The 121,896-nt window shown below is 40.7% G+C and overlaps 1 protein-coding gene and 1 long non-coding RNA gene across 4 annotated transcripts; both read right to left on the bottom strand.

The window, feature by feature from the left end:
• Positions 1 to 1,065: 1,065 nt before the first annotated feature.
• On the bottom strand, positions 1,066 to 69,464 carry LOC125300728 (carboxypeptidase N subunit 2-like). 3 transcript variants are annotated; one of them, XM_048252849.1, is made up of 6 exons: positions 69,411 to 69,464; positions 35,406 to 36,712; positions 33,027 to 33,107; positions 20,260 to 20,379; positions 2,952 to 3,019; positions 1,066 to 2,359 (listed from the first exon to the last, which is right to left on the bottom strand). In XM_048252849.1, exons 2-6 carry the CDS (start codon positions 36,706 to 36,708, stop codon positions 2,294 to 2,296), a joined length of 1,638 nt encoding a protein of 545 aa, XP_048108806.1. In that variant the 5' UTR covers positions 36,709 to 36,712; positions 69,411 to 69,464; the 3' UTR covers positions 1,066 to 2,293. The 3 variants fall into 3 exon arrangements, with proteins under 3 accessions (XP_048108806.1, XP_048108807.1, XP_048108808.1); XM_048252850.1 differs by having other exon boundaries at positions 20,260 to 20,376; XM_048252851.1 differs by lacking the exon at positions 20,260 to 20,379.
• A 49,341-nt stretch (positions 69,465 to 118,805) lies between these two features.
• LOC125301208 lies at positions 118,806 to 120,284 on the bottom strand. Its single transcript, XR_007194689.1, has 3 exons — positions 119,971 to 120,284; positions 119,229 to 119,358; positions 118,806 to 118,985 (listed from the first exon to the last, which is right to left on the bottom strand). It is a non-coding gene; the product is annotated as an uncharacterized LOC125301208 (long non-coding RNA).
• Between the last annotated feature and the right edge of the window lie 1,612 nt (positions 120,285 to 121,896).

Genomic DNA, 121,896 nt, shown 5'->3' with positions numbered 1-121,896 from the left:
TATTGACACAATAAACAAGCAATATACAGATGATAAGAGATATAAGGTGACGTGGTATAGTGCCATTCATATAAAATGAGAGGTGTGCATTTCTGAATGAGTTTCTATGTAAATATAGGTATAATTATATGGCATACTGGTCAGCTTTAAGGGTGGTGACAATAGGACAGAAGCTGTTTCTGTGTTTTGGTTGCTCTGGTATGGGAGGTTTTGTAGCTCCTGATATGCAAACTCGTCGCCATCTTGGATGAGTCTAGTGACCATAGTGTCAGGAGTTTCACAGCTGAGTCTTTTGAGCTGCAGTCACCAGTGTAGAGAGAAGTTCAGTAGTGAGAGAACACATCCCATGGGGAGCACCCTTGCTTACTGTATGTATTCCAGAGGTGACTTCGCACAGCTCTACCAAAGATGTTTGATTTCTCGCTTCAACCCTCTCTGTCCTTACTATTTCCTGTTGTTTTGATACTATGCAGCCACATCTATTAGCAGAAAAGCTAATTCACCAGTTTAAACCAGAAGTCAACCGGGCTGGCTGGACACTGGACTTCTTGACTTACAAATATTAATGTGTGAGAGTTATAGACATAGTGCTTTGGGTCTTCTTGATTTGGAGATTTAGCAACATTTCACTTATTATGCAATAGTTTCCATGCAGATAAAAGCAGAATACCAACAAGGAGGAAGTGTTCTTCAGCAAACACCAAAACAAACAAAAGATCAAAAGAGGAAGGAAAAAAGTGACCAGGAAGAGGGTAGGCTTCTGCTAAAGTAGTAAAGGTGCTATTTAGAGGTTTTTAGTTTAATTTGTCTAGAAATACCAATGGGTTGTGAAGGAAGAATGGTTTTGTCAGAATGATGATGCCAGTTATTTAAATGCTGTTTTTAGTTTAAAGCAACCAAAAATGCCCCACATAACTATACCTACTGGCGAATGCATAGAACACAACAATCCTATGGTTTGTGTACCCTGTAGCCTCGTTTTGGTTTGCAATGGCTTCCGCCTGAATAAGGCAAATTGGTCTATGTAAGTCTTTATTTACACATCAATAAATAAAGATAGCTAAACTTGAGAAGACAGTGGTTGGAGTTGACCAATTTTTTTTATTGTCCACATACAAGTTGTAAAACAGGTTGAACAGAATTTAGTAAAATAAAAACAGTGAATCAAACACAAAATAATACAAAAGCATTTCCAACATCTGAGTTCCTTGAAAGCGAACTAAGTAAAATAGTTTAGTAGGCTACTAGGAGGTGTATGGTTCTTATCAATAGGTTTTATTATAGACTGTACTATACATATATGTCTGTACAAGTCACTATGGATATTAGCTTAATTTTTCCACATCTTCCTATGGTCAAGATGAACAATGTCATGAAGAAAGAACTAGATACATTGCTTTGACTAAATATATATACAGTTAACCAAGGCAATGTAGTTAACAATCATTAAATCTACAATGATTTTGTAATAAATCAAGCAATGAATTAAAAAAATCATTCTGTATGCTCTTGCCTCTTATGGTCCTAATTTTAAATGATATCAAAGTAGAAAGTCTAAAGTCTAACTACACCTTTCTTGCTAAAGGGATATTTCACCATTTGGAGAATTACACTGATTTTTACCTTTCTCAAGTTCATCCAGGCGTTCTCTGGCAATACCACTTTTAGCTCCAGCCTAGCATCATTGAATCGGATTAGACCATTAGTACTCAATGATGACTCAATGATAGTGCAGATAACACACTACTCACACTAAACGGGTGCCACTTCCAGTAAGTGTTTTGATATAAGTGTTCCTTTTGGGACAATACTAACTATTAAAAAGAGTGGGCATTATGGAAGTAAGGTGTGAGACACAGCCAATGTGTTGAGCATACTGTATGCAGACCATGCAGAGTAATTTGTCTCTTTAAGGTGTCAATCAATTTTGATGATTCATTCTGTGTGCAGCCTTTAGCAGTCATCTTTGCCCCACTTGGCCATTTGTATAATTATGTGAGGGAAAAGGAAGTGGACAAATACAGTAATATGCTGCCCCAAACATGTTAGCAGACAGCTACCCTGAACTGCATAGACCTCCTTTAATAAAATAAAAAATATATTTTTAAAAACATATCCGATCACCTGCCTCTTTGCAGGCTTTGCAGGTATATGGTTACAACATACATCTGTATCATTCAAGTTCATTTTGTTTGAAGAGCAAATAGGCTAACATAAAAAGTAATATTATATCAGTGAATATGAATGCTTTCTATAACCACTATGTGTACAGGATTTCATCCATTTTTCTCTGTTATGATAGCACTGCTGGATGCTCTGGAGGAGAAATCGTCTCTGGAAGTTCGTGGACATACAATAACTGAAACACAAACATTTTAATGTAACAGATAAGTTATTGTCAGTACCTCTGCTTGAACTCTTGGTTTTGCCTCCCCCTATCTGCCATTGTTCTGACCCATTTATGCAGGATTTAAAGGAGAATTCTGGTGTGATGGACCTAAAGTGTGTTGAAATATGATACCGAGTGTGAACGTATAGCTCATCTCGGCTTGTCCCCTGCACTCAGAAATCTGGTGGTAGTTAGCCGATGCTACCAACAGTTTTTCGATGGGGGTGCCTCAGGCATCGGCCTAGCAAGCGGTAAAGTGTAACACAACGCTCAGACAAGATGTTCCCTCTCCTCTTAGGTTGGAGGATGCAGTGAATAGAATAGAATAGAATAGACTTGCTTGTCTTGTAAAGCATGAATAAAACAAACTTGACTTGGCCCTGCGCCTCTCGTATCTCGTGGTGATGTTGAGTGATCGGAAATGGACTTCAATGGCCTCTCGGCCAGACGGACTTGCAGAGCAAATCCCAAATTTGCCAAAGGTTTGTATGGGTATTCCCTGGCTAATTTTACACAGCAAATGGGTTTGCACATAGGAAACAAAGATGTTGAAAAATGTTACCTTGCAGTTGTCTTCATCTACTAGTTTTATGGGTTGGAGTCTGGGATCCACGGGACGTACACTGTACCCTAAAATGGTGAAAAAGTGTTAGTGACATCCTCAAAGCACATTCCGCACACTGTGTGTGTATGTGTTCTATTTTTTTTGACATACTGTAACCTAGACTAATTTATTTAATTTCAATAGCAATGTAAATCTGACACTGAAGAACAAATATAGAGACCAGGACATATATTTTATTCACTAATATGCCATTTGTAAAACTAAAAAAAGTTTCTAAAACAACTCTTGAGCTCAAACTCAGAATATTAACATAATGGTAGCTTTCCTCCTGCACAGATATGAGAACCAGTGTTGCGCGGTTTGCCTGAAATGAAGCGGTCGCCCGCGGTTACGAGTCATAAAAAAATATTGTAAAAATATTAAATATTATAAGATATTCGGGTCATTTGCGGGCAGGTCCGTTCAAATTGATTAAATATATATATTTTTAAAAATACTTAAAGTATCACGAGAAGGCTAACATCAATATTAAACTCATAATTGCTTTTCAAATATAGGCTATCATTGGTTGCAGCATTGCCAGTCAAAGCTAAAAGTGGCGGTAAGGGAGAAGCTGAAGACTGGGGAGTGGAAACTCCAAAAACACACCAATAGAAAGAGCAAAGTGTGGGAATCGTTTGCAGAGGTGGTTAAAGAGGACGACGTGAGTGCTGGCTTTGTCATGTGCTCTTCATGCGATACAATTTACACATTTGATAGCCACAAAACTGGCACGACAAACATGGCTCGACATAAATGCGGTAGGGTAAGCCTTCCCAGCCTAATAGAGTAACATCACCCAGACCTCAAACCATAGATGCCTTAATGCGCGCTGACAATAAGAAAATTCCACTCCAAGTTAAGAGCAAATTTGTGGATGATTGCGTGGACTTCTGTTGTACAGACCTGCGACCCTTTGATATTGTTTCGGGGGAAGGTTTTACTACAGTGGCCCAGGGTCTCATCAACACTGGAGCATGTTATGGATCAGTCGACGCAAATGCAGTCATTCCACATAGGCAGACTGTGTGTGATCGAGCTAAAAGAAGATTGGAAGCTGGCAAGTCGTGTTATGTGCACAGTGGAATTTGATTCCACAATGCCCAAAACAGCAATCAACATCCACAAACAGATTAATGACGAGCTATCTTCATATGGAATCTCATTTGATCAAGTGGTGCTCTTGAGTGACCAGGGTTCTAACATAAAAGCCGCCCTCAAAAATTATCACTGGATTCCATGCTCAGTCCACGTTCTGAACACAGTCCTGAAACATACATTCAGTGGATCTGACATTAAAGAGGTCACGGAGATGATGGACGCGTGTAAGGGCATTGTCAAATACCTGAAAAAGGCCAGTGCGACTAGCCTGGCTAGCGCCACCACTTCTCAATGAGACGTGGTCTGGGAACCAAACGTTCATTTTCTCGTATTTGAAAAAAAATGCCCAGATCCGTTTATTAGGTGCCACAGATGTCTATCAAATGCGTCTGTGCATAGCTCATCATCGTCTTGCTTTCCCCCCTGTTCTGTGATTGGTTCCCTATCTCAGGCGAAAATTTGCTCCATGGTCTCCAGGCTGCCTTAGCAGCGTGAATCAAATTGCGCGCAAGGCAGCATGGGAACACCCAGGCTACAGTGCGACCACAACTCTACCATATGCCTTAGTTCAAGAATGTGAGACTCGCTGGAATAGTAAAATAGACATGCTGAAATAGGGACATTTACGAGTTACTTGAAAGCAGGGGACAGTCTGAGCGCATGGAAGGTGTTTATCAAAACACGCTCACGTCCGTGATAGATTTTTTGGAACCTTTCAAGAAAGCATCCGAGCAGTTCCAGGGAGAGGACTACCCCACATCAGGGCTCTCAAGTGTCACGCATTGAGCGTGATAGTCACTCATTTCAGTCTTTTGTCACGCTCTCCCGCCACACATTGTATTTCTCACGCAGAAAAACTATTTATATATTTAATATGCTGCCGCAGCGACCAAATTGTCTCTGGCCGCGCCGCTCTCACTATGGAACCGGCAGGAATCAAGCGCGTCTGTCCTGGAGTTGAGCCTGCCACTTATCAGACAATAAGAAATAACGAGAGGGCTACACAATAGCCAATCAAAAATAGCTCTGCTGTATCTGGTAAGAGTTAACGCAACAACCAATGAAAAACGTGTATTATTGAACGTGAACCTGTTACTTCATCCAAGTTTCGTTCACCTTGGAGCTTGGAGCATCAGTTCATGGTTTCAGCACAGAGTAAGTCATCTTTTAATGTTACAACAAATCCACAACTTGTTTGACACAAACAATGACAACGTGACTGCTGCTATAGAGAATGTTTCCCAGATAATTAGCATCAGTTGTTCATGACTGTCTGTAACTTAGACAACAGTTTCACAGCCTGTTCATTGACAACACTTGCTCAGAACAAGTAGCCTATGCCTAGTCATACTTTCGTTCACACGATGACTGACATATTGTCACATTCTAAACATCTCTCTCTCCAAATAGGCTTAATCAAATTAAAGTGTATTGCATAGCCTATTGTTATAGGTCACTTTTAAAAGCATGTCATATTATATAATTATATCCTGGCCATGGATACATTAATCATTGCATCTGTATTCAAAAATGTCAGGTATAAAAAGCAATTAAGCATCCTTTCATTCACCCTGAGAGGAAAGCCCCCTAAAAGGTCCAGGTTAGTGGATGCTCAGAGGTGGTGAAAAGGCCCATTATTGATTTGTTAGTGCCATGTGTCAAATCTTTTCTTTTGCAAATCTGAGCAATTATAAATTATACTTTTGCCCCATTTTGACTGAGGAGGGCATTGCTCCTACATACTTTAGCCAATAATCAAATGCCTGCTCTCTTTTGGAAAGCTGAGGCACTGTCGGAAAACAATTAGAATAACTGTGTGATGTACTGACACAAAGTTACAAAGGCTAGATTATTCTTTTTCTACCGGATAAAAAGCATCTTTGAACTGACCACATTTCAGCCCTCTAGGTCTTGACTTGATATGACTTGAGTCCTAGCATTAGGTCTTGTCGTGCTGTGTGCAAAAGTAGATCAATATAGAATGACAACATGAGTACTTTAGACCATTATTTGCCAAGGTATGCTCATGCATTTTGTAAAATGCCCTATGAAAACTCCCATAGGACGTTATCCAAAATGCATACTGGCAATCAAATGCTTGCTGCATATGAACCCCTTATAAGCATAATCTTGGCCTCAAATGAAAGGCAATACTCTGAAGTTTCATGTTTGCATTTGGATTGTAGGCTACTTCAGGTTCTGATATGACGACACTAAATATGGAATAATTAAAAAAAATACAAATCTATTATTCTATTATATATTATCTATTATATCTACACATTTCTATTTCAATTCAATTGGTGTGTATAAGATGGGCTATATTTCTGCACAACTAATATTGGATCAACTGGTAACCGACCTGGGTCTGGTGTATGCTAGCTGGTGATGCTAGTTGCGCGTGTAAATCCTCACACCCCTAACCTTAAGAACGGCTCTAACCGCTGAGTTGGAAGCTTGGGCTTTTAGCTCAGTAGTTAGAGCGCTCGACTCCCATGCCGGTGTGTGTTGAGGTGGCGGGTTTGAGGGCGGTGAGCAGCGGACGAAACGACCTCTGTTACACTGGAACATCTGAAGGCATATTTATTAACAGCAACAAAAAGTTGTAGTATTACTAATTACACCCCCATTCTCGCAACCCGTCTGACCAGCCACCACTTTAACCCTCGGACGGGGGTGTCACTCTTGCCTGTCCTCAAAACTTGAGAGCCCTGCCACATTGCATTTGGTGATGCTGTGGTTTTACAAACTGGGCGCACACTGCCAACCAGTCTTTGGAGACCCAGAGTATATGGTTCTGCTCCATAGGCGGGCATTTGCTCTACTCCATGAAAAGTTAATCATCACAGACACGCAAAAAATCGCACTCTTCCTCTGTCCCCGGTTCAAAAGTCTCAGAATGATGACCGAGAATAAAAGGACAAATGTCCACAGCATCATTGGCGACCTCATACACCCTGTCTCTTATGAAGCAGCGGACTCTCCTGAGATTCCGACTACGAGCACTTCAGCACCACGAAGATCTACAGACGAGGGTAAGTGGCTGCGTTATTATTGATGAATGGGGTATTTGAATTTGAGGCTTGTAAATTACATTATTGACAAAGGTTGGCTATTATGTCTTCCATAGATGTCACTGGAAGTCAGAGAGAGAAAAGACCCAGAGTGGACTTTGCAGAATGGGCCGATGATTCCTGTGCTGATGTAGGCCTACAGGATGAATTGGAGAGGTACCATGCAGCGCACTTTACACCGGATGACTGTGATGAGGACGGTTGCTTGAATTTTGGGAGAGACAGGGCACACCTTCCGAGGGCTCGTGCATTGGCAAGGAGGATCCTCTGCATTCCAGCTTCAAGTGCAGCCAGTGAGCGCACATTCAGCTCTGCAGGCCGTGTCATCGAGGCTAGAAGAAACCGCCTCAACCCAGAGACAGTTGACGCAATATTATTTCTCCACAGCGCGAGGAAAGCTAATAAAAGAGTAGGCCTAGGCTACTGTAGCCTATTTTCTTTTCTTACAAATTGAATGCAATTGGGCCTATGCAGTGTGCACTGCTATCTTTTGTGTTATGTGTTAGGCTACCAGCTTATTTTGACCAACAGTCGGCACCTTTTAGCCTTCTTTTTTAAGCCCAGCTAGGCTTGTTAGGTTCCTGTTTTAGTTTTATGAATATATTTTGTGAATATTTTCTGCACATTGTAGCCTATAGGACTAGGTCTTAGGCTAATTGTTTTGGTCCGTTGATGAAGATGTTAAAGAGTTTCTTAGAAAAATTCTAAGCCTGCATTTTTTGCTTGGTAGAGCTTCAATTAGGCATTTATGTGACGAACGGCTGTAACAGAATTTGTAGTGGAAAATCCTTAATTATTTTCAATGTTGAGTCATATAGCCTAATTTTTGGGTGAATGCTGACGTGGGACAAAAAAAACTAAACGCAGGTTTCCCAACTGCTGCGCAATCATAACTTGAATTAAGGTTTTGCACCTCCATTCTAATGTTACGTCACCCCTTGTTTACAACTAGAGTGGTAGGCAAGAATGGTAGGCAAGGCACTGCAGAGTGGTAGGCAAGCCTACAACAGTCGGGTTGCATAGGCTACACATAGTTACAAATAGCTTCAAAATCGAATAAAAAGCAAAAAGGCGACAAACGACCGTTTAGCCTACCTATCCTCATGGTTGTGAAGGATGATCGTTAGCAGCTGTGAAGTCTTTTATTCTCAAGATGGCCTAATGGCAGGGCTTAATTTGAGCCGGAACATGTTCCGGCACCTCCGACGTTGGATCTGGAACCTTTTTTTATTGGATCCGTCAATTAAGTCAATATAAAAAATAAATCGCCTAAACGAAAAATAAATAAATTACTGTTTGTGTAGTGTTCAATGTTGATATCTTTCTTATTAGTCTTTAGAAATAGGGGAAAGACCAAACAGGATACAACAAGCTAATCAAGGATTTGAAAGTGCTTTATCCACAATATTTGTCACAGGAGGGTGATGCGCTGTTCGGGGAGAGAGAAGTTGAGAGGCTCTACCAGCAGTTTTGCATCGATAGCCCGCGGAATGTCATCAGGGCTTACCATCTCCTCCCCATTTGCCCAGTTAAACCCCTTTCCTTCACGCGGAGGTCATGGATTTCTAAAGGACATAGGTGTAGAAAAGAAGCCGGGGGTCTGGATGCTGTATGGGCCATTTTGGACAAGTAGGCCTAGGCTACGGTAGGAAGAAATTGCGCGTCCACGCTGTATCTAGTTGATCATTGATTACTGGGTGTGGGTGGTCATCATTGCAACATATAGCATACATAAGCGCCGAGGCTATTAGCCCCTTGTTGGACTGTTTTGTTGGTTCCCCTGTATCTCCTGTTTTCCCGGTGCGCGTGTGTGCGTGTGAGTGTTTGTGTCTCCCGCTCCCTCTCTGTGTCATATTATGTGTCAGTTCTGATGTGTTTTGATTGGGGGGAGGTGTCGGGGGGGATAGGGGTTCAGATAGGCATTCAGATGTGTCAATCAGAAATTAATAATCATTCCACGCTGTATCTAGTTTATTGATTACTGGGTGGTCATCATTGCAATAAATAACATCCTATATGTTTTTATTTTGGCCTATACGTGCTATTTTTTTTCGATAATTTGATAATGGATAACTGTTTTTTTTTTACATTTTACACCCATGCAGTGCAGTGTGTTGCACGTTCTGAAGTTAATAAACATTGCCCTGGTGTACACACCGCATTGTTTAGTTTTTTTTAGTCAGAGCTATGTACGCAGGTTTTTTTTGTTGTTGGTCCGTGACCTTGCGCTCTCTGGCGGGTTTTTGGATCAAAACCAAAGCAGAATATCCCGAGATATCCGTAAAAGCGCTGAAAACGTTGCTACCATTTCACACCACATAGGCCTATCTATGCGAGGCCGGGTTTTCGGCAATGACTGCAACTAAGACCAAATTGCGCAATCGACTGGACATTTCAAACACACTAAGGGTGTCACTATCTTCCATCACCCCCAGATGGAACCTTCTTGTTGCAGGGAAACAAGCACAGGGCTCCCACTGATTATATTCGTAATGCACGTTTAGTTCCCATGTTTTGCTCCCATATTTTGTTAAACATGTTCACACTTGATAGATGTAGCTTCAAGTTGTTCAATATTCATAGTTCATATTGCTTAATTTTCACTTCTTTAAGTTCACGTTTTTCACATGTTTAAGAGTTGGTTACCTTCACTGTTCATACATACAGACTAGGCAGGATTTTGGAAAATGTGCTTATTTAAAGTCCCGAAGGCAAATCATGTTAATTTTTGGCATACAACATTTTTAGGGGTTTTGAAGGGTGCTGAATTCAAATCTTCTGTATGCCAGGCTCAAAAATGTCCCATAATGCCTCAAAATGGAGAAATCCAATATGGCTGCTGCCACCAGGTCAAAATCTAATTAATCACTTATCTTTTGGACTGTGTAAAACCAATGCAATGGCTTTTATAGGTTTTCACATATAGGGAATTCAATGCCATGCTCAGAATTAAGATCAAGACTAGGTTTTGTACATGGTTAAAATATAATGAATAATTCATGAAAAAAGAGGACCATTAAACAAGTTGATGGCTTTCTGAAGAATTTACTTGAAACATGTTTAGAAGCAAGGTTGATTACCATATTTTATCTATTTATATTATTTATAGATTTATAGATATAGATAGATTTATTTATCTGTATTTTAACTATGTATTTAATAATGCATATTTACCTATTTATTTAGTAATTAATCCATTTTATTCTATTCAATTCTTTAAACTTCTTGGTCTATCCTATCCTAATCATCCTCATCCTCCTCCTACCCAGCAGTGTTCTGACAGGTGCTGCTGCAGATGCATGACTCCATGCATAACTCTTAGCACAAGGCCTGCAGTTCCCCAACCTACTCCTTCGACCAGTCCGCATGAGCTGGAGGAGGAAGATGAGGAGGCCATTGTGGACGTTTAGACTGTTAGACTGCTACCTTGTGCACTGCCCTGTGCAGCCAGCCTCGTGGGAGGCGAGCTGGTCCGTCTGTTTGAAGAGGTCATTGGCAGGGCATCCAGGGCTTTTGATATTCCCCTTCCAGAGAAGCCCCTTGCCTCTGCGTCTAGGTTCCACACAGACATGATTGAGCACCCAGTGGCGGCGCTCATTCCCCTCCTACCAGACTTTAGCGACTTGGTCTGTCACCAGTTTTCCTCCCCAACTACTTTTAGGTGGTCGTAGGTGGTCTGGCCAGGCTAAGGTGCTTTCCAACATGCATGGCGAAGGGCTGATAGGTTGTGGCTCGCTCCCCCCAGTGGATCAAGCTTTGAAGCCCCTCTTCTCCTCCCCCAACTCCCTCTTTGGTGGTCCCTCCTGCCAATGGCAGGACTATGGAGGCTCTGCTAGCAGTGCCGGTGATCCCACTCTTTTGAGAGAGCTCCAGTCAGCCTCTGTGTGCCTCGCTGTAGTGTCGAGCAGGCAGTGGCATCGGGCTGCTCCTTGGCTCAGTTCTGAGTAGCTAGACGCCATCTCTGGCTGTCTCAATCCAGCTGGCAGACAGTGCCGGTGGAGCCTGGGTCCATGTTCGACCCACAGGCAACCACCCTGTTGCAGCAGGCGTGTAACAGCTGGCGCTGTGCAGAAGAGGTGTCAGGGTCTCTTGGCAGGCGTACCAGGGGTGCTAGGCGCCCTAGAGCATTCACGCCTCAGCCAACACCTACCTTGGGGCATCCGTCTTGGGGGCCGACTGATCTCAGGCAGCAGCTTCAAGCATCCCAGGGGCGGGGTAGCCGCCCACAACCTGGCTGGGGGGGCCAGCGTGCTAGTGCCCGTGGCCTCTCCAGGCGCCATCGTCGTTCCTTACAATCTCCGAGCCAGCCAGCCTCGCCTCTCAGCTCGATGCATGAAGGATTGGCTGGCCTTAGGAGCAGATCCATGGGTGCTCTCCACCATGACCCACGCTCAGACCTTACGTGCAGAGCTGTCCACCTCCTGCTAGAGCCCTACAGAATCACCTCCAGCAGGTCACTGGTGTGAATGTCTCTGGCCACACTGTCAGAAACAGACTTCATGAAGGTGGCCTGAGGGCCCGATGGCCTCTAGAGGGACCTGTGCTCACTGCCCAGCACCGTGGAGCTCATTTGACATTTGCCATAGAATACAAAATTGGCAGGTCTGCCACTAGCGCCCTGTGCTTTTCACAGATGAGAGCAGGTTCGTTCACCCTGAGCACATGTGACAGACATGAAAGGGTCTGGAGATGTCGTGGAGAACATGATGCTGCCTGCAACATCATTCAGCATGACCGGATTGGTAGTGGCTCAGTGATAGTCTGGGGAGGCATACCCTTGGAGGGATGCACAGACCTCTGTGGGCAAGACAACGGCACCCTCACTGCTCTTAGGTATCGGGATGAAATATTCTGACCCTGTACTGGTGCAGTGGGCCTTGGGTTTCTCCTGGTGCACACAACGATGGCCACATGTGGCAAGATTGTGCAGGCAATTCCTGGAGGATAAATGAATTCATACCATTGACTGTCCCCCACACTTCCCTGACTTAAATGCAATAGAACACCTCTCGGACATTATGTTTTGGTCCATCCAACACCCTCCTTTCATTTCATAACACATTAACCAGTCCATATCAGCATAGATATCCAGCATGATGTATCTGATGTGTTTTCAAAGTGTTCCTTTAATTTTTTTGAGCAGTGTACTTATACTTATACTAAGGGAAGTCAGGAGTTCAGACCCCCAAGCGGGGTTCTTCTCCCGTTATTTTCCTGTACCCAAGCACACAGAGGACCTTCGTCCTATTTTAGACCTCAGGGGTCTCAACGTACACATCCGGTCTCTGAGGTGCAGGTTCATCACAGTTCCGAGGGTGCGGCAGGCCATCAATGCAGGAGACTGGTTTGCTACCATCGGCCTACAGGATGCTTATTTTCAGATACCCATGGCCAGGGCATTGGCGGTTCCTGAGGTTTGCGTTTGAGGGTCAGGTCTTCGAGTTCCAAGTCCCCCCATTTGGAATCTCTCTGGCCCCCCGAACCTTCACCAGGTGCATGGATGCAGTTCTTGCACCCATGAGGCAGAGGGGCAGTTCTTGCACCCATGAGGCAGAGGGGGCTCAGGATATTAAACTATCGAGACGACTGGCTCATCTGTGCAACCTCAGAAGTGCAATGCCGCCTACACGTGGCCTTGCTGTTGAAGCACATTGAGGCGTAAGCCCAAGTCCTGAATCACAAGTAAAGCAGGCTCCAGCCTTCCCAGGTCACCACCTTCCTGGGCATGGTCCTGGACTCCAGGAGGGCATCCGTGACACTCTCACTGGCGAGACAGCAGTCGTTCGCCGCATGTCTCAAGCGCTTCACGTTGCACGCCCAGGTGGAGTGGAAACTCTGCCTTCGCCTCTTGGGCCTTAAGGCCCTTCACATGCGCTCAGTCCAGAGGTGCCTGTTGAGCCTAGGTCTGTGCCCCCAAGGGCCCTCTGAGGCCAAGGTGACTGTGTCCCGCAGGTTTCACAGGGCCCTACACTGGTGGAGAGATCCCGCCAACACCGAGAAGCGGAGTGCCATGGAACCCGGAGATACGTCACTGGGTCGTATTTACAGACACATCCCCAGTAGGCTGGGGAGCCGTTCTCGATGGTCAGGGCATCAATGGTCTCTGGACGGACCCTTGGCTATCCCAGCACATCAATGTCCTGGAGCTGAGGGCCACTCTCCTCGCCCTCCGGCCCTTTCTACCGTGGCTAAGAGGTCAACATGTGATGGTGAGGACCGACACCACGGTGACTGTGGCCTACATCAACAGACAGGGGGGCTTGGGGTCTCCAGGTCTTTGCAGGACCTGTACATGGTCCTAGGCTACATGCAGGTTTTCCCATAACGTTATCGATACAGATCAATGCACCAAATCAGGGCGATTTTAGTGAAATAACGTTCCTGTGACAGGCTATCAAATATTGAACAATGGGATAACGTTTCATCATCACCTTTATTGATGCCTGAAATGTTGACATTGCTGAAATACAGAGATGTAGCCTACTGAGAGGCAGCTGCAGACAACGATGTTCAATGGGTTCAACCAGAGCCATATCAAAGTCAAAGTCAAAGTCAGCTTTATTGTCAATTTCTTCACATGTTCCAGACATACAAAGAGATCAAAATTACGTTTCTCACTATCCCACGGTGAAGACAAGACATATTTTGCCAATTTAGGTCCACAGACAAACATAACATTCAAGTAAACAAAAAAGTAAGTAAATAAGTAAATAAGAGGGCACATATAATAATGAAAAAATAAGGGCAGCAAAATTTGGTTGAAATTGTGCATAGACAGTCAATAAAATACTAGTGCAAAGTCAGGACAATAAAAGGCTTGGGTAGTTCTGTTTGACCTAAGTAAGAAAGAAAGTGGCATAGTGGTGCAAGTTATGTAAGAGCAGCAGAAGTGTTGTGTTTTCAGGACAACAACACCAAGTTGTAAAGTGTACAAGTGTGCAAGTGTGCAAGTGGTGCAGGCAGCCATTTTGGGTCCAATGTCCAGGATGTTATGTAGCTGAGGGTGGAGGGGGAGAGGAGGGGGAGAGTTCAGCATCCTTACAGCTTGGTGTATGAAGCTGTTGGTGAGTCTGGTAGTGCAGGAGCGCAGGCTTCTGTACCTCTTCCCAGAGGGCAGTAGATCAAACAGATTGTGGCGGGGGTGACTTGCATCACTCACAATTTTGGTCGCCTAGCCTGGGTGAGGTGGGTGGTGTAAATGTCCTTCAGGGAGGGGAGTGAAGCACCAATAATCCTTCCAGCTGTGTTCACTATGCGCTGCAGGGCTTTCCTGTTGTATTCAGTGCAGCTTCCCCCCCCACACAGCGATACAGCTGGAGAGGATGCTCTCAATGGTGCCTCGGTAGAATGTGGTCATGATGGCTGGTGGAGCACTTGCTCGCCTGAGTTTCATAGGAAGTACAGGCGGGCTGAGCTCTCTTCGCCAGTGATGCAGTGTTGGTGGTCCAGGAGAGGTCTTCACTGATGTGCACCCCCAGGAATTTGGTGCTGCTCGCTCTCTCCACCACAGCACCGTCGATGGTCAGTGGCAGGTGTTGGGTGTGACCTCTCCGAAGTCAACAACAATCTCTTTGGTCTTGCTGGCGTTCAGCAGGAGGTTGTTGTCCCTGCAGAGGTCAGATGGTCGACCTCCAACCTGAGTGAGACCCCCAGTTTGTCAGCAAATTTCACTATGTGATTGTTGCTGTAGGATGAGTGCAGTTGTTGTGAAGAGGTATTATGTGCTCAGTGTGATGCTGCTTGAGATATTGTTGACTACTTGGGGCCTCTGATAAGTCCAGTAGCCAGTTGCAGAGGTAGGTACTGAGTCCCAGTTTGTCAAGTTTGCAGATGAGTTGTTTTATTATGGTGTTGAATGCAGAACTGAAGTCTATAAACAGCAATCTCACATATGAGTCTCTTTTTCCAGGTGGGTGAGGGCTGGGTGGAGGGCAGAGCAGATTGCATCCTCTGTAGACCGCTTGGCTCGGTATGCAAACTGGAAGGGGTCCAGGGTGGGGGAGAATGGCTTTGATATGTGACATGACAAGCCATTTCGAAGCACTTCATGATGATGGGTGTCAGTGCCACAGGGCGGTAGTCATTGAAGCAGGATGGAGCAGTTTTCTTGGCACAGGTATGATGGTGGCAGCTTTGAAACATGATGGGACGATGGCTTGCTTCAGGGGAAGTGTTAAAGATGTCTGTGAAGACATCCTTAAGCTCCCCTGCGCAGTCCTTCAGCGCCGCGACCTGGGATGTTGTCTGGACCTGTTGCCTTTGTTGATAGCAGCAAGTGTCCTCTTCACGCTGTCGGCAGAGAGGCACAGGGGCTGCTCATGTAGAGGGGATGTGTCTTCTGTGGGCAGGTGCTGTTTTGTGCTTCAAAGCGAGCAAAGAAACGGTTCAGGTTGTTGAGCAGAGGGATGTTGCTCTCACAGCTCTGTGGCTTGGGCTTGTAGTCCGTGAGGGCCTGAATGCCCTGCCATAGGCTTTGTCGTTCCTGCTGTCTTTGAAGTGGGTGGTTATCTTGTGAGTGTATTCCTTTTTTGCTTCCTTGATGCCACGGGACAGGTTGGCTCTCGCTGTTTTTTTTCATGCCAGCTTCATCCCCAGCTCTGTAGGCTTTGTCTCTGGCCCTCAGCAGCCTGAGGACATCCCTGTCAGCCATGGCTTCCAGTTAGCCCAGTGATGATGTGTTTTTTGTGTGGGTCACATCATCGATGCATTTGGTGATGTAAGAGGTTACAGTGTCTGTATACTCCTCTATGTCTGTCCGGTTGTTGTAAGTGGCTGCCTGCTTAAACATTTCCCAGTCTGTTGTGTCAAAGCAGTCTTGAAGAGCATCGGAGGCTCCCTCAGGCCACACTTTTACCTGCTTACGAACCGGTTTGTTCGCTTTTACCCTTTGTCTGTATGCGGGCATTAGCATAACAGTGATATGGTCTGAAAGTCCAATGTGGGGGGGGGGGTGGCTTTGTATGCTCCCTTTGTGTGTAGTGTAGACCAGGTCCAGGATGTTATCTCCTCTTGTTGGAAAATCAACATGCTGGTGTAGCTTTGGAAGTACAGTTTTGAGATCAGCATGGTTAAAATCTCCAGTGAAGATGGTGAAACCGTCTGGGTGTGCCGTCTGTTGTTCACTTAACAGATATAAATGTAGAGTTGCGACAATGGGTGTTCAAAATTCGTTAAGGTCACGTGGTTCATGTAAACTTCAAAAAGTTCCCGGAAGTGATTGACAATGGATTAGAATGCATTAAATAAGCTACTGTTCAATGAGAGACAGAGCCACAATTTTGGGTAATTGACAGACAATAAATGCATTGATATACAATATTTATAACACAGTGTAATTATTGTGTAAACTGTGTAGTTATCCTACCATTACAACAATATTAAATTAAATCCCAGACCTTAGCCTACTAAATATCGGAAGGTGACCTTTTTTTCTCGCTTTTACGTATGTGTCACTTAATATAATTTTCTGTACAAAACCAAGACGGGAGATTCTTTAGAAAACACAGTAGCACCCACCCCATAAGTGTAGCCTAGGCCTATCTAAATTATCATTATAAAAAAAATGACCTAGTACGTGACTCAAGTATGTGTGACTCTAGTACGTGTAGCCTACAAAAGCGCATGGAGATTTTAATTTTGCAACGAGAAACTGTAACAGCTTGTCTAAGTCTAACATTAACTTGTTTGAGTTTTCTCCCCAACGTTTTCTCTGGTAGTTCTTCACTGATCTGAGATAATGAGCGAACTACCTTAACTAGCTAGCGTCTCGGGAGAATATAACATTTTTTTAAAAAGTTTTCTAACATCCCTCCAGTGTAATGGTGGGCATGTTAAGTTAACCGTAGCATTACCTACACAGTAACCCCATGGTAATACGATGCGAGTGATCATAATAACATATAAAACGTGATATAGGCTAGTCCTTGATAAATAACCAGCTATGAATAAACAACAGCATTTTGTCACCGTTTGTCATTCACCGTGCTGTGAATACAGCATTATGCTAGGCTAAAGAATTGAGATTCAGAGAACTTGCATGGTTGTGCTCATCCTGTCAGAAAATAGCAATTTGATCAGTGATAATGCATCATATCAGCGCAAGCTTGGTTTGAAACAGGTTTCTGGGGATGGGGTTTACACAATCCTTCACTAGTGCCTGCTGTGTTAATATGACTGTGCTGATGCTAAGCTGCAGCTCCCTCAAATCTATATAGGTTCTCATGCATATTAGGCTAGCTTTTGCCAATGAAAATGAATGCAACATAAAAAAAAAAACAGTAGGCTACTGCTCCTAACTGAAGAAACGTTTACGTTACTGGAAGGAAATTATTATTATCATTGTATAACCATTTGTGTAAGCAGAAATATTGTTGTGCTGAGTTCTAAGAACAGAGAGTTCAAGTTAAATGTTGTTGTGCTGAGTTCTAAGAAGTACAAGTTAAGTGTGCACCCAGACAGACAGGAACTGCACCCTGTCTCATACCTGTCAACATTTAGCTTTCCAAAAACGGGAGATTTTTTTTCGGGGGGTTGGGGGGTCAGACTGCTGCAAACTAATTTGGCTATAGAGCATCACAGTCCCGCCCCTCCTCAGAGAGAGCTTAGTTTCCGGAAGTAAATTTCCCATTCATTTCTCCCATTGATGTTTTGGAAAAATCCGTATCTAAAGAGTTTTACAGCATGTCTTAGGCTATCCAGCTACGGCATAACTCATAAGCATACAACATATCATTTCGAGTGAAAAAACGAGGAGAAAATCCAAAAAAAGTCAAAGGTACAAGACTGTGTACATATTTTCATTTCCAAGCGAAGGAACTACTCATCCCATAAACCACCGCGCCTCACTGAATAATATAGGCAAAATCGGCGCGATTTATTTTGCCATTTCCAACCGTCGACAGCACACGAACCCTTTCCTCCAAACAATGATTTTTATATAGTTAATAGCAGTTATTTCAGGAGTAATCGTGTAAATAATAGTGTTTTTTTGAATGTTATATTTACCATTTGAATGTTATATAGCAACCATTGTGTATTTTATATGGTCTGTGACCACCATATTCAGCCGGTTAACTTGCTGTGAATTATTACACAAAATGTTCATTAAATGTACAAAGAAGTATTTCTAGGTTAATGATTGATGATATGGCTCGTACAGTATGAAGGCTACAGTAGCCTAGCTAATGTTAACTAGCATTACCAACCTCCCTGCAAAACTCACCACACAACTTTGTAGGTTTGATAGGTCTTGTCCCTCATGCTGGCCCATACAAAACCCATAAGCTGACCCTCGACACACAACAGTCAATAATGTGACCCGATTTAAAGTGGTTTTCACCCCTTTGGACACTCTTGATTTCGTCCTTGAACTGAAATATTCACGGGGGCATGGACGGTTTGCTAACCATTTTACTGCAGTGTCTACCTGATGGTAGCATCCAGCTTTGCTATCAGCTAGCTAGCTAGTTGAAAGGTTTAAGTTCTTAATGGGGATATACAGGGCTTTTTATGCCTCGACTAAGTTGATGTTTCATATAAACAACAATTCATGTTCATAGAAACAACAAGGTCACTAAAACATAATATATTTCATACATGTGTTGCAGCATGTAGGCTAATGTTAGCAGCATTATAATGACATTCTAATGTCTGAAATGGCTACCTGAAAAGTTAAGTGTTCAAACTAGCATTTCCAGTGTTCTATTTGATGGTGTATTGGCCCTGACTAAGTTTGTGTGATATATAAACCACAATGCTTGTTGATACAAGTACCAATGTTCGTCTAGAAAGTTTTTATTCACATTAAGATTTTCGCCATAGGCAGTAAAAGACTCTTTGTCAATAATTTTCGCTGATAAAGTTTCAAACTATGACCTTAACAGCCTTTCCACCAATCAGAGGCATCACTGTGGGATTGTTCAGGATTGTGGGTAATGAAGTACTTATCCAAGACATCGCAAATAAAAGACATTTATCTCAAAACGAGGTTAGTGCCCCGTGAACTTTTGGCGTCTATATGAGCATACACAATCGCTTAGTACAGCCGTAGCTGGTTTTGAGTCTACCATGTGCAGTTAAGTTTTTATGGCTTATCCCCGAATTGTCAATGGAGAAATTGCATTGAATTCTTACTTCCGGAAACTCCTGTGGGCGGGACTGTGATGCTCTATAGAGCTGGTAAGTCCCGCCCTTTCCGCTATCCCCGCTGGACCTCTAGATTGAAAAATCGTTAATGCAAGTGAATGTGAAAAAATAATTATTTTCTGGTCCCGTTTAAATTTTGCCATGAATGTGAACATATGTTGTCTGTGAATTTTTAATATAAATTTTCGTGTAAAGATTGCTAACTTTCCGCTAGACGACAGCTAACTAGTTTCCCATAACAACCATCAGTTGGTCGAGATGTAGAGGGTTATTAAGATCGACTTTGAACACAGTGAACCATACAACTTTACAATCACACTGTATCATAGTGTTAATGTGTTGAGTGAAGCTAGACATGTTTCAAATATTTTTGTTACCATGTGTGTTTATTCCTGCCGTTACAAAAACTAGCATCTCAGTTAATGTTAGTGATTAGAGCTAGCTCACGTCACAGGCGACATGTAGTCTTTCTCGTTATGTCTTTTCCACAACTGATAGCCGAATAATCATATAATATACTGTCAAACTCGTAACATCATCGCCTACCCATTATATTGGACAAGGAAGGGCAGGCTATTAATCACAAATGTGGTCTATGACAGCAGACCAGGCAATCATGTATAAGATGACATAAATTGTCTGCCTCCTGATAGCTATAGCTGAGAACTCAGAGGAGGGAATCAATATCTGCTTTTATTATTTTTTTAATCAAATTGGAAAAGTCAAACCATATTGTCTAGTTGTGCTACTGTTTGAGATTAAATGAAAATGAATTATTGACATGTGAAGTTGCATTTTGTGAATGCAGTTTTGGCTTGAAAATTTAATCAAAGATGGTTCCGAAAGACTGAGGGGAACTATCCCAACAACATAGATGTACCACATAGCGATAAAAAATATGACCGCGGCTCAGTGTGTGTGTGTTCATGTGTGTGTTTGTGACTTACCCCTGGTGCGTGTGTACAGTCGTGCAAGAATGAACAGAAACAACAGCGTGAGAAGTGGAGCGATGGTAGCCAAAATTATTCTACTAACATTGGACCAGTTGTGTTTCATAGTTCCATCTACTGAGAAAACACAAGGGGAGAGAAAGGGTAAGGGGAGGGGGGGGTGGCAGGGACAAGGACAAAATATCACTTTGGGTTAGGTCTACAACGGGGAACAACAGGTGTGTTTCACCTCTTGACATAACCGTATGAGGGTGGGTCACTAGAGGGAGATCGGGCGCAATTCTTACTGCTCTGGGGTCTGTTTCCCAAAAGCATAGTTTTCACTTCCTTGGTAGTGTCACAGCCAAATGTGAGTCTGTAGATTTGAATTGAGCATGCACAAACACTTACACACAATATAAGCTTCATATTGTCACATCGTGTTTTTAATTTTTGAAAAGTAAAGAGATTTGTTAGCTCTTACTAAAATGTGACCGACATACAACCGAATATCAACACCGTATTTCTGTATCGTTAACCTGTGACTCAAATAGTCCAAGTACACAATACAAATAGTGATTCATGAGCATTCAGAATACAGTCGCAGTACAATTGTGTAATTGTATTGGAAATGTACTTAAAAGGCATCACATAACTAATAATAGTATAGCAGTGTATTTTGAATACACTCATAGCATTCTCATTTCAACCCCAAATCAGAAAAAGTTGGGACGTTGTGTAAAATGCAAATAAAAACAGAATGTGATAATATGCAAGTCTTGAAACCCCATATTTAGCAGCAAAAAGGACATAGACAACATATAAAATGTTGAAAATGAACATTTGGACTATTTCATGGAAAATATAGCCTATGATCATTTTTAATTTGATGCCAGCAACATGTTTCAAAACAAGTTCGGACAGGGAATATTTACCACTGTGCTGCTTCACCAAGTCATTTAACACAATTCTGTAAATGTTTAGGATCTGTGGAGACCAGTTGCTAGAGTTTTAAGAATGATATGTTGTCCCTTTACTCCCCGATATAGGATTTCAGTTGTCCAACAGTATGGGGTATTCTTAATTCTCAATTCCTAATTTGACAAATCTGGAATGCCAACAGGCCATTTAGCACCTGGATTCTTCCTTTATGGAGAACTACTGTTTACATATGTACAGAATTTATTTTGGTATCGTTTTCCAAAAATATACAAGATCTTCCCTGGAAAAGACATGGCCTGGTCTGGAAACAGGTCTGGTTTTAATGCAGTGCCATCTGATTTCCAAAAGACCACGGCCATTCAATTTGTTTTTCAGCTCTTTCCCTTGTTTGCAAAGATTCTCTGGATATTATTGTCCTGCAGACTGTAGATGAACTCCCCAAATACTTCACAATTTCTTGTTAAGAAGCATTAAAATGGCATTGTTTCATCATTTGTGTACACAGGTTTACAGTACACAGAGTGATGAATACCCCTACATCTTTACTCCCTCTCTGGGATGCTATTTTTCATACCCAATCATGTTGCCAGTTACCCTAATTAGTCGTGAAACATTCCTCCTTTTGTTTTCTTTATCATAATACAACTTTTCCAGCATTTTGTTACCCCCGTCCCAACATTTTTTGAAACATGTTGCTGGTATACAATTCAAAATGAGCATATATTTTCCATGAAATAGTCAGATGTGTCATTTTCAACATTTAATGTTTTGCAAATTACATTCTGTTTTTATTCTTAAATTCTAGTAAATAAATTCTTTATTCTTATTTTACACAACGTCCCAACTTTTTCTCTTTTGGGGTTGTATTTTAACATGCTTATGTAATATTTGAAATTAACTTAAAATGTGCTTCCTGACTACAGAGACGTAAAGAGCTAAGAAGAAATACTTAAAGTGTAATTCAGGTGTAATCTGAACCCATTGTCTTTTCACCATGAGTTGATCACCAAACAGCTAACAGTGCAAGTACTAAGGGCCATTCACTAAACAACCTGTCATTTTTTTTAACCATTCACTAGTTCGCCCATTGGCATGATTGCTATACTGAGTGTATAATGAGTGTATAAGCTAAGCGCGTGTTTGGCATGGTAGCTGGCCGTGGTCATGGAATGCCTGAAGCGGAGATCGCGATAGAGCGCTGGCCGCTTGCACCCCCCAGTGTAAGGAGGATGCATAACTGGGCTATCAGTAAAATGGAGGAGGAGGGATAATTTTGCGAGCGCCGCGGCATGTGACATATGGATAAGGAGGCCGGCTTAAATACCCTGGCGGCGGAAGACAGGTGAGTTAATTGCTGTCAATCATCCCGAACAAGGGCTCCTCCCGAACTTTGTTTAGAAAACATCATTTCACTAGTTTGTCCGTCGGCATGATTGCTATATGTAACAGGTTAGACCTTATACTTACTGTAGGAATCACATAATTGCACAATAGATCTAGGTTATCTAGTTACAGTTTAAATCTGTTCAATTTATTACACACTGGTATTGAGGGTCTCTAGTAGCCCCTCCTCTCCCCCTTGGTCTTGACCCCCCTGTCTCCCCCCTTCCTCTTTCCTGTCTAATATCTTGATGGAGAGAGGTAGGTTGACTGATTGCAGCCTCATAAGCAATCTTATAAATATTTCTATTAAATATTGTCATCCATAAGATTGCTTCACTTTATATTGTTTGTATTCAGTTCATGTATATTATTTGTGAGTTATTTTTGTGAATTTACTTTTTAAATGCATTGTTTACATGTATACGTCAGTCTAGCCACATGCCAAAAATGGGATAGCACATTAGCACCTGTAATATAGTTGGTATGTGTGAACTTTTTCAGGAGCTATTGGCCAACTCACCCTGTACTGTATGCTTTGCTGTGCGTGTGTGCAGGTATGTTTTGTTATTATTCTTCACTTTACATGCATTTTTGTTTTGGCTGTCTAATATCTTTATGGAGAGAGGAGCTATTGGCAAACTCACCCTGTACTGTATGCTTTGCTGTGCGTGTGTGCAGAATAAAACTTCAGCAGTATCCCGTGCTCGTTTTGGGTCATCTTTATTAAAAAAATCAACACAACGCAGATGTCTACCCAGTTACATATACTGAGTGTATAGGCTAAGCACGTGTTTTGCATGGTAGCTGGCCGTGGTCATGGAATGCCACGATAGAGCGATGGCCGCTTGCACCCCAAAAGAGCAGAAAGGAAGGCCAAAACCGAAATTACATTAGCGCTTGCTTAGCAAGTCATAGATCCACTAGATCGAGTGGATGTACAGTAGGACTGATAGGCATCTGTGGACCAACGGGTCAGTATTTGATTGCTACTCTGATAGGCCAATGCATGCAGCTGTAGTAGCAGTCGTTGCATGGGTCTTGGGCAAGGGCGTAGGTTTGGTCTGAGCTTTGGTGGGGACACTACCCACTAACCCCCAAAAAAAAAAAAAAACACTCAACTCTTTCACCAGTCACTATAGATATATAAAATTATTAAAATGTGATACTGTCTAACTACTATCCATGATTAAAATGTGCTACTGTCCAACTTGATCTAACTACACTGTGTAGCCTACATAATCTGATTTTAATATGTAGGCTACAGATATGTAGGCTATATTTAACATTTATTTTCTATTTGGTCTGTTATGAAATCATGCCCATTTAAGCACAGCTCAGTTTTAAGAAAGTTAAATACATGCATGCTTAGCATTTTGTGAAAAGAAATCATTAAGGCTACATTGACAAACTCTTAACTGTGAGCTGCCTGTATATTCTCTGATTCTAATATTTACAGATATCTAGGCGATGTAAGCACAGCTCAGTTTTAAGAAATGCAGCCGAAAGACCATGTTGAATTTTGCTATAATTTATTTCAAAACCGGATTACTCTGGAACAGCTAACTATACACGGGAATGCATTACACCTTTACACACCTTAAGGTCTGCTGTTTATTCTGATATATGGTTTGTCATGTGTTGCGCGGAAGAGTGTGTAGGCCAATGATATTCCACCGAGACTAATGGATGTGGAGATGGGTGCAGAGAATAATTATTAAATCTCTTGAAGTTATTTTTTCTCACGAACTGTTTATCACAGCAAACAGTGGCTAGCTAGCACTGTTTAAAAGCTGAGAAAAGGCTCTTTCATGTGACACATGTGTGATGAGTAGCCTACTTCTCGAGGAGTTCAACAGAGAAGAATGGGTGAATTTGGAAGCACTTCATGCTTGTAGTGAAGTAAAGCTGAAGCGCTACATGCTGCAGGTCACTGGTAGTTATTAGGTAACTTCAAATCAGCGCGATTTACCCTTATAGGCTACTGCACATTACAAGATCTGTACGAGATGATCCACAGGACTGAAGTGAAAAATGATTTAACTCTTTGTGTAGCGCCTGTGAGTGCTTTTTCCCCCCATTTCAACCTGAATATTGGTGGGGACATTTCAGTCCTGGAGCTCGACGTAGTTGTTGCTGCGTGGTTCTTGGGGCTTCAGCGAAGCAGTCGTTGCATGGGTCTTGGGGCTCGGCTTAGTTGTTGCTGCATGGTTTTTGGGGCTGAGCGAAGCTGTCGTTGCATGGGTCTTGGGGCTCAGTGAAGCCATCATTGCATGGGTCTTGGGGCTCAGAATAGTTGTTGCTGCATGGTTCTTGAGGCTCAGCGAAGCAGTCGTTGCGTGAGTCCTGGAGCTCGGTGTAGCTTTTGCTGCATGGGTCTTGGGGCTCAGCGGAGTCGTTGTAGCAGGGTTGCAGGAGCTCAGCGGAGCAGTTGCTGCGTGGTTCTTGGAGCTCAGCGAAGCCTCGTTGCATGGGTCTTGCGATAGTAAGCTAATAATTCAGTGGAAATGCATGGATTCCAGTTTCTTCCAGTAGCAGCAACTGGAATCCATGCATTTCCACTGAATTATTTTTGGAATCTGATCCCTTATCATACCTGTTCATTCTTACTGCCGTCGAATTTATCGCGGACTAAATTCAAGATGGCTGCAAACTCTAAACTTCGTGGAAGATACTGTCTGTATAAATAGTCTTGTAAGTAAACTACCACTGCTTTTTTCAAAGTTCTCAATGTCTCGTTTTAAATGTCAGGGCCCTCGAAGTCTACCAATGAAGTGTGGAGATACATTGAGCCTCATAAATGGTGTAAAACAGTGATTTATTTGCATGGTTAGCCCGATGTCAAGCACCACCATTGAAAAAAGCTGTTGGTAGCATCGGCTAACTAGCGCCAGATTTTGGAGTGCAGGGGACAAGCTGAGGTGGGCTATGAGACATACGTTCACACTCGGTATCATGTTTCAACACACTTTAGGTCAATATCACACCGGAATTCTCCTTTAAAAGACGGAGGAGGATAACATTTCCTATCCGACCTACGGAACAAGATGCCGCGGAAATGGAGAGTGCTGCGGATGTGTGCCGCTGTCCAATGATGGGAGCAATGCAATAGCGATATATATTAAAAAAAAAAAAATTTTTTTTTTTTTTAATGTTGATGTCAAGATCCAAAGTTGTGCCGCTTCTGATTGGTGAGCACGTCAGTGCAGTGTCGTGTTTCACTAACCGTCACACAAGAAGACGACATAAATAATTGCAGCTTGCAATTAGATAATGCATTGCGATGCGATAATAGCAAACATTTTAATAAGCTGTCAATAGGGATGGGGGGTGGTGGTGGTGATCACTCCCTCCTGTCAGTGTTGGCATGGAATGAAACAATAAACCGGTGTTCAAGGAGTGTCATTAATATATTTTGGCTGTAGACTGGGGTTTGAGGGCCTGCTGAGAGTTTAACTGAAGCGCAACTGCCTACAAAGCACTGCTTGCTGGCGAAGTGCTAATTTTAAAACATACGGATAACCAGTCATTGTAACCAAATATGACTTGAGTTTATTTGCAAAGCTTATATCAGTGAACTAGCTTGTTGCTATACCCTGCAGTAGCTACTTGAATCTACTTGACCAATCACCCTTGCTCCTTGCTGTCTGTGTCGCCTGACGCGAATTACAAATGTGTACTATCGCTTTAATAATTCATGACGTCTGCGACGCAGCGCCATCGTTTAAACAGCCTGCGGAACGAGCCAGCGGAAATACTGGGCACTTAAGGTTGAGGCTTATCAGTTTGTTATAAGTAGCTTAAATATCCAACAACGCTAGGATCAGTTTATGAGAAGTCACTGGGCAACTATAGGAAGTGAATGAACAAAACCTGTTTTTTTCCGATGCCTACACGGATTACGGATTGAGTGATCTTCGGAAGATTGGCCTCCGCTGGATAGTGGATACAAACTTCAGACGCTTGGCGTGGTGAGCCATGTTAGAATTTAGAGCATTTCGAGTCACCTGGATCATCTTGTTGAAAACGCGGGCTTGGAGCAGCTATAGCATAATGATGTTGTAGCAGTGACCTGAAACTGATGAACCAGGTTGAGCCCATGGACTGGATGTAGCTTTTGGATGGTTAGTGTGAAAAGACTCAGCTCCATTACGCCTGCCTACCATACGACTCAATAATGTTGTAGCTTACCGCATGTGCTGTATTATGGATAAGGAGGCCAGCTTAAAACCCTGGCGGCGGAAGACAGGTGAGTTAATTGCTGTCAATCATCCCTAAGGGCTCCTCCCGAACTTTGTTTAGAAAACATAATTTAATAATGCTCAACATTAGCACCACACTTCTGCAGTACTATGAATAGGGTCCCTACACATAAGTCACTGCCACTGCCACATACCACTGACAATGCTCAAAATATAACTGGATGTACCACAGAACGATACAAAATAGTCCTGCACATTCTCTCTGCAAAAATAAATCATGCTTGTCAATTTGTCTCTATCTCCTAATCCATCCCTTACTCTTGCAACTTTTGTGTATGTAAATGAGTGTGTGCATGTGTGTGTTTCCGTCTGTGTGTGTGTGTAGCCTGGCGGGCCATCCTATATCATTGAAATGTATAGTCTGGAATCGAACCATTCACCTCGCTTAATCCAAGGGGCGGGCAGAGAATTGTCTTTCAAACTGCCTAGGCATGCAATAGGCCAGCGCTACGACCATATCCGTATCCGGTCGGCAAAACGGCAAATACATCCTTCTTTGAAAGGAATGACTTAAGTACATTGTGTTGCTCAACTTTCAAAGAAAAGTCCAACTCCTCCAAAGTTGACACCAACGCCGATTCAAACAACCGCTCTTCGTTCACCATAGCCACCTTCCTTGTTGTTCACCATCGCAGGACTGTCGTTATCCTGTTAAGCCCGCCTTAAGCCAATAGAAATCCCTATGGTTTGATACTAGACGTACAGGCTGAGCAAATTAATTTGCCGCCGCTAGGGTGCGTCTAGATTTCTAGGCTAGTGTGTGTGTGTTCCAGGGCTTTGAGCCAGAATTTTTTCCTAATTGGTTCGTTCCGAGCAGAAACATTATTTTAATTTTTCTGGTTTCCGGTTCAACCCTAAAATTGACGTTCCTGAACCGGTTAGAACAAAAAAATAAAGTTCCCAAACCGGTTAATAACGTTCCATGTCAGCTGTGGGACATACAAATAATAGGCTGATCATTAGGACTTTAAAATTATATTGTATATTGTTAGTCTACATAATTTTCCTTAAGTCTCTATCCTGTCATCAACAGTGTTTGGAATAACGCCGTTGTTAGGTAACAACATTATTTTTTCAGTAACGGGGTAATCTAACTAATTACTTTTCCCGTCGTTACAACGCCGTTAACGTTACTGGACGTTAAATGCGGTGCGTTACTATGCATTGATTGAATAAACTGTGTAATCCGAACGCACCCCTGGCTCACAGCTAGTAAGGAGGTGGGTTAATAACGACGTAAGCGATTATGATTGGCTAAGGCAGAGTCTTGTTTCATGGTGGCCAATCAGAGCCAGTGTTTTTTACTTGCCAGCACACGCGCCACACACATGCAACAGGTAAAATAGAGATTCGACGAAACAGAGGTCAGGAGCAATCCGATGAAAAGTTGGCATTTTCAAGGTGGAAATATAAGCACTACTTCAAATTCATTGTGGTCAAAGGCAAGAACGTGCATGTAATGTGTACATTATGCCCAGGAGCGAAGACTTTGTCGACATCCGTTGTAAGCAACTCTAATTTAATGAAGCATCTCACACACGCATCTAAAGCTAGTGGCCAAAAACACCGATACCTCCACCAGAGATGATAGCTCGCCATCCACTAGCAAAGAAGGACTCGGAGCAGCAAAATATCTTTCTGCCTCACAACAAAAACCTATGACACAGGCTGAAGTCAACCAGTCTGTCGATGTGCAATATCTTGAATTTTTCCGGATCAATAAAGTATCTATATCTATATATCTCTCTTTTAGTATTGCTGGGTCAACCCGTTACCCGCGGGACCTAAATCAAACAGGATCGTCTACAGATGCATTTTTGTTAAGTTCGTGGATGCATGTTATAGGCTTAATGATAATTTCAACTTTCTTTCATTAGACAGATGCAGTTTTGTTAAGTTCGTGGATGCATGCTATAATAATAATTTTTAACTTTCTTCCACAGATTTCTGGTTCAGTTCATAAAAATGTAAAGTTTAGGCAACAGACATATATCAACCGAGTTTAAACTGTGTCAATGTGTGTTTGCGCATGCGCGCACGCGGAGAGAGAGAGAGAGTTCATGTTAGGCTACATGATGTAGCCTATTACTTGTGTTTTACCTTTAAATACATCGGGATCTTTCCGTTTGTTTATTTATTTAGTAGGCCTAGCCTATGTCCATGAAGCTAGATTCAGATTCAATTAATCCAACATTAGCGAGACAAGCCTAGAGCAACAACTCTTTGTTGAAGCATATAGTCTACAGTGCAAATTCATCTTGTTTCAGCGTTTAGTTAAAGAAAGCATTGTCTCTACCTCAATATGAACTACAAAGGATAGCCTAGGCTATAGGCACGTTGTTTTTTTTTGTCGGGTCGGGTTCGGGTCGTTAATCAGCACATATTTTTGAGGGTCGGGTGGGTGCAGATGTTAAAAAACCTTAACCTGCGCAACACTAGTATCTATCTAATAAATATCGAAAGTTATGTAGCCTACAAACACCTGTCTGTTCTACTCATTTCAACTGGCTGCTCAAAAAAATCCAAATTCTTTGACATATAGCAACTTTTTTTTTTAACAGTAGCAAATATTTACTTTCCCTGGTAACGAGTTACTCTTATCATAGAGTAACTCAGTTACTTTTTGGAACAAGTAGTGAGTAACTATAACTAATTACTTTTTTTAAAGTAACGTTCCCAACACTGGTCATCAAACATTAAAAAAAGCATATAGGCTACATTATGTAAGTGACATAACTGTAAATCTGACATGCCTACATTTTTAGTCTACATTATGTAAGCGGCATAACTGTAGTTCTGACATGCCTACATTTTTTTCAGTATTATACATGAATTAAGACAAGGAAAAATGTCTGCCTAAAGTAGCTGCTTAACAGAAAGAAGAGGGCCTTCAGGGATGGGGACAGAGAGCTACTGAGGAGTGTGCAGAAGGAATTAAAAATAAAGCTGAGGGAGAGCAAAGAGGCAAATAGGAGAAAACTGCAGAGTAAGCTTCAGCAAAACAACATGAAGGATGTGTGGTTAGGAATGAAGACCATCACTGGGTTCAAAGCAAAAGGGGCCGAGGCTGAGGGAAACCTGAACAGAGCCAATGAGCTGAATGTGTTTTTTATCAGCACAGAACCCCCTGCTTCCCCCTCCCACTCAAATCCACCACTCCTTCAGCGGCATCCTCACACCTCCTCGACCCTCCCGATCACCACCATGGACTGCAACACAGCGCCATTAGGAAATACAGTAACCTGACTCTCGCCAGATGAATCCGCCTAGCTCCACTCACATCCATCTGGGATCGGTTCCGTTGAGAGTGATTTCGGCACCAGATTGTATGGTAGAGCCAATCAGGACGTAGGGCGGGAGTTTCATAGATGTGACGTAGCATAGAAGCGACTGTAAGACTGTTCTCAGCGTCACAGGTTGGCTTCAATGTGAGTGGTTGAAGTAGCATGTCAATAGATGGCGGACAAGTGGCTTATCCAATCATATGCAAGCATTTTTTTATTAGGCCCAGCCTTCTGAAGCACCACTCCAATGGATTGTTCCCAGATGGATGAGTGGAGCAAGGCGGAACGAAATTCATCTGGCGAGAGTCAGGTTAGAAATACAGGGCCCTCCTCTACCTCCTCCATCAGCCTGTCTGTTTCCAGCAGCCAGGTAAAGAAGCAGTTGGAGAGACTGTGTCAGAGCAAAGCTGCAGGCCCAGATGGCATAAGCACCAGGGTCCTGAAGGCCTGTGCAGAACAACTATGTGGGATTCTACAGTACCTATTCAACACCAGCCTGTGTCAGGGGAAGGTTCCAGTGCTGTGGAAAACATCATGCCTTGTTAGGAGAAGGTTCCAGTGCTGTGGAAAATATCATGCCTTGTTCCAGTACCCAAGTCTTCTCCATCTGTCCTCAATGATTACAGACCAGTGGCGTTAACATCACACTGCATGAAAGTGCTGGAGAGACTGGTGCTGGTACACCTCAGTCCTAAGGTGGCCACCTCAATGGACCCACTGCAATTTGCCTACCGACCTGAGGTTGGTGTTGAAGATGCCACTACTGGTGAGTGTTTTCAGCTGGAGGTTGTTTCAACTTTGCTGTAACAAGGACCGTAAATCATTCCTGCCCACTCCCATAACTATTTACAACAACTCCTTTGTGTTGTGAGAAGAAAATCTTATGCTGAGACAATGCACGGTTTACAACCTCTTCAATGGAGACCATATCCAATTGTATTTATTTTTTAACTTGTATGTATGTTTATGTGTGATATATGTTTATATTATTAATTGCTGCTGTAACACCATAATTTCCCTTTTGGGGATGAATAAAGTAATCTATCTATCTGTCTATCTATTTATATAGCTAGAATAATACATGTTTCCAATGATATAGGCTACTGTTTCTATAGTACAAAATGTTATTTCACTCTGTTTTTACGTGGGTAATTGCCACCGCACATCCAAATAAGTGCCCTTCATGACCCACAGGCCATTAGTCTCAATAGGTTAACATGAACTCACAACTCATCTTTCTAAAACTGCTTGTCCATGTCTCACCTGCATAAAATATAGTATAAACACAGATATGTGTGCATACTTAGAATACATGGCATTGCCTGGTTGGGACAGCTTCATTTGTCCCTCCATAGACATTCAGCAATATAGGCTTTTTTGCATCCATTACAAACGAACATGCAATGTGAAAGTCTGGAATTGGGGAGAGCACTTTGTAGTCTAGGCTAATAAGCATGAAGTCGAACCTTTAGATGAAAAACACTCTTTAATAATAAAATAAATCATAAACCGCTAATGAAGTTTACTTTTGACCATTGAATTTATCGCCTATAACTCTGTGATAAAAGGACTTAACAGGAAAGTATTTGGCTGAGCAACAGAGGTTCATATGTTCAATGTTTTGTCTAAATGATGTCTGTCTATCGTTGCACTCGAAGAAAACTGGAATGTTTTGTTTGTCCTCCTTTTCAATTGTCCCGGTTGTAGCCTACCCTTTGGAATGGTCACTCCCCAAACTAGTTTTGATGGGCATGTCAAGATGAAATGTCGAGATTTAAGGCAGTATGATATGTCAACACGTCGAGATTAAAGTCGACATGATACTTCAACTTTATTCTCGAAATCAAGGAACACCATGGACGCAGCAGCACAATGATATCATGCAGCACCTGAAAATAGTCCCTGTAGGCTAACTTCCGGCAACAAGGTTGAGCTGCAGCAGACAAATTGGTCAGTGACTGGATTATTACACCTCAATAAGAGTATAGTTCCATGTCAAATAAAATTGCCACGTTTCATTTTCCATTGGTCTTATTACACTTTCTAACTTCAGAGGAGACAAGTTTAAATAGGAAAATTACTGGACATCTTAGTCACTTTTAAACGTGATGCTAGCAGGCGAGATGCTAATGGTCTAATCCAATTCAATGATCTATGTTAGGCTGGAGCTAAAAGTGGTATTGCCAGAGTCAGAGAACGGATGGATGAACTGGAGAAAGGTAAAAAAATCAATTGTTTAACTCAAGGGGAGGTGGAAAATGAGTGTAATTCCCCAAATGGTGGAATATCCCTTTAAATGGTTCCTAGAGTGTTGATGAGTGTACATATTGTGAATGTGGATAATACAGTGTGATTTTTGAATGTTAAAAGTTGCAATTGATTAATTAACTCTTTTGAGAGGTGGATAAACTCTATATCTGAAAATTCAGAGGTGGATAAACTGTGTTTACTTGCGTTTAGCCTCCACTACATCCCTGCTTGTATAGCATGACCACTGCTAGAGACTACCCAAACACACTTTGCTCACTCACAACATATTCTCAGACTACCTACAAGTAACAACATTTACTTGGGCATGTGCTATCAACTCACCACTTTTCCTTACACCTCATGTCTTACTTGGTTAAGAATAGATTCCTGCTTGACTCCTGTCTGCACAGTCTACTCCTGGCTAATCCCTGCATAGCACTTCATAACCCTGGCTAGAGGCACACCAAACAGACTTTCTGCTCACTTCTGTTCAGGCTGATTTTGAATATGAATTCATAAGATATCAGTAAAGACAGAGAACCACAAATGGCATCAGATGTATTCCTAAATCATTAGTTTAATGAAAACAAAATATATTCCAATTCTGATGAACAGTCCTAATAGTCCTCAAAAATGCATGAAAAAAGATCAAATAGATAAGTATTACCCTGATAACTTGTAGGCTCCTTTGTAGGTCCATTTTGATAGTTGGGTGGGGGTTGTGAAACATCAGACGATTTTGAAGCATCTAGGGGTTGTAAGACATCAGATGATTTTGAAGCATCAGGGGATTTTAGAGATGTGTCCATTTTCTCAGATGGTGTTGTGTTGGGGCATATTAAATGTTTGGTCAAAGAACTAAGATTTTGTTTCTTTAGTGCCTCTGGATAAATACACAATATTGTGAAATTGTATGGTTTTTCCAAGTAATCACTCATTTTACAGTCACAAAGCCAAGGATTATCATCCAGATAAACATTTTCAATTTTTCCGAACACCTCAAGTGGAACACCAGTTAGTGACTTCAGTTTATTGTTGGATAGTTTCAGAGTCTGTAAAGATGGCAAGACCTCAGCTTTAAAGAGTGTATTACTGTAGATCACCCTCCAGATTGAGTTCACTTAACTTACCAAGACCCTCAAAAACTCCTTGAGGCAGATTTTCAATCTTATTATTGGAAATGTCCAGCAATGCAAGCTGTGTAAGTTTGCTAAATACTCATTGGGAAAAGGAGGCAATATTATTTTTCTGTAAACCCAGTATTTTCAGAACTGGGAGGTGAGCAAATGCCTCTTTGGGCAGTTCATTCAGGAGATTATTGCCTAAAAATAGTCGTTCAAGCTTTTCATGTCTTACTTGGTTAGGAATAGATTCCTGCTTGACTCCTGCCCGCGCAGTCTACTCCTGGCTAATCCCTGCATAGCACTTCATAACCCTGGCTAGAGGCACACCAAACAGGGGTCGGTTCTCCAAAACGTTCTTATCGCTAAGTAGTTCTTAACCTATTCCTTAACCTCTCTCTTAACGTTATGGCACGATTCGTACGCTAAGTATATCTTCTGTAAGTCTAAGTAAGGTTATCGACCATTGTAAGTCTTAGCGTTGTTTGAGCTCTCAAGGTTAGTCGACCAGTGTTTAGAAATCAGCGTAAGCGCAGTACAAGTCAAACTATGGTACAGTATGTTGACAATGTTGTGGCTCAACGATGATTTTATGTTATGAACATTTTAAGACTAATAATAAAATTTGTTCGCAATGGATGCAGGCCTATTTATGAAGTTTACTTTATTTGGTATCAGAACTAATATGGTGGTAATTAGCCTAGGCTATTTAGTAATGTAATTTAAGTGTTCAAATTGGCCATCACTTTTGATAATTAAAAGCTGGCAAAGAATTTGACTCTAAATGGCTAAGATCTATGAATGGGTAAGCATGATGGTGTCCAGTAAGCGACCAACTAGGCCTATGGCAGCAATCCAACATGTCCTTGTATTGAATCAAAGACGGCACCGGCCGCGGAGCCGTGTAGTCCATGTTGCTCCATAGCTCTTTTTTTGTTGCTGTTGCACAAGTTATTCCGAAAGCTGGAAAACAGTGTCACCTTGTGCAAGCTCACCTCGCCCAGCAAAACTTCAAGTTCCTCTGACGAGAAGCTTGGTGCCCTTTTTTTACGTTGCTTCCCCACCATACTGTATCTAACTCTCTCTGTTCATTGTAGATAGGTTGCTTTTTATTGAAAACATTAATCAATGGCAATCAATACCGCATTAAACAGAAGTAACTGCAGCTGCTTGCCAATCAATTCTAATTGTAAGGTACCTACCTTACCATTAATATAAAAGTGTATTACATCATTTTTAGAAGTCGTTAAACCCATGTCAAGAAGCGGCACAAGTGGCACAACGGGATAAGGAGGGTGGATGATTAGCGAGGGATAGGCCTACCCGGTTAGTCTATCCGTCACAACATATTGTGTGAACATATTACTGACAATTTGATCATTTAGTTAATAGTTTATATTTTACTGATAACTTAAAATAAATGTTACTGGAATAATTTGAGGAATGTTTCATTTGCATAGAACGTGTTGTCTTTTTTAACACCGTCATGCACCTTCGCGTGAAGTAGAAAATTGATTCCTGAGCAATCGATGCCAACTAATTCAGCACCTTCACTTGGGACAGTGCCTTTGTAACGTCGAACGTAAGAGGCAGCGTGTTAAGAAGCTTTCTAAGGGGACACTTCGGGGAACACACTTAGGAACATAAACAACTTTGGTAAGATATATCTTTTGAGTCTTCTTAGCGCGCTAAGAGTGAGCGTTATCGGGGAACCGGCCCCAGACTTTCTGCTCACTTCTGTTCAGGCAGATTTTGAATATGAATTCATAAGATATCAGTAAAGACAGAGAACCACAAATGGCATCAGATGTATTCCTAAATCATTAGTTTAATGAAAACAAAATATATTCAAATTCTGATGAACAGTCCTAATAGTCCTACAACATCAAAAATGCATATAAAAAGATCAAATAAACAAGTATTACCCTGATAACTTGTAGGCTCCTTTGTAGGTCCATTTTGATAGTTGGGTGGGGGTTGTGAAACATCAGGCGATTTTGAAGCATATAGGGGTTGTAAGACATCAGACGATTTGGAAGCATCAGGTGATTTTGTAGATGTGTCCATTTTCTCAGATGGTGTTGTGTTGGGGCATATTGAATGTTTGGTCAAAGAATTAAAATTTTGTTTCTTTAGTGCCTCTGGATACATACAAAATATTGTGAAATTGTATGGTTTTTCCAAGTAATCACTCATTTCACAATCACAAAGCCAAGGATTATCATCCAGATAAACATTTTCAATTTTTCCGAACACCTCAAGTGGAACACCAGTTAGTGACTTCAGTTTATTGTTGGATAGTTTCAGAGTCTTTAAAGATGGCAAGGCCTCGGCTTTTAAAGTGTGTATTAGATTACCCTCCAGATTGAGTTCACTTAACTTTCCAAGACCCTCAAAAACTCCTTGAGGCAGATTTTCAATCTTATTATTGGAAATGTCCAGCAACGCAAGCTGTGTAAGTTTGCTAAATACTCCTTGGGAAAAGGAGGTAATATTATTTTTCTGTAAACCCAGTATTTTCAGAACTGGGAGGTGAGCAAATGCCTCTTTGGGCAGTTCATTCAGGAGATTATTGCCTAAAAATAGTCGTTCAAGCTTTTCATGGGATTTTGAACTAGTTTGTAGATATGTGATTTTGTTATCCTGTATATTGATTTCCTCCAGATTAGTCAGTTTCCCAGACCAAATATCATCTGGAATTTTGGCAAGGTTGTTCTTAGACAGATCAAGTGTCTGAAGTTGCTCCATATTATCAAAAGCCTTCATGGAAATGGAGGAAATATTATTAGAATTCAGTCTAAGATCTCTAAGTTTTGTAAGACCACTGAACAAATTTTCCGTAATATCTTCAATTTTGTTTTGTGTCAAGTAAAGTGTGACAAGTTGTTTGAGATTCTTAAACATTTCATCAGGAAGTAAGCTGAGATTGGTGCCAGAAATCTCCAAAGTCTTGAGATCAGTTAAACCCTGAAAGGCACCTGCCTCTACAGAAGTAGTAGAGGTACCCATAAACTCCACTCTCTCAAGTTTTGGGTTCTTTATGAAGGCCTTTTCCTGAATTGTCTCAATCCTACCAAGAAACAAAACTTTTGTACTGCTGGTATATAACAAAGGCATTAAAGGAACTGGGTCTAAATAAATTTCTATGCAAGAAGAGCATGTTGTTGATGTTAGTTGAGTTGAGCAAATTTGTGGCGAGGTCAAGAGCCAGATGATCCCCAAAAACATGTTCCTTAAAAAGATAAGATAAAATACTGAGTTAGAAGACAGCAATATCCTTTAACCACAGAGAGCATTCACCATTTTATGAATTGGAATGGTAATGATATGAAACAAAATGTTTGTTCACAGGCCTTTTGCATTAGCAATTGCTGCACTTTTTGAAGTGGGAGCATTCTCTAAAATTGATTTATTTCGGAATACCATTTCGACTAATGTGAACACTTGTTTACACTAATAACAAATTATATTGTCACTTTCAATACATACATCTAGAGCCATATCTAGTGTTAAAACTAAGGCTGTAAAAGTTTAAAGCAGCACAAAGGAAGATTGCTCTCGGGGTCCTCTTGTAACGGAGTTCATATTTTATTTGCTATAGTTTCATGGACCTTTACCAAATCCTGATTTCCCTGTGAGAATGTGAGCCTGTACTGCCCCTTCAAGAGACTAAGTTTTGTTTTGTTAGCATCTCCGTTTTTTCCTCAGTCTGCTGTTGCTGATCTGAGGAAAGGTACACTTGTTTCTTAGCCGCATTATAAACGTTTATTTTTACTTTATAAAACCCATACTCATCTATTATAATGAGATGCATGCAGTGTTATTTTATATTTAAAATCTTAATTTAAATTAAGTAGGCCTATATTGTTTTCTTTGCTAACAGACTACTGATATCCTGTGTGTATGAAGACTGCATGTCACAAGTTTTCTTGGTTTATGTCAATGTGTACAGGTATGTTGAACTCAGTGTATGTGTTTGTTATATGGTGTTTACTCTGGTTGTTATATTAATGTATAAGTGGCATTGCTGTGTGTCTAAAGTGACAAATTTATGTACAGTACATTCCCAATGCTCATGTAGACCTAGCGTGTGCATAAGGATGTAGATCCAGGAATGCACTAATATTTTGTTCGTAGTACCAGTTTGCAACAATTATTAGTTAACACTAAGGGCCCTATCTTGCACCCAGGCGCATGGTGTAAAACTCGTTTTCCACCCGGCACAAAGTTTATTTTCTTATTTTGCATGAACAATGCGCCCAAGGGTGTGGCAATGAACAACCTAGGGAGTGGCCTGGCGCATTGTCTAAAAATCGCTATTGTACACCACCTACAACGCATCACGCCACTGACCAAGAGAAACCTGGTCAGAAGTCTATGGCGAGTTGTTTATATGTTATTTTAATAGTGCATTGTCAACAGTCATATTGGCGGGTGCACAACGCACCATCCTACTATCCTCCATGAATGCGCACCATCGCACATTCATGCAAAACATTAGAAATTACACGATTAGGCTACAATGGGAAACATAATTTGAATAAAGATATTACGAAATACATCTCACAATGCATTTGCAAATTGGTAATGACGGTTAAAAGTGATGAGACGAGAGCACAGCTGAAGACGCGAGATATTTAAGCAACTCCTCTGCAGGATAAATGTTGTTTTACATGTTGTTTTATTCAGTCATTTGAAAAATATTAGGGTAAGTGTTGCTTTTTCCAGCCTATGTTTTCGATGTTAACCCATTGTCAGTCAATAGTGAAAGTAACTTACTGCGTATAACTGTCTTCTCATTGACTGACACCATGGTGAAGTTAGTTTCACTTAGCCAATGAGTTCAAATAATAGACGAGTGCAAATGCGTGAAGGCTATAGGTTTTAGTAAAGCATGATTTAGTGGAATGACTATTCCATACGGTCTCGCAAGCAGCCTCCATCAAATGTGTCATTGACTGTCAAAATACCAATGCATTCTTTGGGCTGTATTTTGGGCACCTGCGCATGGCGTAAAGCTTGTTATTCACCCGCGCAAAGTTGAATTCGGTATTTTGCACGTTTATATTTCAAACATTGCGACCAGGGGTGTGGCAATTAACAACCTAGGGAGGGGCCTGGCGCGTTGTCTAAAAATCGCTATCATACACCACCTAAACCTGGTCAGAAGTCAATGGCGAGTTGTTCATATGCTATTTTAAGAGTGCATGTCAACAGTCATATTGGCAGGTGCACGCACCATCCTTCTATCATTCATGAATGCACACCAGCGCCCGTCCATGCAAAGCATTTCAAATTGCACGATTACAATGGGAAACATAATTAGAATAAAGATATTACGAAATACTGTACATCTCATGATGAGTAGTTATTCACCATCATTTGCAAATTGGTAATGACGGTTAAAAGTGATTAGGGGAGGGGAAGTGAGACACATGTATGGAGCACAGCTGAAGACGCAGCACTGTCACGAGATATAAGCAACTCCTCTGCAGGATAAATGTTGTTTTATTCAGTCATTTGAGCAATATTAGGGTAAGTGTTGCTTTTTCCAGCCTATGTTTTCGATGGTAACCCATTGTCAGTCAATAGTGAAAGTAACTGCATATAACTGTCTTCGTTGACTGACACCTTGGTGAAGTTAGTTTCACTTTGCCAATGAGTTCAAATAATAGACGAGTGCAAATGTGTGAAGGCTATGCTAGGTTTTAGTAATGCATGGTTGAAGAATGACTATTTCATACGGTCTCGCAAGCAGCCTCCTTCAAATGCGCCGTTGAATGCCAAAATACCGATGCATTTATTTGACATATCGCGCTTTGTGCCGTTAAAGGGAATGATAGATGTCATTCTCATTGGTTTAAATGAATGTTACGCCCCAAACACACCCATATGACTGATTAAAAAACCTAGGAACACCTTGTTGCGCCATGCGCTCCACGTTTGATAACGAAACCCCTCCCAATGTAAACTGGACATCCTACTAAATTTGAATAGACTTTTGACGAGTGACGATGCACTTTAGAATGTCATGATAGGGCCCTTTGACTGCTTTGTGCCGTTAAAGGGAATGACAGATGTCATTCTCATTGGTTTAAAATGATGTTACGCCCCAAACACACCCATGACTGATTAGGAAACCTAGGAACACCTTGTTGCGCCATGCACTCGACGTTTGATAACAAAAACACTCCTAGGGCTCTATTTTAACGATCTGAAACGGAAGTATGGAAACGCAACACGCAAGTGGCTTTGTGGGTGGATCTTGGGTGCTGTTGCTATCAGTGGGATAAATGACTGTTGCGCCGGACGTAAATCTAAAATGGGGTGGTCTGAAGTAGCTACATTACTCATGGGTGTGGTTTGGGCGTAACCTGCAATACACCAATCAGAACGTCATCTCACATTCCCTTTAACAACAGGCGCGCTTGTTCCATAGTAGATTGCTATTATAAATGGCGGATTTGCCAAGTGCAGCCAGGATCGTTCACAGCGCTATAAGCACTGTTCAGTTGGGAACAGTTTGCTATTGATTTTTCCTCTTGACAAAATGTAATACAGAAATGTCACAAAGACATACTTTCCGATGTTTTGGGATCACTCTCAATGAATCACAAGGTTATGAATGCATGGTGATATTTTTGCAATGTAATCTAACATTACCTCTCTATAGACAATGCATATCTTCTGTCAGATAAGCTCTTCTCTCCCGTGCTGCTGCTGGGGCATTTGGGTTAAATGGCATTGGCATGCAGTTCAGTTCTCTTATATTTCCTAATTTATGTCATCAACACATCCGTGATTTGTGGAAATGTGTACGCTAAATTTATGCCTATTTTTTCACATCCTAATGGACACCACACTGATTTCCCTCGTGTGGTAATATTTCCTTGTAATTATGTATGGTTTGCAGAAATGGAAACTGCGTTGTATAGATGAGAGGAGCAAAGTGTGCATTGCGCAGCACAGGTGGCCAAGCAAGCGCTACTGCAGGTGTAAGCTACGACCGTACATTACCATCAGCCAACTTAACAACGAGAAACAGTTTCCAAGTTGACCTAACTTTCCAACTCTGCTCAGTATCCCATTAACTGCATGATAGTAGGCTATTTACAATATTTTCTGTAAAGTAGAGTTTGTAAACACGTTATCATCAACTCAATGCACGCACAACATTTGTTTGAGCAGGAGAGAGAATAACAATGAATGGACGCAGCAACTACAGAATTTGTAGCCAAGGCTACTTGCTGCTTTCTTTTACTGTCTATGGTTGCTGGTTAACAGCACATAATAAGCTGATTTAAGCTAATTCACCAACTCAAGACTTCAAGGCCATCATGGATATAAAATGTTTTTTGAAAACAACGAAAGGATGGAGGGAACATAGCAAAGCTTGGAGTTATTTCAGATGGGCTACAACAAGGTAGGCAAAATTATGGTGCTTGTCAAAACTTTAGCACAGCTGGAATAATGCTTAGGCTGATGTTAAAGCGCATACAATGTTTAAAGCCATACACAACGATAAATTGGAACAAAACTAAAGGTAACTAAAGGCCTTTATAGGGCTAAAGGTAACTAAAGTTGTCCAAATGAATAGGTAAATGAATAGATATTGCATGTAAATGTTGTACTATATAGGCTACTAAATGTTTAGGTGACCAATGCACAAACAAAAATGAAACGGACAAATATTAAAGGCTTTGAAATAGATATGTGCATACAAAGGATAAGTTTATTGTCACATGCATATAGTTACTGGCTAAGAAATGCAGTAAATGCATTTATGGGGTAAAAAGACCAATGGCAAGGGCTGCATAAAAAAATTGGGATTGGGGGCGGGGGCACCAACAAGGGACAAGGCAACATCAAGGAAAACTTTGAATGTTTCGGCTCGTCAACTGCCAGGGGTTTTGGGTGTGTGTTGGGGGGATAGGGGAGATGGGATAGTGTGCTGTGTATGTGGGGGAGAGGGCAGTGTACAAATGTGTGTTGGGAAGTTTGAAATAATGTGCAGGTAGGGGACAGGGGGGCAGTGTACTGGTATGGTAAAGGACTTAATTGCAAGCAGAGTACTGTATGTATGATGTATGTTGATGACAGTGAAGATGTGTGTGTAGGGAGGGGAGTGGAGCAGTGACTGTGTGTGTGTGTAGCAGAGGTGAGACCAAGTCACTGTTTGGCAAGTCACAAGTAAGTCCCAAGTCTTAGCAGTCAAGTCCAAGTCAAGTCCCAAGTAAAATACAGAGAAGGGCAAGTTGAGTCCAAGTCCAAGTCACATCAAAGCCAAGTCGAGTCCAAGTCCAAGTCCCAATCTTTTTCAAGTCCTGAACAAGTCATTAGGTACTCTTCACTTAATAATGCCATTATTAGACTATCGATCATAATTTTAGCACTTCCATCTAATCCACAGTATTTTTTTTATAAATACAGATTAAAATATGTTCAATGTTTCTGTCTTGTAATCTTTTACGACATATGCATGTGCATACCTGTGTAATATACAGATGTGCATACCTGAGTAATCTGTACAAAACGGATAACTACATGACACTCAGCACAGCTGCAAATATATATAATGTTTTTCCAAATTGCGGAGCCCACTGTAAGGATGAGTAATAATTTGACTGATGGTATTTCACTGCGCTAGGCCACAGATTTGCCTGCAAACAATTTATTAGGCTGTCTGCCAGTGGTGACTCATAAGGGAAGCCAAGGTCAACACTTTTATATTATTTAAAAGATAATAATGACAGTAATTTTGTTTTAAAGTATTCATTTCTTAAGAAATACTAGACATTTGATGCTGTTTATCTAATTTGTAAATGGTGCACTGTCACTTTAAGCCCATTGTGTGCCACTGTCCACATGTTCTCATAATGATCTTTTTTTACCAGCTCCGTTCAAATATAGCCTATGGCTAGTCCACAAACTCAAACATTGTTTGTGCCAGATGTATAGCACAATATTAACAATGATAAGCATGATATTAAGTTGGCAAAAACAGCTTTCATTCCTTTGGAAAGAGAAGCATGTATGACATGATGCTTGCTTGACATTTTCTGTTTGCAATTAAAAGTGAATTATGAGCCTGGTAGCCAGTAGCCAGCTAGCTACAGTAGCTGAGTGGAATGCGTTTTAATTGGCATATCATGTGCTTCATGTAAATAAATTATTTAATACTTCAAGACTCACCAGTTCCATTACACAAGGCAAAGACAACTCTTCATAATATTCTTGTCCACTTTCCAAATCACAGTGAGTGCAGCTATGTCATAGTGACCTGGATCTCATAGTTTATAACAGTATAGTAGACTAGTGAGAACCGGATAAATTCACAATCTCTAATCTCAGATTTGTTGCCTCCACGATTTCTTTTTATATGTTTCTTATATTTAAAAGAAGATATCAATCATCATCAACAATGACAAGCCAGCTGGAACCTATTTGTTTTCTCTCCCTCTCGTGCGTGCTTAGATGCTTTCTCAATTAAATGCAGTAGGCTAGCAAGTTTAAGTTGGATCTTAATGGAGAGGACTCGAAAAGTATTATCTTTATGTAACATGCTGTTGGTGCTTTTTGACAAACGTTCTCTAACAAGAGTGCAAATCAGTTTGCAGTAAAGCTACTAGTGATTGGCTAAATGTTGGTCCTTCCGCTGTCTCTTGGTGCCCTACACACAGTGCGTAACGTGTGTGGGGGTAGTGGCAGTAGGCTACTGAACTGTGCTCTGGCCGCTTTCTCCGCTATTTTTTATTTTTTTTTTAGTCGCGGGAAAGCGTCTCTGGGTTGACTGGTACACGATCAGGAAATTTAGTTTTTGATTCGAGACATGTCAAGTCATCACAAGTCAAAGAGGCAAAGTCCGAGTCAAGTCTTGAGTGAATAGTATTCAAATCCAAGTCAAGTCGCAAGTCATGCCGAATTTTATCAAGTCAAGTCTGAAGTCATTAAAATCATGACTCGAGTCTGACTCGAGTCCAAGTCATGTGACTCGAGTCCACATGTCTGGTGTGTAGTGTGTGTGGGTAGGTGGGGGCAGTGTGCTGTAAGTATGTAGAGGATGTGTGTTGGAGAAGATCCTGAAGACAATGTGCTGTGTATGTAGGGAGGGGGGGCAGTGTGCAGCAAGTATGTAGAGGAGGCTTACTGTAGCTAGCAGTGTGCTGTATGTATGTGTATGAGGTGATGACAGTGATGATGTAAGTGTGTGTGTTGGGGGTGGGGTGGGGGGTGGACGGGGGCAGAAAGGCTAGGCAATCAAGGACATGGGTATATAGATGGAGGAGAAATCAAAAATAATAAATAAAAAGTTCTATGGAGATGTGCAAAAGTTGGAGAAAGTCAGATGTGTGTGTGTGTGCATAGCATTCATTCCTGCAGGCCTGTGGCCATGCATGCACTGTAACACCCACCAACATAATAACTTCCCACCAACGTAATAACCCACCAACTTAATAAAAATCTGCACAAAATCTGCACATTTTAAACGTAATGCCAACGTACCTGCCAACGTAATCATTTCCCATAGGGCTGGGATAAACGATTATTTTTTAAACGATTAATCTAGGGATTATTTTTTCGATGCATCGATTAATCTAACGATTCATTTTTTCAGTCCGATTCGATTTCGATTCGATTATCGATTATCTCCCCATTAATTCACTAATAGCAACTTATACATGTTTATTTACATATCTGAATGAAAAAAAAAAATGAATTCTTTAACATTGCAATAGATATTTATTGCTCTTAAGATTCCAAAATAAAAGACTATACAAGTGCAAAGTAATACATTCTTAGTCAGAGGAAGCATTCAATAAAGTTCAGTAGTGTATGTCTAATTGAGTGCCTGTCATTTTAAGATGTTTGTGTGGGAATCCTTGCAATTTACATTAACACAGTTAAAAGGCTGCTGATGTGTGGATGCAATTCATAACATAGTTAGTTAACGGTTCGTACTTCTCCTTTGGACAAGCACTTTTGAGTCTTGGAAAACACTTTTCCATTTACATCAGGATTTTGCAAACATTCAATAAAATGAGTAAAATTTCGTCATGAGCCCTGCATGAGTAACGAATACAAGCAGCTGCAAGTAAGCATGCTAAACTTGACATCCAAACAGTATTCTAACGTTAGCTTTGAGATACTGCTTGATTGCATACTGTAACTTAACTTAGTTTAGTCTCCTCAATGGACTATGTTGTGATAAGACCAGAGTTTACTTTAACTTTAATGCAGCAGTTTTGAACAAATTTGCGCAGCATGGTCACAATGCTAAGCGGATTTAATAGCAATTTAGCCCACTGTGTTTTATGCAGTGCTTCTATGTGGCAACAACAATCCTTCAACAATTGTGAATATTTTGTTAAATGCACATGCAGAGGAGGAGCAGTGGGCTCGTTACGAGAGAGAGCGGGCTGGGCGAGGAAAGGCTGTGTGAGTAAAAAGTGCAGCTCAATGAAATTATTTTATCTTATCTTTAATTAGTAGACCTACAACATAGAACATCAATGTGTGGTGGTCAGTTTTGATTTCCTGGTGCCCAGCCACAGATTAGTCAACATATGGAAAACACTGAAGGTGTAAAATTAAAAATATTTAGCAGCACACGTTATGCTTGACGAATCGACGCTCATATTTTGCGTCGACGTCATCGATTACGCCGATGTCCCAGCGACGCGTTGTCCCAGCCCTAATTTCCCACCAACGTGATAAGTTTTGCCTAATGCCAACGTAATAACCACATTTCCCACCAACATAATAATTATTACATTTGCAGGAAATTATTACTTATTATTACATAGTTATTATAATGTAATAATTTTTTTAACTTCCCACCAACATATTAACTTCCTGCAAATGTAATAATTATTACGTTGGTGGGAAATTTGGTTATTACTAGTGATGGGCAAATGAAGCTTTTGTGAACCACTGAACCACAGCAGTGTGAACCTAGCGACACTAAAAGCAAAAAGATGCCCGCCACACATACATTTTTCAACATAAAAGTCCTTAGCAAACCAATATTTTTGGTTACATATACTGGTTTGGGTAAGGACTTTTATGTTGAAAAATCTACATGTGGCAGCCACATTGGATTTTTTCATTAGTGTTGCTAGCTTCACACTGCTGTGGTTTAGTGGTTCACCAAAGCTTAATTTGCCCATCACTAGTTATTACGTTGGCAATAGGCAAAAGTTATTACGTTGGTGGGAAATTATTACGTTGGCAGGATTATGTTTAAAATGTGCAGATTTTGCACAAGTTTTTTATTACGTTGGTGGGAAGTTATTGCGTTGGTGGGTGTTACAATGCGCCCTTAAAATAGCATCTGAATTTGCGCCACTGACTTTAGACCAGGATGTACCTGGTCTGTGGCGGAATTGTTTTCTGAAACTGCAAAATATCAACAGGGAACGTTTGCACCGGAACACGGCCCCTCTTTTCGCTAAACCGCCCCAGTGGGCGCAATTGAATTCCCTAATTTACAGACATGTACCTGTGGAGGGAAAATTCCAATATGCGCTGACTGCAAAATAGGAAAGAAAGCGCGAGTATACAAAGTCAATTGCGCTGGAGTGCAAGATAGAGCCCCTAATGTGGACTGGGCATCCTACTAAATTTGAATAAGCTTTTGACTAGTGACGATGCGCTTTAGACTGTCATGATAGGGCCATATGTTGTAAACACTTCGGAAAAAAATATTAATAACTTTGGATATAGCAAAAACCTTTTATGTAATCGCTTCCTGCCAGGACTTTTACGGCTTTTCCCAAATCACGGAAGTAACATCGGCGTAGTGGTAGATAGCAGCAGAGAGTAGAAGTCATCAAACAAGTGTTTGTAGGGTGGGTGGGGGTGCAGTCGTAAGTGTAGAGAGAACACAGCAGGGGACTCAATACACAGCCCTGGGGGGAGCCAGTGCTGAGTGTGGGTTGGGATGAGCTGTGTTGGCCTATTCTCACTGTTTGAGGTCGGTTGGTCAGGAAGTCCATAATCCATTGGCAGATGGATGAGGAGAGTCCCAGGTTGGTGAGTTTGGTGACAAGTCTCTCCGGAATTATGGTTTTAAATGCAGAACTTTAGCAAGTCTACAAAGAGCATCCTTACATAGCTCCCCTGGTGTTCAAGGTGGGACAGTGCACTGTGGAGAGCAGTGCTGATGGCATCTTCTGTAGACCTTCTTGCACTGTATGCAAACTGGTGTGGATCAAAGGTGGGTGGGAGGCTGGCTAGGATGTGCTGCTGGATCAGCCGCTCAAAGCACTTAGTGATCACTGGTGTGTCATTTAAGCTGCTTATGGTATTTTTTTTGGGTAGGGGAATTTTTGTAGCAATGGCTTTGGACAGGGACAGGTTGAAGAGTCTTGTGAAGATAGCTGAGAGCTGTGACGCACAGACTTTCAGTACCCTCCCTGTGACCCCGTCTGGACTGGCAGCTTTCCTGGGATTTACTCAACTGAGCATCCGCCTCACCTCATGCTCCTGCACAGTGAGCGTATGACTGTTGTTGCAGACAGGTGGCCGGCATTGGTGTTGCTCACCTCAAAGCGGGCAAAGACACAGTTAAGTTGCGGTGCTCCTGTTGCCTCTGTAGTTGGTGATCTGCTGGATGCCCTGCTTTGGCATCTCTGATGCCTTTCTTCAGATTGGCTCTTGCAGTGCTGTAAAGTGCACTGTCGCCGGACCTGAAGGTGGCATTGCATTCTTTGAGGAGAGTGTGGACCACTCCTGTGCACTAGGGCTTTTGGTTGGGGAACATCCACACTTGTTTGCTGACTGTGACGTTACAGGGGCGGACTGACAATCTGTGCGTTCTGGAAAAGTCCAGGCCCAGTTCCCCGAAAGCATCGTGAGCCTAAGAACGTCGTAAAGTCCCTCTTACGAACGTCTTAAGACTTGCCGACTGTTTCCCGAAACCATCGTAGCAAGAGAGTCGTGAAAACACCCGTAAATTTACGACTGCTCCAGAGTTCTCGTTACTGGCTAAGACCGTCTTAGCAGGTACTTTTCACTGAGGTCACCAAGAGGACATACTGGGGAATTACAACTTAGAATACAATTATCCAACTACGTTTCCATTCTTTATTGTATTTACTTGTGATGAATCAGCTTTTAGCGTACAAAATAGCATACATTTAACGGTCATAATAATGTGATTAAAAGCAGACAAAAATGCAATCAAGGTATGAAATGAGACGTTGCCAAAATAGTTTGCCATTTCTTTGTGTAAGTGTAGGCTATTTTGTATTAGGCCTATAGGTAAAAGCAGAGAAAGGAACATGTGGTGTAGTCTGTGCTGCATCAAAATCTAAGCCTAGACTTATTATTATGCTACACATTTTCTCACTTTCTTACTCGACCTCTTTCTTATCTTCAAACGTCTTCTTAAGTGACACAAACATAAACGGTGCAACAATCTAATTTTAAGTAATTATAATTATTTATGTTGTTTGTGGTAAATAGCCTACTTGGGATGCTTGTCAAAGTTTTTCCATTTTCGTATTAGTGTGAATTAATGTGTAGATCCGAAGTTGAAACGGTAGGCCTAGCTGTGACGTGCAGTCACCTGACATCGCCATCAAATTAGAGGATATTTCAGAACACGTGATGTGGACAGCGCGTCTTAAGAGCAGTGCACGCACATCCACGCTACGAGCATGTTCGGGAAACAGTCGGAAAAACCAAACGATCGTAAGATGAATCGTAGAAAACCCTCGTAAGTGCTTGTCTCTATCGTCGTTATCAGGGAACCGGGCCCAGAACGGCTGTCCATCCGACGGCTCAGTGCCTTATCGGCCAAGTAGAGCGACTGTCTAGCTCGCAACATAAATATACGTCACTCAGGCTTAATCAAAGCTATCAGTATGTCTACACTACCAGTTGTCATTGTCATCCAAAAAAGTTAAAGTAAACATTTGCGCCATTGTGTTTTCAATGAATGATACTAGGCAAGATAATGCAGCCTTTATATTTCGCCCTTCTCTGTGGTTCAGTCTTGCTCATAGCCTTGCGCTTTAAAAAACGTGCTAGAATTGAATTACGTGCATGCAGAACAGGTGGTGAATGTCAGTTAGAGCCAGTCGCCATGGAAGAACTTGGGATAGGCCTATCAAAAACGAAAAACAAGGCAACATAAAACGGAATGGGAGAACAGCGACATTTAACCAGTTTTCGACCAAAGGTAGGCTATGGACCTATCCCAATATTTAGACTATTAAGAAACGTTACCCCTTGAAAAATTTATCGTAGGCCTAGCCTATCTTGTGTGACTTAACCTAAACCTTACCCCTTATCCAGTTTACACATGTGAAAATGTTTTTAAAAGGAGCTACGAATAGGCATGCTACACACCTTATCTAGGCATTACCATTTATTTTCTTCTATTCAACAAAGTGGTAGGCTACGTATTCATAAAACATTGGCAAAACAAAGTCACAAAATCAAGCATCAGTAGACATACACACTAGGCCTACATACGTCTCATACAGTAATAGCCCCTTTTCAAATGAAAAGTCCCCATAAAGAATATAGCCCAACATGTAACCAGATAATTTACATGTTATAAGGGGTTATTTGCAGTGAGCTACCCCTGCCTTTCCTACAGACTAGATGTAAAACATAGGCCTGACAGTGTTGCTTTGTTTAGGCTATACGATATTTCCCTACTCTCAGTAAATGTCAGGTTAAGGTGAGTTTAACAGGTGTGACCTTTACCTTGATGTAGTAGCCTATGCGATAAGATCAAACTCCCAATAGACTTGATTAAAATGAGTTGAATATAACAACCTGTGTAGGTTTTTATAGACCTTATTATACTTTCAATGCATGTAATATATTTTAACCACATTGATCTCAATCAAAATTCAAGTTTTTGCCTGAAATTGCACTGTGCCTTTGTGGCATTGTTCCCACCTCTTTTGGGGCCTACCATCAAATGTTGGACCTCTATAGAAAACTAAGAATCTGTAGTTTTCGTAGGAAACAGGCAAAATCACACAGAATTACAGAGGCTAGAATATATGTTTTTTCTTTCTGCCGGTTTACAAGCAACTCTGAACTGACCACATTTCAGCTCTGAGCTTCCTTTTGTGAACATTTTGGATAAGTACAGCCAACCCTGGAGCTCTTTAAACTTTTAATCACACACATTTTCCTGCCATTTCCGCCTAAGTCATCTTTTGTCTTTTAATCCTGTGGCACCAGGGAGCATCAGAGAAACACAATCCAAACACTGAAATACTGGCATGACCCTAAGGATTCAGAAAATGTATCATTTACCCATATTATCTGATTTGGAGGGGGTGATTTTCAGTCTTATATTAGACATGGCGTTTGAGAAAACAATCTGTATAAATTAAGCAGAACACTGACATAGCTGAAAATCTAAAAACGGTATAACAACCAATGAGACATGGATTCTTATGTTTTAAGGTGTGATAAACCCAATTATGACATTGCCATTACTGTAAAAGGTCAAGGTCATGACATTTTATGACATTTTCGCACAGATTGCATCATTCAAGGCCAGGGACAATATTGACATGCTGGAAGAGACACTGACAGGCCGTGGAACATCCCATAGGGTCAATGGTATAGCAGTGCAGCCTCGGATGTTCAGTCCTGAACTGCCTAGACCAGCTTGTGATGTGCCCAAGAGCAAACAGAGAACTGTCTCTGTATCTTTGCCATCTCTGCCAGTGTATGCTGTGGGAACTAGGTGTGGTCCTCCAACTAGATCCTATGTTGAGGTCAAGATAGATATCTGTGCTGATGCTTTGAAGAAGAACTTCTTGGCACGTGGACACCAAACATGTAAGACGTGTGCTTCAGTGCTCCGAGGCTAAGTGACTATATTATGTAATTTATTTCGGCAGAATACTCCATTTCATATCTTATTGTATCAGTTACAGTTTATGTAAGATGGAGATGCTAATGTTATGGATGCTAGCTCGCTACAGGAGATGATTAACACTCTCAGGGATGACATATGCGATAAAATTGATTCCCTCTCCACTGAAGTGAGGTCCGAAATTGCAACAGTTCGTGCTGAGCTGAAAAGTGCTATAGCACCACTGCAACAGAAAATTGAAAACCATGATAGCACCATCAAAGATTTGGAGCATGCTGCATCTAACCAAGGTGACCACTTGAGTGAGTTGGGAAACATCGTACAGACTCTGAGAACGCAGGTGGATCAGCTGAATGCTAAGTGCGAGGATCTAGAGGGGTGCTCAAGAAGAAACAACATTCGTCTGATTGGGATACTGGAAGACGTGGAGGGCTCTAATCCGACCGAATTTGCCTCTGGGCTTTTGCAGGACATTCTGAGTCTTGACCAAAAACCTATCCTGGACAGAGCCCACCGTAGTTTGCGCGAGAAGCCCGGTAAGGACAAACCACCCAGACCGTTCATCATTCGCCTACACTACTACCAGGATCGGGACCGGATTCTACGCAGGGCTGAAGAGGCTTTCCCCCTAAGTTATCAAGAGAAGAGAGTCTCGATCTTCCCTGACTACACAACTGCTGTGGCCAAGAAACGTGCACAGTTCGGGGAGGCGAAGCGTCTCCTTCGTCCTATCAAAGGAGTGAAGTTCAGGTTGTTGTTCCCTGCCCTGCTGAAAATTACGTTGCCCGATGGAACACTGCACAAATTCGAAGACCCCTCTGCAGCAGTGGATTTCATCAAGAACATAACACGTGCGGATAGTACACCAGCCTAACTTCAGGATGCAGATGAGGTGAGCTAACGGTGGCCAAGTAAATTGACTGTCTATTTGGGCTAGCCTACTGATGGACTGCTAAGCTTGAACGTCCTTGCTATTTTCCCTTCTCTTTCCATCTCCAGATAGCTTAGCGACATGTTGATCTGCCTCGTTTTCTGGCCATTCTTAGTCTGTCTACTCTGTTTTTTGAAATAACCTAATAGTCTGCACTTTGAGCTGATGTTATATTATTTGTATTTGCCGCTCTTATACTGTTAATTTAGGCTAAGTCACTAGTTTCTGGTAGCACGTCGGCGGCTCTCTTGAATGAGCAACATGTGCTATTTCAGACTGTTCGTCAATGTTAAAAGGGAATATGCGCGCGTCCTGTTCAACGGACGCTTTAGCAAGGGATAAATGTGTTTTGTCTTGTAATCTACTTTTTCAATTTTTATGTTGTATGTATTTGTCGATCATTATGCCTGCTAAAATAGCTTTTCGTCCGTGGTTGCATATCACAGTAGTTAACGTGACTCAGACTCTTTATCAAACAGTGCATGTCGCAGTCTCATAGGAATAAGTTGAACTTTGTCAGCTGGAATTGCAGGGGATTAAATGCACCAGCTAAACGTAACAAAGTCTTGAGCCATCTTCGTAAATTAGAGGCACATATAATTTATTTGCAAGAGACACATCTAAAGGTGGTGGATCACGCTAGGTTGAGAAAGAATTGGATAGGTAAAATATATCACTCAACATTTCAGGCCAAAGCCAGGGGTACAGCTATCCTCATACATAAATCAGTCCCCTTCATTTGTTCTAATGTCCTAGCTGATCCAAATGGGAGATATATTGTTGTAACTGGGAAAATTCATAGTATTCCAATCATTCTTGCAAATATTTATGCACCTAATTGGGATGACTATAATTTTTTCAGAACTTTTTTCTCCAAGCTCACAGACATTGCAACACATTCTCTCATACTTGGGGGGGACTTTAATTGCTGGATCAACCCAACCCTTGATCGATCATCAACCAAAGCTCACTCTCCATCCAAATCTGCAAAAACAATTCAATCCTTCATGGAGGAATTCAACATATCTGATCCATGGCGTTTTCTACACCCGAACAGTAAACAATACTCTTTTTTCTCTAATGTCCATCAAACATTCACACGCATTGATTATTTTTTAATAAATAACAATTTATTACCTTCAGTTCAGTCTGTGACATATAATCCCATAGTAATATCCGACCACGCGCCAATCTCCTTGACAATAGGTTTTGATGGGCTTCATTCAACACGGCCACCTTGGCGCTTTAACATTCGCCTGCTATCTAGTGATGACTTTATCCAATTCATCTCCAATCAGATCAACACCTTTATAGAGATTAATAAAACTCCTGATATATCTGCATCAACTCTATGGGAGGCATTGAAAGCATATCTCAGAGGGAGCATTATTTCATACAATGCGTTTGAAAGGAAGATGAGGGAGGAAGAATTGTCTAGCCTGATGCAGAAAATTGGTCAACTTGATGTAATATATGCAGCCAACCCCTCCCCTGATCTATATAAAGAACGCCTGGCCCTTCAAGCAAACTTTAACATTTGTTCTACGCAGAGAGAGGAAGAACTGCTACTCAGATCTAGGTATAAGTATTATGAACAGGGGGATATGGCAGGCCGTCTGCTTGCACACCAACTCAAACAGGAATCCTCCTCTCACCAGATTCTTCAAATTAGGACCCCTCTAGGTACGACAACAGATCCAAAACAAATTAATGATCACTTTAAGGACTACTACAGCTCGTTATATGCATCTGAACACCCTCCCGATCATACCGCCTTTGACCCTTTTTTTGATTCACTGGACATCCCAAAGGTGGATGAGGGGGCCGCTAGCCGATTGGATCAGCCTTTGTCTGTAGTAGAACTTGGGACTGCTATGGCCTCAATGCAGTCTGGAAAGTGTCCAGGACCTGATGGTTACCCCATAGAGTTTTACAGAATTTTTTTTCCACTATTGGCTCCCTTACTGGTCGATATGTATAATGAATCATATACAAAGCATACCCTTCCATCAACTCTCACTCAAGCCACCATATCTTTAATTCTTAAAAAGAGTAAAGACCCTTTGGACTGTGCTTCTTATAGACCTATTAGTTTGTTGAATGTGGATTTAAAGTTACTTTCTAAATTATTAGCGTTCCGCTTAGACCCTATACTGCCGACCATCATATCCTCAGATCAGACAGGATTTATTAGAAATAGGTATTCATTCTACAACCTGAGGCGGCTTTATAATATAATCTATAACCAACCCTCATCTAGTACCCCTGAAGCCTTGCTCTCCCTTGATGCGGAGAAAGCATTTGACCGGGTGGAATGCGCATACCTCTTTTACACAATGCAGAAATTTGGCCTTGGACATACATTTATTACATGGGCTCAACTATTATATTCTGACCCAAAGGCCTCAGTCAGAACTAATAACAACTTTTCTGAATATTTCTGCCTACACCGCTCCACTAGACAAGGATGCCCATTGAGCCCTCTTCTGTTTGCTATAGCAATTGAACCACTGGCTGTTCTCCTTAGATCCAATCAGGGAATTACAGGCGTATTTAGATCAGGTATAGAACATAGGGTGTCGCTTTATGCGGACGATCTTTTGCTGTATATATCAAACCTGTCCACATCTATACCTGCAGCACTTCAATCTCTTGCAACATTTGGCTCTATATCAGGCTACAAATTAAACTTGAGCAAAAGTGAGTTGTTCCCATTAAATGCTGCAGCTAGAGCATACCCTACCCACTCTTTCCCATTTAAGATAGCAACCCACAGATTTACCTACCTAGGAGTACAGATCACAGACAAGTTCCAGGACTTATTCAAATTCAATTTTGCCAGTCTGCTGTCCCGCGTACAGAAAGACTTTGAACGGTGGTCTTTACTGCCCCTATCACTGCCAGCAAGAATCAATTCTGTTAAAATGAACACCCTTCCTAAATTCTCCTACCTTTTTCAGAGTATCCCAATTTTTCTTCCGCAAACATTTTTTCACAAGATTGACCGTTTGGTCACAGAGTTCATCTGGAATAGGAAAACACCTAGAATTCGCAAATCATTTCTTCAAAGGCCTAAAAAACTCGGGGGCATGGCATTACCAAATTTTCAATATTATTATTGGGCAGCCAATATTAGAGCCTTACATTACTGGCTGCATTCAGACATACTCAGTCCACCCCCCACATGGTTGCAGATGGAAGCCTTGTCCTGTAAACCCGCATCTTTGAAGGCCTTAATGTACTCCCCCCCTGGATTCCCTCTGTGCCCATATACTAAAAATGTATGTGTTAAAGCATCACTGAGAATATGGAACCAGTTTAGAAAACATTTCAACCTAAAAACTCTGTCCATCCATTCTCCTCTTACTACAAATCCTGTTTTTCCACCCTCCCTGATTGACGGAGCATGGTCGGTATGGTCTAAGTTAGGTATCAAGACAATTAATGACTTGTATATAGATGGCTTATTTGCATCATTCCAACAACTGTCTGAAAAATATAAATTGACCAAGCCGCAGTTCTTTAGATACCTACAGATACGTAGCCTTGTTAGATCCTTATATCCTAATTTTCCTAACGCACCACCTGCCAGCCCTGCTGACTCCCTCTTTATGCCTCTCCCAAATATTAGAAGAATGATATCTTATATTTATAATAGTATGTACACCTTTCGACCAATAAGTCTCAACTTAATTAAAACTCAATGGGAGGGGGACCTGGGGGATGAGATTTCAGATGAACTATGGGACTCAATTTTACACCGCATACATTCTTCATCAATATGCGCTAAACATGGCCTGATCCAATGCAAGATTGTACACCGTATCCATTGGACTAAGGTCAAATTAAGCCAGTTTTTCCCAGATGTTGACCCCACATGTGAGCGGTGTCACTCATCACCTGCATCCTTGGCACATACACTCTGGTTTTGTCCAAATCTATATGAGTACTGGTCCAAGGTCTTTGAAATCCTATCAGATGTCTTGGAAGTGACAATTTCTCCCTCTCCTTTTACTGCTTTGTTTGGTGTTCTCCCTCCTACAGTACCCCTCTCTTCATATTAAGCTGACTTTGTTGCATTCATCACACTTGTGGCAAGACGTTTAATCTTGCTGAGGTGGAAGTCTCCAAATGCCCCCTCATTCAGCTCCTTGATTAAAGATATCCTTTCTTTTATGAAGTTAGAAAAAATAGGACATACCATCAAGGGCTCTACCCGCAGGTTCTATAAAACATGGGGTTGTCTTTCTCATTACATAGACAATTTGAACCTTTCCTCTGTGACGGACTAGAGCTGGGTACACACTGTTTAATTAAATAGATAACAGACAAACCACTGTAGTGACATTTCTCTGTAGAATGCAGGCTTTGTGTGTTTTTTATTTTTTTTTTTATTATTTTTTTTTTTTATTTTTTTTTATTATTATTATTTATTTTATTTATTTATTTATTTTTATTATTATTTTAATTGTTTTTTTTTTTTTTTTTTTTTTTTTTTTGTGGTAAATATATGTATGTATGTATGGGTGGGTGGGGGGTTCTGTGTATCATTGTTTTCATACAACAATGTGTGGTATAACTTCTTAATTCAATTTCTTGATTTTTTTTTCTCCCTGTTGTGCCATAGATATATACCACATTTCAGTATCACGTTTGTTTATATTTGTACTTGGAAAAACAATAAACAAATTAAAAAAAAAAAAAAAGAAGAACTTCTTATGGTTGCTATGCAGACTCCACTCTGCCACAAATCAAAAGAGCCCTAGCTGGACAGGTTACAATATCTTAGCATCAAACTTTGTGGATGTTATTCCCAGTGTTGTCAGCTATCTGCCAACCATCAATGCCCCGGCCACCCAGATGGCAACTGTTCATGAGATTCTCCTTCAAAGTAAAAAAAAAATCATGACTTCCTTACACATCAGCAACATGTCAGTTGCCTTTGATCAGGCTCTCTACTGTAAAGTTACAGAAATTCTGTGGGCACACAGAGGCAGGTTTCCCAACATTGTGCCAAGACTTGGAGTTTTCCACACCATCTGTATGTTCCTGGGTGTGATTGGGAAGCGCTTTCAGGCTGCAGGGCTAAGGGACATATGCATTGAATCTGGAGCTGTGGCTGGGGGATCTGTCAGTGGTGTTTTGGATGGCCATAAGTACAAAATCATGTATGAAGCCCTCCTGAGGCTAGTCTGGAATAAGTTTCCCCAGTGGCTCACAGAGAACCATCCTGATGCCCACGATCTCCTAGATATCCTGCCACTAGACTTGAGTGTCTTTTCTGAGGGTATATCATCAACCACTGTAGAAGAATCACTTGACCGTACAGTCTTCAGAAAGGTCCATCAGTACTTCTGTGAATTCCTGCAGCATCTCAGGTCTCAGCAAGGTCCACTGGCCAGCTTCTGGATGTCATATATTGACATGGTGGAGGTTGTACTTAACCTTGTGAGGGCATCACGTTAAGGAAACTGGGCATTGCACATGGCTAGCATTCGATCAATCATCCCCTGGACCTTTGCCAATGATAAGCCGTGGGGCAGCCGTGGCCTACTGGTTAGCGCTTCGGACTTGTAACTGGAGGGTTGCTGGTTCGAACCTCGACCAGTAGGCACGGCTGAAGTGCCCTTGAGCAAGGCACCAAACCCCTCACTGCTCCCCGAGTGCCGCTGTTGTTGCAGGCAGCTCACTGCGCCGGGATTAGTGTGTGCTTCACCTCACTGTGTGCTGAGTGTGTTTCACTAATTCACAGATTGGTTCATTGATAAATGTAGAGACCAAATTTCCCTCACGGGATCAAAAGAGTATATGTACTTATACTTATACTTAATCTGAATTGTGCAAGGTCACTCACTGCTTACTACTCAGAGATGAGCCATATTGAACATGAGAAACCAGATCTGTACATGTTTCTCTGTGAAGGTGGCTTTTCGGCCCAGGTGAGTGCAACAAACACATTTGGCAGGGTTCCGATTGACCAGACCCTAGAGGAAACTGTCAATCGGGACACTCAGATAGCTGGAGGCACAAAAGGGTTCAGCTTGAACCCAGCAGCTGTCTCAAGATATTACCTTACTGCTGAGTACAAAAGCACTTACCTGTCTATATTGAAAAGCTCCCTGGGGTTCCAACAAACTGACTGTTCTCACAAGGACCTTGGACAAAGCAGAATTGGCAAAGACGGCAAAGACGAAGAACACATTACAAGCACTGTGGATCTGTTGGATTCTAGTTGGATAAATCCATTTGCAGGTGGTGAGTCCCTTGTTCCTCTGTCTACTAGAAGTACACCAGCAGATGTTGCTGAAGACCTTCTGAATTCACACACCATTGGCAAGAATGCCTACAGAACCTTCTCTGCTGAGCATGTTGAGAGTAATCCTCCTGCAAAGCAGTTCCATGCACCACTGTCCAAGATGAAACTGAAAACGTTCTCCTCAATGCAGGGAAAGGCAAAGACATGCAAAACTGGGAATAAAGAAGTTATCCTCAAAGCTGATAATCGAATATTTGCCCAGATGGTACTGATTGCACAGAGTAGACAGCTCAACCTGAAGGAGGTGTTATCTCATCCCCTTGGACCACTTCCGTGGGCTCTTGCTTCACCAGATGGCAATGTGAGGAAGACCTGCAAATCCTCACTTGCCAAGCAACTGCTCAAGTTCCCATGTGTTGCTGAATCATTGCCATTACATTCCACCTGCGTAATAGATGGCATGGCACTTGTTCAGAAGCTGAACGGTGATGGCAAGACATTTGCTGATATTGCAGACTATGCCTTGTCCACTGTGCTAGCTGAAGCAAGTCACAGCACCTGTGTTGACATTGTTTTTGATGTATATAATGAGGCTTCTATCAAACACATGGAGAGAGTGGCCAGAGGTGCAGACTCAGCACAGAGCTCAGACAGATCACTTGCAGGGCACAGAGTTCAGCAATGGAAAAGATTCCTACAAAGCAACAACAACAAAACAAATCTTACTACCTTCTTGCTCAAAGATTGGAGCAAAGAACAGTCTAGAACAAGACTCGGTGAAAAGGTTCTGTACACTACAACCAAAGATCAGTGTTACAAGCTGACCCAACAGGGAGTACACAAGGTAGCAGACCTGTCGTCCACTCAGGAAGAGGCTGCCACCCGTATGTTAGTCCATGCTTGCCATGCTTCAAGGACTAGTCACAAATCTGTCATCCTTGTGTCTGATGACACTGATGTCTTGGTGATAAGCCTGGCTACCAGTGACGCACTCACATGTGACCTGTTCCTGAAGACAGTGACAAAGAATCGCACCAGTTACATAAACATCTCACAACTTGATCATGGTCTGGGTTCACAGTTGTGTCAGGCTTTGCCTAGTTTACACACATACACAGGCTGTGACACTGTAAGTGCATTTGCAGGTCGTGATAAAGTGTCAGTCCTAAAACTTCTTCAGAAGAATGAAAACTTCTGTGAGACCTTTCAGAGGGTTGGGGCCGACTGGACACCTGAGTTGTATGCAGCCTTACAGGAGTTAATGTACAGCTCCAAGTCCAGAATCACCAACATCAATGAAATGAGGTATGCACTTTTTTGTGCAAAGAAAGGCATAGAATCCTGGCAGTTACCTCCATGCTCAGATTCTCTCAGGAAGCACTGTCTCAGAGCCAACTATCAAGGTGCTATCTGGAGAAGATGCCTTGAGAACAACCCTGAAGTTCCTTCCCCAGTTGAGCATGGGTGGTCTAGAGCAGGGGTCCCCAACCTTTTATGTACCATGGACCGGTTTGATTCCTATTTTTTTTCACGGACCGGTAGGGGGGGGGTCGGGGGTTCCATGTTCCATATGTGTTGTGCATGCATTACTTGAAAAGAACTAGCTCCAGTTATGTATGAACAGTGAAGGTAACGATCTCTTGTGAAAAACGTGAACTTGAAGAAGTGAAAATTGAACAATATGAACTATGAATATTGAACAACTTGAAGCTAAAGTGTGAACATGCTTAACAAAATATGGGAACAAAACATGGGAACTAAACGTGCATTACGAATATAATCAGTGTGAGCCCTGCTTGTTTCCCTGCAACAAGAAGCTTCCATCTGGGGGTGATGGAAGACAGACACCTTCAGTGTGTTTGAAATGTCCAGTCGATTGTGCAATTTGGTCTTAGTTGCAGTCATTCCGAAAACCCGGCCTCGTGATAGATCGTGGTGGGAAACGTTTTCAGCTTTTACGGCTATCTCGGGATATTCTGCTTTGGTTTTGATCCAAAAACCCGCCAGAGAGGTTTCCTTATACACACTCTTAAGACCACAGTCATTTGCAATTTCGATCAACTGCTCTTCCTCCTGCGCTGACAAGTTAGGACTATTCGGGATATTGACAAATGGGTTGCGGACCCACTCATTGGTTTGCCGTGGATCTTTGGAGGATGGGAAGTAACGCTCAAACTCATTTGAAAGCGCAACAAGGTGATCGCGCACCAGCTGCGAGAGAAAGGGTCCTGCCTCAGTCTCTAACCCCCACTACTGTTTGGAACATATCAATACACCCCAGTCCACTCGTCGTCCCCACAAATCAAGCTTGCTTTAAATGCTGCGACTTTATCTGCCAGTTTAAAGACAGTCGTCATTCTCCCCTGGAGTGACAGGTTGAGGTCATTAAGCAACCCGATTGTGTCACACAGGTAAGCGAGTTTTGACACCCCATCCTCATCACTAAAATGTGCAGCTAACGGTGACTTTTTTTCTCTGCAGCGGCTCTCGCAACTCAAACACTGGCTAGTGACCTGCTAAAGATGCTTGTTTTTTGTTGCTCATTCTAGCAGTTTAGCTAACTTCGTGTGACACTACCGTTCGCCAAGAACTGATCAAGTGAAGTGAGCTGACCTGAGGCTGCACAGCGCAGAAGGCAATATGTAAAAGTGTTGAAGGCGGGACAGACAGACGTAAGAAAATAGACCTTGCAAAATGCAAACATGCGTGCAATCAAACAACTGCATATAGACCTATATGCCATGTAAAAACATGACATTATTGCGAATTAAATTTAGTTTAGTTTGCATGCATTTTTTTAAAACTCATGTCATAGGGCCGAGTTAGGAATGTCCTGCGGCCCGGCACCGGGCCGTGGCCCGGTGGTTGGGGACCGCTGGTCTAGAGTGGACCAAGATGGTGACTTGCAGCTCTCCATAGACTGGTTCAATGTCTCCATTGGTCCACAAGCAGTACTTGAGTTTCTGTCCTGCTCATCAAGAGGGACTGTGGGCTAGTCCACACGTACCAAACTGATCTTTTTTTCCTCCGTCTTCCCTGGAACCGTATCAAGAATATTTGCGTCTAAACGGATCCATCTCAACACAACTCAACACGTTACTTCATATCCCAGGCCTATAGGTGCCACTGTTTCTGTTACAGAAATTGACCAAAGCTTGCGCGCTGTATGCTATACAAACAGACAGAATAGGCTACAACGAAAATGGCTAGTACAAGGAAACCAGGGGCCGGTTCCCCAAAACGTTCTTATCGCTAAGTAGTTCTTAACCTATTCCTTAACCTATCTCTTAACGTTATGGCACAATTCCCGACACGTTCGTACGCCAAGTATATCTTCTGTAAGTCACACGTTCGTAAGGTTGGTCTGGGCCACTCGTAAGCCCTTTCTTAGCGTTGTTTGAGCTCTCAAGACGCTAGTCGCCGCCACTGTGCAGCAGTCTTGACAATGTTGTGGCTCAACGATGATTTTATGTTATGGACATTTTAAGACTAATAAAATATGTTCGTAATGGATGCAGGCCTATTAATGAAGTTTACTTTATTTGGTATCAGAACAAATATGGTGGTAATTAGCTATTTAGTAATGTCATTAAAGCGTCAAATTGGCAATCACTTTTGATCATTAAAAGCTGGCAATTTGAATTTGCTTCTAAATGGCTAAGATCTATAAATGGGTAAGCATGGTGGTGTCCAGTAAGCGACCAACTAGGCCTATGGCAGCGATCCAACGTGTCCTTGTATTGAATCAAAAACGTTGTGTAGTCCATGTTGTTCCATAGCTTTTTTTTGTTGCTGTTGCACAAGTTATTCCGAAAGCTGGAAAACGGTGTCACCTTGCGGAAGCTCACCTCGTCCAGCAAAACTTCAAGTTCCTCTGACGAGAAGCTTGGTGCCCATTTATTACGTTGCTTCCCCACCATACTGTATCTAAATCTCTCTCTGTTCATTGTTGATAGGTTGCTTTTTATTGAAAACATTAACCAATGGCATTTTTTTTATTTGAACCTTGATTTTCCCCTGGGGATCAATAAAGTATCTATCCATCTATCAATGCCGCATTAAACAGAAGTAACTGCAGCTACTTGCCAATCAATTATAGTTGTAAGCAGGCTTGGAATTTCACCATTCTGGGGGCAAGGCCACTTGGCCTTCAGTTGGGCATATTTGGTGGGGGGCACAAAGGCCACATGTCAGGGCACCAAGGCCAAAGTTAACTATACAGTTGTAGGCTATAAAAATGATCAAAGTTGTATTTAGCCCATTCACTGCAGTAGACCTGCATCACTGTATGAAACATGACATATTACATAGAACTGTAAATCATCTGATCATCTAATATTTACAGATATCTAGGCTATATATAACATTTATTTTATATTTGGCCTGTTATGAAATCATGTATTGAACAATGTAAGCACAGCTCAGCTTTAAGAAACTCAAATAGCCTAGATGCATGCTTAGCATTTTGTGATCATTAAGGCTACTTTCACAAACTCTTAGTCAGCTGTCCTCTGATTTACCAATATCTAGGCAATATTTGTAACATTTATTTTGTATTTGGCCCGTTATGAAATCATGTGGAACAATTTAAACACATTGTAAAACTTAAAGCCCAAATTTGGAGACATCCATGTATGTCAAACTTTACTGCAAATTCAAAACTGTATTACTCTGGAACGGCTAACTGTACAGGGGACTGCTTTACACCTTTATGTTTGGTAAGGTCTCCTGTTTATTCTGATATATGGTTTGTCATGTGTTAAAAGAAGGGTTCGTAAAGTATTCCTCAAATTATTCTCAAATTATTCCAGTAACATTTATTTTAAGATAGTTTAAGTTATCAGTAAAATACAAACTATTAACTAAATTATCATTGTCAGTAATATGTTCACAAGATATGTTGTGACGGGTAGACTAACCGGGTAGGCCTATCCCTCGCTAATCATCCACCCTCCTTATCCCGTTGTGCCACTTGTGCCGCTTCTTGACATGGGTTTAACAACTTCTTAAAATGATGTAATACACTTTTATATTAATGGTAAGGTATCTTACAATTATAATTGATTGGCAAGCAGCTGCAGTTACTTTTGTTTAATGCGGTATTGATAGATAGATATATACTTTATTGATCCCCAGTGGAAATTCAAAGTTCAAATAAAAAAATGATTGCCATTGGTTAATGTTTTCAATAAAAAGCAACCTATCTACAATGAACAGAGAGAGAGAGTTAGATACAGTATGGTGGGGAAGCAACGTAAAAAAAGGACACCAAGCTTCTCGTCACAGGAACTTGAAGTTTTGCTGGACGAGGTGAGCTTGCACAAGGTGACACCGTTTTCCAGCTTTCGGAATAACTTGTGCAACAGCAACAAAAAAGAGCTATGGAGCGACATGGACTACACAGCGTTTTTGGCCTAGTTGGTCGCTTACTGGACACCATGCTTACCCATTTATAGATCTTAGCCATTTAGAGGCAAATTCTTTGCCAGCTTTTAATTATCAAAAGTGATTGCCAATTTGAATGCTTTAATTACATTACTAAATAGCCTAGGCTAATTACCACCATATTAGTTCTGATACCAAATAAAGTATACTTCATAAATAGGCCTGCATCCATTGCGAACATATTTTATTATTAGTCTTAAAATGTCCATAACATAAAATCATCGTTGAGCCACAACATTGTCAACATGCTGTCGACCTACCATAGTTTGACTTGTACTGAGCTGCGGTGATTTCTTAAGACTGCTGCACAGTGGCGGCGACTAGCGTCTTGAGAGCTCAAACAGCGCTAAGAGAGCTTAAGAATGGTCAAGACCAACCTTACGAACGTGTGACTTACAGAAGATATACTTAGCGTACGAACGTGTCGGGAATCGTGCCATAACGTTAAGAGCGAGGTTAAGGAATAGGTTAAGAACTACTTAGCGATAAGAACGTTTTGGGGAACTGGCACCAGAAGGATGACTTTGCTGATGAGAAACAATCCTATTCCTCTAAGGAGGATTCCGACGAAGTGTTTGATTAGTGTCGTGGCCTTGAATGATGCAATCTGTTCGAAAATGTCATAAAATGTCATTGACCATGCCTAAAGGTCATAACCTTGACCTTTTTACAGTAATGGCAATGTCATAATTGGGCTTACCACACCTTAAAACATAGGAATCCATGTCTCATTTGTTATTTGTTATACCATTTTTAGATTTTTAGCTATGTCAGTGTTCTGCTTAATTTATACACATTATTTTCTCATGTCTGATATAAGACTGAAAATCACCCCCTCCAAATCAGATAATATGTAGGTAAATGATACATTTTCTGAATCCTTAGGGTCATGCCAGTATTTCAGTGTTTGGATTTTATTTCTCTGATGCTCCCTGGTGCCACAGGATTAAAAGACAAAAGATGACTTAGGCGGAAATGGCAGGAAAATGTGTGTGATTAAAAGTTTAAAGAGCTCCAGGGTTGGCTGTACTACCAAAATGTTCACAAAAGGATTTAAATGAAAGCTCAGAGTCTCCCCTTTAAAATGATACCAAACATTACAAAATAAAATATTCCAATATGTCCAATATAGATGTTCAGCTATGTCAGTGTACTGCTTGATTTATACGCATTATTTTCTCAACCTTAGTTTACATTATATGTGATAACTCAAAACAGCTACTCTTGTCAGATGGCCATCATATATCATTGAAAAGCTGAGATTCCAGGCATTCAGAAAAGGTATGGTAGCCTTTGCCACTTTTTCGGTAACAGTTTCCATATTTTGAGGCCCTGGCTCACGGACTACTAGCACCAGGTCTTGTGAAGCTGTGTGCAAAAGTAGATCAATATAGAATGAAAATATGAGTGCTTTAGACCATTATTTGCCAAGGTATGCTCATGTGTTTTGTAAAATGCCTATGGAAACTCCCCATAGGACTTTTTGTTATCCAAAATGCATACTGATAATCAAATGCTTACTGCACATGAACCCCTTTGTGCAGAAGCATAATGCTGGTCTCAAATGAAAGGTAACACTTTGAGGTTTCTTGTGGATTATTTAGATTGTATGTCAGATGTTCTGATATAGACTGACTCCACAAAATATGGAATAATTACAATTTTTGCATTTAGTTTGTTGTTTCAATGAGTGTGTATGAGATAGACAATACATCTGTACAACTATTGGATAATACAACATGAAGATTAAATTTCTATGGATTCTTGTGAATCTTTCAGTACCCAATATGTTGCATCTACTTATTGTGCTGCAGCTACACTGCAGCCAGAAGTCAGGGTAGCACCAAAAGCGGAGGAGGGGGAGGGGAGCATTTTGGATCAAATTTAATTGAGACATAATAAGATTATTCTGAGAATGTAAAGCACTATACAGATTGTACATGGAAAAAGTCGTCATTTTTGGATTCCCAAGAGTCAAAGCTTTGAAGTGGTGTATAACATTACTATGCTACATAGCAATATGGTGCATACAATTGATTTAGAATGTTGGGGGGAGGGGGGTAACCGTCCTGCCAGCGGAAGATTATTTATTTTATCAATTAGTTTCCACAAAATTGGATTCTAGTTGCTGCTACTGGAAGAAACTGGAATCCATGCATTTCCACTGAATTATTTTTGGAATCTGAGCCCTTATCATACCTGTTCATTCTTACTCATCGCTCGACTTCAAGATGGCTGCAAACGCTAAACTTCGTGAAGATACTGTCTGTATAAATCGCCTTGTAAGTAAACTACCAGTGCTTTTTCAAAGTTCTCAATGTCTCGTTTTAAATGTCAGGGCCCTTGGAAGTCTACCAATGAAGTGTGGAGATACATTGAGCCTCGTAAATGGTGTAAAACAGTGATTTATTTGCATGGCTAGCCCGATGCCGAAGCACCACCATTGAAAAAGCTGTTGGTAGCATCGGCTAACTAGCCAGATTTTTGGAGTGCAGGGGACAAGCCGAGATGGGCTATGAGACATACGTTCACACTCAGGTCAATATCACACCGGAATTCTCCTTTAATAACACATGTAATTAAATAATTGAAAAACCAGTCACTTTCAAAAGGTAGATTAAAGTAGGCCTATAAAGGCTTACATATAGACAGTTCCAACAAGTTCCACAAACCACTTATCAGCCTGAGTGGCCCATTAATTAGTCATAGGCTAGACTATAGGCTACATATCAACATAAGACTAGCTTGTGCTAGTTTCTGCCTAGCAATAACATCAATGCTTTAGATCTTAACCTTTCTCTCTTTGCCTTCCATCCATGTGTAAAACAGCAAACAAGCAACCACGCAAATCCGTCAACTGTCAAAAATCCTGTAGTTTTCCTATAGACAGTAACAGTTTTCCTCAAACTTTATCGCTTGTAGGGTCATGCCATTAGACAAGGGGCCGCTCATTTATCCCCCTACATTTCTGTAAATAGACTTGACCTGCAATCCGTTCATTGGATAAACCAGAAACACATTCCCCATTCCCAGGAGGCTTTGCTCCATTCTAGCCTAGGCCTGTGTTAATTTAAGAACGAACAAACAAATTAAATTGTAATTTTTTTTTTATTTGTGACCATGAAAGTTCTGTAACGCTTGAATAAGACAAAAATGAATTAAGATAAAAAAAATAAGGCTAGCCTTCACAAAAATCAGCATGGGAGAGATGAGTGCAACTTTTAAGTGTAAGTCTTTGAGATTTTCGCAGAAAAATTTATGTATGTCTCATGTACGACGCAGGGCCGCGCTAGACGCTCTAGAAGCCGCGCACCTCGGCCGGCCCACTGGGAAAACTCCCGACCGTCCCGATTGCCACTTCGCCCCTGGACATAGCATTGAAATGCCCGCCCAGATTTCCCTTTCCGCCTTGACCCATTCACACTGGTGCCGGAACGAAAAAACTCTTGTCTAGGGGGCTTGGTAGTAAATTTGGCGAGACACTTTGTCCCGCCATTCCGCCTCAGTCTATGTGAAAGGGACAGTCGTTCTGCGATTCTGGTACATAAAATCGCGGCGATTTTCCCAGTGTGAAAAGGCCTATTGAGAACTTTGAAAAAGCACTGGTAGTTTATTTACAAGACAATTTATACAGACAGTACCTTCAGGAAGTTTACCGTTCGCCGCCATCTTGAATTTAGTCACAATAAGTCGAGCAACGAGTACGAATGAATAGGTATGATAAGGGATCAGATTCCAAAAATAATTCTGTGGAAATGCATAGATTCCAGTTGCTGCTACTGGAAGCAACTGGAATCCATGCATTTCCACTGAATTATTTTCAGTAAAGGGGTTATTTTTCACAATTTTCGACACGGGGGAGCATGTCCTCAAACCCCCCTAGCATTTGGGAGACCCAAAAGTATTTTATGTTTTGGGGCCCAAATTCTCCAGCAGCAAATAATTTGCATTTTTGGAAATTGTGACCACCTATTTTATTTTTCAATGACAAAGTTGAGACAGCAAGGGACAAGGAGTGTGTGCGAGTGTACTGTGTATGGTAGTGGACCTAGAAGAAAGTCCAGGGCCTTTTTTCAGTCCCAGTCCGTCCCTGACCGTTTACAGTATGTCTGTGTCTTAAGAAGGCGCATGAAGATAAATAAGAAAGTGAGGAAATGTGTAGGCTTAAATAACATATAAGCCTAGGCTTAGATTTTGACGCAGCACAGACTAAACCACATGTTCCTTTCTCTGCTTTTACCTCATAGGCCTAATACAAGATAGCCTACACTTGCACAAAGATAATAGCGAACTATTTTGGCAACGTCTCGTTTGATTGCATTTTTGTCTGCTTTTAATCACATTATTATGACCATTAAATGTCTGCTGTTTTGCACGCTAAAATCTGATTAATCACAAAGTTGTAATTCCCCTGTTTGTCCTGTTAGTGATCTCAGTGAGAACTAGGCTACCTGTTAAGACGCTCTTAGCGGGTAACGACAACTCTGGACCACTTGTAGATCTACGTGTGTTTTCACGATGCTCTTAAGCTACGATGGTTTCGGGAAACAGTCGGCAAATCTTAAGACGTTCGTATAGAGGACTTTACGACCATCTTAGGCTTACGATGCTTTCGGGAAACCCGGCCCAGAAAGCCATGGACATTTCTTCTAACAGTTGCAGGTCTTGTAAGAAAAGCGCAGATTCTGCACTCAAGTGGCAGGCAAAATGTGCTTGGATCCACGTGTGATATGTCTTGTATACAGTACAATGACATGTTTTAAGGTGTAAATGTCAGAAACGGGCACATCAACATTATGAGGACACACAAGAAATATGGTGGCATTTGGCCTTCAATTGTGACAAGAGCTATAATAAGAAATCTCTCTCATTTTTTTGTTTTTATTTCCCAAACAGCTCTGGCCCCATCTCCAACACATTTCCTTTAGGGGGCACTTCAATTACGCGTTTTGGCTGATAATTGTTAATGTGTTGGGATTTAAGCCTCGCAAAAGTTATCAATTACATTTTTTTATTTCCAAAAGCACTGGACTGTCAGCCAATCAAAAACGGTGGTAAAGCTGCCAAACAGGAAGTCATCTCAGTCTCGTTGCTAGTTTACACTGGTGCACTAATGCTCATTATTTTGCCAGGCACACGAGTTGACAAATGAATGTTGTGCACTCATGTCAATGAAAGAACTAGGTTTGATAAGGCCACAGACCAAGACAAATCTGGTCAAAAGTGAAATGTGCATGTTCTACACTGCTATTACTGCTGTAACTGCTGTTAGATAGATAGATAGATAGATAGATACTTTATTGATCCCCAGGGGAAATTCAAGTTACTTCAACTGTTACATACATGGTTGCTATATTAGAACTTTTATTTTCCTTCTTGATTGATATGGATGCTAAAGTGAGTAAAAACATTAACTTTGTGGTAAAATTTGCTCAATAAGCCATCAACGGCACCTGCAAATGATTTAAGTACTGAAGCTACGGTTTGTCAGCTAACTTCAGTGATTTCATTGAAGTTCCTTCTAAACAAACATACACTGAAAAAGATACCAGGATATCTTTATGATTGTGGAATACATCTCTGGTTTCATCTGAGGCACTTGCAGTGGTGTTAATGTTAACATAATGTCACCAAGATAGACTAAACGAAAATAATTGTGATTCTGTTCTTATAATTCCCTTACTTCCAGTTTTGTCAATGCAAGGTGAGTAAAGATTTTTTGTGTTTGATGGTAGTCACTAACATTTCACTTTCTGGAGCTGTCAAGAGTAAGCCTAGATGTCCTCTTTGCTCTCCAGAGCGCAGCCTGTTGTTGACACTTAAGCAAAATAAGGCTATTACTTTGCCAAATCATATTTTGCACATAAGCCTAATGTAAATGTTTGTTCATTATTTTCAAAAGAACATCATGTGAAAGTGAAAACTCTGGATGTGTTCTTTCTATTCATCCATGCAACATCATTCTGTAAGACAATGTCTATTATTGCCAATGAATGTCAGCCCATTGTAAATAACTGGTTGTTATGTTTTAGCTGACATGAACTTGATGGCAAACACTCAGTCTTTAGTCAATCTTAGTATCCTATTTTAACCTTGGTTTTATCAAAATCCCCAAACAATGAATCAGCAGCAGTAGAAGTTCGCTGATGTGTAAAATAGGCTTGTTGCACTTAAAATCTTTCAATTGAGTAAAATGTCAACAGATTAGAAAATTAAATCATTTCCAGAAATAATCAGGATAATTATGCAATTTTATGCTATTCATTATTTTGCAATCACTTGACAGCTCTAGTTAAAATGCCAATAATCTTCACTGATGTAGACACAGCATAACACATTATACTCAATCAATAATTTTTTTAACATTAAACATAACATAAAATTAATATTTAGATGAAAAAGCCTCATTACAAATAAAGTGTATGTGCTAATTTGTTAGTACATACCAGCAGATCTGGAAGAATTTTTAAGTGATGACTAAATTCAATTCAAGAGCTATAATAAGAAATCTCTCATTCTTTTGTTTTCATGTGCCGAACAGCTCTGGCCCCACCTCCAGCACATTTCCTTACTGAAGTTGAATTGAATACAATACACAATCTGAATGCAGGGTGGGCGTAGAGCAAGGATGTTATTCTTATAGCAGAGAAACCTGCTTTGAAGCTTTACAACTCTTCAAAGCACCAAATTCCGATTCCAACTTCAAGATGTTAAACTTTTGATTATATTTCTTATGCATGTCTGCAGTGCTGTTTTTAAACCTATGTCACAGGTTTGTGTTAAATATCCTCAAATAATCTGCATTCAGATTAGGCAAATCCTGTTGGATTTTATTTTCTATCCATTAATACAGACAACTCCTTCTTGCCATATATATATATATATATATATATATATATATATATATATATATATATATATATATATATATATATATTAGGGCTGTCGATCGATTAAAAAAAAAAAATCTAATTAATTACATATTCTGTGATTAATTAATCTAAATTAATCGTGATATATAATTTTTGCTGAGAAAGTATTTTAAATATTTAAATTCAAATGAATCATTGAATAATCAGCATTAGTGACATTAAAGTTCAAAAACTCTTTTATTATTATTTTCACTGTTCAAATAATGGCCATAATAATCTATGATATGACCTAATATGCTGAGGAAATAAATTCAAAAGTGCTTCGGGAAGAAGTTTCTTTCACATACAAGGCATTTCAGTCCACAGATATAACCTAGGGGACACAATGAAAATAAATGAACACTCCCCTCAATGTCAACACTATTTCTTTCCAGTGATGTGCGACTTTAGAATTGACAAACTCCGGTGATATGCAAATTCCTTGCTGCAGACATTGCAGAGGACTTTATTTTAATCAACACTTTATTTTTGTCAACACCATCAGGCCGTTTTTTTAAAGTAAATGGTCCAATCAATGATCTAGGCAGCACATTTTCTTCTCTCTCCTTCATTTTACAGTAATGGTTACTAACTAGAACGGCTCGGGGTCAAAGGTCATACAGAATCGATTAATCTACGTTATTTTTTTTAATCAGTAATTTTTTCTCAAATTAATTAATCAAAATTAATCAGTTATTTTGACAGCCCTAATATATATATATAATGTAATATATATATATATATATATATATATATATATATATATATATATATATATATATATATATATAATGTAATATATATATATAAAATGTAATATATATATAAAGTTTAATTGGAAGACGCGTCTCTAGAATTAAACCCACCAAAAGGTCTGGGAACTCTGTTCAACTCCTTTGCTAGGAGTTTCCTCATGAGGGTGGAGGCATACGTGGGAGAATGACAATAGGTTGTTTAGGGTACACACATCCTGGGGAGGGCATGAGGTAGAAGTGCAGTGGTTCCAGAAGTACTACACAACAACCCAGTGTACTCCTTTAAAACTCTTGCTGAAGCATATGGAAAATTATATAGATATAACATTATACATTTAAAAAAACATGTTTCCATCTTTATGATATATTTTGCTAATATCTTGAGGTGGAACTGGTGCAATATTTAGTCTTGGCATTAGGATCAGAATAGATTTATTGTCTTTCATTGAGGATCCTACTGTATAGTCCTATAGATCAAACCTATAGTCCAGAATTAACATGGATATTTCAGGTAAGAGTCTGTTGCTAAGGACACCCTTTAATGATTTACAAGTGCTCATCATCTTAGTACATCTCTACTTTTTTATTCAATCAAGAATTTATTTTTTAAATAATTTATCAGTGTTATAAGTAAACTGATACTATGCAAAACCTTCAACAGTATGAAACTGTGGCTTCTCTGTCCTTTGGCTCAGAACAGGAAATTCAGTGAATGCCATTTCAAAATAGTGGACATGGACAATGGTGAAAATCACTAGATGTCAGCAAAGCACTATGTGAAGAGACTTACACTGTGAATACTTAAACAGTGCGCTCTGCTGGCTAAGACCATTAAACTACATGCATGTGCGTGCGCACACACACACACACACACATGCACACACATCGTAATATCTGTATAGCCACTAAGAAAGTAAAGAAGGACACATTATTAGTCTCATGTAAGCACTAATTAATAATAGAATGTTATGACATTACATTAGTGTTGTCTGATGTGCACCACTGAAAATGTGCAAATATGGATGTCAATAAAGTCTCTGGTGTGTTCTTAACAAGTCAAGTGAAGTTTATTTATATAGCGCATTTCATACACAGATATCATTCAATGTGCTTTACATAAACTAAACAAAACCAAACAATACTAACAAATTAAAAGCATAGAAGGGCAATATAGTCAAAGAATAGTTCAAAAGGTAAAGATCATAATAAAAAGAAAACATAAAACACACAAGGTAAAATCATCTAAAAATAAAGAATAATTAGTAAGCAAAAGTAGTAAAAAAGTAATAAAAGTAATAAAATACAAAGTAGAATAATAATCAAGGCAGATTTAGAATTTGTAACTCAGTGCAGTTAGCAGAAAACATCTGAGAACAGTTTGGTCTTAAGTCTAGATTTAAAACTTGCTACAGGCCCCAGCCGTGGTGCAACTGGCTGGGGCACCTGCACTGTACGCCGGCGACCCGGGTTCGATTCCCACCCCGTGGTCCTTTCCGGATCCCACCCCGACTCTCTCTCCCACCCACTTCCTGTCATTCTCTACTATCCTGTCAATTAAAGGCATAAAAGGCCAAAACATATACTTTAAAAAAAATGGCTACAGTTGGGGCCTTTTTGATGTCATCTGAAAGTAACGGTTACTTAAGTAATATGATATAAATGTGTGTGTGTGTGTGCACTGCTGGTTGTGTACTTTGGAGTGGGTAAGACTGTTTTTAGTGGCAGGCTTACACATACTGAGGACTTGCGCTCGCCTACAGTAGCACCTGCGAACTCTGCAACTAGAGGGACTGGATGAAACGTGTTGAAAACAGTCTCCACTGATAAATATCACACTTGCTAACTTGGAAATGAGGTCCTGTGTCCAAAATCCTGAACCACTCTTTTAATGTCAGACAAGTGAATGCAAATTCTGGAGCAATCTCTTCACGGCCTTGAAACAGCTTGCATGCATCTCTACCATGATCTCTACCCCCTCTGTCTCCTCTCTGATGTGGGGAGCTAATAGAGTGCCTAAGTCCCGCCCTTCTGGTTGACCACCATGGGACATAACATATTTCCTGGTTATTATCGACTTGTGCGTTGAATTACACATATGATGTTAGTCAATTTAAAATAAAATTATCATTTAAAAAAAAAATTAATTTAAAATTATGCAAAGAAAGTTGTAGTTTGTCTCGTAACTATTGAATTACAGCATTGTTCATGTTCATAATTACAAACCCATCAGTACTTCCTTGACGTGCTGAATTCTTTTTGAAATTGACAAATGTCATATGTGAAATTCAAGGCATAATTCAAATGAGGCCAGAAAATAATTATTTTATTTCCATGGACTATAGTTAATATGTTTTCCGAAGTTAGGTCCCATGGTCCTAAAGCGGAAGGGCGGGACTTAAGCACACTATTGACCCCGCCCATGGCACTGCATCTCCTGGTTGAAGCATGGCGCTCACATGAGAGTTTTTAACTATGACATTTCAATTTACACAATGCTCCGATTTCCAAGTAATTCAGCCAAGGTTACCTATAAGTTGATGCATCAAAATGGTAATGTATTCGCCATCTGTCACTTTCTGCAATATTAAGAATATTATATAGGGTACTTAACCTGCAGCCCCATTTTAATTTGTTTTGCCCAACATTGCACATCTACTTAGAAAGGCACTGTTCCCACATACTTTGCCCCATTAAATACCTCTGTGACCTACAAAGCACGCGAGGAAACGAGTTAAGAATTTATTTTCCAAATTGTCAAGTGTCAAAGCAGTCTCTAGAACAAGAAATAAAAACAGTTGAGACTGATATACATATAAGTCTTTAAAAAAAATATATTTATTTTCCAAATTGTCAAAAGCCTGTCACCAGCAGTCTCTAGAACAAGACTAATAAAAACATTCAAAATGTATTAATTCAATATCCTAAAAGTTCTGTATACATATTAGTCTTTAAAAAAACAATGATGACAGTTTGGTAGAGGTATGCACTTTTTTGAGGGGTATGCAACAACAAATTGGCAACCCCCCCAGCCGATCAGTGACTATGAACTAATACAGCCCGGAAAAATTTTTTGAGGGGTATGCAACAAAAAAAAAAAAAACACAAACAACTAAAGTAAAACAAAAGGCCAATAATTCACAGAATTTATTAGTGTAAATTATTATTTTTTAATAAATTCTGCCAACTTGAAGTATTGTCAAATGGTGCATTGTCACTTTAAGACTTTAAGAGAGTCTAAACAGTTCTCATAACGTCCTTTAGCCAGCTGTTGCTCACAAAGGATAAGGCTGATCCAACTCTAGCCTTTGTTTGCCACATTATCAGCACAATATTAAGCTATTATTATTAGGATTGTTAGGAAATGGAAACATGTAATGAGTTGTTGCTAGCGTGACATTTCTGTTTGCAGTTTGCCATTAAAAGTTCAGTATGAGCAGGGTAGCCACCTAGCTATCTTAATGGAATAGGTTCATGTTTCAATCGGCATATGCTTAGCAAACGCTAGTCTGTTAACATGAATATTTGCAAGCCTCCAAGCACAGACGTCATACTTTAAATCCTACCTGTTGCTTTTCACCATCCACTTATTTAACTACTGTCGCATCCCTTGACATGCCATCTCATTTTCCCTCTATGTTTAGCCCCCGACAGGTTTTTTTGCTGTATCCATCTTTCATAGACGAAAACTCACTACTCGTACCTGCTCACTTAGCGCTCACGGCGCCCCCACTCCTTTTTCTATGTCAACATTCCATGATGGAATCTTATGAGATAGGGCGCCTACTCCAGCCTGTTAGTCCTCTAAAATGTTATTTAACATTGAGGAAATGCAGAAATGAACAGAAACGTACAACAGTAGCTACATATAGAATATACCAAATATATTATTATTATTTTTACCATCACTTTATGCCCCCCGGTGCGCCTATCAGAGATATGTTATACCCACTTCTTATGCCACTGGCCGGAAGCAGATATAAGCGGATACCAGTCTCTTCTTTGGCCACTGGCTAATACAGAAGCCTAGACACTATGCCCCGGAGTAACAGTCTCCCGTATACTTATGGTAGTATGGTACTTATCTATGATTTCAAGGTTTAGTTTCAACATAGGCTACAGCGCAATCCCTTGCAACGGGCCAAACATAGGCCTTCAAACACCAGTATGGACAAAATCAGTGTGGCACTAATAAACCAAGACAAAACAGTGGCTATTATCACTACCAACACAGTCGTTCCTAAAACAGATACAACCATAGTTAGTAAACTACAACCATGCGCTATGAATGCAGTAGGTGTAAACTTCAAATGTTTGTACCTGCTCCGTCATGGCAACGCTGTTGACATAAACTCCCGAACCCCTGCGTAAAACAGTCCAACCTCCGTGTGGATGCAGCTCACAATGTAACAGTTGTTAAAAAGTAGCAGTTGTTACGACTGAACTGATGTTAGTTAGTGCACTTAGAACAAAACGGGAGGTCATACCTAATAATGGACACGGCAAGGGTATGGAACCTCCAGCGTTCATTTGGCATATCCCTTGTCCATCAACGTTACTATGCGCCCAGTCTAAAAGCATTCGTTAGGTTAAAGACACTTGACTACCACAGCTACAATACATTTCTATGTCTGCTCAAACATAAATAGCATACCTGTGTGAAAGCTCTAAACCCCCACAGTAGTCGTCCTAAACGAGATGCTTTGCTTCGTTGCTGAACTGAGGACAAGTATTCTACCAGCGACGACTCGGCAAAAGCACAGGTGTTGCCTTATGTTAATGAATGACAAACGAGATCAAACAATACTTTGCCACGGACACGAGACTTTATTCGTCCCGTCAATCACTCTGTCAAAGTAAAAGCCCCCTCCCCAAATCAACAAGGCTACACCTCTTTTGAAAGCTGAGACCCTGTAGAATTCTCTGAAACAGTCGGAGTGACTGTGGGATGTATTGGCAAAAAGTTAGAGGCTTGAATGTTGTTTTTTTTCAGCTGGTAACATACATCTCTGGAACTGCCAACATTTGGGCCCTAGGTCACCTAAGTAGCCTTTAAACACAATTGAGGCCTGGAACTTTTTCTAATCTTTCACGCTAGACATCGCCAAGTAGGCCTACTGTCGATTGGAAAAATAACAACCAAAATCAGTGCTACTGAACTGGAGTAGCTGCAGCTAATGGCCAGTACTCCCATTGAGCTACAATGCTAGGTCTGGGGCCATCATCAATGTGCCTTTTTTGCCTCTTAACAGACTTAAAATGTAATTTTGTGTACAATATAAACAGAGTCCTTACGTGACAAAACAATGCTTTTTCTAGTCATTAGCTGTGAAGAAACACGTCCAATAAGGATTTGGGGTTCGTCCTGACGTTTTGGCAAACCAATCAGGGTTCTTAGAAGGAAACCGATTGATCATATTGGAAAGGTCCACCGTAAATTCCATTAACTAGATGTACCGCAGAGCGGTACAAAATATGACCGCCGCCCAGTCCAGCACATTTTTTCCACAAAAATAAGTCAAGCTGAAAGGAATATATGATTCTGTCTCACTGTCTCACTAAATTTCATTATGCACACTCAATTCTCACTGTTGTCTGCTAGACAACAAGTACCAAAACATGATTAGTTCATAGATTTCACATGTAAAATTAATTTTATACAACCCCACCCCCATCTTGCCTGTTCATAATTCTGAGAAATTCTTGAATTGTGTGCATGTGTGCGTGTACATGTTTATGTTTATGTGTGTGGGTGTGTGCGTGCTTGTGTGTGTTCCTGAATATGTGCCTGTGTTTGTGCATGTGCATGCATGTGTTGGAATTGTGTGCGTGTACGTGTTTATGTGTGTGTGTGTGCGTGCGTGCATGTGCTTGTGGGTGTGCCTGTGTGTGTGCATGTGCATGCATGTGTACATATATCTACTGTGTGTGTATGTGTCATACGTATGATTACTGTGAATGTATATGTGTGCGTGTGTCTCTGTTTATGCACATGTGTGCATATGGAATGGGTTAAAATGACCCCTGGAGGCAAACATACACAAAAAATTGGTCATCCTAGGCCCTACGGTTCTCAAGATATTCACAGAAAACTCTGTTGGTGTACGGTCACTAAATGTACACATAAATTATTTTATTGCAAGGCCCCCCATGAACGAAAGTTCACGAAACTTGGCATGCATTCGGAGGGTGTCATAATGATCCTACACTTTCAATTTCGAGTAGTTTTGACCATGTCAGCCAGAGATATTGTGATGGAAACACCTAATTTTTTGCTTTTTAATTTTTAACTAGGTGGAGCTATGCATGAAATAAGTGGTAATGGGATGGATTGACATGGCCCCTTAAGACCAACTTACAAAAAAAAGGTGGTCCTCCTAGGCCCTACGGTTCTCGAGATATTCACAGAAAACTGTCTCCGGCCACCTACAGGCCAGTTGGTGTATAGTAGCATAAATTAATTTATTGTGTGGCCCCCCATGAACGGAATTCCAAGAAACTTGGCGTGCATTCAGAGGGTGTCATAATGATCCTACACTTCCAATTTCGTGCAGTTTTGAGTATGTTAGGTCACAGATACCTGCGATTACAACACCTCATTTTTACTTTTTTGTGTTTAACTAGGTGGCGCTATACATGAAATGAGTGGTTATGGAATGGGTTGACATGGCCCCTTGAGATCAACATACAAAAAAAAATGGTCCTCCTAAACCCTACAGTTCTCGAGATATTCACAGAAAACTGTGTTTGCCCTACCCTCCTTTCGGGGGGTCCAGTCCAGCAGGGGGGCTACAGATCAAAACGAAAAACGATGGTTCCATGCTATCCATGTGGGGTTACATGCCCACCAAGTTTCGCGGTACCCCCGGTCTTCACGGTGTCCCGGGAATCCTTTGACGGAAATTTGGACATGAAAGAAAAAAGAAAAAAATCGGACTAAACCGCTCTTGCCTGGGCGGTCATAATAATACATTTTATGTATATAGCCCTTTCCAGTAGAGCACAACATGCTTTACAAAGAGGGTTTATTCAGTCAGTCGGAAATAATGGTAACACTTTACTTGACGGGTGAGTTCATAACACATTCATAGCAGCTGTCATTAACTGCACATAAAGCATTCATGACTGTTTCATGAGACATGACTCAACATTCATACCAAACCTTTCATGAATGTGGAAGACAGAACGACGAGAACTTGTCAAAATAAAAGTCCAAAGTCTCAAAGCAGCATTGCCATTTTTGTTCCAAACCTCTTATCTGATCACGTCACATCTGAGTCAATGGGCTACTCCAGTGCCAAAAAGACAGAACATGATCAAGCAAATATTTTTTGTTTCATAAAAATGTATTTGTTTTATGATGTAACCTTGCAGATGATTTTCATCTTTTGCTACTGGGAATGTCTAACCGCTCCAGGTTACACAAATCTGGGTCATTGAATGTAGGCTAGTTTACCTTCCAGTGTTAAACTCAGTGATTACGAATACTTCACAACTTGTATAGTAAAGTGACATTTAATTTAAACTTCATAAGATATTCATGAAGTATTTACAAAGGCTGGAGAGATTTAACTAATGGTATCCAGGTTACACAAATACGATGTTGGACTTTTATTTTGACAAGTTGTCGTTGTTCTGTCTTCCACATTCATGAAAGGTTTGGTATCAATTGTCTCATGAAACAGTCATGAATGCTTTATGTGCAGTTTATGACAGCTGCTATGAATGTGTTATGAACTCACCCGTCAAGTAAAGTGTTAATGAAATAATTAAGAGTTATCAAAAAACTCTTACAACTGTGTATAAAGAAGAGAGAGTAGAACAATACAGTACATTAAATAACTAGAAAATATGACCGCCGCTCAGTCCTGTACATCCGTTCCGCGAAAATAAATCACACTTAATTTGTCTCCATATTTTACTCCATCCCCCACTCTTGAAACTTTTGTGTATGCTTGTTTGGCATGCCTGAGTGTGTGTGCAAAAGGCTGCACAGAAAGTAGCCTACTGGTGCTGAAAAGGTGAATAGATTGTAGAATAGCCAAAGAAGATGTAGCATTGTTATAAAACCTTTAAAATCTCTAAACAATCACAAGTAGGGCAGTTCATCACAGTTCATCCATTGCAACTGGATTGATGAAAGGTCACTTACACCTGTAGGCTACATTGTATTTGGGAAAAGCAAAAGGTATCAGCATAATGTTATTTATTTATTTATTTATTTATTTATTTTTATGTATTTATAAACAAAAACATCTCTGTCAGTTCCATGCCGTTTTCAACAGCTATCAAAAACAAAGGTCATTTTTGGATGGATGGATTTTTTTTTTGTGAATGTTTCTTCTTCTACATAAGATTTTAGTCATCTTTAGTTCATGTAATACTTTATTGTCAATGCACAAATTAAGTAACAGTAGTCTGAAACGTTATTGTTAATGCACAAATTAAGTAACAGTAGCCTAGTCTGAAACGAAATGCTGTTTTACATCTAACCAGTGGTGCAAATAACTGACATGTCTAAATGGGCCTTGATGAAATGCGCCGCTAGACGCTTAGACTGTTCATACACATTTTAACGGGCCAAAGTTGAAGAGCTTTTGTCCGTTATTGTTCGTGCAAATATAGGCTGATTCATGTTCCCTTGCATTGTTTAACTGAGGTCCATGGCTAGTCTGGCTTTCATCAGACCAAGCTCAATCTTTTAAGAAATCAAAAATAAATAGCGGGCAGATCAGGCTGGGTTCACCCAGCCTAGTCCATAGGCACCCGATATTGTTTAATTTTCCGATTGAGATATACACGCTCTGGCTATTCTAAATGCAAAATGCATCAGGGAGTTATGACAAAACGGTAACTAACAAATTAGATCCCAATAGAAAGCTGTTAGCTTCCATAAGCTACAGGTAGGATTATAAGGTAGGCCTATTTACAACATAAATTGTCAATAGGCTATGCCATGACACAAATAAAATCTCCTTTGAAACCAATGGCTTACGCTTTACAGTATCAAGCGGACATAAACTGTCATATCATGGTGAAAGTTGTAATAACATTCACGCAGCTCCATGAGTCAAGGAAAGCGAATGAAGTAGCCACTTCTAAATGGGACCCACTACACAGTAGCTTAAGGTGTTTTGCTAAAGCAGCCATAATGAAATGAAGGTGTCATTGTTTGATACTTCACACACACGTGCTTTTTAATTTCACAGACTACAACTACCAAGCTGTAATCAAAGCACATCGATTCCCCTCTCACACCCTGCACGCACTTAAAAACAAAATAAACAGGCGCCTCAGTCTCACGATGTATAGGCAAAACTGTATCAGACCGGTGTAACGCTGGTAAATCTTCCATTGCACAGAATGATTTTGTAGCACGCGTGCAATAAATGACAGTCGAAAGATACAAACAGTGCTGCTATCAATTTGTTTTGGTATAACCGTGATTTATAGTTTTCTACAAATGCAATCAATCAAATGCCTCCATCACTCAACCAACGCTTAACGGTAACATTACCTAGGTCCTTATTGATATTACAAGATTAACGCATTCTGCAGTAAAACCAAGCATGTCCGATAAACATCCTCAGATTTATTTCTGCTTCAAGAAGAAATGGGAATTACACTTCATGTGAACATCGCCCTATCCTTATTAGATGTTCGCTGGCGGTAAATTACAGTCCTTGTAGGAAGGCCCATTGTTTTTCCAACCCACTTTAACTTCCAACAAAATTACGCCTCACTGCAACGATGCGCCATCTAGTGGACAAACGACTACTTCTCGCCAACACTGAAAAATGCAGCCATGATGATGATGAATATTTATTTTGGCTTTCTTTAATCCTACTGAATTTGTAATTATGTATCGGCCGCTCTAATACTGATAGTATGTGGGTGCCTGTGTGTGTGCATGTGTATATGTGTGCACCGCCATTTACAGGCCAATGAGTGTACAGTCACTAAATGTACACATAACCTAATTTTTTTAGACCACCCCATGGATGAAATTCTACGAATCTGGCATACCCCCAGAGAATGCCAGGTCAATCATACACATAAAATTTGGTACAGTTCTGAACATCTTAACTGAAGATAGGGGCGATTAAAGCAGAATAATATTGCATTTTCATTTTTTACCGGGGGTGCAAATCAAAATGAGTGATTATGAGCCAGGTTGATGTGGGCCCTTGAGACCAACATACCATAAAAGATTCTTCATCCTCAGTGCCACGGTTCAGGTAGTTATTTAGGAAAAACTTTTATTTTTTTTTGCGGTTTAGGGGCCCAGCACGAGGGGGTGTTGGTGGTGGTGGGGTGAGGGGGGACTAAAATGAAATTTTTCCAAAAGTCTAGTGGGGCTACATACCCACCAAATTTCATGTACCCCCGGTGGTTCGTGTCCCGGTATCAATGACCAAAAATTCAGGGAGTAGATGACGGAAAAATTCTTGAATTGTGTGCATGTGTGCGTGTACAAATTTATGTTTATGTGTGTGGGTGTGTGTGTGTGTGTGTATGTGCTTGTGTGTTTGCCTGCATGTGTGTTTGTGCATGTGCATGCATGCGCACATATGTCTACTGTGTGAGTATGTGTCATAATGATGATTACTGTAAATGTATGTGTGTGCGGTGTATCTGTTTATGCACATGTGTGCACATGGAATGGGTTAACATGACCCCTGGAGGCAAACATAATGGATAAAATTGGTCATCCTAGGCCCTACAGTTCTCAAGATATTCACAGAGAACTGTGTTTGCCCTACCCTCCTTTCGGGGGTCCAGTCCAGCTGGGGGGCTACAGATCAAAACGAAAAATGATGGTTCCATGCTATCCATGTGGGGTACATGCCCACCAAGTTTCGTGTACCCCGGTCTTTCAGTGTCCGGGAATCCTTGTTGGTGTACGTCACTAAATGTACACATAAATTATTTTATTGTAAGGCCCCCATGAACGAAAGTACTCAAAACTTGGCATGCATTCGGAGGGTGTCATAATGATCCTACACTTTTAATTTCGTGCAGTTTTGATCTTGTCAGCCAGAGATATTGTGATGAAAACACCAATTTTTTTGCTTTTTTAATTTTTTTAACTAGGTGGCGCTTATACATGAAATAAGTGGTAATGGGATGGGTTGACATGCCCCTTAAGACCAACATACATAAAAAGGTGGACCTCCTAGGCCCCACGGTTCTCGAGATATTCACAGAAAACTGTCTCTGGCCACCTACAGGCCAGTTGGTGTATAGTAACATAAATTAATTTATTGTGTGGCCCCCCCATGAACGGAATTCCACGAAACTTGGCGTGCATACAGAGGGTGGCATAATGATCCTACACTTCCAATTTCGTGCAGTTTTGACTATGTTAGGTCACAGATACCTTCAATTACAACACCTCATTTTTACTTTTTTGTGTTTAACTAGGTGGCGCTATACATGAAATGAGTGGTTATGGAATGGGTTGACATGGCCCCTTGAGATCAACATACAAAAAAAAAATGGTCCTCCTAAACCCTACGGTTTTCGAGATATTCACAGAAAACTGTGTCTGCCCTACCCTCCTTTCGGGGGGTCCAGTCCAGCGGGGGGGCTACAGATCAAAACGAAAAACGATGGTTCCATGCTATCCATGTGGGGTTACATGCCCACCAAGTTTTCGCGGTACCCGGTCTTTCAGTGTCCCGGGACTCATTGACGGAAATTTGGGCATGCGAAAAAGAAACAGAAAAAAAAAAAAAAATCTGACTAAACCTATATGACCGCCGCTTCGCTGGCGGTCATAATAATACAACTAATGAAATAAAGGAATGTGACACATACAAAGAATGAACCCCTCACCTATTTAAAACAATAAATACAAGCAGATTTAAAGACTGACACAGAGCAGATTTAATGTTGTAAGGGAGCTTATAGGGGCCCTAACTGTGAAAGATCGGTCACCCCTAGTTGTTAATCTACAATCTAGAATAACAGGTTGGAGGATTTGAGGGCCCTAGCAGAAACGTAAGGGGTTAATATGTCACTGATACAGTATATTCAGGAGGAGCCATGTAACGTAAGCATTGGATTGTTTAATGGATGTTATGATAAGCATATAGATTTATGGATGTTACGTCCAAAACACCCCTATGATTACACCCAAGAGTATAAATTGTGTCTACTGCTTAACGAATTGCAGGACGTGAAGGACAGATGTGTGCATGGAGAGGCAGTTGGGGGTGAGGATGATCATAGTCACTTTAGCAAGCTAGATTAAACCATGGATTATATGGTGAGTCTGTGATATTGTGGTGGCTTACATCTAACTCTAAACAGATGCAGAAGACAAGCAAGACTTATTTACAATAATCAACTTTAGTTTGCATCTGCATTCTATTTGCCTATTTTCTTTCCACTGTCTGAAGGGAAGATTCAACTTTTTTTTTTACAATAATACTAAATTCAGTCAGGCATACACAAAGCCTTTAGGAAATGTTTTAAATGCTTAAGACAGTTCATACATGTCCCCCCAAGGACACCAATTCACAAGCACCTTTCTGTAGATCATCAGGGACACCATTAATGGTATGTAGAGGGACAGAGGGACGTTTTATGTATACTGGGCCAAGGAGTTGGTTGATATCGGTCTCTTACCCCAAGAGCATGGCAAGTGGTGAAAGGGGGATTATTGCCAATTGAGAAATCTATTCACTACCTATTCCCTTTAGAAGGACTTCATACTGTATATGTGCCTCAAACAGAATGGAAGTTTCTTGATGGTTTGCTTAAACATACTACTGTAACCTATCTGAGTCTTGATTGCAGTTAATTGCACTATGGAATCCAGGGATTTTTAAGAGTTGGTTTATCAAGCTGTTTCTCCTAGCTGTGATCCCACTGTGGGCGCATTTCTTTGGAAAACATTTCTTTAATAACTACACTTCTGAATGGCATACGCAGTCGCTATGGATACGTGGTCTTGTCCTCTGAGTTCTGGGACTTCGGAAATACACGCAATTCATTCATCTCACGGAGGACTTCCAGAAGTTCAAGGGGGTCCGGTTAATTATCTGCATTTCCAGAGCATACTAATGCTCCCAGTGCCTCCAGCATGTTCCAGCACCACGGAAAAGGCAAAAACAAGAGAACGACAAGAGCACCATACATCTGTGCATCTCCAGAGAGCTCCATACAGCTGTTAATTACTAATGAAGGACACACGGGGGACTGCAACTGAGGGTATACAAAACGGAAGGAATGTTATGAGAAAAGGGGGCTTACAAATCGGGCCTAATAACTTAAATTGCAATTAGCTGAACCAAGTGCACATACATTAACCTAACTGATTTAATTAAGATATGTAAAAACCTGCTGCTTTGTCACAGAGGACATGTCAATGTCAAACAAAAATAATTTAGAAAATTCAAATAGCAGGTGCTGCACCTCTTATTTGTACTCAAACTTCTTCAGGCATTACTGTTTCAACTGCAATACCAATTTATCAGTGAAGAACTCAGTGATAAAACTGTGCAGTCTTTAATGCAATAGTCACATTTGCTTCAAGTGTAAGACCCAATTGCAAGACAAACAAGGTTAACGTACAATCAAGAAAACAAAGACTGTCAAGGCATAGAGCAACATGAGGATCTAAGATCCTACTTACACGTGATTACACATGATTATTTTTTGAAAAACGGAGACATTTCCCTTCGTTTGTCCCCTTCGTTTGTCCCCTTCGTTTACATGCAAATGGAGATCTCGACTCTGAAAACTATTCTTTCTAAAAAATGTGTTTGCTCGTTTGCATGTAAACTGAGAAAAACAGAGTTTTAGGCAGCCGATGTCACAGTATGTGCCAGAACTTGCACCTCTTCATGGAAACTAGGACCTGAAGTTACCCAAAATGCATACTGACAATAAAAGGCTTACTTAGACTAGATCTTCTTACTAGATGCATACTCTTGGTCTCAAATGAAAGATAACACTGTATAGTTTCTTGCTTCTATTTGAATTGTATGTCAGGGGTTCTAATATGGAATGACTACAGTAAATATGGAATAATTACCCAATATATGAATTGAGACAGGAAGATAAATGTGATCATAAAGCACTACAGTTTTTACATGGAAAAGATTGATTCCCAAGAGTCCAAGCTTTTAAATGGCATATTATAATATGACTATGCTACGTAAGGGATAACGGCCGCCGAGGTGTTCTGTTAAACGGAATTAATGGACGCGCAGTGGGGTTGCCTCCGCCCGAGTCCATTAATTCCGTATAACTGGACACACCTCGAAGGCCGTTATCCCGCTTATCACCCGGTTGCCACTATAAAGCAAAGGAAACACGCGGTTCCGTTTAAAAAGAAGCTCACTAGTTCAGCTTGTTGTACAACTGTCGTTGGCCCTATAACAGCGATAGCATGGACAGTTAGCTTGTTTACAGTTGATTCCATTGTTGAGAAGCCTGCAACCGTCGTCCTACTATGGTTGTTATAGTTACCATTCATAAGCATTGATATGGAACGGTGTCCTGTTATTCAGAATTAATAGCCACCCCATCAGCCAATCAGAAAAGAGTATTTCTTCTCTCTGGGTGCTAAGTAACAGATAGATAGATGGATACTTTATTGATCCCCAGGGGGAATTCAAATTCAATATGATGCATAAAAATGATTTAGAATTTTTGGGGGAGGGGGATCACTGTTCCGCGGCGGGATTTATTTTTTTCACTGCACAGTGTGTACCTACCTTCAGGAAACTTTGGAATTGTGTATAGACGAGCTTTGTTTTTTTGCGTATGATATGTTTTGTTTGTTTTTTACAAATACAATCGCATGGACTAGAGGGCAAAAGGGATGATGCCATGAGTCAGTGACTGGTCATACCGTTTTCAGCACTGGCCTGTATTAGATGTCGTCAAAAATCTAAAAAGCAAACAATACCTCCATCTTAATCTTTTTTTCCTATCCAATCCAAAATTTGACAATTCAAATGGGATATCTTCTATACCGGTAATCATATTCAGAAGGGATTAGTTTTACATAGGAAAATGGAGTAATCTTATCACAGGATGTTTAATATGTATAGCTGATAAGAAGTTGTAGCATGAATGAGGTTTGAGTGACTACTCAGAAGTAGTCTACAGTACAGTATACTGTAGCTTTCCAATGTGTTTGGGATTTTTTCCAGGCATGATTCAGAGCTGTTCTGTCCTCTAGGTGTAGAGATGTAGAGATAAATTCATGTGCATTGACATTCACTTTGGCCTACAGTACTTCAATTAAAAATGTTAGGCTGCAGGTGTGCCTAAACAAATTAAGTAGGTATATAGAGAAATGTTTATATTATTACCAAACAATTTAATTATTAATTACCTCTTGGAGTGCCTCAATTTCTGAGAAAAACTGCAAAGAAATCCCTTTCCATAGGATTTAATGGAATATTTGCACACATCTATTTGCATAGGTTAATATAAATAGGTCTTTATATGGCTTGTTCTACAGAGGGAAAGGCACCAGGATCTTTACTGACTTGCTGTAAAAGTGATTGAAATTGAATATACACTGTGTGCAAAATTATTAGGCAATTGAGTATTTTGACCTTATTGCCATTTTCATGCATATTTTCCAACTCCAAGCTATATAAACTTGAATGCTAATTGGATTTAAGCATTATCAGGTGATGTGTATTTGTGTAATGAGGGAGGGAGTGGCCTATAGTGATCAACACCCTATATCAAGGTGTGCATAATTATTAGGCAGCTTCTTTACCTCAGACAAAATGGGCCAAAAAGAGATTTAACAGACTCTGAAAAGTCAAAAATAGTAAAATGCCTTTCAGAGGGATGCAGCACTCTTGAAGTAGCAAAGATATTGAGGCGTGATCACCGAACAATCAAACGTTTCGTTGCAAATAGTCAACAGGGTCGCAAGAAACGTGTGGAGAAAAAAAGGCGCAGATTAACTGCTAGAGACTTGAGAAGAATTAAACGTGAAGTTACCAGGAACCCATTAACCTCCAGTGCTGCCATATTCCAGAAATGCAACCTACCTGGGTGTCCAGAAAGTACAAGGTGTTCAGTGCTCAGAGACATGGCCCAGGTAAGAAAGGCTAAAACACGACCACCACTTAACAAGACTCATAAGTTGAAACGTCAAGCCTGGGCCAAGAAATATCTGAAGACAGATTTTTCAAAGGTTTTATGGACAGATGAAATGAGAGTGACTCTTGATGGACCAGATGGATGGGCCCGTGGCTGGATCACTAATGGGCACAGAGCTCCACTTCGAGTCAGATGCCAGCAAGGTGGAGGTGGGGTACTGGTATGGGCTGCTATTATTAAGGATGAGCTAGTTGGACCTTTTAGAGTTGAAAATAGACTTAAAATCAACTCCCAAAACTACTGCCAGTTTTTAGAAGATACTTTCTTCAAGCAGTGGTACAGGAAAAAGTCTACATCCTTCAAGAAAGCCATGATTTTTATGCAGGACAATGCTCCATCACATGCATCCAAGTACTCCACTGCATGGCTAGCCAGCAAAGGCCTTAAAGATGACAGAATAATGACGTGGCCCCCTTCTTCACCTGACCTAAACCCCATTGAGAACTTGTGGGCCCTTCTTAAACGTGAGATTTACAGTGAGGGAAGACAATACACCTCTCTGAACAGCATTTGGGAGGCTGTGGTTGATGCTGCGCAAAAAGTTGATCAACAGATAAGAAAACTAACAGACTCCATGGATGGAAGGCTCATGACTGTTATTGAAAAGAAGGGTGGCTATATTGGTCACTGAATATTTTTTGAAATGTCAGAAGTGTGTATTTGTACGTACTGAGTTGTTTATGTATTATTCTTACTCTAAGAAATGAAAATAAACAAGTGAGATGGGAACATTTTAGCTTTTCATTTAGTTGCATAACAATTCTGCACACTAATAGTTGCCTAATAATTCTGCACACATATTTTCCTGATGAAGCCGAAAGTCACTTTCCCTTTGTTAAATATTCAGATTTGAGGTGTATTAACATTTTTGATTGACTGGGAAAACTGTATTTGTTCAACGATACAATAAATCCTCAGGAATACAACTTGCCTGATAATTTTACACACAGTGTATGGACAGGACAAAAATCACTGAGGAACTCTTGTAACAATTACAGTACCCCACCTGCTCATGCAAACATAATCCTGTCTGATTGGAGCTTAAGTTGAACAATAAATACATTTTAATGTCACCTCTGTATCAAGTAATATATTGGCCATATTAATACAGTGCATACCTGATTCATATGCTGAACTGTATATGATATCAAATCGCATTGAGCTTTTATAATGCTAAAAGTTGCCCCAAAGTTTTAAACCCATATAGCTACAACTTTAGCCTTCATTAGGAGAATCATTAGCACAACAGATATGAACGCACAAACCTACCTTTCTTTTGCCAAGTTTTTATAAATGTGCTTATAATATGTGAATGGGTTGGATGCAGACCCAGTATATGAATTATCTCTTAGGAGGTGAAATAAAATCAGGAAGAAAGTCTGCCTTTATGTTAAAACACAGCACAGCAGCCTTTTCAAGTGCTATAAATACCACACCATTCCCCTTGCTCCATAACCAGATATTGTTCATAAAATGCAAACTCTTTGAGAATTGAAACGGTGAAATGAAATCTGATGTTACTGTGAAGCTTCTTGAGATTGTCTGGGAGCATCCTTACAAACATAATGTAGCGGCTGACAGGTTCAAAAGTAGTAGCACTCAGTGCCTCATAGATAAATGTTCTCCTGCTGACTCAACAAACAGCTTACTGTCGCCCACACCAATCTATCAAGCACACATTACAAATGAGGTTTCAATGAGGTAGCTTAAGAAAGTTCACTTATACATTGAGAGCAGACACGGTGTCTCAAGACAGCTTTCATTTGACCCTTGTAGGGTTCATGCACACCAGCACAATACACAAGAAAGAAGCTGTTATAAAACGAAACTAGATGTACCGCAGAGCGGTACAAAATATGACCGCCGCCCAGTCCAGCACATTGTTTCCACAAAAAGAAATCACGCTGAAAGGCCTATATGATTCTAACTGTCTCACTAAATTGCATTATCCACACTCAATTCTCACTGGTATCTGCTAGACAACAAGTACCAAAACATGATTAGTTCATAGATTTCACATGTAAAATTAATTTTATACAACCCCACCTCCATCTTGCCTGTTCATAATTCTGAGAAATTCTTGATTGTTTTGTTATGTTTATGTTTCTGTGTGTGTATGTGTGTGTGTGTGTGTGTGTGTGTGTGTGTGTGTGTGTGTGTGTGTGTGTGTGTGTGTGCGCGTGCTTGTGTGTGTGCCTGCGTATGTGCCTGTGCATGCAAGCGTACATATGTCTACTGTGTGAGTATATGTCATACGTATGATTACTGTGAATGTATGTGTGTGTGTGTGTGTATCTGTTTGTGCACATGTGTGCACATGAAATGGGTTAACATGACCCCTGGAGGCAAACATACGGAAAAAAATGGTCATCCTAGGCCCTACAGTTCTCAAGATATTCACAACTGTGTCTGCCCTACCCTCCTTTCGGGGGCTCCAGTCCAGCGGGGGGGGCTACAGATCAAAACGAAAAATGACAGTTCCATGCTATCCATGTGGGGGTACATGCCCACCAAGTTTCGTGTACCCCGGTCTTTCAGTGTCCCGGGAATCATTGACGGAAATTTGGGCATGCGAAAAAGAAAAAAAAAAAAATCTGACTAAACCTATATGCCGCTTCGCTGCACGGCGGTCATAATAAAAGGTAATTGAGAAAAGGTAACCGAGAAAAAGGGATTCCAATTGAACTGACAAATAAAATATTCTTTAATATGCACATGCAAGTCATAGTTACTATTCATAAGCATTGATATGGAACGGTGATCCTTTTTTTTTCAGATCTACTTCATAGGTGTCCTGTTATTTAGAATTAATAGCCACCCACCAGCCAATCAGAAAAGAGTTCTTCTCACCGGGTGATAATAGACAAATAATGTGTTCTGTTTGTTTTCTGGAAGGAAAATTGCGTACAAAAGGTATTAGCAGAAAATGATCCAAAATATAGATTGAATGAGGCCTCTTGTTTTGACAGACAAATATGTTGCACAAAACACATAATCACACATAAAAACGATGTCCCCTAATGCCACCTTATGATGGCGACATCAGAGCATGTTACACTAGACAGGCCCAAACGACTTGGTTCCAAAAATAACTCCGGAATGCAACTCATGAATACATCAGTTGTCGTATCTCCCTTGCATTAAATAATATTGTATACTTATTTTCAGCGTGGTACATGTGTAACTGGGGAGGGAATGATCTAAATCAGTGCGTACCATTTCTTGACATAATTTTAAACTATTGACTGAAAACCATCCATCTCAAAATTCCATAAATACTTCACAGGAAAGATTTTTAACTAGTGTTCAGTGACAAGTGTTTTGTGTTACTATTGGATTTAAACTTGCAAAAGAAATCTGAAACGGCTTGCCAGCGCATTCCTGATGAATGCCTCTGGATTTACAAGAGGTACATCTAAAGACCACCTTCCAATGGGCCTCATGCCACACATAAACAGTGTGTACAATTCTGCATATTTCACCCTGACTTTTTCACCAGGCTACTTATGAAGACTCTTGTCTATCAGCTCATCATATTTGCCTTTTTTTTTCAAGAGCAGAGCCATTAACGTTCAACCTCAGGACTCCCTGTTGCATATGTGGAGTTCTGAGTGATGAGAAGGAGGGGGAGGTCACCAAGTGTAAGGGTGGCCACCAAGTGTAAATTGCATTCTGAGGGCTAGCTCACCTCTGCAGGAGAGAGTGGGGATTGAACTTGGATCTTTGCAGTGGTGGGATCTCACCAAGCTCAGTATGCCACAGCAGGGGGTCATGTCAAGTGACATTTAATCTTATTCTCTGTGAGTTGAAGAAGAAATGGGATTCTCAAGGCTGCCAATCGAAGTGAAGTGAAGTCAGTGGTGGGACTCACTTTATTCAAGATCTTTAAAGCTACATTGTGTAATATTTTGTGTTGATTCTTAGCAAAAAAACATTATTTTTTTCAAAAATATGTGCAAATCAAAGTATTCTCATAAGCATAGAATCTGCCATTAAGAATACATACCAGCCCTGTTTCGCCTCCATCTTTAGAATACATTAGCCAAGGAGGGACATACCTAAAATACTAGCTCTGCCTTTCGCATTTGTCGGTCAGTTACCGAACGTCAGAGTTGTGATCACAGCTGCGGGAAATCCCTAATGTTGAATCACCTGATGATCTCTGACTCTTCGTACGGAGATAGAAGACCATGTTAGCGTTAGCTTGAACTACATATCTTGTACAGTATTGTTGAATAACTTCGGCAGTGATAAGTTGCTCGCTGAATATAAGCCAAAATAACAAATCCATAATGACATTATTCATCTTGCATGAAGTATATGAGCTAAAGTTTCACAGAGTAAATTACTAAATGCACAATTTACAAATGTGTTTCTAAAATAACCTCATTATGAGAAGGACTACTCTGTAAAGTAGTGTATGACATCTTGTAACGTCAGCCAGGACATTTATGCTGCGGCTTCCGTAGCTAGTAAATCGCGTTTGCAGTGGGGGGGGATTTCCCCAAAGAATTAACCCATGAGATTACACAATGTTGCTTTAATGGGGCTTTTTTATTTTAGTATCAGTAAAGGCACTGTGTCTGTGATTCTGGCAAATAGTTGTTAAAGAAGCCCTATGCAGGTCTGGTTATTCCTTCGCTGTTTCTGGGTTTTCGCCTGATTTGGGCTCGCATTTTTCACGACATAGCTTCCCCTGCAGCTTCGGTAGCAAGTGACTGCTACGCTAAACCCCCACTAGCTAACGAGCTAGCCATCAATAAACCAAGCTAAACACATAGGGCTCACAATAAACGGTCGAGCAAACACATTGTTCAAGAGACTATCAAATCACATTACAAAAACGAAGTTCACCCAAGGGTAGGCTACTTACAATTTCAACAGCAACAAAGCCAAGTCTGAGTCAGTTTTGCAGTCTTCTTAGAAACTACAATCTGACTACATTTTCGAGTATTTCCGCCGAGTTACATCCGGATGTGTTCGGAACGCGACCAGAAAGTTGCATATTTGGTTTTTCCGCAGAGAAGCACTAGGGGGAGACGAAGCACCCACCAAACGACCCAAAAAGTGTTGTAGAACCATCAGAACGACTCTCAACCTGCATAATTAAGGTAATTTTTGCTAAAATTGTTGCATAGGGCCTCTTTAAATTCTTGAACTCCTGAAACCATGAGCTGATTGGCTAGAATGGTGTTTGTGTCGGTTGAGGCCACTTTGTTTCGCATATACAAAACTGTACTGAATCACCACAGTTGTTTGAGTCCTTGATGGGTAGTGAGGGGTATGTGAGAATTTGTTAATTTGTTGCACTGCAAAAAATGATATCTTACTAACTGTTATAATCTTATATTAAGATAAAAAATCTAGTTAGTATTGTTTTTAGTAAAAAGATACTTGTAAGATTATTTGACTTAAAATAAGTGAAAATCTTCTTAAATTAAGACATAAAACAAGTAAATTTATCTGCCAGTGGAGTAAGATTATTTGACTTAAAATAAGTGAAAATCTTCTTAAATTAAGACATAAAACAAGTAAATTTATCTGCCAGTGGAGTAAGTAATTTTATCTTAATTTAAGATATTGAAGATTTAAGACAATTTAAGGTAAATGTACTCCACTGGCAGAGTCAAATAATATTACAAGAAAGCTCAAAGTAAGTATCTTTATACTAAAAACAATCCAAACTAGATTTTTTTATCTTAATATAAGATTATAACACTTAAGATATCATTTTTTGCAGTGTGAATTAGTGAAACAGAAACATGCATTAAGGACTGCACATTTAAATGTATTGATAAATTGACAGAGCAGACATCTAGAGGACAGTGCAGAGCAATTAATTGAATTCAACGTATATATGCATATTGGATTAGTATCACAGATGAGACCTTTCATTCAAGTCTGTTCATGGAATGTTTTGTTCCAGTTCATTTGGGCCAGTCTAGTGTTAGAAAGTCATCTTACTTTACATATGCTCATTAAAAAGTAGCTTGAAAAGCCTTTCATGTTCGGGAAATAAGTATTACAACTGGGGCAGAATATTTTGTCTGCAGTGCTTTGTAGACATTAAAGTTGCTATTCCCCTGAGATGCATGCTGTCAAGGTTAGGGCGAAAAGCTGTGGACATCAATTATACAGCACAGACATTAGATGCTGTGTTGTGATGGAAAAACAAAACAAAAAAAATGTTTTTGGCAAGGGTATCAAATGCCTCGAGCAATGTCATTCCCACTGCTTGGTTGTCGCATCGATGTCCGCATCTAGTGCTGCAGATATGGGGGGGGGGATGTTGGTGGATAACACAGAGGATGACTAAAAGTAGATCATGTGCTACTGCAGGCTCTGGTAGGGAAACCACACATGGTGCTAAACAAAACTGCTGTGTGGGTTAGATGTGAGAAATGTTTGAAATGTCTTGCTTCGCTGCATTTGGTTATATATAAACAAAAAAATTGTATTGATAGTCCATGATTGGGTTTTTGATATTTTTTCCATGTTGTTTTTTGTACTAACTGTTATTGTATTTAGTGGGTAATTCCATGGTGTTTGAAAGATTTGCATCAACTGACTCTTGAGATAATGTTCACTCTTGTGGCCAAGGCTGTACAATAAACCCTGATATCACAGCTGGTATATGAACCTGTGGGTTTGATAGATTGGACCTAATGCTCTTAACAATCCCTCTATAAGCAAGAGAGATTTGAATCTGACTGTGCTTTAGGGTCTTCTGTCAATGTCTTATAATGTACAGTATATAATTGCTTCAATGTTACTATGCTTTGTTTAATACAAGATAATATTATTCATGTCAATTATTTGTAATACTGTGATTTGAGGCTCAGACAAGGTTTAGTTTTGACAAAGTGGAGCCCACGGTCACAGATATTATGTGGACTGATGTGTGGCCAAACTGACACCAGCCGAGGAACAAAAACAAGTCCCTGAAATAGCAACAAATGAGGCTGTCCTTTGACAAGTCACATACTGTAGCCTATGTATTGCATTACTTGCATCAGAATGGTTCTTCTGTTCTTTTGTTTACTTGAAATGTGGTGAGGGATCATAAGGATCATTATGCTCAATGTAAACGCAAGTTCTCGTAATGTCCTTGTATATACCCTGTATCTGCCGACGTCCAAGTGTTTCTCACACATGCTGATCCACTGTATTCAAAACAGGACACAAGGCAAATCTCAAACAGTATTATCAGTATGAATCCACTGCCTCTACTTACTGTTATACAGTATGTTAAGGGCCTGATTAATGCTTTCACTTTCCAAAAAATATCTAAAAAGGATGCGTATATTGGTAATTACATTGGCCCAATCAAATTATCATGAAGATCTCAAAAAGATACCAAGAGTGTGATCAACTCCCCAGCCGCAACACATTTGCAGACAAGTGAGAGCTGTCTGTTAATTATAATGACTGCTGATTAAGTGAGAGTGTAGCTCATTTATAGTAAGCAGCACACTGACTCCATCTGCCTTGTTTGCCACGAAATATTACACACTCTATAGGCTTAAAATAAATAAAAAAAACTGATATTATGGTGAAATTCACGCTACAATAATGGAGAATGGAGTCTCTGATATTGCTGATGCATGACCGGAAGGGTATTGCACTGTGTAATATTGTTGTGGCTGGTAGTAGCATGGCCCTTTTCGTCTATTTTGACAATACAAAAGCTGTTTATCTAATAAAATCTAATAGACAAGTACTATTTTTGAGATATGTGCATCCTAGAGGCATTTCTTAGTAAAGTTGGGAACAGGACTTTTTATCATAATTAAGGTGTGCTAAATCCATCTAGCCCAGTTCCCAGCTGAATTTTGGAGTTTTGTCCATCTAATTAGCATAAACAAAATGGTTGACAAAATGGCGAGTTTGGGCTCTTTCTTTATTTCTTTATTAATTATACCATAAATAAATTCATATTGTTCACATATATGCATCTCAGAAATCTCCCTTGGCCAATGAATCAAGGATACAGGCAGCCCTGGGGTCAGAAGACAGCCTGCTGGAGTCAAGACCACTCTCTTCGGGTGAAGAGAGTGGTAAGGGTGGTTGTTCACATATATGCATCTCAGAAATCTCCCTTGGCCAATGAATCAAGGATACAGGCTGTAAAAAAATCTATTATTATGCTAATTACCCCAAAAAACAAATTGCTGAAACTTTATGACTGAGCATGTTTGACAAATGAGACTTATGTTTTGAGGGTCAAGAAAGATGTGTAGTGATAAAATGAAAAACATTTTTGATTTTTTTTTTTTTCAAATTGTTAGTTTATAATCCTAAAGTGTACAGACCAATCTGGACCAATCCATGTGGTCGGAATTTTGTCTCATAAGAAGTTCCATCATTCCCCATATGACCAAATTTATGACTAGGTCTGTTCTGTGCACACTGTAAATTCTACAGACAAATGTTTCTGAAGATTTGATAGTTTCCTCTGTGTGTTCGCCAATGCCCGAATTCTTCAGCAATTCATGGTGCTTTTCAAAACCTCAATTTTGTTTCGCTTCAGTACTGAGACTGGCACAGATAAGCTAAGAGCCACCAACCAACCAGCAAACAGAGGGCGTGGCTGAGAGAGATTACGTTACACAGGCATGATCTTTGAATTTCCTACGTCCCCGTCCCTATTTCAGGGAAAACAGACCACTTAGAAACCTATTATATGGGCTACGTCAAGGTTAGGCATTCACAATGCATTCTGGGATATGGGGGAGAACTCTGGGGGTTGTTTGTGTGTGTTAATGCCTTTATTTACTTTTTATGTCCGTGTTTTAGTGTAGCGTGTTAATCTTTTAGGTCTTCCTCGTGTGTGATCCTTTTTGTGTGGGGGGCTGCATCCACCCTGTATGTGTAGTGTGTGTGTGTGTTTGAGGTGCCTAGTGTATGCTATAATTGTGATCTGTGACCCTGCCCCTGTTTCTGAATGCTAGCCAGTGCAAGCAGCTACTAAACCAAGTCCTGGCAAAGTCCAACCCGTTACAATACTATGGTTAACATCTTCGGTTAGAAATGCAACAATCTTGGATTTATTATGAAGATGTGAGTCGTAGCTGGAATCGGCGATGCCTCAGACTCGTGGCGTGAGCGATATCGGAGCAAAATTAGAGCGGAACAGAGTGGTTGCTCTGGCCTCTAAATTAAAATGCGCTCCACGCTCTAACAAAATTCCATCCGCTCTGACTTCCCCTGAAGTCAATGTGAGAGTTAGGGTGTAGGCAGTGGAGAGGGTGGGAGTCTGCATGCTTCCCAGGGCCTAGCAGAGCTCTACAAGGCAGCCCTGGGGTCAGAAGACAGTCTGGGCCTATGTTGGAGTCATCAGGCCCGTCGCTAGAAGGCAAGCAAACCAAGCAATTGCTTGGGGCCCCGATCTGGCCAGGGGCCCCAAGACAACGACTGGTTAAGAATAAAATGCAACGACAAACTGTGAGCGCCCCTTTGATAGTCAATGCAGTAAAGTGCAACAACACTGTTACCGGCAATACCGGGATCCCCCTCAAGGGGGTCCCTCTCAGTAGTCGCTGACAGCAGCCAGCCAGCCAGGTTTGTGATCTCTGCTGCCGGCAAAATATAAAACTTTGGCAGTCATAATGAAGCAGAGTTATGTGCCCGGAAGCCAGAAGAGAAAGGAAGAGGATGAGAAGAAAAAACAAGATAGTGGTAAGTGATAAATTACACTGGATAAAATAGCTCTACTTGTCTTGTACAAATGGTGTAATGTCGCAGCAGGAAGGCTAGCCTAGCAAAAAAAGTTTATGTTGACTACCTGCCTGACGGCCCATGCTGCTTGTAACAAACTAGAACAGTTAGCGCAATTTTTTTTTCCCGAACGGACGGATTATGGTTACATACTGAAATATGTTCATTAACGGGATAAGGAAGACGCAGATCTGTTCCAGAATCACTGTTTATCGTATTTAATGACATAACATTGCTATAGCTTTGTAATAGGTTTTGATGAAAGTGGCATAGCTTCTCTGCTATATTAACTATTCGACCGTGATAATCCATGTCCATTTTGCTTGGGGCCCCCAAATTCCTTGAAACGGCCCTGGGAGTCATGGTCATGCTTATGGTGTGGACAGTGGAGAGGGTGGGTGCATGCTGCTCAGGGCTTAGCAGAGCTCTACAGCGCAGCCCTGGGGTCAGAAGACAGCCTGCTGGAGTCAAGACCACTCTCTTCGGGTGAAGAGAGTGGTAAGGGTGGTTGTTCACATATATGCATCTCAGAAATCTCCCTTGGCCAATGAATCAAGGATACAGGCTGTAAAAAAATCTATTATTATGCTAATTACCCAAAAAAACAAATTGCTGAAACTTTATGACTGAGCATGTTTGACAAATGAGACTTATGTTTTGAGGGTCAAGAAAGATGTGTAGTGATAAAATGAAAAACATCTTTGATTTTTTTTTTTAAATTGTTAGTTTATAATCCTAAAGCGTACAGACCAATCTGGACCAATCCATGTGGTCGGAATTTTGTCTCATTAGAGTTCCATCATTCCCCAAATGACCAAATTTATGACTAGGTCTGTTCTGTGCACACTGTAAATTCTACAGACAAATGTTTCTGAAGATTTGACAGTTTCCTCTGTGTGTTCGCCAATGCCCAAATTCTTCAGCAATTCATGGTGCTTTTCAAAACCTCAATTTTGTTTCGCTTCAGTACTGAGACTGGCACAGATAAGCTAATCTTTCTGTGAATATCTTCTGCATAAATAAACTGTAGTTTGGTGAAATTTCAGTCCTTAAACTTGTTTACATGGACATGATGTAAATGTTGAAAAGTAATAAACCCTCTTAACATAATGTAATAGGATGATAGTTTAAGATATAGGCCTTTTGCTACCAGCAGCATGATGTTGATGTTCTTACATGGACATATGGTACTCAAATACACAAAATAACAGGTCAGTGTTCACCAGAAATATTATATTGTAAGACAGAATGACTAACTTGTTCTTCTGACTATTTTATTTGTTTCCTTTACTCAATAAATGCTATATTACAATAAAAAACAGTGGCCATCTTTCCCATTTGGAATCAATGATATGATGCTAGCTTGTTGATTGCTACGGTTGCTAGTGATTGGTTCAAAGGAACTTCAATGATTCAACAACCAACCTTAACCTTCCAACTCTGAACCAAACAGATTGGATTTCTGACAGGTCAGCAATTTTGTTGGCTGTCTCCCCACCTTTACAGGTACAGGTACTCCACCTTCTGCTAACTTCAACATTTTAACTGCTTTCAGCTGCCAGTGATATAAATTATAACAGTCAAATTATGTAATGATTTATTATTGGATGAGGGGCATTACATGAGTGGGGATACCCTCAGATATTTTGAGCAACTTGATTTTGAGCAACTTGCTGTGAAATTGTTTGGGAACTACCGTATGTCTCTAACTGTGCATACAAAGTTATTTAATATATTCTTTTATAGTCATTCACTATTTACATTTAAGGTCTTTGGTGGTAGGCTAATGTCCTTGGCTGTAATGCCCATCGTATGAGCCAGAGAAGCAACAAATGTTTGAGGGACTCCATGACGCATTCATCATGTGGCAGATTGTCTATCATCCAGGCCACCAGAGGAGAGGTAGGCATACAGTATCACTGACAAACAGAAGGGGACTGAATGTTTTCTCCCATGATTCACAGGCATTTACGTAAGTGTGTGGTGATTGCATTGTTAATAACGTGGACCAGATTGGAAATTCGTATGGTGGACTCATCCATCCTCCTGTCTTTCTGCACCCATGACCTTTCTCCATCAAAGCCCCTTTTGTGCAAAGGCATCCATCCCGAGGAGCAAATTTATTACTAGCTCAGTAGCCCGACATTTGGACCTGGTCAAGTGTAAACCCTTATTTTAAGGCTGGTACTGGTGCTATATCATTTCAAGTCTCAACATATTCCTGCTCATTTCACATTTTAATCCCCCACCACCACCCCCATGGGGCCTCTCGGGTGCAACTCGGATCCACTGCATGTACGGTATGTAGACAGCAGTCATGCATGACATTACTCTGCATACAGTTTGATCAGCCTTCTCTCCCTGGGGTGGTGGTGGAGATGGGAGGGGGTTGTCGCAGGAAACAAGGTCCAGATGAACAATATCCCTGTTGGCTGAGGCTTTGCCGTACATGCGCATGTTGAAGGGAGCGCCATCCTCTCCCTATCATTCAGATTAGTGTGAGAATATCATCATTTCCTTTAGGGAGACATCAAAGTGTTTTAAAGGAGCCCCCTCAAACATTTAAATTACCACTCGACATTGCGATACGATGAGGATACCTTGTGGCTACACTACCTTCCAGGAGAAATGGTAGTGAGACTGGAGAAAGAGTCTTATTCACAAAGGAATTGTTTAAGAGACAGTTAAGAGTTTTTCTTAACCATGTTTCCGTTCCAGATAATTCCTTTCAACTGAAGTTCCATCCTTTTTAGGTTTTTAAAATAGTGATGACTGAAGGTTTGAAATAAGGACCTTGTGGCTATACATTGGAATAATTTACCATCTTGCAATTCATAGTCCTACACTGTGGAAATGAATGGGTAGTTTGGATTGATTTGTCACAATCAATTTGTGTCCACAGTTAGCACTAAAGAAAATAAAATCAGACTATTGGTCAGTTTGCCTTGTGAAATAAAACACTTACTGAAAAAATTGACTCATTTATGAGAGCAAAGGTAAGCCTTAGTCTAGCTGTAAACTCCCAACATTTTGCCCTCTCAGTCTTTTCTTGCCTGTCTTTTTTTTTCCATTTGATCAACTACACCTAGGCCCTTGCCACTCGATTAATTCTCTGCCACCTTTGCAGTCTCTGCCTTGTGCCTACTAGCATCTCAGCATCCCCGGCCGGGCTATACGGCTGACAGGACCATAAGTCACAGGCCACATTAAAAACACATTAGGCCAGCGGAAGGAATTAGGAGGGGGAGGCACAGAAAAAAGGGTGGGTGGGTGCGGATCGGAGGTTGGGGGGCTTATCTGATATAGAGGACCTGCTCCGACGTGAACCGAGCCCTGGCATCTTCATGTATCACCATCACCCCCTTGACAGCCGTGTGACTTATGTACTCCCACGGATGCACTCCCAAGCACTTCTAAGAGTTCAGAAGACATCAAATTTATGGGACCCTTAAAGATCCCTCCCGCCCCAATGTTGCCTTCTTGCACGGGGAAACGAGACGAGGAAAATAACCCTGTTACAATAGTAATTTCATTTTACGTGGAGCTATAACGCTGCGACGCAGAGGGGATTTATGGAAGTAGATCAGTCACTGAAGTCCATTAACTGATTATGGAATAAGATTTCTTATTTATGTCCTAAAGTGAGATGATGATCTCTGAATAAGGTACAGGAGTGGTGAGGATGTACTGTAGGTGGCAAATTCACAGTTTTGAAATACAACACTGTTGGAACACTGCAAAATGCAAGTCAAACACAACGTGATCTGTAAATCTTATATTTAAACTCATATTTAATGGCAAAAAGGACATGGACAACATGTCAATTGTAATTTTCTGTGGACAAATGTCTTACGATATGTCTCTCTTGGTTGCATATGGATTCCTGTGGTTTCATGCGATGATCAGTCACCATGATCAGCATTTTGCAACTACACACTGTGTCCACACAAACACAATTACCCATTCCCATCTGTATTGGATTGCACATGAGTCCTAGTTGTAGTTTTAGAAATAGTAGTAGAAATATATTATTGTGTCTGAATGCCTTGTATTAAGTCCATTTCCAAATGGTGTTTTGGTCACAATCTTACATCAAGAGATAACAAACAAATTGGTAAGTCTTACAGCAGTGTGGATAGGTCTTAGACAAGTCAGAGACATTATGTGAAGGAAAATGACTCACACATCAAAAACATCAGCTGTGAGAATTTCTTGGCTTCACTTTGGTCTACTTTAATTTCCCCATTCTATCTTACTCATTTTATTGAAAAAAGAGCCCCTCCCTACATTACTCTACAGTTACTAGCTTGGGTTGCATTTCTTGTGTGTCTGAGTGTGCACGCTGCACTAACAGATGAAGTATTAAACTGATTAGGCTGATCGATTTAAATGCATTGATTTTCTGCTGGCAGGCCTTATGAATTCAGAACGCAACCTGTGATATATGGGTTTCAGCAATACAAGAGAGTGTGAGGCATTGTATGGATCAATAAGCAAATCAACAGGCTGTTTGTAGGCCAGGGATGGGCCATTTCTTCAGCAAACTGATCTGATTGTTTTGGATGAAGCCTCATAATTCATCCTGCTTTCACAGTTTGTCTAGAAGAAAAGTTACAAATTCTTGACCCTCATTTCTTTCCAGATCTATTATGATTATGAGAAATTTGCCAAAATTAGCACCTTACAGTAAGCAACTGTAAGAGTATGACTGAAGTTGGCTTTGTATGTAAAAACATTATCCCATATTAAAAATGTGACAGTGTTTATATTTAGGTTAAATGTTAGCGGTTCAGCTTTCTGTGTCTCTGAGGTCGATGTGAGCAATGCCTTTAGGAGGGTTAATTGTAGAAAAGCTGCTGGACCGGATGGAATTTCTAACAGGGTTTTGAAATCCTGCGCTGCTCAGTTAGCTCCTGTGTTCACTTATATCTTTAACACATCATTGGCTCAAGAGACAGTTCCTACTTGCCTCAAGCAGTCTGTTATTGTTCCAGTACCGAAAAACAAAAGTCCATCATGTCTGAATGACTACCACCCAGTAGCCCTGACGTCTACAGTGATGAAGTGTTTTGAGAAGCTTGTGAAAAACATTATCTGCTCATCCCTCCCTGCCTCCTTCGACCCCCTCCAATTTGCTTACAGAGCCAACAGGTCTACAGAGGATGCCATCTCAAACCTCATGCACACCACCTTAACTCACCTGGAGGAGGGGAATGGGAATTATGTGAGGATGCTGTTCATTGACTTTAGTTCAGCATTCAACACGATAGTACCTCTCACCTTGGTCACAAAGATAAAGGCCTTAGGACTGAACACCACCCTGTGTCACTGGATATTTGACTTCCTCACCAACCGTTCACAAGTGGTTAGAGTGGGGGGTCTGACATCTGACTCATTAACCATCAGCACTGGTGCTCCCCAAGGCTGTGTTTTGAGTCCACTGCTGTATAACATCTACACACATGACTGCAAAGCCAACAGTAGTCATACCTCCATCATCAAGTTTGCAGATGACACAGTGATCTTGGGCCTGATTAGTAACAACAATGAACAGCTCTACTTGGATCAGGTTGATGAGGTGGCACAGTGGTGTCAATCTAACAGCTTGACACTGAATATCAATAAAACCAAGGAAATAGTAGTGGATTACAGAAGGCAGCAGCAGAACTATAGTTACACCCACTAATGATCAGCGGGCAACCTGTAGAGAGAGTCACAAGTTTTAAATACCTTGGTGTCCACATTACTGAAGACCTAACATGGACTGTTAACACTCAATATGTTCTGAAGAAGTCCAGACAACGACTCTACTTCCTTCGTCAGCTAAGGAAATTCAAAGTTTCTACATCCATCATGAAGGCCTTCTACACTTCAGCGGTTGAGAGTGTTCTAACTGGTAGCATCATCACCTGGTATGGGAACTCCACAGTTAGAGATTGTAGTACTCTGCAGAGAGTAGTGCGCTCAGCTGAACGTACTATAAGAACTCAACTCCCTGCTCTACAAGATAATCTATTCCAGAAGACTACTCCTAAGAGCCCAAAAGATTCTGAAGGACTCTTCTCATCCTAACAATGGATTATTCCTACCGCTGAAATCAAGAAGAACACGCCTATGTAGTCACAAAGCCAGAACTGAGAGACTCAGGAGAAGTTTTTATCCCCAGGCCATCCGAACTCTGAACTCACACTATACTGACTTTGCACACATTTACTCCTCAGCACTCATGACCCCCCCCCCACACACACACTTACAAGACTTTTAGCACTTTTACATCCCTCACCCTATGACCTTTTATTTAGAAATTACTAGGTGAAAAGGTTTTGCGTGATGATGATTGCACATGAAAGTTTTACGTGAGCATATGAAACTAAACTTTAGATTTGTTTTGCTCATGTCCCCTTAGGGGCTCCGTAGAACACAAAAAGTCCTGGTAACACTTTATAATAACTACACACAATTCATAATTTATTAAGCCTTTGTTACTTATTAGATAATGGTTTGTTCATCATTAGTAATTTCTAATTTATCATCAGTGAAACATTTGTTCACACAGTTATAAATAGTTTGTTCATAGTAAATAAGCCTATATCTTAAATAGGTTTATACATTATTGTTAATACTTAATAAATGATGCAAAAATATGTTTTTGATTAAGTAATATTTCCATTATTTAACAGTACACATGCACTAATGATTAGTACAAATGAGTTATAAAGTTTACACTTGCATTTATTTAAATAAATGAGTTTTAAAGTTTACACTTGCATTTATTCATTTAGCCGACACTTTCACCCAAAGCGACTTACACATGTCAATGAAATTAAAGGGCAAGGCCACATTGGTGGACGCCGGGGTTTGAACCCCCAACTTTATGGGTTACTGCATGTTAACCCGGCTCCCTATCCACTACACTACCTCAAAATATCATTAACTAACCACTTGTAACCCCTGAGTTAATCATGAATTATAGTATTAGGAAGTGGTTTATAAAATATGTATCCTCACCCTAACTAATCATTAGTGCATGTGTATATTACATAATTGATTAAGTATTAACAATAATTCATAAACATATTTTAGATATAGGCTTATTTACTATGAACAAACTATTTATAACTGTGTGTACAAATACTTTATTTATGAGAATTAACATAGGAACAATGCTTTACAAATGATGAACAAAGCATTTTGTAATAGTTTGCAACTGGTTTATAATAAGAAAATTATTTCATTATTAAGTGGTTGTTTTATTACTTATTACGTATTAATCATGTACTCACAAACATATTTTTTAGGATAGGCTTATTTACTATGAACAAACCATTTATAATTGTGTGAACAAATGCTTTACTGATGATAAATTATGTATGAACAAGAAATTACTAATGATGAACAAACCATTAACTAATAAGTAACAAAGGCTTAATAAATGATGAATTGTGTGTAGTTATATATAAAGTGTTACTTAATTTTGGTAACACTTTACTTTAGGTTTCTACATAAGAGTGAGATGACACTGTCATAACCCTAACACTAACCCTAACTTGTCATGACAAAAGCCGGATGACACGTTATATGTCATAAACGTTTATGACTTGTTTATAATCTTTATGACACGTTCATGTCACTTTTATGTACTGTAGATACCTTCAAGTAAAGTGTAACCATATATTTTAACAGGCATCTATTGCAAGCATATGACTGTTTTTGTCTTATCAACAGTGTCAGTCAAATGTACTGCAGCAGATGGGGCAACAAGTTTAGTAAGAGTAACAGTAGTAAGCAGTAAGTATTTTCAAGTGACAGACGTACACACAATTGTCTGGTTAGAATGTTAGGGTATATGTTATTTTGTTTAGCAACCCCTTCTTCAAGTGCTCTATATGTTTAAATGTTGCTCAGTGTTCCACAGAGATGGAAACATTAAAAAATTACATTTAGCAGACACTTCTTGGCCAAAGTGACTTACATATGTCAGCTATATTACAAGGGATCACATTGTCCCTGGAGCAACTAGGGGTTAAGTGCCTTGCTCACAACGGTGGAAGCCGGGAATTGAACCGACAACTTTCAGGCGACTGCATGCTAGCCCAGATCGTTAACCACTACACTACCACCGCCCCCGAACATCTGTGCTTCATCCTGGATGGGAACAGTTTAATTCCAATGGCAAAATGTTGAGTGTTGGTTTTATCTGACAAAGTATAGAGCTCTGAATAGAATTCCTTATAGAGGATTTGAAAGGGGAATTTAATTAAAGTGGACATGATTAGACCTGTATTTGTTCTCCATGCCACAGATTTCCATTCATGTCATTATTTTATGTTTTGATGCGAGTTCTACATCTGTGCCAGATTTTTTTCCCTCATGGCTGTGTTATACCAAAGAATAAATAGTGCCAAGAAAAAGAAAAAAAATCAAAGACCTATTATTTAATACCAAATTGACATTCAGTATCATGATTGGCAGCACACAATATAAAGGAAAAGTCAAACAGCCTCAAACACAGCGCCGCAAAGAAAATGGCGTGATTGGTGATTCTAATGAGGTAGCGAAGAACTGTATTCTAAGGACCTTGGGGGTTTGAATGTGCGTAGTTCAAAGAATACCCACAACACTGTGTGAAGGTGATTAGGAGAAGCTTGTGCCAAATTCAATTTGAGCTTCGTTTCTTCTGCCTATGACACTTGTCCTGTAGATAAAAAAAATGTCTGGGCCTCTAAATCCTTTGTGTATTCTCAGGGCTCACTAATTACTTCTTACCGCCTGTGCCTCGAGACCACAGTGCAATTAGAACTTTATCGCTGAATAATCATTTTGGTAGGACAAAAATGTAATGACAGTGGTTGTTAGGAGGCACACGAATACTGTAGAAAATCTCTAAGAGTGGGTCACCACACTAATGGTCTCTTACTTAAAGATTGCTTCGTCTAAACAACAGGCTTGCTGTTAACAATGTTCCGCTCCCTTTTTAATGCATGCACTGATAATGTTTGGTTTGGGGGCACAAAGCCCAACTTTATGTATAAATTACTGTATCATCAACATCCTCTCTACTGTGAGATACAAAGACACTAATATAATATTTTTTGCTCATCAAACATGTTTTCATCATTCATCATGGTTAAATGTGTTGTATTTTTCGTATTTTTATTTTTAAAGGCCTTTTATTTCATGGATCCAGCATCCTGATAAAGTTCCCTTGGCTTTGGAATTAAAATAGCCCCACATCATCACATACCCTTCACCATACCTAGAGATTGGCATGGTTTTATTTCAGTTAGCCTAATAGCTGGTTTGATTTGCATTGAGAGATGATCTTATGGAAAGAACCCATGCCAATCTCTAGGTATGGTGAAGCGTATGTGATGATGTGGGGCTATTTTAATTCCAAAGGCCAAGATGCATAGTACCCTGGATCCATGAAACAACTGGCCTTTGAAGATCAAATTCTGCCTGCCTCTATGGGAATTTATCAGGGGTTTGTATTCTTATGCCCCCTGTATTTTAAGTAAGAACATTTATTTATTTATTTATATACGATACATTATTCATTCACAAAGAAAATTGCTGTCCTTAAAGGTCGGATTTTCCCTCATTTTTTAATTAGGGGATTAAGATCAATTTCCAATTTATGATTTTTATTCCTCTTTTTAGTCAACTTTAGCATTGGTTCATAAACTTATGAGCACAACTGTATACTGGTACATAGCTGAGCAGTACTGTATGTGCAAACCTCCCTCCTGAGGCCTTAACTCGTGCTACAGTGAGAGCTAGCAGCCTTGGCTTTTAGTTTGATTGCTAGCATGCTCAACTCCCGATCCAAGGTGTTCTGGTTTGAGTCCAGGCAGGGCTGAGTCGTCACAGCTTACAGGTTGCACAAGCTTGTGTGTGCCAACACGCCATGCTCTTGTGCGTTTCTTGCTCTTAAAGGAAATGGCATTTGGCACCCTTTGAACCAAGTGCCTGGCATCTGATCATTGATTCCACCGTCAAACTAGCAAATGTTGACTGGACGTGCCCTAAATGTGTTTAAACCATACGTTTTAGATTCTCAAAATAGGGCCCAAAAAGGGTTTAGAGGGCCACATTGGGTTTTAAAAATGGACATACTGGCCAGACCACCAGTAGATGAGGCAAGTGCTCTAATAAGGCCATTGTTTGCTCTCTTTTTTAAATTTATTCTGAGCTTGATGAATATAGACTAGATTTTTTTTTCAACTTTTCATTCTTAACTTACAGCTGTGAATGACTTTAGGTGGATATGCTGTGCTCACTGCCTTTTTAATACGGGTGGACATCAACATTGATGCTGATATGATAGCATAGGCAGCTGTTCCAGTTGATGCAATGACAAAGATGCAAGGTCACAAAGACCATTCTGATGGTAGATCCCACACTTCAAGCTCTCGCCATTCCACACGCTCAGTGCTATATGTTAGCATGGCAGCTACATGGGCAGGAGCAGAAGCGGAGGCAGCTAAAGCTAGAGCGTCATTTAGCCTAAAGGAAATGGAGATTAAACTGGCGAAGGCTCGACTGGAGGCAGAATTAGAAGTACTCAACCAGGTGAGAGAAGCAGAAGCAGCTGTTGCTAAAGCAGTCATTATGGAAGCCGCTGTCATTGAATATAGTTCTGATGGAAGCTTGGAAGAATTTAAAGTTTTGCCGAGAGTTAAAAGTGCTCATGAGAAAGTCAGTGAATATGTAGTAAAGCATACGCAGATGGTGAATAGCCACCCGGAGGAGGAAGAATTAGACATGAGCCAGCAGTCTCATCAGTCGTCCAACCTACTTACACTGGATGAAGTGATTGGCTCTCCTAGTCCACCACAGCAGAGGAATCGCCCAGACCAGGGGATCCAGCAACACTCAAGCCCACGTCAAGTACATTATGGCCGCTTTCAGTCACATGGGCAAGGCAGCCAGCAAGATGTCTCGGAGCCCAGCGTTAAATGCTATCAAGGTCCTCAACCAGCCAATAAGTTGCACAGTCAGTAAGAGAACAGGTGACAAGCCATTACTCACCAAACTCTGCACCCAGCCATGTAACTAGCAGCACATCAGACCTGGCCAAGTTTCTGATAAGAAGTCAGCTAGTATCAGGTGGTTTAACTAAATTTGATGACCAGCCTGAAAACTACCTCAGTTGGAGGTCAACTTTTACAAGTGTTGTGAACAGCTTAGATCTCTCAGCCCATGAACAGATTGACCTGCTCATAAAGTGGTTAGGTCCAGAATCAAGCCAGTTAGCTCGCAGGATAAAATCAGCTAATATCAGACATCCATCAGTGGGTCTGAACTTGATTTGGACAAGGCTGCATGAATGCTATGGTGGTCCTGAAGCAATAGAGAAAGCTCTGTTTGCCAAATTAGATAATTTTTCAAAGATCACCAACAGAGACAATCAAAAGCTCAGAGAACTCAGCGACTTGCTGTTCGATCTTGAAGCTGCAAAGAAAGACGATTGTCTAAGTGGATTAACTTACCTGGATACAACACAAGGAGTTGGTCCCATCGCAGAGAAGTTACCGTTCCACCTGCAAGAAAAATGGATAATGTTTGGGTCCAAATACAAGGAAGATAACAAGGTCCCTTTCCCACCATTTTCAGTTTTCTCTCAGTTCGTAAGAAGAAAGGCTAAAGCAAGGAATGACCCAAGTTTCAATGCATCCTGTTATACAGCATCTACCTTAAAAAAGGAAAAGAATGGAAATCTAAGGAACCAAGTTATTGTACATAAAACCAGTGTGTCTGCAGAATCCAGCAACAATGCAGAGAAACAATGCGAGGACCCGAACACAACATGTCCAATCCACAAAAAACCTCATCCGCTCAAGAAATGTAAGAGTTTCAGGGCAATGCTGTTTGACGACAGGAAGAAACTGCTTAAAGAGAAAGGTATATGTTTCCGCTGTTGTGCTTCAGTCTCCCACCTGCCCAAAAATTGTGAAGCTCAGATAAAATGCGCAGAGTGCGACAGTGAGAGACACATAGCCGCTCTCCATCCCGGCCCAGCAAAAAAGGAGTCAGCAAAGCCACAGAGCCCTTCCAAAGATCATGGCGGGGAGTCAGAGAACGTGCCTGAAGATGGGTCAAGTGTGTCCGTGACAACTGCATGTACACAGGTGTGTGGGAAAGGCTTCAGTGGAAAGTCATGCTCAAAGATATGCCTGGTTAATGTATACCCTCAAGGAGAGAGCAAGAGGATGTATGTGATCTTAGATGATCAGAGCAATGTATCCTTAGCCAAGACAGAGTTCTTTAAGTTTTTCCACATACAAGGACCACCAGTGCCATACATTTTAAGAACATGTGCCGGAGCGGTTCACGTGTCTGGAAGAAGAGCCCATGGCTACGTCATTGAGCCACTCACAGGCGAACTGAGCATTCCTCTACCAACTCTGATAGAGTGCAACAATGTGCCAAATTCCAGAGAAGAAATCCCCACTCCAGAGGCAGTGTTTCATCACAGTCACATGCGAGCCGTGGCTAAAGAAATACCTGCAGGCGTTTGGCTTCTCTTGGCCCGAGATATTCTCCAGGTCCACAAGGTACGAAAGCAGTACAATGGGCCACAGAACGCTCCATTTGCCCAGAAGCATGACCTTGGGTGGGTCATTGTTGGCGACGTATGCCTCAGTGGAGCTCACTCGCCAAAGACACATTCAAAACATGTTTTATGGAAAATGGACGTCCCAACTACATGCAACCCTGTGACAATGTTGTCAAGATCAAAGAAGACTTCATTCAGCGTTGCAATCAGGACAGCTGTCTATCTTGGCCATGTGCTCCAGTGCAGCAAGATGACCATCTAGGCAAGGCAATCTTTCAGAGGTCTGAGAGAGACAATCAGCTAGCACCTTCAGTGGATGACCTGTCTTTCCTACAGATAATGGACAAGGGGTTCATCAGAGATGCATGTGGAAGCTGGATGGCACCATTGCCATTTCAGAATCCAAGAAGGCGTCTGTCCAACAACAGGCAGTATGCATTTGACCGCTTCAAGTCTCTGCAGCGTTCATTCCAGAAAAGACCCAGCATGAAAGAGGATTTCATGGAGTTCATGCAAGAGATCCTGGAAAACAAACACGCTGAAAGAGCACCACCACTAGAGGATGGAAAGGAAGTGTGGTACCTTCCCATGTTTGGGTTGTACCACCCACGGAAACCCGGGAAAATCCGGGTAGTATTCGACTCAAGTGCCCGCTTTGAAGGAGTGTCATTGAATGAAGTCTTGCTTCAAGGGCCAAACCTCAACAACGGACTCTTGGGTGTGCTTATGAGGTTCAGGAGAGATCCTGTTGCCATCATCGCAGACATCAAGCAGATGTTCTACTGTTTTTTAGTTCAGGAAGAACACAGAGATGTCCTACGCTTTCTGTGGTTCAAGGACAACAACCCTGAAAATGAAGTGGTGGATTATCGCATGAGAGTCCACGTATTTGGGAACAGCCCATCCCCGGCAGTAGCAACGTATGGGTTAAGACGATCAGCTCAGGAAGGTGAGGAGGACTTTGGCAAGGATGTATGTCAGTTCATTAAGACAGACTTTTATGTGGATGATGCCCTGAGGTCCTTCCCAACCGAGGCCGAAGCAATTGACGTCTTGAAGAGAGCCCAGAAGTTGCTGGAACGCTACAACATAAAGCTTCACAAGATCGCCTCTAATAGGGCACAAGTCATGGATGCTTTTCCCAAAGAGGACCGTGCCAAGGGCATTGAAACCCTGGATCTAGCAGTTGACGACTTACCTGTTCAGCGTAGTCTAGGTGTGGCCTGGAACATGACAGAGGACAAGTTTGCCTTCAACATTCCTGAGTCACAGAAACCCTTTACTCGCAGAGGTGTTTTGTCAATGATAAATAGCCTGTTTGATCCACTGGGCTTTCTGGCGCCGGTGACAGTCCAAGGCAGACTCCTCCTACGAGAGCTAGTGTCTCAAGGTACAGACTGGGACACACCCCTACCTGAAGAGAAGTTAATCAAATGGCAATGATGGCAGAATTCTCTGCAAGAGTTGAACGAGTTGACCATCCCACGCACCTATGCTTCGTTTCCACTAACAAGGGCCAAGATGACCAGTTTTTGCTAAACCCTGAGAATTCAACATCGGACACTCACTTCGAACTGATTGATCCAGACTCAGATGTAGAGCTTCGTCCTGAGGTCACAGCTGACCAAAGTCCCAGGAACACAGCTGGACACAGAGCGCTTTGAAAGATTTTCATCTTGGAGCAGACTCACAAGAGCCGTAGCACGGCTGAAGCATGTTGCACAGAGTTTTCATAAGCCATTGCAAGATCCACAATGTGTTGGCTGGCATTTCTGTAGAAAAGGCATGACAAGCACGGAACTCACAACAGCAGAACATGTCATCATCAAGGCTGTGCAGCATGAGGTGTATGCAGAAGAAATTAAGTGCATTCAGCAAAGTCAAGTCTTACCTTCACACAGTCCGCTGAAGAAACTCCACCCTGTAATGGACGAAGGAGGTCTGTTACGTGTAGGAGGCCGCATCACTCACTCAGACTTACCTGTAGATGAGACTCACCCAATCCTGATTCCTGGTAGGCACCATGTTGCCGCATTGCTCGTCCGTCACCACCATGAGTCCAACATCAAGGAAGGTACTTTACAGAGGGCGCCGTGCGTGCAAGTGGCCTGTGGATAATAGGAGCTAAAAGAACCATCAACAGTCTTATCTTCAAGTGTGTGACATGCAGGAAACAGCAGCAAATGGCAGACCTACCCCAAGAGCGCCTGCGACAAGAACCTCCATTCACTTACGTAGGCCTGGACGTCTTCGGTCCGTGGGAGGTCGTTACTCGCCGAACGAGAGGAGGCAGTTCCAACAGCAAGAGATGGGCAGTATTGTTCACATGAATGTCCACAAGGGCTGTTCACATAGAGGTGATTGAGTCCATGAGTGCTTTGAGCTGTATAAACGCCCTTTGCAGATTCTTCTCAGTCAGAGGACCTGTGAAACAGTTACGGTCAGACCGTGGAACCAACTTTGTTGGGGCCAACACACAGTTGAAGTTGGGAACAGGTCCTGAAGAAGACCGTGTAGAGAACTACCTTTGCACCCAAAGGTGTACTTGGATCTTTTAACACCCACACGCCTCTAACGTGGGTGGAAGTTGGGAGTGTATGATCAGAACGGCACAACGCATCCTTGATTCAATGTTACTCCAAGCTGGAAAGTCAAAGGTCACTCATGAGGTGTTGTGCACCTTAATGTCAGAGGTCATGGCCATTATCAACTCTAGGCCGCTCATTCCAGTTTCCTCAGATCCCGAGGCACCTCTGATACTTACCCCAGACATGCTGCTTACGCAGAAGATTGGCGCTTCACCTGTTCCGCCAGGAGACTTTGCAGAAGCTGACGTCCTGAAACACCCCTGGAAGAGAGTTCAGGCTTTGGCAGAGACTTTCTGGGCCAGGTGGAGGCAAGAGTACTTGAGCACGCTTCAGGCAAGACAGAAGTGGCACGCCAAGAAGCCGAACCTCAAGGAAGGAGACGTAGTGCTGTTAAAGGACAAAGGGAAGGGTTATGAGGGCAATCCCAAGCGGCGATGGACTAGTGAGGAAAGTGGAAGTGAAAGTTGCGTCCCACCAGCCCCCCAAGACTTACCTGAGACCCATCTCCGAAGTGGTCTTACTCCTGGAGTCAGAGGTGGTTTAGGTTTAGGTGTGGCACTCTAAAGGTGCCAGGCGGAAAACAGACGAAGTGACTGCAAAATAATAACGTCATACACAAACCAACGCTGCACACCCATTACTCTCGTTTGAATTACTCGCGGACCCGTGATCAGATAGATATGCCATGCATGTCAGATGAAAGAGGAGACACAGAGCTATCATTTAGCCAAGTACATCATTCTGGGTTATAAAACAGACGAAGTGACAGCAAAATAATAACTTCATATAGCTGGACTTACCCCACGTTTTTGTCTGTTCTTGTGGCAAAGCATGTTTATAATCCAACGCTATTGTGTGTTTCTCTATGGCAAAGCATGTTCATAATCCGGTTTTGAGATCCTAGCAAATTCCTGCATGGCATCCAATTCAAGGCTCACATTGCATCCCAATTTGTTCACAAAGAAACACCTTTTTTGCCTTTACTTTGTTCATGGCAATCCAGTAAAAAGTTGAGAATCATTATGAGTGCATAGGCACGCAGGCTAACACGCAACCTCGGGTCAAGTCAGGTCAGATCAGTTCGTGTCACAGATATGGAGCGCAGAAAGGTAATTTTTCATCACTAAATAAAAAATGGCATTTATTTCCGTAAATCACACACCACATATTTCTGTAAATTGCCCCAGAGTATCCCTCCAACATGGCAATTATATTGCCCGAATCAGGACAGTCTGCCCTACACACACATGAAATGCATGTAGATCTATGAGCTTGCTGTGGTGAGATACATGTCGAAATATAAGAATTTTTATAATACGCTTTTTATATTTTAATTCTTTAAAAATCTAAATAAAATCAATGCTAGTACTAATACATGGACTGATCTGGATAGCCTAGACTGCTGAAAAAAAAAAAAAAACAATAATATGTGTGTGTGGCACTTACAATGACCAGAATAAATCCTTATGAATAAAGGTAGTGAAAATGCCCTAAAAACAGCTTAGGGTTCTAAGGGTTAAGTTGAAGACTTTGTTATTTGACCTGTGACCTCTAGTTCCTGTTAAGGTAAAAAGAAGGCAGCCATTTTAGTTTGACTAGAGAGAGAAGAGGCACATGTAAATAACACAGCAGATTGAAGTGATGTTTGCCCTGCACATCTAATCTTGGTGTTTCTTGCGGCAAAGCCAGTAAGTTTATTGATAAACCTGTAAGAAAATAGAAAAGAAAGGTTAGATATTTTATGTGACTATTTGATTTGGTTAATTAGAAGTATACTTACCTGAAAGGCTGAAAGATTAGCATAACCTGTAAAAGAAAGAAGTTATCCTATAATTTGTAGCATGTTATACTTACCTGTGTAATTTGTATTTATTGCAGTTTTACCTTTTCTTCATTAAATTCGTCCAAAAACGACACTCTGCCTGTTCCTTGGGGAAGATAATGAGGAAACGAGTTTAACTTGCTGTTTCATGCTAGATGAGAACAGTACAGTTTGGTATGAATGTTGAGTCATGTCTCATGAAACAGTCATGAATGTGCAGTTTATGACAGCTGCTATGAATGTGTTATGAACTCACCCGTCAAGTAAAGTGTTACCAAAAAACTATGTTAGCATTGATTATGAATTTTATTGATTGTATAATTTCAGAAGACAGCAGAATTATTCATTGGAATGTAAAACATATGATTACTGTGAATTGCTAGATTAATAGGGTATTGATATGAAATTATTTGGTGATAATAAATTAAACAATGGATTGCATGATAGGTTATGAAATCTGTCAACAAACATTTTGAAAGGATTGTTCCTACTGGCATATTGATTATTCCTAACTATGTTTTTGTCTATGCCTATCCTCTTTGGCAAATAAACTGTCCAAACAACTGCATTAGACACTTGTGATCAAATTTTTGTTTTGTAATTTAGTCACAAGTGACTAACATTTACATGCCTCTCGAGTAAACAGTTTTATTAAGTTGATGGCTAATTATCATCACCAGCACCTGTCCACAAATAAATGCCCCACACATTTATTATGGCCCATCATTACTGTACACTGCCCCACTGTGGAACCAGCTAAACAGGAGCTGATAATCATTAATATGCTGTTTAGCTGGTTGCTAAGTATTTAAGGCATAGACATAGATTCGAAAAAATGCAGTCCAACCACCCTTCGTAAATGCACCCAAAGTGCATGTCAGGGTGACTGTGCAATTCATGTTGCAACAAAGGAGCCATAGACACCCAAATTGTGGTGACAATATACTAAACTATGAGGTGGACAAACTGTCACCAAGTTGTCATTGCCTAGCAACCACCATGTGTAGTACTGCTCACAGCAGGCCAAAACCCTTTCAAATCAGGTCCTAAGTGGTGCACTTCTAAAAGTAATCCAACACGAGAGCTCAGTCACTAAATTGCAGGAAAGCCAAAAAACATTTCCCCTGCTGCCAGAGCCTCAATTCTCACTGCCTCATGGCCTGCCTCATACAGATTTTTGTGTGTTTGTTTAGTTTTGTATCATTTGATCCACAACCTGATGAGTTTTTAATTGTGCAAAGAACACATTTAATTTCTGAATGTCATTAGTCAGCACTGTCTGATGGATTCACCACCCTAATTTACTGTTCAGTCTTAAACTTGTGAACCATTGTTAACAATAGTTATTCTTCATAAAAATACATTCTCACTATCAAAATTATACATGTCATGCATCCATTGTTGATCAAGGCAGCGCTGTTTTCTGTCTGGCCCAAAACATCTTCAATAATTGTATACATTTGACATTATTCGATCATCCCAATATTAGTCATCCCTACAACACAACACAGTTATCTTCTTCTTCATCCTGTTTTTGTTTGGACTGATGGCTGTGTTCTGCTAGGGAAGACAGCTTTTTGCTTAGATACATAGAAAATAGCTAAATTGTTGGCAAAGAATATAATTTTGTCATTACTACTGCTCTTTAACTTTCATGAAACCCATTACAAGTGTAAAAGTGGCAACAAATTCTGTTTACCTATGGAAATGGGTAGAGGGGTAGCCTTGTGGCTAAGGAGCTTGGCTAGAAGCAGGGCTGTAGTCACCATAGACAATATTCAGATGTGACCAAAATGTCCCCCCCAATATTCGGACATTGAAAAAATAAGTAAAGGAAAAAAACGCTATAGGCTACTACAGGAAACCAACAAGTCCCACCATCTGAAATGCAATCAAACGTAAATAACGCACAAATTAGTGACCTATTGATGGTTTCAGAGAGTAGCCACAGTGAGTGGTTTGTCCTGGTGGTTTTGCGTTTTTCGTTAGAGGTGTGTGCTATCTAAAGCTTCCTGCAACCTACTGCGGTGCGGGCTATCAACAATATCGCAAAAGATACCGGTACAATTCTACCGGTATCTTTGAAGCTTTTCCCATATTGTAGCCTATTTTCTCGCAATGATAGCGAAAGTAGATAGATAGATAGATAGATAGATAGATAGATACTTTATTGATCCCCAGGGGAAATTCAAGGTCTCAGTAGCACACAGACAACACACACACATTCAATAACAGCAGAAAAAGTAATTAAAAGTATATAATATAAAAACACAACTAAGCAATAAGGACAGTAGAAGATAAAGAATATACTAAATATACTAAAATACAAATTATACTAACACTTAATCTAAATAAATTCTAAAAACAGTATCCACATAGTAGTGATTAATCAATCAAGAGGCGCTTGCAATGACTGAGGCAGGGTCTGAGCCTGTGATTCTCTGTGCATAGTAAGGTAAGGTAAGGTAAGGTAAGGTGCTCTGTGTGAGTGAGTGTCATGGTGATAGTGAAAGTGAAACGTAGTGTCCTTTTATCTGAATTTGTGCGTGCCTGTGTCATTCATTTCTTTCACATGTCTTACAACATAAATAATGCATTCATATGCTAGTAGTAATGTCAGAAATGAACCGGTTTATAAGCCTCTTAGAAATGGTTGTTGCATCTTGCATGTTACATTTAGATGCGCACTCAATCGCGCATCCATGCAGGCAAAACGTAGCATTCAAATGTGGCGACGGCACAAAAGTTGAAAAAACTTTTACAATGGCGGTGATAGCCTACAGTTAATGTGAATCACGGACAATAACCAAAGAAAGGAATTTCCACCTCCATTCACCAAATAAAGGCTGTGTTTCTACATGTTAACACAAAACGTAATTTCTGTCAGAAACCAGCCTATAATGCATAGGGTAACTTGAGGTGAGTCAGACAGAACACTGTAAAATCCAATAAGTAAACCTTACTTAAAAAAACCATGGAAACCGATTGCCTTGAAAAATCAGACTAAAGTGGACTAGGATTCTAAAACTGAGCTTACAAGCAATTCCTTAGTGTAGTGTATTAACACTACAGCAAATTCCTCTTTAACCTACCTAGGTATTGCAAGTGAAGTGTACTTTAGTTTTCATTCATAAAACTCATGTTCTGAAGTTGAGGTAACTAATCAACCAATTCCTCATATCTGGAATATGTAGTAACAGTTACTTGAACAGCAAGTTAATCTTACTTGGTGAAACCATGGAAACCGATTGCCTTCAATTTAGCAAGTAAATATTACTCATATACACAAGTTTGAATACAAATAGGCTCTATTCTAAAATAATGACATTTACAACTGCATCAAGGTACAAATACGGCTTTGAATTATTTATTATTCTTGTAAAAACAACAAAATTGTGTCGTTTTAATAAAAAATAAAAATAAAACATCTTAAAATGTCTTAAATGGCAGCAACAACCTACATCTTCCTTTTTTTCTCCTTGAACATTTTATAAAAATCTTTTTTAAAAGGCCTGAAACTAAAATATACACACTTTAAGTATCTCAGTAGCCTGTACCAAATAAAAATCAACACAGTAGTCTAACGTAAATTAACACAATACATGAAAAATACTGTCTTCTTAAAGGGATATTCCACCATTTGGAGAATTACACTCATTTTCCACCTCTCCGTGAGTTACCTTTCTCCAGTTCATCCAGCCATTCTCTAAGACTGGCGATACCACTTTTAGCTCCAGCCTAGCATAGATCATTGAATCGAATTAGTCCATTAGCATCTCGCCTGCTAGCATCACGTTTAAAAGTGACTAAGATTCCCGGTAATTTTCCTATTTAAAACTTGTCTCCTTTCAAGTAAGAAAGTGTAATAAGACCAATGGAAAATCAAATGTAGAGATTGTCTAGGCTGATTTGACATGGAACTATACTCTCATTCAGGCGTAATAATCCAGTCACTAACCGATTCGTCTGCTGCAGCTCAACTTTGTTGCTGGAAGTTAGCCTACAGGGACTATTTTCAGGTGCTGCATGATATCATTGTGCTGCTGTGCCCATGGTGTTCCTTGATTATTACGCTGGAATGAGAGTATAGTTCCATGTCAAATCAGCCTAGAAAATCGCCACGTTTAATTTTCCGTTGGTCTTATTACACTTTCTAACTTGAAAGGAGACAAGTTTTAAATAGGCAAATTCCTGGAACTTTTAAACGTGATAAGCTAATGATCTAGTCAGATTCAATGATCTATGCTAGGATGGAGCTAAAACTAGTATCGCCAGACTCGGAGAACGCCTGGATGAACTGGAGAAAGGTAAAAATCAATTGTTTAACTCAAGGGGAGGTGGAAAATGAGTGTAATTCCTCAAATGGTGGAATATCCCTTTAAACATCTCTTAAAACTTAATCGGGCCACCAATTTATAGGGCCAAATTCTAAATGACTTACCACCACAGACTTAAAGGGGAATTCCGGTATGATATTGACCTAAAGTGTGTTGAAAAGTGTGTGTCGGCTTGTCCCCTGCACTCCGAAATCTGGCACTAGTTAGCCGATGCTACCAACAGCTTTTTCAATAGGGTTGCCTCGGCATCGGCCTAGCCATGCAAATAAATCACTGTTTCAAAGCATTTACGAGGCTCAAAATATCTCCACACTTCATTGGTAGACTTCCGAGGGCCCTGACATTTAAAACGAGACATTGAGAACTTGGAAAAAGCACTGGTAGTTTATTTGCCAAGACGATTTATACAGACAGTACCTTAAGAAAGTTTACCGTTCGCAGCCATCTTGAATTTAGTCACGATAAGTCGAGCGACGAGTACGAATGAACAGGTATGATAAGGGATCAGATTCCAAAAATAATTCCGTGGAAATGCATGTATTCCAGTTGCTTCCAGTAGCAGCAACTGAAATCCATGCATTTCCACAGAATTGAGTTTACCAATGAAGTGTGGAGATACTTTGAGCCTCGTAAATGGTGTAAAACAGTGATTTATTTGCATGGCTTGACCGATGCCGAGGCACCCCCATTGAAAAAGCTGTTGGTAGCATCGGCTAGCTAGCGCCAGATTTCGGAGTGCAGGGGACAAGCCGAAATGAGCTATGAGACATACGTTCACACTCGGCATCATGTTTCAACACACTTTAAGTCAATATCACACCAGAATTCTCCTTTCAGTTTAGAACCATATAAGCTCAAAAAATAGAAAACATCTCAGCAGAATATTTTAAAGACTTTGCCATTTTGGTGGTAGCTTGTTCTGACCCAAACCAAGCATCACCTTTTGAATGAAATTCAATGTATTTTTCATTGACTTGGGGTAATCAAGGTGTAAGGCATTTGATAACCCAAACAAGATGCAGAGTGCCTCAGGCAAACTTTTGAGACCATCCATTACCAGCCTCCCCTCAATGATGATGGCTGTAGACACTGGCTCCAGGTGGATAAGAGTTAGATCAACCGGTGTGTCATCATCACTGACCGTCAGCAGCCCAAAGGAGACTTGTGCCCACACGTTCTCACCATCAGTAACCTGTAAAACAAACAGAAACACAAAGGCAACAGTTAAATATATGACTGATTAGTTATTAGCGTCCAAACTGTACCTTGCTGAAATATAAAATAAATTAAACGGTAAACGGTAATGCTGCTGCAAGTAATCCAAGCTTTGTGTTGATCTCTTGAGGATGTCATCAGCATGAAATGATACAAAAGATTTAGAAACATACAAGCAATTTTCAGCATTGAATTACATCCATGGAAACTTACCACTTACCGTAAATGGTGTAAACCAGTGATTTATTTGCATGGATAGGCCGATGCCCGAGGCACCCCCATCGGAAACCTGTTGGTAGCATCAGCTAATAGCACCAGATTTCGGAGTACAGGGGACAAGCCGAGATGAGCTATGAGACAAAAGTTCAAGGTATCATGTTTCAACACACTTTAGGTCAATATCATACCAAACTTCTCCTTTAAATGTTGAATACACACTAGTAGAAAAAATCACAGCCTTCATATGGGCATGGAATGTTAATTTCAAATGACTACGCACATGTGTGAAAAAATCTGCTTCAGTGCAGGGCTCCCCATATGACTGAAAAGTGCATAAACAGTCCATATGAAGACAAGGTATTGGTTGTTGCCGAATAAACCCGCCATGTCTTAGACGATAATGCTTAAATAACTGACCTCTTTTGTCTGCCGAAAAAATGCAATGTGTACATTTCCACTGCATGCTTACACTACCATCTTCTAAATTCGCAGCTAACTTTAACTTTGATTCCTGTATTCACTACCTCCTGCTTTAAAATTCTAAATTAGCTGCCAACTTCGAATTGGACAGTAATTTACTAGTAGTTAAAGTTACACATTAATTTATCCAACTGTTAATGCAAAACATCTGTGGTGTGGTGGGGGGAAGGGGGGCCATCGATCTAACGTTAGCTCCTTCAAACCCAAAACATGCCTGGGCAAAATAAAAACAGTTCACCAACATGTATATCCTTACAGCTTACCACAAAGTCTTCCGAAAGGAAAAGGTCTGATGTTTATTTTTTATCTTCTGAATGCTTTCAACAACGATTCTTCGGAAGAGCAAACTGAGAGGGCGAAAATTCAAATCACTCCAGCACAGTAACGTTAACGTCTTCCTTGCATGCTCCCACTTCTTCTTCTTCTTCTTCTTCCCTGCAGAAATACGCGCAAGGGCGCCTCCTAATGGTAGAAATTTGTCACTGTTGAGGTTACTTGTCTCAGACAAGTTGACCTCAGTCTTATTATGAAGTAACATGCTTTTTTCAACATGGAAGTAACTGTTACTTTACTCTAATCATTAAGATGCACACATTTGTTGCTGAAAGTAAAGTAAACCAAGGTTAATGCAAGTTTACACAAGTGTTAGATTTTACAGTGAAGAGGGACCTATCTTGAATCCCATCCCTTTCAAACTACCTTAAAATTGTGTGATTAGCCGCCAGAATAATAAAATCAAAATACAAAATATGATTGGGCTATAGGTCCAATGAGTAAGCATTCAGTGTAATATAGAGGTTATCAAAGATACTCTAGTTTGTATTTTCTTTTAAAATATACATTTTGGAAACAAAATCCACCGTTGTGCCCTTGAGCAAGGCACTTAACTCTGAGTTTCTCTGGATGAAAGTGTCGCTAAATGAATAAATGTAATGTAAAAATGCTCATATATTAAAATCAATGGTCAGTTACTACCAATGGTCGAGTTATCTGCAAAACCAAGTAATTATCATATAAATGACAAAAGTGGATTACATCAATTGAAATATGTCTAGACATACAGTACTTTTGCAAAAATGTATTCAGGATAACATATACGGAAAGTCATATAACAAATCTTAATGAGCTTTTTTTGGGGAGAAATTGCTTCTCAGAGGAATTTAAAATCATTTGCAAAAAATTATGCTGGGCATCTTTGGACAACACCTGGGGACAAGAGATATAAGTGGGCTAGAATATATGCTATGATGACCATTATTGTTTTTCCTTGTTTTTTTCTCCTTCTGAGTGTCCACTGGGGCTAAAATTTACCTGGATCCATTTTGCATCGCAAAAGTGCTGGGCTGGCTTTTCAGAGTGGCTGCTGTGGTAAAGGACAGTAAGCACTGGAACTGTTGAGCAGAGGAATTTAGTGTTCCCGAAGGTGCCACATCAGCTAAGTGCAGCTCTATCAAGAAAAGCAGAAGGAACAAATAGTTGCTAAAATATTAACTGGGATTTATTCACAGTCACTGACCTTCTTTGGGGTTTGTGTTGTGTTCATTATAATTGAAATATCTGGTTGAAGGTCTTTAAAAACTATTCAGTAGTGAGAAAGACCTCTTAGGGTGAAAATAAAATGACTAGCCTTCAGGAGATATTCTGTTCTCTTGCTCACTCATGGCAGTATTATCAGTCATTCTTGGTAACACAGAGCAATTGGCTATTCAATGTTACATGCTTTTTTGTGCCTACAGTCAGACATTACAATCAGCCAATATTAACAGTACTGAGAGAAAAGTTAAAGCTATGCAATAAAAATGTAAACGTTGCAGCTCTTTATATTTTGTGGACACTGTTTGCAGTCCTAATTTGTGTTGGAGATAAACTGTTGGCTGAGTAGATGGTAGGGAGGTGTCCATGCAGTACAGATAGTAGTAAAGATATCTAATTTAACTAGTAGTAGTAAAGAATTATACATTGACAGACACACACACTGTACTCGGTCAAAATGTCAGGGTTATGCAACATACTGTAGATGCATAGCCTTGTCGCCTTTTCAAGACTGCATTATTAATGCTTGTGGAACGTGTGCACTTCCCTTAACTCAGAACTCTTTCATATTCAGACACACTGGAGGGCTGTTTACAAATCTGCCCAGGATAAGGCTACGTGATATAGAGCACCTACAAACCTGATTATTTTGAAAA

Source organism: Alosa alosa, chromosome 9 (assembly GCF_017589495.1).
Source record: "Alosa alosa isolate M-15738 ecotype Scorff River chromosome 9, AALO_Geno_1.1, whole genome shotgun sequence".
Lineage (NCBI taxonomy): Eukaryota > Metazoa > Chordata > Actinopteri > Clupeiformes > Clupeidae > Alosa > Alosa alosa.
Note: the sequence above shows the minus strand (reverse complement) of the source record. Positions and strands in the feature narration are given on the sequence as shown.

Coding starts and splice junctions, on each gene's coding strand:
- LOC125300728 (XM_048252849.1), bottom strand. CDS start 36,708: ATGTTTTTGGGGATCATCTGGCTCTTGACCTCGCCACAAATTTGCTCA. Junction 3,020..20,259: donor ACTGTACACACGCACCAGGG/GTAAGTCACAAA, acceptor TCACCATTTTAG/GGTACAGTGTACGTCCCGTG. Junction 2,360..2,951: donor TAGATGAAGACAACTGCAAG/GTAACATTTTTC, acceptor TTTGTGTTTCAG/TTATTGTATGTCCACGAACT.